This window comes from Lutzomyia longipalpis, chromosome 4 (genome assembly GCF_024334085.1).
Source record: "Lutzomyia longipalpis isolate SR_M1_2022 chromosome 4, ASM2433408v1".
NCBI lineage: Eukaryota > Metazoa > Arthropoda > Insecta > Diptera > Psychodidae > Lutzomyia > Lutzomyia longipalpis.
The window spans coordinates 18,703,450-18,824,039 of record NC_074710.1 but is presented as its reverse complement, the minus strand read 5'-3'; the positions used below and the strand labels follow the sequence as shown (position 1 = coordinate 18,824,039).

Sequence of the window (120,590 nt, the reverse complement as noted above, 5' to 3'; positions counted from 1 at the left end):
TAATTAATGGCTTTTCCCTCAGGAGGACAGTCCAATATATTTTGGCGTTTTTAGCGGAATTTTTCTCACTTATGTCAAATAAAATCCTATTTACAATTTTTTCTTAAGCTTGATAAACTTTCCCAAAGTTTCAGGTGCAAAATTAAAAGTTTCTCTCATGGAAAGTTATTTCAAAACATTTTTATATTAACGCATAAAAGAGAAACTTGAAGACATTTAAGAAAAAAAACTTCGAGAAGAAAAGCAATAGAATTATTCAATAAATATCGGAAAGATGTTAATAGGGGAAACTAGAGGGAAGTTTGTCAAGAAAAAAAAAAGCTTTGTGAGGTTGTACTTTAGTGAGAAATTCATTTGGGAGTGAATTAAGTGAAAAGTCTTTGCTACTGCTATAATTCAATTTTAGAGGGAAAACTTATTTGTAGCAGACCAATTTTGACTATTTTGGAAATTTTGCAAAAGGATTTCATAAATTTCGTCCTAGTTTTTGTATTTTTCAACAGTTGAAATTATTCAGAATTATATTTTATTCTAGGAAATATTAAAAATTTTCCGCAAATTATTCATAATTCAGCTCCAGGGCATGAATTCTCTAAGAGTGAAAAACTCCCGTGATAAACTCCTGAAGGCTTTAGCGCTTTAAAAGAAACGTGAAAACCGGGAAAATCTTACGAGAGTTTATCACGGATGTATTATTTTTCTTAGAGAATCATGCTCACGTGAAGTTTTTCTCACTTTTTCCCTGCAAAAAGCCTTCGGGAGTTTATCACGAGAGTTTTTCACTCTTAGAGAATACAGCTCCAGAAATATAAAACTTAAGCTTTCAATGAATTACACAAAAAATTGTTCCAGACTTAATATAAGATAGTTTTTTTAATTTCTTAATTTTTCTTGAACATTTTTTTAACTCTCTAAAATTGTTTTTTGTATAATTTCTCTTTCTAATTTAACTGCCAATAGCTCTCTTAAATAATTCTCTTTCCATTCTGGCCAAGAAAAATTAATTTTCAAGAAGAAATTGTAAAGTTTTGCGCTCTTTTAAAAGCTTTCCTTGGATATATTTCTGTAACAAACACATCTTTAGGAAAAGCTTTTATAAACATTTTCTTTTGTAGGCAGACAAAAGAGGGTTAGCAAGAACTGCGGGGAAACTCGTAGTTGCCGTTCATGCCGGAAGGGGTTCGTTGGTGCGTAAGGGCGCCACACGTGCACCATTGTCAGAAGCCTCAGTAATGTGAGTGGTGCCCACTAGATGGCGCTAGTGTTGCGCAAGGCGAGCTAGTGTGGCGGCCGCCAGGTGGCGCTAGTGTTGCCAAGAGTGCCAAGAGCTGCTGCTGTCAATCGGGCGGAAAGCTCGTGAGTCAGTCAGAGATTGATAGTCGAAGAGGCAGCACGGAGGGCACGTGGCTGGCTAGCGGGAAGATGAGGCTGGCAATGGGCTCTCCGGCTGTTCGGCGCGTAGGGGGCCCTTCAGGCACCCTACATTTCAGAAGTGGAGAACGTGAAACGCGAATAAAAGTGAGAAAAAAAAAAAGAAAAAAGTGCGAAAAAAAATCCGCGTGTGAAAATGGCGTCAGCGAGATTGGCGGCGGTGAAGAAAAATCCGTGGCGAAAAGAGCTACAAACGGCCAAAGAAGATGCCCCCAGAGAAGGAAGAATCGCAGGAAACTACGAAAATGGATTCAGCTAAGTAGTTTAGTGCTTATTTAATAAAGAAAAATGCATCTTGACGAGTTTTATTCCTAGAAAAATGCGGGAATTTGTGCGTCATAGAAAGTGGGAGAAAAAAAGAAAAAAGCTTTGAAATTAGAGTTTCGTCTCCATGAAAGAATTGAAAGTTTGGCATGAATTTTATGAAATTTTAGAAAATTTAGTGGGAAATCAAAGAAAGTGCCAAATTCACAGAAAATATTATGAAAATTGAAGTGAAGAGTACAAAAAAATAAAGTTATCGGATTTTGGTTACCGTACGATTAGGAAAATTCCGAGAACTTTGTTGGTTGGCGCTAAGAATTGCGCAATGAAGAATTTAAAAATAAAAAATGGAGATGAAGAGTTAAATTTCCGGAAAATTAGAAGAATATGACGCGTTGTGAACAATAGGTTATTTCATTTGCGATTCATTTAAATTAAGGTTTGATTTACATTGAATTTTATAAGAAAGAAATGAAAATTGAAAAAGTGTAAAAATTGGGTGAATTATGTAGAAAAAATTTAATTTATTTGCGAAAAATATTGAAATTTCATGACTAAACAGTGCAATGCCTCACGCAAAATTTTGTGAAATTTTGGCAATTGGTGGATTCCGTAACTAAGGAATTAGTGATGATAATTGAAAGTCTAGTTTGAATTTGCACAAAATCTAGTGAATTGAGTAATTACGCGTGAGAGAAAAAATCTTGAAATCTTGATTGTCGCAACGAAATGTCAAAAAAATCCAAGAAATTGTTGAAAACATGGTGGTGTCGTGAAATTGAAATGTCATTGATCAAAACAACAGTGATAAAAGCTGAGAAAGTGTTTTGTGAGTGAAAAAAGCGTAATTGAAGATTGTAAACAAATGGATAAAATTACCTGGGAAATTGTGAGTATGAAAAAATTAAAGGAAAATGTCAACATTTTTCAGGTTAAATTTTTAGGAAGAAAATTGGAAAAAAATTTTAAAAAAAATGTTGAATGGTTTTAAGCGAAAGACTCACAAAGTATTGATGTTGATGGCTATTCCAACACTATGAAGGAGGCATGGTAAAGTATCCTTGGGATGATGAGGAAAATACGGTTTAAGAGCCTCGAAAGGAATGCATCAAATCGCAGGGAATGAATGCAGCTAACATTGCTGCCTAGATGCCAGTATTTGGTGAAAAGAGAGAGAGAGAGAGAGAGAGAGGGAATTTCTTCCGTGCAGAGAATTGGGGATTCGTCACATTGAAACTTCGTGACCCAAGCAAGATAAGATAGAGCAAATGAGGCTGTAATGAGGACTAAGGAAGCGGCATGAACTGAACAACCCGGAAAAGTTTGACATTTGAGGATGAAATGAAAAGAAATTGAAAATTTTCCCATTGAAATTTCCATGAAACAATAAACAGCAAAGGTTGGACGATCCCGTGGATGCGAAGTCTTTTATTAGTGAGCAGGCTGAAGCGCGGAAATAAAGATAAAACCTAAAGGTAAAGTGTTAAAAAAAAGACATCTCAAATAGCATGGTTAAGGTGTAGAAGTCACAGAAGATAAGCTAGAAGGAGAATGCGGGAGGCCAGGTGATAAGTCACATATTAAGGAAGAATCTAAGAGGATAAACCGGAAAGCGATTCTTAAACAAGAAGGATGAGAAGAATAGCAAGCCAAGAAAATTTTGAGGACAAGATGAAATATTTGTAAGTTCCGGAGGTGCAATTAGTAGCCATGTTTGGTTGTTCCAGCATTAGAATCGCTATGGTGACAGCGAATATACGTTGAGAAGCGACATCAATTTATAGGAAACAGCTTAGGAAAAGGAAGAAGAAAGCTAATAGCGAAGAGGTTACACAGCAGGATCGAAGTCGATGGAAAGTAATTGAAGAAATTGAGAGGATAATAATTTGAAAATATTTGCCGAGCAGATAGATTAAGTTAAAAGGAAGACAAAAAAAAAAGAGATGAAAATTTTCCAAAGGCAAATGAAAGGCAATAAGAAGAAGAATGAGAGGAGTTGCAATTCTTAGGAGAAGAAAAGGAAGCAAGAATGTATTTGTAAAAGAATGCTGATTGCTGAAGTTGTGACTCAGAGATGCATTTATATTTTGCAGGCAAGAGCGAGAAGTTAAGGCACTATCCAAGGAAATAGGAATAGCACCAGATGGGAGTCAGCGGATGCTGATTTTAAGAGTTTGAGTGTCTAAGGGTCTGTTGCAGAAGTGTCTGGAGTGGATGGATGAAGAAGAGAGTTTAAATAAAAAAAGAGGTTTAAATAAAAGTTCCTTTTACAGAAAAATGAGATTTTTTTTCCGATAGGAAGGAAGTGAATAAAGGTAGAAGTGTGAAATGATAATTTTGAATACATTAAATGAGATCTTTCAAGAACATAGAAATTCTCCAAAGCGTTGAATATTTCATTATAAATGAGCGTAAATGCAAAATTTGTGGTACGAGAAAAAGGTACCTAGTTGACATGTACTGGTTAGAAAATCTAAATTATCGGTATTCATCATAAGATGTCTGAAGGAACGCTGAAGTCTTTAGCAAAGTGAATATGTCTTTTCCATTGGTAATATGAGATGAGCCGTGGTAGACGAAGGCTGTGTATCGAATGATGGAGAAGGTATTCAGTTAGCTGAGAAAGGCTGATTGCATCGTCCGACAATTCAAGGAGATGAGATTTTGTGATGATAGAGTAGACCGATATGGAGTAGAATTTATTTAAAAAACCACAAATAAATTAAATAAGATTTTTTTTCCACCCATCTAAAGATATAAACATGGTTTGATAAGAGTAAGAGATCGAGGGAATTTTATTCTAGGTTAAGGGTGGATGATAAGTTACAAATAGCTTGAAATCATAAAAGCGAAACGTATAAAACGAACGGAATTAAGCAGATTTTGTCAATAAGAGAGCAATGAAGAATAAGAAATTAAAAGTAATTAATAGAAATTTGAAGGACACGACGTAAGGTTGTATGGAAAAGTAGGCTGGGAATTGCAATACCTAAAGGGTTGAGATTGCATGAAGGGTAGTTTTGTTCGAGAAGAATAAGACGCCAAGCTCAGATAGTTCCATAAAATAGGCGCGTTATTGTTAAATTACACGAAAATCGAAAAAAAACTAGAAGGATTCCCACACTGAAGGCCTGGAAATTGAATGATGGCTATGGAGGATTGTTAGGTTAGTTAAAGCGCCATAGCAGGATGAAAAAAAATCTTTAAAAAAAAATCTTCGCCTGGTGCTGGAGTGATAAAACTTCGCCTGTATTGGCTGGAGTGACAAAAAAAAAATCTTCGCCTGGTGCTGGAGTGATAAAACTTCGCCTGTATTGGCTGGAGTGATAAATCTTCGCATAATTTGGCTGGAGTGACAAAAAAAAAAATCTTCGCCTGGTGCTGGAGTGATAAAACTTCGCCTGTATTGGCTGGAGTGATAAATCTTCGCATAATTTGGCTGGAGTGACAAAAAAAATCTTCGCCTGGTGCTGGAGTGATAAAACTTCGCCTGTATTGGCTGGAGTGATAAATCTTCGCATAATTTGGCTGGAGTGACAAAAAAATCTTCGCCTGGTGCTGGAGTGATAAAACTTCGCCTGTATTGGCTGGAGTGGTAAATCTTCGCCTGAGGCTGGAGTGGTAAATCTTCGCCTGAGGCTGGAGTGGTAAATCTTCGCCTGTGGCTGGAGTGGTAAATCTTCACCTAGTGCTGGAGTGGTAAATCTTCGCCTGAGGCTGGAGTGGTAAATCTTCGCCTGTGGCTGGAGTGGTAAATCTTCACCTAGTGCTGGAGTGGTAAATCTTCGCTTGTGGCTGGAGTGGTAAATCTTCGCCTGTAGCTAGAGTGGTAAATTGGCTGGAGTGAGGAAATTTAGCTTATATTACTGCTGGAGTGGTAAAACTTCTTTTGAAATGGTTGAAGTGGTAAATCTCCGCAAAATTTGGGTTTAATAGAGTTTACATCAATAGAGTTGACTACATGAGGAAGATAACCAAAAGTACCTAGAGATAGATAGCATCCATTGAAGTTAGGTGGTGTCGGTACAGAGTTCTAAGTCGGTATAAATGAATTAACATCATACGTGAATAGAGGATGAGGTAATGATCTAGAGAGAATCATAGGAAGACCATGAGGAGTGAATTTTGATGTAGTCTCAATGTTCAGAGAGTAAAGTTTACACGTAGTGAACAAAAGGTGCAGGATTGGGCCAGCAGAAGTGGAGTAGAGCACGCTTCTGAGTATTAAGAGAGTAAGATGTAATAAGCAGCTTAAGAATAATAAGGTTATCGTTTTTAATTAGTAAATAAATCAACGCAGTGTTGGTCAATTAGCAAAATTGGCCTGGATGACTGAAGTGGAAAATTTGTGCGTAAATTTGAGGCTGGAGTGATAAATCTTTGCCCAAGTGGCAGGAGTGCTAAATCTTCGCCTAGTTTTGCTGATACGTGCAAGTTGAACCTAGAATGGCCAGAATAAAGAAGTTCAGATGAGTGAGAAATTGAAGATACCAAATAGAAAATTTAATAAAGGACAAAAGATGTAAGATAATGAGAATAATATATGCAAGAAAACAAAAGTAAGGGGTTGACTCGTCAATGGGGACATTGACACTGTCAGGAAAGGCCGAATGTAGGCAGACAAAAGAGGGTTAGCAAGAACTGCGGGGAAACTCGTAGTTGCCGTTCATGCCGGAAGGGGTTCGTTGGTGCGTAAGGGCGCCACACGTGCACCATTGTCAGAAGCCTCAGTAATGTGAGTGGTGCCCACTAGATGGCGCTAGTGTTGCGCAAGGCGAGCTAGTGTGGCGGCCGCCAGGTGGCGCTAGTGTTGCCAAGAGTGCCAAGAGCTGCTGCTGTCAATCGGGCGGAAAGCTCGTGAGTCAGTCAGAGATTGATAGTCGAAGAGGCAGCACGGAGGGCACGTGGCTGGCTAGCGGGAAGATGAGGCTGGCAATGGGCTCTCCGGCTGTTCGGCGCGTAGGGGGCCCTTCAGGCACCCTACACTTTATCCATTCATGAACGTTTCTGGCAAAGCTTTAAAGCACAAAGATGATCCTCAATCATCTCTTAATTCTTACACAAACTACCTTTATTGATGATGCAAAATTAATTCTCAGTGGATAATCATGGAAAATAACAATGAAAAAAAAAAGATAATTTAAAGGAATCTCCCAGTGTTCATGGAAGATTCTCATAAACTTGTCATAATATAGCTTTTGTATTAAAAACCCGCTGGCGATGTAATTAAATTTATTTATTGCACCAAAAACGCCTGCCCGGAAATACTCGAACCACACCGAGGAAAATTCAATTTCGAAGAATAATAAACCATCTCTGTGGTTTTCCATTCACCCACCACCCCTCACACACACACATATTAATTTCACTTCTTGTACAAAATTCAAACTACAAATTGTGTGGCATTTCCTTGGCTGGCAAGGTAGGTCGCGGGATGGGTGAGTTGAGGTGCAGGCAGATGGGTGGGTGGAAGACAAAAGGGATGAATAAACTGCGTGATCCTTTTGTGCCAAAGAAATGGGAGGATTATTTATGATGATCACACAGTGGATGACATCTATGAAGTTCGCAAAGGAGAAGAATTACGGCCACACAGGGTGGATTAATTGTGAAATTTTCTCACAAGAAAATAAATTTTAGCTCTTTTCACTCAAAAGCACACCAAAGAAAAAAAAAACTCCTAAGGAAATTCCATGCGCGAGAACAATTAATTTTCATTACTATCCATGAAAATTTCCATTTATAAACTTTTCCCAAAAGATGGTTAAATTAATAAATTAAAAATTTTTCAATTAAAATTCAATTTTGTTGATTTTAGTAGATAATTCCCCGGAGCTTTCAGTGCTGAAATAACTCGAAAATATATCAATTTTCAGCTTAAAAGTTTTCTTTTTCAGTGAAGAACTATGTAAGTAGGGAAGACTGGAGCTTCATTGGTTACTAAATGGATATTGGTAAAAAGTTGTACAAAATTTTCAATGTTGGTTTTTCTATTACATACAGTGTCGAGAAAAATAATAGGACCACCAATATAGGTTTTAAATGTACCCTTGACTTCAATCGCCAATATCTCAGGCTGTGGGAGACAGATTTTGAAAAGTGGCATAGATTCGGAAAGCTACATTCATCCCCTTTCCAACGATGGTAGATTTTCGAAAATCGGCCCATCCGTTCAATTTTGGTAGATGATTGAACAAAAAGTGGCATTTTTAGTATGGGTCTACTTGAGCGACTGTCAAAAATCAGCCCCTCAACGGATTTTGATCACCCCGGCAGTTTTGGACAGGGGAAGAATGTAGCTTTCAGAGTTTTTTGAAATTTTGAAAATCGGACACCCAGAAAAAAAGTTAGACGGGTTTTTGTGAGTGGTCCTATTTCAATAATTTAAGGGTGAAATTACACAAAATTTCATAACAAGTTTTTGTAAATTTTTATTTTTTTTAAGTGTTTATTTGAATTTAATTGAGTAAAGTTAAAAGGCTTATAGCTTGCGAAAATAAATTTTTCCTAAAAAAAAAATAAAAATTTGTTATGAAACTTTGTGTAAATTAGGAAGCATTTTAACCCTTAAATTATTGAAATAGGACCACTCACAAAAACCCGTCTAACTTTTTTTCTGGGTGTCCGATTTTCAAAATTTCAAAAAACTCTGAAAGCTACATTCTTCCCCTGTCCAAAACTGCCGGGGTGATCAAAATCCGTTGAGGGGCTGATTTTTGACAGTCGCTCAAGTAGACCTATACTAAAAATGCCACTTTTTGTTCAATCATCTACCAAAATTGAACGGATGGGCCGATTTTCGAAAATCTACCATCGTTGGAAAGGGGATGAATGTAGCTTTCCGAATCTATGCCACTTTTCAAAATCTGTCTCCCACAGCCTGAGATATTGGCGATTGAAGTCAAGGGTACATTTAAAACCTATATTGGTGGTCCTATTATTTTTCTCGACACTGTATTTCTAAGGATGTTTATTATATTCCAAAAAATATTCGATGATAACACGTTAAAAGTTAGAAAAGAAACGTCAAATGTTTGAATAAATGTCAACAAACAGACGTTAACGTTAACGTTAAACGTTAGAATAAGAACATGAAACGAGTTAGACAAAAATCGGTGAACGTCAAAAAAGAAACGTCAAACGTCGAAAAAAAATCCTTTATACGTAAGATGAGAAACGTCAAATGAGAAAAAACGTCAGACCGTCTAAAAATCATGTCAAGTGTTAGAAGAAAAATGTCAAGCGTTAGAAAAAGTACATCAGATGTGTTAGATGAGGAAAATCTTCAGTTAGAAGGCCAAGTTAAGCGTCAGAGAATAAACGTAAAACGTTTGAAAAAAAAAAAACAAAACAAATAAATAAACTTCAAACATAACTGTTTCTCACGAAAGAATATTAAAATTTTAATAACAGACTTTAAAAAAAAATACATCAACGTTAAATTTCAAAAGTATTTCAATTGAACAGACCATATTTGATTTCTCAAAAGTTATATTGTGTTGTCCCATTTATTTTAATTGTTTTTTAAACGATTTTTTGATCCAAATAAATATTGGATGAGCCAATATGTAAAATAAGATTCATACGTCATCCTTTTAGATCCGTATTTAGCATCTTAAAAATAATTTTAAAAAATAACTTTTTTTCAAAGCCTGTGCCAAATGAAATTCTGCAAAATAATTAGAAAAATTCAGAGGCTTAAAGGGATTTTAAATTCTCTTAAATTTCGCTTCTACATTGTCTTTAAATGAATTTAAAAGAAAATTCTTGTTTTAAAAATATTTTTTAAGTCAATATAAATTATTTTTCTTTCAGAAACAATTTATTCTATACCACTACTGTTTGTTTTTTTGAAGTCAACGGGACAGTTTTTTTTTATTTCTATGGAGTAGTATAAATTTCACTTATATCAATGTTTATTGGATCATCGTTGGATGACTGTTGAAAAATCAATTCAAACAAATATGGAAATGATTCGAGGGAAAGCTCTTTTTTTTTCAATCCAAATAGCAAACACTCCACACACACACTGCACCCCCTTCTCCTCCTTTGAAAGAGAATCCTCGCACTCTGGGTGGTGCCTCCCAACATATGTTATTGTTGAGGAGAATTTTTATGTTTATTCTGGGTTGGAGAAAAAAGAGAGAAAAAAACATGTGCTGGCTCTTTTTGTTGCCTTTTTGAAATGAAATAAATGCGGACCAATTTTGAGTGAAGGGAAATCACATGGAAAACCGACAGGGAAGAATATTAATTTCCGCTACTTTTTTCCACCCCCTTTGCCTGTTGTATTGTACCTTTTGCCACTTCACGTAAATTTTTTTTTCGGCTCAAATCCACCCAAGCAGTCTTCATTTCCGGACACACCATAATGGATTTTTAATTTTCACATTTGTATCGTCATATTTGCACGCCAACATGACCTTTTTTTGTTCTCTTACTTCCGTTTCTAGTTCGTTTTTATATTGTTTTTGTATTGTCAAGAAAAAAGCTTGAAAGGCTCTTGAAAAAAAAATACATAAAAGGATAAAATGAGTCAAAGTTAGTTACATAGTTTGTATAAAGTAGTGAAGTATTTTTTATTCTTCGGATATTATTTTATCAATTTTAGTTTTGTTTATTTCTTTGTTATTTTCTTTAGATGATTGAAACATTTGCGCTGATGTTTCATTAGATTTTAATGTTGTTTCATTGATGATTTCAATGATGTTTCACTTGTGTTTTAACAAAAATATTTGAAACTTTGTGTGTACTCGGGAAATCACATTATTCTATACAAAAAGAATAATTTTTAGCATTAACCTTTTCGCGTGCTTTGGGCAGTACATAGACCCACTTGTGAAACATTTTCTTTTCCCTAAATTTTAATGAACTTGATTGTTTTTTTTTAATTGGAAATGCATCATTCTCACGCAAAAGAAGCCAAAAAAGACTTTCTGATCGTGGAATGTTTTCTGAACAATGTTTTCTGGGTCCCATCTATTGATAAAAAATTAAGAGTTTGATCAGAAAATTCTGATTTTGATAAGGAGAGTTTTATCATTTTGGCCAGGAGAATGATCTTTTAAGTCTTTTTTTATTTTAATTTTTAACTAAACACCTGAATATTTGTTTTTTCATTTTTAAATTCGCGCCAAAAACAAAAATGTTTAACTGAATTTAAGGAATATTTCATTGAATGAAACATCTTATGTTTCAGGGTCAAATTAACTCTTTCGTGTCCACGTGGAACATTGAAACATTGAAATATGAGCTCTTTAGATGCTTTCAGATGACTTTTCTCAATCATAACGCCTCTTTGGCCTCTTTTGCGTGAATGTGATGCATTTGTATACTTGAAAAAAATAATTTAATTCTAATAAGTCACAAAGTTGTGTCTATACCCCATATTGGAACACCTTACCCTAATCAAATTGGTTCAATGTGAAAAGATTTAGTTTTTTTCTCTTTCTTTTTTTTTTTGATTAGTATACCTGTGACTTTTCCACGAATTCTCTCACTTGGTGGGATGAAAGAATGAAAGGAGGATGAGAAAAAAAAATCAAAATACGTCTCTTTCACAGCAAAGAGGTGCCCACGGAGGGAATAAAAACGTATCCCATTTCGTTTTTTTATGAGACAGAGATGAATCCAAAACCCCCTGCCCCCGTCGTATTGACGGTGTTGGTTGGGGTTTGGTGTGTGTGTCTCTTTGGTGTGCTTTATGGCAAAATGAACGGCTTAGACGTGCCACTGTGAGCATTCCACGGGATTTTCTCACCCCTTGTGGGGCACGTGCAATGATGTCATCTCGTTTCGCTGTACGCGCGGAATTTACCACAAAATGAACCTCCCGCCCCCTCGACGATTTTCCCGCCACACCAGAGAGATTGATGGGTGAGTTTTGCGAGGTGAATTTCCACAAGCTTTTAGGGGTGCGGGGGGGAGCGAACGAAGAGGGGCGTACGATGACATTCTAGCAAAACACGCATTTTGTATGTTGTTGCTCCTTATTTATGATTATACATTTTATTGCTGCTCATCAGAATGAGGGGAAAGAAACGAGGGGGAAGACTTCTGTAAATTAACTTTCGAATAGGGTTAGGAATTCAGGTTTAGGGGAGCTTTTGATGCTACATATATCACACTAAGAGCTTTTTTTTCTCTTTCTGAATGCATAAGAAATAAATTAAATTAAAAAGCGTTATTCACTATACATACAGTAAGTCCCCCGCATGTAACCAAAATTGGGTTTTAAATTATTGTAGGGGATCATTAAAGGTTCAAAATAAGCGTGGTCATTTCCCGGAAAAGCGCTGGGAAACCTACGAATTTTCCGATTTTCTGTTTAACCTTGTTGATTTATTTCTCAATTTATAGCAATCGTAGGATATTGCGATTGGTGTCAAATTAAAGCTATATTAATGCTTAATATTATATATTAAAACCATTTTCCAAAATGCACTAGAAGGTGAAAATTCGGAAAGATTTTCCGAACACGCATTTTTCATTCGCCTCCCATTTCCACAATATTGCATGGGACCACCTGGAACATCCCTTATTTTGTAGTTTTTTTAATCCCCTTTCATTTGGTATAGCACTTGGTGGGGAAATCCACTGGGAAAACTCGCTACAGAATGATTTTCCAAAATTAAGCACATTTTCGCGTTGGAAGAAAAGAGATAAACGATTTCTCCTCTTTGATGTTTCCAGAATGTTCTAAGAATACCCCTTGAAAAAAATTGTCCATCTCTTTTTTTCCAACGTGAAAATGTGCTTAACTTTGGAAAATCATTCTGTAGCGAGTTTTCCCAGTGGATTTCCCCACCAAGTGCTATACCAAATGAAAGGGGATTAAAAAAACTACAAAATAAGGGATGATCCAGGTGGTCCCATGCAATATTGTGGAAATGGGAGGCGAATGAAAAATGCGTGTTCGGAAAATCTTACCGAATTTTCACCTTCTAGTGCATTTTGGAAAATGGTTTTAATATATAATATTAAGCATTAATATAGCTTTAATTTGACACCAATCGCAATATCCTACGATTGCTATAAATTGAGAAATAAATCAACAAGGTTAAACAGAAAATCGGAAAATTCGTAGGTTTCCCAGCGCTTTTCCGGGAAATGACCACGCTTATTTTGAACCTTTAATGATCCCCTACAATAATTTAAAACCCAATTTTGGTTACATGCGGGGGACTTACTGTATGTATAGTGAATAACGTTCTTTCAAATGTCTGTAAGTCAGGCTGTGGTCAACCGATTTTCAAAAATCTGTCAGATTTAGAAAGGTATATTTCTCACCTTTCAAAAACTGGAAGAATTTTGAAAATCGGTTACGCCGTTTTTCTATGGCAGCCATTTTGGTAAGCCGAAGTGAAAATAAATTGTTTTCAAAATTTCAGAAATATTCATTTCGACCTCTTTTATCTCGGCCACCAGTAGACCGATTTTGAAAAATAGACTAGTGTTGGAAAGGTAATTTAATTCCCTTTCTAAATATAGGAAATTTTTGAAAATCGGTTAAGCGGTTAAGTCCTGGCAGCCATTCTAGTTAACCCATATCGTGTATACTAAAGTATGAACAGAAAGCTCTAAAAATAAAGTTAATCTTCCATTCGACCTTTTTTTACATAAAGCGGAGATTTCCTTTGGCAAAATATAAATGGAAAATCAGTTCCGGAAATGGGGGATTTTTTCTTTGTGTGAAAGCTGTGAAAGGTTGTCCCTGAAAAGCTTCAGTAATATATATTGCACCATTTCTTCCCTTCAATCAATGAACTTTTCCTCTCTCTCTTCGATGCCATTCAACATTCAAACTAAAAATGATTTTTATATCAGAGATTATATTGGAAAAAAAATGGGGCAAAAGGAAAATGGACAAAGTTCCTCTATTTGGATGGTCAAAATGCATCACAAGAAATCCAGACGAAAGTTTCTCAAAAAATTCTCTTGTGCAAGCACACAGAAAGCTCAATGCAGCATCTCTGTGAGATATTAATTTATCGATAAATTGCAAAAGAGAGATCTATGCAAAAAAAGAAAAACTAAAAATTCATTCAAAAGAAGGGAAAAAAAAGTAGTTCAGATCGCTTTTCCTCTCTGCCAATTCGTTATGCAGGAATTGAGTGTATTTGAGGAAAAATTCTGTCAAGGGGAAAATCTTCATTGCTAAAGAAATCGCGACATTCATCTCCCATTTTCTTTCATCGTATGTGCGCCTTTTTCTTCCTTTGACAACACCTCATTGATTTTTTTTTCTTTTCTGTGCCAAACCGAAAGGAATTCAGCATGAAAAGTTCATCTCTTTTCACCAGAAGCTTTCCATCCCCCCCCCCCAAAAGTTGGAGGTTGAAAAATCACATACAGAGCTTTTCACTTTTCACTATATGAGAAAATGCCATCAAAATCGAATTGAATTTAGTGCTGGAAACTGTACATAGCAGCATCAATGAATTTTCCAATGTGTTGAGGTAAAGTTGGGAAAATTCTTCGATAAAAAGAAATTTTTAAAAAATGAGATTTTCACCTTTTTCTCTTTAAAGTTTTCACTTCTTATGCAAAAAAAATATTCTTTTCTCTCGAGTTCTCTCATGTTTTCTCTCTATTTTCTTCACCTTCAAAACTCATTGAAATCTCATGAGAAAAATCCTCTATATAGGAAATTTTTCCACAGGATTTTTCCTCTTTCTTTTTTCAGTTGAAATGTTGCATTATATTTTCCTCCGACCGCATGCAGTGTGAAAAGCAGCGCAGTGAGAATGAAAATTCTAATGTGCATAAACAAGGATTTTCCATTTATTGCGCTCATAATTCAAAATTACACATTTCAACCATTTCGTGGCGCAAGTCTCTGGTTTTCCCCGTTTTTTTTCCTCAGCTGGATTTTCAACAAAATAATTCATGAAGGAGTGTAATACCCATTTTTTCTCCTCTTCAAAATAACAACGCGAACGGATATTTTTGTTGGGTTTATTAAAAGATTTTTCCATGAATTTATTATCCTACATGTACCAACCTCATTATTATCCACAGAATAATGATTATTGTGCTTGTAAAAAGCTTTTAGATTTTACTTCTTTTTGTTTGTTATTTATTTAAAATTTGTATAAAATTTCCTTTTTATTTGTTTGTTTTTCCTTTGTTTATAAATAAAACAAGATTGAGGAAAAACTCTAGAATATATTTTCCATGTTACCAAACGAAACTTCAAACGTTTGAATGAAAATGAAAACGTCAAATGTCCTACATGTCAAACCTCTAGAAGATTTTGGCAAATAGAAAATAAACGTCTAACGTTTGAAAACAAAAAAACGTCAGGCGTCACAATGTCAAACACTTAAATAATCTTCTAGCGCTAGTAAAAACATCTAAATAAAATTATCAAAAATTCTTAAAAAATAAACGTTAGGGGAGACCGGGGTAAAAAGAGTCATTTTCGAATTTTCAAATGCCATTTTCTCCGAAGTTATAAATCGGAAAAATTGGAAAAAATTATGGTGGAAAGCCCTATACACCTACAATTTTTGACAGTAATTTGGAGGTTATCCGATCAGTACTTTAGGAGTTAAAAATGAAAATAGATTTTTGGCCCATTTCCCAAACTTTTGCGTATTGAGGAAAACGCGTTTTCCGAACATTTCCTTCAGCAATTTTCCAATCTGATAATTTTTCTCACTATCTAGGTTACTTCAGAAAACGTTGCCATGGTGTATTTTTCACTAACTTATAATGATTTTTCTGAACAATTATTTGAATCAAAACATACCCCTTGGGGTAGATCGGGTCAACCCATGTAAATCATATGGGAGTTCGAAATTTTTGACATATTTTCTATCCATTTGTTGCAAAATGACGTGATTGAGAAAATCGCAAAATTCTCTGTTTTAGTGCGTATAAAAGTGAAATTCCTTGCCGCGGATCAAAAGGTGAGAAGTTTAGCTATCAACTACTATCAATCTCTCAGTTGGAAAATCATTGGAAATGTCGGAAAATTCGACCGACTTTATTTAGCCAACTGGTGACTATATTTACCCGCCGCGTTTAAAAAAAGTCAGAAGCGGAAGGGTTCAGGAAAAGCTCGAAAACTCATATTTCCCGTGGTGATAGAGAAAAGTGGTCTGAGACAAAGTTGTAGGCCAGGAAATTTCCTATGAGAATGACCAATCGAGGAAATTTTCTTGTCCTTGGGGAATCCTGCAGATAAGGATTTATGCAAATTGACTATTTTTACCCCGGTCTCCCCTAACCATATGAAAATTATCCTCAAACGTTTCAAATAAAAACCGTTACACGTTTGAAAAAGAAACTTCAGACATTACAATAAACGTCAAACGTTAGAATTCCACAAATAAACCTTCTAAACATCTTAATTTGAATGTAAAATCTTACAATATGATTTAAATATTTTCAGCCTTAATAAATTTTGAATTTAATAAGTCTTTAGATTTTCTTAAGTCTTCAGATTTAAATTAAGAAATATATAAAGAAAAGACAAAATAATGCAGGCAAAGGACACTATGCACCGCATATACCCAATAAACATAGTCAATTGAAAAAATCCCTAAAATTGTACAAATTCTAATGTTAGAATTAGTTCTGAAATTAAAGAAAATAAAGCTTCAAAGTTATACTACATTTTGCATAATTAATATCATCAATTTTCAGTGGACATAACCTATAAATATAATACGTAAACATACCCAGTGAGCACAAAGCGGTTGCCATGCAGTTATTGGATATTCCTGTGGCTTTATTTAACATTTAAATATTGGGGTAGATTCTGATAAAAATCTTGTCTTTTCTTACAATTCGTCAGTTATAAGATTTTTGGTATTCTTGGAAAATTCTTCTAAGATTTTGACATTTCGATTCATTCTTTAATCGTGTTTTAGATGGAAAATTACTTTTCTATGGTTCTTTAAAAATCCTTCTGAATGTTTTCTAGAACAACAAATTCTTTGGTTTTCTTTTCTAGAACGACAAATAGAACGATTTAAAAACACCCATCTGTCAAAATCTTATAGCAACTTTTCAGTTGTTAGAAAAGAAAATAAAAGATTTTATCAAAATCTACTCCATTGTTAAAATTGATCATTTAAAAGAGTTTTGGGAGTGAGTGGTAGAAACGACTTGAGGGGGGATGCAAATTAGTCCGAAATATTGAATATTGTCTTAATAATTTTAAATGTATTTTGAGAATGAAAATCTAACTTTTTTCCCGGTTAAGTGAAAAATAAATTGTAAAAAAATATGCTAAACATTCATTAGAATAAAATGAATTTTTCTCCTTCTTATTATATTGAAAAGGACATTTTCAATTTTTTCTTATTATAGGGTAAGAGTTCATTAAATTGATGAGAACAATTAAATACGGAACATTAGAGCTGTACATGAGTGGATTAGACTGTAGTACATAGCTTGAGCTAAGATATTTCTCAATGCAATGAAATGAATTTGCAGGTAGTTGCACAAAGGACACGGTAATTGCTTATTTATTTCACATTCCAGTGAATACCTATTTCCTCCTTCTTTGATCACGCCTGCATATTTAGCACATTGTCTTTGCTACGGCCAAGTCTAAAGCTTAATAGCTCCTTTGTATCCTACACTAAATGCAATTGATCGTAAGTATCAATTAGAGAAGCTAAATGGGAAATTGTTCTCAATCTTCCTTAAATTTAACTCTTTTTTATTAAATTTAAATTGAAATTAAATTATTACCATTCTCTTCTCTATAATTAAGAATATTTCTACAGATAAATGAATTTAAATTAAATGAAAGTTTGGAGCACAAATTGGATTTTATTTCCTCAAAAGGAGTTTATTCATTTTTTAGCTTCTTTTCAGATGAGACATGTCACAGTACCCAATGGAAATTCTTATCTCAATTATATGAGAATTATATCGTGTAACCTCTCAAGATGCAAAAAGCTCACTGAGCGAGAGATGGTTTTATGTATGTAATGAAAGCACATCCACCACACTAAACGTTGAGTTAAAGGATCCTCAACTCAAAACGGGGAGAAATTGGATTGAAAGTTGGAAGGATAAACGATGTGAATTCTCGCATATTATCTGCTTCTTAAATGATTTAAGTGCTTGCCTAATATGACTCCCAATACGATGCTGGGTAAAAAGCATTTTCTGCAAAATTCCCACCACTCCCCCTCGCCCCCCTGTGGAATCCACTTTTAGAGCCCAACTTTATGTGAAGCAATAAAAAGTCGACAATATGGTTCTATTTCGTTTGAAAATTTCACTATTTCCTCCGCCCATTCTTCCCCCGTTGGAATTTTCATCTCTCTCTCTCTCGCTTCGCCCCTTCTGGCCATTATGTGTGGATTTTCTTGTCCAAAGTGGCAATTTTCTCAAAGTACCCCCTCACCCTGCCAGCCACCCACCCCTTTCTCCCCTATACACGTAATTGTTTTACAGCCACTTTCAGTGGGGAATTCCCACAAGATGCACCGGGACGGTGGCAAACCAACGAAATTTTATGTGAATATGCTTCTAGGCTAAATGAAAATACGGAATTTGGATGCCTCTACCCACACACACACACAAGGGATACACTGGACCCCTTAGAGACGGAATATATATGTAGGAAAATGGAACAAATTCTAATGGAAATATAATAGAGAGAAAAAGAAGAAAAGGAGTTTATTTATTCTGGCTGCCTGGAAGTATAAAATATATAATTTTTAAACTTTTACAATAAAATTAGTTTTTGAATCGAAATCCGTGAAAATCTTAAAAAAATGATTTTTTTCAAGGGGTGCTTATCTGGTGAATATTTGGAATATTTTAGCGAATCGTCTGAATTTTGACGAATAATCAAACTGTTGACAAATAATCTAAATCATGACAAAAACTTCGAATCTTCTTGAAGAAGAAAACAGAATTTTGACGAATAATTCGAAGTTTTTCCTTTTTATTAAAAAAATTTAGTGTAAATTAAAAATTTTAAATTAATTTTCTAAATCCAGCGTTTTTGCTAAGATTGTTTGCGTAGGAGCTTTTAGATTTCTATAAGCCTTTATAAAAAGTTTTAATAAAAATAATGAAGATTATATAACGAGTAACTATATATGTATATATGTACATATGTTCGTTTATTTCTCCTTTTGCTTTGGTGTATGAATTTTTCATGATTCAACCAACTTAACTCTTCGCATTTGAGTTCTTTCACACCAACAAACATGTGATAAATCCATGGCAATAAATTTCAATATTCTCATACACTTTTTTGCCATCATTGGAATGACTCCTTGACACCCCTTGCAGAGTGCTAAAAAGAAGGACTTTCATCCCAAAAGAAAAAAGGAAGGAGAAAGAAAAAAAAAAGAAAATTCTGGGACGTGAGATAAGGAAAAAAATGAGCCTTAACTTTCACTTTTCTCTAATCGAAAAACATAAATATCGAAGTAGATGACTGCTTTTCATGTCATCTCTGAGAGTGGGTGGTAAATTTTCATCTTTTTCCGGACTAAGTTGGGGTGCGGGGGGATGTGCTTGGGAGAAGAAGAAGAAAAGGCGGGATTCTCATTTAAAACTTGAAATTACTTTTTAAGATAATATCCAAGATACAAATTTTTAAAAAATATATTTTTTTGATATTTTTTTTATCTTTAAATTGTTTTTATGAGTTGATAGATTTAGATTTCTCTATAATAATAAAAAAATTAACTCCCTTTTGTCTGATATGAAGATTTTATTAGATTTTCTGTGTAATTTCATTATACTTTCTCTACCAGGAAATTGATTTAATTTGCAGCAAAATGAAGATTTCTTGTTCTGCAATTTCTGGTCAACATTGTACTAATCTTACACGTACATATAGGTATGTCTTTTGTGCAATACAGGAGTGACCATTAAGAAATGAATAGAAGTTCCCTCTTGAAGTCATACGAAATTCATTGAATTTCTCACAAGTTCATATAAGGCCACCACTTCTACCCCAAACTATAAACTTATCACAGCCACCCCTCCCGCCGCAACACCTCCTATGAAAATTTACCAACCAACCCCCATTCATGGAAAACTTTCCTAACACCACATTCAACTTCTGTCAGTGTCATTTTGGGGGAGGCGGGTGGGCGGTTTAACTTTCGTGGACAAGGTTGTTGGCAAATTACGTGCAATTTTGCTTTATTTTGAAGTACCCAAAAAGTCTACAAAAGCCACCCCCACCCCCTCTCTTCTACATGAATATTGTGAAGCGAAAAGAAGCTTTATTGGTGTAGGGGAAAAGTTTTATATCCATCAACGTTGATTTTCGTCAACTTTTGCCACCAATAAATGCGCTTAAATTGTCCACAGGCGAGCTTGGGACTGAAAAGCTTTTATTCAATTTCGGAAGCTTAAATAACTTTCATCCAACTATTTCAAAATTTCAAAATGCTGACCTTTCGCATGTAGAGTATATAGAAATTAATTTGCAATTTCTATTCGAAATGAATTGACATGCAAAATAGAAAGGGGAAAAAGCTCAACTTTTCATGATGTAGCTGCTTTTTAATCTCCTTTCCGAAGAAAATCCATTTTAGAGTAAATAATCAAGTGGAAATTATGGAAAAGTTTTATATAGATTCATTGGTATCAAATATAATTCAAAGGAGTTTATTCATTTTTTGAAGCTCTAATGTAGCTTATTTGGAAGAGGATTGAACGATGACAATGAAGATGAAAAATAATAAATATTCACAAATACAATGTTTTTAGAATATTACTCACTTTCTTTCAAAGAACATTTTCAAATTTAAAGCGCGTTGAAAGGGTTTGTGTAATGCTTTCAACATACTAAAAGGAGTTCATTCACAGGCCATGTAAAAACTTCCTCTATCGTAGAACAATTTTGACACATTTCATCTTGTAGAGAATTCCCTTTTCCCAAGAAATAGGCCCACACGTTTCTTTTGGGACTTGAATAATAATTCGCAGTGTGGGGCAATATTATTCATAATAAATTATTGTTGTGGGAGAGATTAAGACAAGGTGCTCAGTTTTAATTAATCATATTAATTTTATTGCAACAAATTTTATTAAATAAAGTCCTAAAGTTATAACTTCAACTCCACTGAGAGTATGGATGCCGCAACAGTCGCACACTGGCTGCCGTATTTAATTGTGGCAAACGGTCTCTCTCGCTCTCACCCCCCTACAAAGAAACATTCCCCCCTCATGGAGGAAACTTTCTCTTCGATGAAAGTTCTAAATTGTTAAACTTTAGCTCTTCCTGCTGTGAGTCTTAAGCTCTCCGTGTGTGTGTGAACACGGCGTTGTACTTTCCATAAAGCTCTTCTATGTACAATTTCCCTACCTATGAATTTTTTTTCTCAAGTGCAATAAAAGATTTTCCCTCAAATGGGTCAAGTGCAGCAATTTGCAGAAAAAGAAAAAAAATTAAACCTCTTTCAAAAAAAAAAGAGCGAATTAAAATTCTAAATGAATAGAATTCTAATTGACTTTGGAGGACAATTTTTTTTCGAAGGAAAATGATTGGATTATAATGAAATTTTCCTGTCTTTCGCATTCCGATAATGTGAAGGAAAACTTTACGGTAGTTGGATTTTGATGGCAAGAGAGCGCAAAAAAGAACGGAGATTGGCAATAATCTTGCAGAAGAGAATTTTCTTCATCCACGAAAATTGTTGGTGCAAAAAAAAAAGCGAAAGAAAAACCCCTCCGACTAAAGCTCTGGGGGGAGGAGAGTTTGGCGTTGGGAAATGGAATAAAAATCTCATTAAATTGACGAAGTTGAAGCTCTCTTTTGCGTCCTCATTAAAAGTTGCACCGCACCCCCGCACACCCCCCTTTGAAATTGAGTTATACGTGCGAAGGAAGAAAATTGGGAAAACTTTCCTCCTTGACTGTTTCGAAAGATATATAATTGTACTTATGTACATACACTTTGCATACATATAAATTTTCATATCGCACTAATATTTAATTGCCCTTCTCACCCACATTTCTATTTATCGTGAACTTCATCAACCCTCGAAAGTGACTGACTTCTTACTTCTTGGACCTCCTCCTCCTCACAGACACAGAGAGAGAGAGACATTTTCCGGTTAACTGTTCATTTGCGGCATTGCCACCTTCCTTTCCTTAACTTTCCCACTTCTCTGGGGGGTCAAAAGGCCAATGAAATTTCCACCCTTGTGCTCCCTTAGCGGGAAGGGGTGGAAAAGGCATATCTGAGAAGGTACAACTTTTCACGCATTAAGCCGAAAAGTTTCTTTTGGACAAGAAGCAACCATACTCTCCTCTTTGCCTCAATTTCAATGCTTAATAGAAGCCCCCCATACCGCGTGGTGTGGATAACCCTCTCTGTTGCGGAGACTGGGTGAAAGTTAGTCGGGGATCATGCACAAGTGAAAATCATCTCTTGAACAAGAGAATTTTCTCGGGTTTCCCCCTACGCGTTTGAGGAAGAACAACTTTGGGGGTCTTTTCGCATGCAAAATTGTAGGTGATAAGAAGAGATAAAAGGTCTTCACGCCGAAGAGTTTACGAATTTAGCTGATTAGCACAACGACTTTTATCTTGAAGGGAACTGAATAATATTTAAAATGGGGCTTTAAAGGTTTTATTTAAGAAAAAAAAAAGACTAATTTGATATTTTTAACGTTAAAACTTAAGGATAATTGCAAGGAGAAATTTATTTTATTAATAAACCTGAATAGCAAAAACAAAGGGGCGAACAACTAATATTCACAGTTCATTTACTTGCCAAGTTAAGAACCATGTTAAAGCTACATAAAATTTGAAGAAAAATATCTGCAAAAGTACGGGATGGAATCATGTAAGAAGTTTTGCATTAAAAATGTGAGATCTGTAGGGGAACGTGGCCAAGTTCGGCCCTCTTAAGGCCTTTTTTAATCCGCAAATATTATTTTATTTCATAAGTTTTCCGAACAATCCCCTACTAATAAATTATCTAAGAAAATTACATAAAGTCTGTAAGAAATTCTCTTCGAATCTGTAATTTTTACTGCAGTAAATTGAATTCTTTTTGTGTCTCATTGACATTTTTAACGATTTTTCTGTACAATTCTAGCGGTTCACGTTTCTTTCCTAACGCTTTTTTCTCTTTTTTATTGTAGAAATTTTATTTTAAAAAACTTCACTTTTTTTAACGTCTGATATAAAAATTAAAAAAATTAACCAGTTTGGCATTTCTTACGTTAAACGTTTCTTTTTTGAAAGTGATGTTTCTTTTTCTTACGTTTGAATGTTTCTTTTATATTTTTTCATGTAAGGGATGGTCACGTTATTTTGGAAACTCTACAGGAACAAAATGGCCAAAATGTGAGAATTTCAAATATTTTTTTTGAGAACAAAAATTTCATTTCTAAATCGAAAATACTTAATTCTTATCAGTATTTGGCCATTTAACAAGAGTGAAAGCAAATTTCGAATTTTTGGTTTCAAAATTGGCTTGAAAATCGCTCTTGAAATTCCCCGAGTTTCCAAAATAACGAGACCATCCCTAAATTTATATCATGGGAATAATTTATTTTCCTCTTAAAAGAAAAACCTTAACTGTGAGAACTTTTAGAGTGTTCAGATACCCAAATACCTTTTTCCAGCACTTTTCTAGCAAATTCCTGCTCCTTTAGGAGCCTTTAGGGGTTAACAAACTAACCTTAACGCCCCCTGAAAGGTTCAGAAAATTCTTTTTAAAAAAAAATCCTTAAAAAATCTCCGTTCGGAAAACTAATAAGTATCTCCATCCACATTTATTTTCGAAAGTTAGAACATCCCTGATTCCCTCAACTATTCATACGATGTTATTTTTTACGACATCCTCAAATAGTTCACATTGTATGACTTTGTATGAGGAAATAAATGAAAAATGTATGAGGAATAGCGATGAATTTTCTCATATAAAATTCTTTAGCTTTAAGGAAGCATTTTGAAAATCTCATTTAGGATGCATCGAAAAGCTTCTTTTTTTTTGTTCGTTCATTCCTTCCATCGCTTCATGTGTGTGTGTGCATATCGATGGACTCCAATATGTTGCGGTGTGGGGGGGTGGTGGGTGGCGAAAAATGTGGGTGGTGTGAAGATGAAAATGTGCGTTGAAATGAGGCAAAAATTGTGTGGGATATTAAAAACGTGATCGAAGTGAAAAGACCAGAGAAATGAGGAAAAACTCTATGCGAGGGACACCACCATATGCTGCTACACCCCCACCTAAGCATTTGGTGGTGGAAGATGTCTCCCAGGAGAGGAAGGCTTTTGCAGTTTCCATCTTATCGGGGTTTTTTTTCTTCTTGTTGTGGGTGTGGCAAAAAAAGCGTCAGAGGTTTTTCTTATCCTACGGAGCTAATTATTGTTTTTCCAGGGGGTGGTGTGGGGTTGTGAGAAGGTGGGGGAACAAAATGGCAAAGCAAAGAGGGTGAAAACTCTTTTCCCAGTGGATCCATTTTCCCCACACGGTGGATGTTTGGGCGGGAAATGCGATGCTGGGGCTTTTTGGGGGAAACATTGGCTCTCTCCTTGAAACTCCGGGGTTTAATTAAAATAGGAAGCATAGCTCAACAACTGTGGTGTGTTATATATGTATGAGGGAGTTGCTATGTACATTATATGTATGTAGAAAATATTCTGTGCAACATTTCCTTGCTTTTGCAAAAGGGCTGCATTTGATGAGAATTTAATTAATCGCTTTTATGGAGGTTTTCGTGGGTCTTCTACGAAGAACTCTCAATTTTAATTCATTCCACTAACATTCCCCCCTCCCTAGCTTGAAAATCCCCCACAGAATTCCTCCCAGAACTATCGCTTCTTGCATCAAATGATCGTTGCTGTAATATTTGGTTTTTCTCCCTCAATCCTCCTCTTGGGAAAACCCCAAAGCACTCGGTATGTGGGTGAAGTAAAATGCATGGGAAAAGGGTGACAGAAGTTGACGTGACACAAATGAGGTGCACACGCAATCACCTACCTTGCTTGGTGGATGACTCTATTACATTTCACCCCATATAGCGTTGAACTCTCTCTTTGCACGAGATGCCAAATGGAGCCACATACATGTTCCGTCAGCTCTTCTATTAAAGGAATCAATCATTTGATGGGAGGAGGAAGAATATATAGGTAAAGTAATTCCTTAAGATGGGTGAGAAATTCCATCTAAACACGTTATCTTCTACTTTGCTTTCTCACATCTATTTCGGCAATTAAGCATAAATATTTAATTATCGATTCACACGAGCATACAGCAAAGTTTCATCCAATTTAATTCACTTTCATGCTTCCATCATGAAAGAATGCAAAAATCTTTTAAGAATAAAATTCTTAAAATTCCAAGAATTTCTTCCGAAATTTTAACGATATTTCAAGGATTTCTTGGTCGCTCAATGCGACCCAATAATTAAGAATAAATAAAATATTAAACAAATATGCTGCGTTGGAAGCTCTAATTGTTTCATCTGAGCTTGCGGTGGACTTAGGATAAGGATGGAGCAACAGTGTGGCTGAGCTCGAAATCTATAGCATTTTGCGTCATGCTGAGCCCATCAATCTTTGTGAACAACTTCAACACATAATACCAATACAAACATCCCAGACGTTTCATCTATCCCCCCTTCAGGCAGGTCTTGTTCTTAAGTGAATGAGAAATACTACAGATGAGTGAAAAGGAGATTATTCATTTTGCGTGCTCTCATCAAAAATACGCAACCAAATATTTTTTTAAAAAAAACTTCTCGGAAACATTTTAAAATAGCAAAAAAACAACGTTTACCAGTTGACTGAAAGGATTTGTTAAAAAGTCAAGCCTCTAACTTAACACTTGGAGGATCGAATTTTCTAACCTCAAAGTTTAAACTTCATTTTCTCTTAAAAGAAAATATATTTCTAAGTTTTCTTTCGACGATATTGAAGTAATGAAACTTTCCTACACATAGATGTAGAAATTATCACGATATGTTTAAGAGATTTTATTCTATAACGATTTAAAAAAAAGTCTAATTGGCCACTTTGGCCAGCAAAATCCTCCAAGGGTTAAAGTAAAAAAAAACATTAAAATGAATAAAATCCTTTTGAATTTTATATTTTCTCCGTTTTCTTCTTACTCTCTAAAATTGATAGATTAATATCTCTGTCCGTTCGCAAAAAAAACCTTATATTAAACGCTATAATTACACTTTAATACGGAGCAAGCACGTTTGCATCCGTACACCTTGCCTACCAAATCCGATCTGTCATTTTTGCCGCCAAATTATTCCTCTTTCCCCACATTCTCTATTTTCACCACTCGAATTCACCACTTTGAGTACCGCGCCAAATTCAAATATTATTTTATTTCATAAGTTTTCTGAGCAACATTTTGTATCTACCATACGTAGTAACTGTTAAATAAAAATTCTGACCAATACTCACCCGATGTAGTTTTCCATCCTAAAACACACCGATGGTAGGAAGTGGCGGAAGTGATACTTACTGTGCTGTGTTACCATCCCTGTCTGGTTGGATGGTGGGCAAACCGGGGGAAATCTCGTGGTAGTCAATCCCCCGGAAAAGTCCTCATGAGAATTGGCGTATTGCTGTGAAGGGAAAATTTACTCAACGTTTTTGGTTCGTCCGTGTGTGTGTGTATGGGAGTTTGGAATATTTACACGCCGTCGAACAATGAAAAGTTTGCGGTTAGTGTTTTCCATGTTGGATGAATAGTGCCGTGAAATTGCTGAGACTGCAAATGTTCTCACCATGTGAAACAATGAGATAAGAAAGTTTTCACAAGGAAAATTGAGAATTTCTCCACACACACGTAATAATTTTCCAACTTTTCCCACATTTATTAAAACTTAATAATATATTGACAGATTCCTCCATTTCTTCTTCTCATTCTATTGGGCTTTAGTTTTTTTTTCTTAAGTTTTTCTTGGACTACAAAGACATCTCTTCATTCATTTTTCACCTAACTAATGAATATGTTCTTGTTTTTCTTCGCTCCATTGTAAGAGTTTATTGTTCAATGGAGTTGGCCCTAAAGTTGTAAAGGAATTTTTTCTTAAATTATTCTAGAGCATCTTTGATGAGAAATTTTTTACATTTTCCAGGAATAACCACACTTTACTTGAACCTTCAACAACACTCTACAATAATTTAAAATCAAAAATTCCTTTCACCTCAGAAACTAACTCCATGTATTTTGAATAAGACTCTTTCAGAGGAAAAATATTAGTATATATAGCTAAAATTAGTCTATATGTTTTGTTTTCCTTTTAATCATTCATTTTAGTAAAATTGCATTATATAAGGGTTTTTTCTTGTTTCCTTTTCTACCTATAAATAAAATCTAATCTCTATAATAATATATATTTTATTATGCTGAGATTTGATTATTGAATCTATAAAGATGCTAAACTTTGATTTATTTATGTTTCTATTTATGTATGTATTATATCTTCCAAAATCTCACGTTAATAGATATGAAGATTTATTGATGATATATATTATGTTCTATTATATATTACCAATTTGATGGGTTTGCTGAAAAGGGGGGAAAGGGGGAGACAATAATCTCTTGATGCAATTTATCATTTAACTTCGGTCCATTTCTTTGTTACATGCACTTCTCTAGTATATATGCTTTTCATATGTATATGTACAGCAAATCCCTCCGCATTGAAGAATATTGTTCTCATAGAAAATCCCGCCATTAATGATAAAGTTTTATCAGCTAGAGTTTTTTTTTTCATTTTCCTTTTGGATATGCTAATATTGATTCAGTTTTTATTCACAAATTCATTTAGTTTATATTAGGTAAGTTTTCTTTTTTTAAAAGGTTTTGAAGGTTTTTTTTCTTTTTCATTGACACTGTGATGTTTCGCAGTACATAAAAAGTTCTTGCTTGAGGTCTTCAGCTTTTAACGTTATTTATCAAGATGTTTAATCGACGTAATACTGTGAAGTATCACTGTATATGGGACTACTCAATACTTTTTAATTAATCCAAGAATTAATATTGATTATTTAAAAGAAAATTGGAGAAATAGTCTCCCATAGATCAATTTTAGAACTTTTCTGGGACATTCAAAACACTACAAATTAGTCAAAAGAAAAAATTGATTAATAAATCGATTAATATCGAAATTTTGCCATTTAGAGCGTCCCAAAAAAATCCCCAATTTCCACTAAAATAATTTTAAAAAAACAGAGAATGAATTTGAAATTAACTTTGGTAAAGATTTTGGTTAATGTTTCAATATAAAGTTTTTCTTAATAAAAACTCAAAAGAATTATTAAGAATTGTTTAAGAAGCTATAAAAATTCAATTTGAAAAAAATTTTTTTTTTCAAAATCTTCCAAATAAAACAATAAAAAAACGAACTTCTATTGGATTAGTAATATTAATCCCTATCTAAGTATTAAGAAAAATATTCACTAAATAAAACAAATATTGTCGAAAAATAATAAATTAAATGAATATTATCAAAATTAATAAAATTTTCCCAATGCAAGGGGTAACCAACTAATGCTTAGAATGCACCGAAAGTGGCAAAGGGATGGCTCCTCTTATTATAATATATTCTCATAATCCTAAACTTAAATAATTTCAAAAACTCATTAAAAGATAAAGATAAAAAACAACTTTATTTTGTATTTAAAAAAAAAACTAGCAAAACTAATCGAATATTTGCCAAATAAAACAAAATATTCTCTAAAGTATACGATTTTTGTCAAAATTTAACGAATATACTTGTAAACTATTCGATTTTTTCTCTTAAGGTATTGAAACTCTAATTAATTTTTTTTTTCGAAAAAATAAACAAATATTCTCTAAATTAAAGGAATACACACCAATTTAAACGAATCGTTCTCTATATTTCTATTCTTTTCCTTTTAAATTTTATAGTTGAAATCCTTCCGCATCCATACAGCCGTTATTTGCAAGAAGTATTAAAAATTCCTTAAAGTAAACGAATACTCGCAAAATGAATAATTAAAAAATTCAAACTAATATTCTCTAAATTGTAGGAATATTCTTATAAACCTATTTTTTTTTCAAAATTTAACGAATATGCTCAATATTAAAAGAATACCAATTTCAAAATTTTGACGAATACTGGTAAAGAAACGAAGGTTCTCAAAATTAAAATGATTTTCTAAAAATTCCACGAATATTCTCTTAATTTAAAAAAAATTCTTCAGATAAAACAACAATTGCTGAAAATCTTGTTTTGAAAAGTTTAATAAATATTCTTAAAATCAAACAAGTATTCGTAATATTCAACGAATACTTACAACATTAAACGAATATATTCGTAAATCTTTTTTTTTGTCTAAATTAAACGAATACTCGTAAAAAAGAAACGAATATTTAGATAAATATTCTACAAATAATTTAAGACCCGCAAATTTAAATAAATAAACGTCCTCATCATTATAGGTTTAGTTTGCAAGATTTTAAAGAGAATTATTAAAATTAAAAAGAATATTCTCTAATTAATATTCTAAGAATAAAATGAATATTCGCAAAAATTTAACATTTATTCGCAAAATTTAATTTAGTTTAATTTTTCAGCAATGTTTTTTTAATTTAATTTCTTTCGCATAAAAAAAATAAAAATTCTTAAATTAATATATTTTAAAAATTAGGTTTTCTTTTCAGCCTAAATCATTACTATTGAGTAGCCCCTTGATTTTTTCTCATTGTCTCTCCCTTCAAAACCGGGCTCATAACACATCTCTATGTAGCAGTCTGATTAACTATATGAGAAACAAAGAGAATATTTACCATCTATCGCTTAAAATTTACGTAAAACTATAATTAATTTTTATTTATTATCACAATTCGCTCTACTTCCATTACTTTTCCATACACAGCGATTTTTTTTAATGTAAAAAATTCTCAACAAAAATATTTTAATTAATTATTAATTATTTTAAAAATGTTCTATTGGATTAATAGAAGATTTTTCTTTTGATATTAACAAAAATATTTTGTGCGTTCAACAAATTGTTCAAATATGAGGAAAACTTTTATTCTTTGAGGGGGGTTAAAGGTCAGGCGGAGGCGGGGGTGGAACTTATCATCATTTCAATATACAAAAATGGACAAATGAATTTCCTCCTTCATTGAAGAAAGCACTCAATTTGTTTCTTCTTCACCCTTAAACATCGAGCTAAACATTATGTAGCTTTTCTCTTTCTTTTTTTTTATGCTGTGTACAAAAATATTGGAGACTTTTATGCGTCTCCTCTCTATTCAATTTTCTCTTGAGAATCTCAATTCGGGGAAAATTGCAAAAGTTGCACATTTTTCTGTGCTCTCTCTCTCTCTTTCTCTTCATATATAGTTTGCTATATGCGAACAATCTGTAAAGTTAAAGGAGAGATTGGAAGATTTTCTCGTGCATGACAAAAGGTTCTTTTCATATATAGAAAAAAAAGTTTGTTTTGCACGAAAAAAAAATCAACAAATTGCACGTGAAATGTCGAGTTAAAAATTTTTATATGTGGAACTTTCCCATCGTGTCGTGAAAATAGTTTTGGAGTTTGCTTCGCTGCTGAAAGTACACTCAATGAAAATTCCACCGGTGTGTAGTTGAAGTTACGACAGTGAGTGCACTTTTGCCGAGAGACAGTTATGGAGAACGAAAACCACGGGTTTTGGGCAGCATTCCATGTCCAATTCCTTTTTTTTGTGCACAGGAGAAGAAAAAGTTTTTTTTTTTGCTTCTTTTTCTCACAAAAAAAATGTTCTCAAGTGGGCAGATAAATTGAATTTTTTTCCACTCAGTGGAAAAACGAGGGAAGGGAAAACGGAAGAAAAATCATTACTTACAATTTCCCCGTCGTCTGCACCAAAGTCCAAAAAGAGGCAACGAATCCCATCATCGGCTGAAGCTTTGAGTCGATCGAAGGGATGACACCATATTGCTTTACTCGATGGCCCAATACCACCCTCAAGTAGGGAGAATCCACGATCCAGATGCACAATCAATTGGCACGGACGACCCTTTTTGGCCCACAGCAATGGTCAAGGGATTTAGCAGCAGCAAGTAGAAGTGGAAATTCATTAAAGCAAAACCACCCACTATTGTCTCCCCCAAAGTTCGTATAAATTGGGTGGCTGATTGTGCAATTCATGATTTATAGACCCTCTCGTGTGCAAAGGGGTTGATGGCTAGCCAAAAAGGGAGGAGAGGACTAAATACGAACACCGTGCTTAAAAAGACCCCCTCTCAACTTTTTTCTCTATGAAAAACTTCTCAAATAATTAATCAATTCAGGACAGTTCTTTTTAAGTTTTTTTAAGTTTTCAAAAACGTTGAAAATGTATTAAAAATACAATTTGACAATTTTTTGCAAAAGTTTGACATTTCTCTTCTAACATTTAATGCAAGTTTTTAACTGTTTAACGTTTATTTTCTAATATTTAATGATTCAATCATTTGATATTCGTTTTAAGTATAAATTTATTTTTTAACGTTTGACACTTTTTTCTGAAGTTTGATATATTTGTTTTTAATAAACACTTACGTTCGTTTTAGCAACTTAAGCTTTGTTTTCTAATTCACGCATTTGTAAAATTCTGATGTTTCTTTTAAAATCTCTACGTTCGTTTTAATGCCAAATATTTCATTTCTACCGTTTGACACATTTTTTTAACGTCTGATATTTCTTTTAAAACATTGAGTCCTTTTTGGAGCCTAATGTTTCTGACTTTTTTTTTAAGTTAGACGTTTCTTGTTGTTGCGGGAGAAAAAAAAACAACTTATACGTTTTCTGCCACGAACAATTTTTAATAAACAAAATTTTTAAGCGAAAAAAAAAACAATTTTTTATTAAATTTAAAGTTTTCCCTTTCACTTTCATATAAATATATTAATATATAAAAAAAAAACAAAAAATATTAGGTACAATTTAATGGAAAAAATGTAAGGAGTGAATCAAAGGGAGTTGTTGCCGTGGCGATGAAGCAAAAGAGAGAACGGTGGTGAATCCCATGCAATTATTATTCGGAGTCTCGGCTCTCTGATTTCTCTATTAACAGAGGATCGAGAGCTGCCCAAATTGCTCTGTATGTTGGGTTCTTCTGAATTCATTTAAAATTTAAAAGCCAGTGCAACATTGTCACATTTGTTTCACATTTTACCCTCATTTGACATTTTCTCTTCTGTTTGCAATTTTTCCTTAATTTTTCCTTTTTTTTTAGAGCAATGTTTGTAATTTTTTCTTAAGAAAATTTTAATTTTTTCAATAACTTTTCTTTTATTATTTATTAATTCTATTTCAAATAATTCTGAACAGCATAGTTTTATCACAGAATTATGAATTTTCCTATCCAAAATCTTCCATTAGAAAATTACCTTTCTTTTACTGCTTTAAAATTAAGACTTTTAGACCACAAAACAGTTTATTTCCCTAGAGAATAAAAGGAAAATTTGGGGGGAAATTGCAGGTAATTAAGGTAACGTACAGTAGGTTTAATGTCTCCAGAAGAGAGAAGAGAAATGTTTAAAAGCGAGAAATTAAAGGTGATCATCTCAATTTCTCAGCAATTAGCTTGAGTTTAATTGTGGTGGTTGGATGAGACCAATAAGTATCCCGTGGTGTTCTGTGAGGGCTTTAACTACTAAAATATCCCATGAATGCCCCCACAAGGACACAAAACAATGGATGGGCAATCTATCAAGCTCTATATATAGCTAGATATATAGGTAGGTATATATAGATATGGAGTAAAGTGCGTGGTTTTACCTGATAGAGGCACCGAAATGAGAATTCCCGCTGGTAGTTCACGGCATTGTGACTACCCTGGACCAGAGCTCGTGCCCATGCCGCCATATCCCGGTGCGTCTCTGCACGCAGCCAATGACTGATGACACCCCTCGCTGTCCCACATCGTACGCAAAATACCGTACTCTGATGTGCCTGTGTGTGTGTGCGTTTGTTATAATTAAATCATTCAAATCGATTCGCCCCTCACGCAAATACACAATCATTGAATCCGGGAGCGAATGTAATTTACTTACCGCACTATTTGAATTAACCGATGATGAATTTCCGGCACCGGCAAGCCGTGTGGACGCAAGGGCACAGCATTCCAGTGGTCGACTCCATGCTTCAATGGACCACGGTGCACTCTCGTATATCCTGGAATTTATTTTATGTTTTAAAAGTTAAAACAAACACTATAAATTCAATATGTAATTTGTATGAAGGAAAAAGGAAATTACGAGGATACTTTATTAGGTTCTATCTTTGCTATCTACACATAGTATTACAAAGAAGGGCGAAAGTGCCCAAATCGTTTCGGCCCTTCCTCATTTGAGGGGAAGGTAGATGGCGCATGAGGTCTTTTTAAGGAAATTTGGGGGTAAGCGAAATGCAAGGAGGACCTTCCTCCCATTCACAAGATCATTTGCTTTCGAGCGCTCATGGTGATCACTTGAAGGGTCGCATGAACTGAGCGTTTTTTCTATATGGACTTTTTTCTATATGGACTTTTTAGCTGTGATTCTTTCGAAGAAAAGAATAGCACAGCTTCTGTGTCCACTCTAAAACTCAAGGTCGTCGGATCGGGCTCAAACTTGGTATGAGCACGAATTAGGGTCCCCACATTTCAAAAAACGTATGCGCCGAAAAACTTTTCCGGCCGTCCGGCCGTCCGTCCGTCCGGCCGTAGTTAGTCCATACAGAAAAAAAGTCCATATAGAAAAAACGCTCAGCTCATGCGACCCTTCAAGTGATCACCATGAGCGCTCGAAAGCAAATGATCTTGTGAATGGGAGGAAGGTCCTCCTTGCATTTCGCTTACCCCCGAATTTGCACCAGTCCGCGCGCCATCTACGTTCCCCTCAAAAGAGGAAGGTACGGAACTCTTGGATTTTTTCATCCCTTCAGAGATTGTATTACTATATAAAATTATTATACAATGGTTCTATCGAAAAGGAGTTTATTCATTTTTTTCTTGCTGGTACAACAATTTTCGGAAATATCATAGCCAAACCACGCCCATGTTGAATCTCAAGCTGCATTGACATTAAGCCAATGCCTTTAGAGATAAATATTTGAAGAAAAAAATGTTTGGTATAAGCAATGCAGCATATGCTTCGTGAATAAAAGGAACACGGGAAAATCATCTTTCAGATGGATCCCGTAATAAATACAAAATAAATTAATAAAGTAACTGAATATTGTAGATGTCCTACTTGAATAAACAAACAAAAACACGGAGCCGAAAGCTCCGGAAAATGTAGATTTTTTTCTGGAAAAGGATCCATTTCACCGACGAAAAACCTGGATGGCCATTAAATGAGCATTACGTTAGGAAAAAGTCAACATAAATAATTATTAAGTATTAATGCTTGCAATAAAATTTAATGAGCATAATGGCAAAAAAAAGAAACAAACCAGCAATGATGGGAAGCATATGCTTTTTCGTTAAAATCAAAGAAATGTTGTACGTGATAAATTTGGATTAGTAATTACTATTTCTTCAACAATATTTCAGAGACGAAGAAAAATCTGCTACAAACCGTGAAGCATATGCTTCATTTAAAAAAAAACATATAAGGTTTAGCAAAGAAAAATTTTAAATATGTAAGGAGATTAAGCTTAATTATGTTGTGAATTTATGATAGTTTTATTATTATTGAAAAGTCAGTGTAAAAATGTTCATTGAAGAAGTGAAGCATATGCATCATGAGCGAGCAAAGCACAATAATATGTCATATAGGCACATTATACTGTATCCTTCAGATTATCTCTCGCTCTTGAAGCGAAAGGTACTGATAGATTAAAGCATTAGAGCAGTGACGCATATGCTTTATGCATTGAAATATAGAATAAGATACACACTTGGGTTTGGTTTACGTGTTGTAAGACAAACAGTGTTTCTTGCCGGTATACAAAATAATATTATAAGTGCCCTAAAATGAATAGAATCCTTTGAAAAAAAAATTCAATTTAATCAAGAAATTCAAAAGAATCAACAACATTTTTTCCTATTAAAGCTACCCTAAGAGAGAAACGTAAGAACTCTAAAATGAATAAACTCCTTTCAATTCACGAAGAATGGAATTTCATCAATATCTCAGTTCTCAGAAAATCGAAATTTTTTTACCAGCAGAGATTTATCTTAACTGTAAAAATAAAGTTTCCCAAAAAGCTCTTTTTCCCCAAAAGCTTTTCTATATTGGATAATAATTCATGATATTGTGGAAAAAGTGTCAGTGAAGGATAACACTCAATTGACCACAAACATGCGCGACATTCAATGAGATTTAGTGCTCACACTGAATCTTATGTGGATATTGTATGGAGACAACATTCGTAATCCCCATGTGAATGGTTAAATTCCATGAGGAAAATCCCAAAGAAAGAAAACTCCCAGTTATAGTCTTTCAGTTTGTCTTTCTTTTCTTTTCTGTGTGCGGGGATTTATCCAATTTACACGGAACTGGACGGAAAAATAGATAACTACAGAGAAGAAGATTTCTTCCTTCGTGGAACTATTCATCATTCATCCATTTAAGATGAATCTTGTCGTGTTTTCTCTACTACACCATGACGCTATTTAATTTATTTTCGAATTTTCTTTTCCTTATTTTTTTCAACTTTTCTTTAGTTTTCGTGCTTTTCTCAATGCAATTTATATATCAAAAATTAACGTGGAAAATAATAATAAATAAAAATAATTCTGTATTATACAGCAAAATATTAAAACCTTTTTTTTGAGGAGGGGTAAATCCATATAAAGTTAATAACAGGGTAACCTCATAAAAATATCTCAATTAAAAAAATCAAAATTATATATTACACCATGAAATTCGTCGATGTGGAAATAATTTCCACCAAAAAAGCACAGTGTATATGTAATTAAATTCAATTTATGGTTTTGCGGATTTGCATTAATTTTCATTCAATAACTGCTTTTAACGACACCATAAAAAGCTTGTATAAAAGTCTTAACTTCAGTGATTGTTCTGTTCAGGCTACAAATTAAAATTTCCCAGCATAGCAGCATAAATTGTACACACATAAAATGCTGGGGGTTGCAAAATTTTAACATCTTAATTTCATAAAACTCATTCTACTTTGAAAGGGAGATGAGTAAAATATTTTATTGAATAATTGGTTTATTCAAAATATTTTAGCACATTCAAGCCAAGTATAATATTCGAGTATTTTAATTACTGAATGTAAATAATTGTATCAGACAGAAAATTATATATTTTTTTTTCTATCAGATTTTATAACGAAAGAAAAAATACACGATGTGTAATAAATTGTTGGTTCAGGTAGAAAAATCTTACCCAGTTGACCTGAAATGCTTATTTTATCGGTATTTCTTCTGATCATTTCTGAAATTTTTTACTTAAATAAAATCTTCAAATTCTGTATAACCAAAACACAATTTCCACTGAAGAAAAGCTGATGCAAGGGATTTGAAGTTTTGTGCGTCAACACATAACCTCACAAAAAAGTAGTAATTTATCAAACACTCTGCTTTTTCCTGGCAAGAATCTCTAATTTTACAAATTATTAGAAATTTCAAAGAGATTTTCAATTAATTATTATTCTTGTTTAGAAGGTTTTCAGCTGAGCAATAATGATGCAAAGGATTTGAAGTTTTGTGCATATTATAGAGAATTTTATCAAAACGTGTGTCAGCCGGGTTAATATCAATTTATTACGGCGTAATTAATTCAAAACTAACAATTAATGTAGGTATTTTATTTCAAGTGATGCTTTAAATAACATTCTAGTTTTTTATTTTATTTTTTTTGTCGATGTTTTTCATTAAAGGATAGTTTAAAAGAAATACAAATCCAGGCCCTGTACACGGTCTACTTTGTTTTGAAGTTGAAGAGCATAAATGACTCACTCTTTGTATGGGAATTTTTCGCCTTTGGTAATAAAATTTTAATTTTTTGACATTTAGAATTCTGATTGCACGCTGAGAATCTATCATTTTGTAGGTTATTAGTTGTAGAATTTATTGGTACAAACGGATTTGAGATTGATACTGTCATTAAAAAAGCGCAGTCCAACTTCATTTCGTACCAATGAATTCCATACAAAAATTGAGTCGCGTACATGGCCTGTACAAATCAAAGCTCATGCGAGAGTATGAAAATGAATACTCTCCTTTTGAAAAAAGGTTTGTTTCCAGGGAATCATGTCATGAAGAAATGTTTTTTTTTCAAGAGGATAAAAAATACTCTAAATTGAATGAAAAATATTTTATATATTTTTAAAAAAAATAAGCAATGATGTAGAAGAATTATTCTGTGTAGAATTAAACGACGATGGGTGTATGCTTAGCTGAGGAACTACAAAAGTTACTAAGGCAACAAAGACTAACCATTTTCCATGTTAAACAGCATAATATAGAGGTGGAGAGACCTTTTTTTTCCTCTATATTCCTCCCGTTTTAGAGGAAGAAAGGTAAAAAAGACACAATAAAGGAACTCAGAAAGTCAAGAGAATGGTGGGCAATTTGAAGCATGAAATTAAATTCAATGGGCATTAAGTGAAGAGCAAAAATTTTCTCAAATGGCAATTGCATGGGAAATTCCCGCATAGAGAAGACACACCACCCACCAACCCACTCAGGGCTGTGGTGCCGGTGAAAATGGTTGAAATGTGAAACTTCAGGGTATGGAGACAAGTGTTGGATAATGGTCGTTCATTAGGTGGTCAATGACGATGGCATGTGCAGCCGAGGAACAAAGAATCGATGCACCATTTTATTTATGAACTCTCCCCCAACTGCCTGACTGCGAATTTTAGCAGACAACGAAAGCTCTCTTCCACTATATGGGGAATGGGATTAAGCTCTTTTCTACCCAATGGACACCGCACATTCACTTTGCACGGAGGATTCTTTTCCTCTTTTAACAATCTCATGGGCTTTTTTTTCGCTTCTCTACAACGCAACATGTTACAAATTTTTTTCTCTGTGTTCATCCACCTCTCATGGGGATTTCTGCTTCTCTCTGTGTTCGTTATTTCTCGCCTCCTTCCCTATTTTAGTCCCATGTGGTGCACGTATATATAGTTAGGGGGGAAACTTTCTCTGTAACATCCTCATTGAGATTATTTGTCAGAACATATTCTAAATGAAGAGTCATGTCCACCATGTGACAACTTATTTAATTCACTATTTTGCTTTAGTTGCTTTAATGGATTAAAAAGATATATAAAATTCTTGTTTAAAGGAGTTTATTAATTTTTTTAATGTAAACACAACGTCATTGTAAAAGACACAAAAAGACATAAAAATATTTTAGAGAATTAGTGTGGAAATGCTTATTTTCGCCCATAAAGCATATGCTTCACGGTTTGTAGCAGATTTTTCTTCGTCTGTGAGGTTTGGTTAAACAAAATAGTAATAACCAAAATAAATCCAAATTTGTCACGCAGGTACATGTATTTGATTTAAAAAAAATCAAAAAAGCATATGCTTCACATCACAGTTGGTTTTCATTATTAATTTCGGCATTATGTTTGTGACATATTACTTACCCGAAATACTTACATAAAAATTATTTAATTAAACCGTATATCTACAGCATTCAATCGATGATATTTACGAAGCATATGCTTCATTGATTGTAGTAGAAATTTCTTTTGTCTTTGAGGTTTGTTGAAGAAATATATGGTAATTACCTCATTATTAATTCAAATTTTTCACGTATGTACATTTATTGCATTTTAACGAAGAAGCATATGCTTCCCATCACTTCTGGTTTATTTCTTTTTTTTTCGCCATTATGCTCATGAGATTTTTTTGCAGCTGTTGCAGACCAAACACTTACTAATTAATTATTTATTCGAACTAGACACCTTTAATATTCATTCGATGATCTTCACGAAGCATATGATGCATTGCTTCAATCAACAATTTTACTTTGACTTTTTAGTAATAAATAAATAAATTTAAATTTAAATAGTAATAAATTTGATAGTGGGAAATGCTTCTTCCAGAAAATTCATAAAGGAAGAGCCAACACCGTTAAGGATATTCTCTGTCTGTAAGCCAGGATTTTGCAGAGAAAGTCCAGACTTTTGGTCATTTAGTGAACTCTTAAAAATTTTCTCAAACTGTAAAATGACTTCATCCCTTTCAAATGTATACATAATCAACTTTTCCAATGCAACGACGAGGGAGAAAGGATGGAAAATTGCATGAAGCAAAAATGCATCATTTTATGGGAACACTTCAAACTGTATTAAGACACTCTCTTGGAGATAATTGTAATTACTCTTCATGTAATGTTGTCCCCGTATGTATACAAAAGTTGCCATAGGGCATAAAAGAAGGTGAATTCGTTGGCACAGAGGACAAACTATGTGCAAGCATCTTAATGACTCTTGATATTGTCGAGCTGATACACACAAGACGATGAAAATGCATTTAAAAAGGGAATTTTAAAGTAGAAACGTGTATGAATGGATGGAAAAATATTTTGAAGAAATTTTCTTGAGGAGTAGATGAGGGAAAATAATATCACAAAAATGCATAAACTCCTTTATTTATTTGAAGCTTTTTCTCATGGTTCTTATGCTCTAAAATTATTCAAATAGAAAGTAAGGCAAGCAACAAGCTCTCTTTCTCATTGGACCATGTAGAAGAGTCATGTAAGGTCATCTCTAAAGAATTTATCACTTGACTTGTTCCATTTCCAACTAAGCTTGATTACCACCCCCTCCTATCATCCCACACCCGTCCTCTTAATAAACCACATATTAGTGCTTTTCCCCGTTTGGAAGGAAAATGGAGATGGTTGGAAAAAAAACGTGCATTCCACTAATTTCAGCTTACCTAAGCTCCCGGTCTGTGACTGCAACAAATACAGGTTGCCATCTGTCTGTGTCATCAGAGCTCTCTGAACTCGACCGTCCATTCTGCAATGGGAGAAAATTACTTTTTTTCTCTTCTTTTCTCTGCATCGTCCAGCTTCAATGAAATGTTTTTTTTTCCATGCACAAACATTGCAAACATAAGGTTCAAATTAAATATTTATACAAAAGCATCTTTGACTTTTTTCTTTAGATAAAAAGAATGTTTTTGCTTTGAGAAGGAAAGTGAAATGTATTTGCAAAATGAGCTTTCTTTAGGGGATGAATTTAATTGATTTTCACAGAAGCTTGAGGAATAGTAAATATTTCTTTTATTTTATTTTTTGCATTATTATTCAAATTAATCAAAGAGAATAATTCCAATAATTAGAATAAACTCAATTTCAGAAAGGAGTTTATTCATTGAAATATGCGGGCAAATACACATTCGATGAAGCAATCGAAAATGTACTGTAAAATGGGGCGATTAAGATTGTTTTTTATAGCATAAATGACGTTAAAATGTGTCTCAAAAACAAACTTTGTGTCTGTTTTTATTACATTGAAATGCGTTAAAAATAAACTTTAAAACTATAATTAATGAAACATCATGGCGAATGTTTCATGTAGGTACTTATTTAAAATAAATAAAAAGGGTAACATTGCCAAAACCACTGAAACATTGATCTTTGTATCAATGCGATGATATTTATTTCATTGATGCACTTAAAAGTCCTTTCTGTCACAATAAAATCATGTTTTATGACCTTTTCCACGTCAATTCTGTGCATTTAATCCTTTAACGTTTTTTGGGTCATACGCTGACCCAAACGGGAAACATTTTATTTTTTGAATTATTTATGAATGTAATTGTTTTTCCATGTTACAAATGCATCAAATTTACGCATAAGGGGCCAAAGAAGACGTTCTGAAAGAGAAAAGTCCTCTAAAAAAATTCATAGAATAAAAATCGCGATAAAAGAGCGCATGTTTCAATGTTTTTATGTTTCACGTTGGACGTTAAAGGGTTAATTAGCACGCTTTAGAACTCACTAAAATATCAGAAATTAAGACAAATAAAACGTTATAAGTTATAATTGGGAAACTTTTCATTTCAAACGTTTGATATTTATTCTAACGATTGACGTTTCCTTGGGCGTCACTTTTTAAATATTTAACAATAAGATTTCTTTTCTAACGTTTGATATTTATTTTCCAATGTTTATTTTTTTTTTAAATTTCTGACGTTTTCTTACAAACATTTTTGATAATTCTTTTGTGCGTCTGATTTTCATTCCAACATTTGCCGTTTATTTTTGAACAGTTTCAACCGCTATTATTAGTTTAACGACTTTTCCAGTCAATTAATTGAGTCAATTGCAAATGGATTCTACTCACTTGTTCACAACCAATTCTTCTGCTGAGCCATCCGATGTACTTTAGTTCCCCAATGATACTAGCTAATGACCGATTTGCCTCCACGAGAGCACACTGAGTACTCCTCGCCATTGTTGAATGCAGAGCATTGAACCATGCTAGTGCTTCTTGTGAATCCGATGCACGCAAAACACAAGAATGAATCCCATCGGGTGAATGTAATTCTATGCAGCGATTTTCTGCAAATAAAAAAAAGGAAGAAAATGGAATTTATTAAAAATTAAGCTAACGAGGAGTTGTTTTCTTTCCTCAGCTCGTTTATTTGTTTTTCTTTGTGTTATACGGATATTTTGTATATTATATAGCTATGAAGAGTACCTATAATTTTTGCAGAAAAAAAAATGTAACCCTCCGCATGTATTGATTTTAACCAGCTGTCGATGTTGAGATTGCTTTAAATGAAAGCTCGCACACACATGAATGGTTATCTGGGACAAAGTTCTCCCAAAGGGAAACAGGTGCAAAATCGGATGAGAATAAAGCGACCCAGAACGCTTCTCTTCCCCCAATGCGTTCTCCTTGGTAAATGTCCCTCAACATCAATGGAATGTTTGTGGTTTGTGCAAAAGCAAAAGAAAACAACATCGCATGGACGTCACCCCCGCAAAAAAACAGCATCCCTCTGAATTCGTCCAAAGTGAAAAGTTTCTCGATTTTTTTTTCTGTTATTTCTTATTATTCTCTGTCTCACCCAGACGACTTTCACAGGGAGGAATGGTGCAGGAGGGAGGGTCGATGTGCAAAAAGTAACAATAGTTCAGTTGCGATAAACTCCCCTGAAAAGAATCATCCCTCCCTCCACCCCCTCCCCAAAAATCCAGTGTGGGAGGATTTTTGCGAAAAACCAATTGTGGTGAGTTTTCTTTATGTCACTTTGTGGAATTTATTCTGTAAAGCTCACACAAATTGAACATAGAAAATCCATTGCATCTCCACAAAGTTTGACGTGGCGTAAAAAAAATATATATTAAGTTCTTTAAATTTTTTTTTTTGTTTGCATCGATTTGCATCCATTTGAGGTTAAAAATCGTAGAAAAATGCTAAGAATTTTAGGGTTACCTCCTCTAGGGGTTTTACCCGGAGACTTCGGGTTTCGGGGTATGATCTCTGGGCTGCGAGTTTAGGATGAATTTCTCCGGGTTACACGGTTTTAATTTTTTTTGTTTCAATGTTTCAAGTACAAGAAAACTTTAAAAAAATCGGAAATTGAAAAAGACTCTGATTTTTTTAGCTAAAGGAAAATCGTCTTAAGTCAGATCTGAGTTTTGCTAAATCAGAATAAACTTCTTTAAACTAAACTACAGTTTTCTTCAAACTATGTTTACGTTTTATAAAGTCAGTCTTAAGATTTTTAAGCCAGACCTTTGTTGTAGAATAGAATTAAGATTTTTTAAAGTCAGGCCTTTAAGGTTTCAAGGTTAGATCAGTCTAAACTTAAGCTAAACGTATAAAAGTCTGACCTAAAGGAACTAAGGTTCGGCTTAAAAAAAAATTAGGCCTGGCCTAATAAACGGCTCAGCTTTGTTTCTTGAGTCAGGCTTGACAGGCTTGAGGTCTAATACAATGTTCCTTACTTTAGAAATATTCAAGATGAAGCTTTAAGGGTTTTTATATCTAAAACAGGTTAGGTCTAGAATGCACATAGCCCTACCTCAGCATAACTTAGGAAACTTAAACTAAGTTTAGAAAAAATAAGTCTAGTTTAAAAGAACTTAATATTCCTTAAAAAACTGAGATTTAGCTTAATAGAAAGACCATGATTAAAACTTAAGCTCATTTTATAAAACTGAAGCCTGGTTTACGTTACGTTAAATGGGGTCCGAAGACTTTCATCTCCTGTGCACTGCGGCCCATATGGGCCTATTGTGCATGAAGCCTGGTTTAAGTTTAAAAAAAGCCTGAATTTAAAAAACTCAAGTCGATCCCTTATGCTGAAAAAAAATCGCGAAAAAAGCGACCTAACTTTTTAACATAAAATAAATTTAAAAAATTCTTTTAAAAAAAATTGAAATAAAAAAATGTCATTGCCTATCAAGAGATCGACGTATTTTTTTTTTTTTTAGAATAACGGACATTTAAAAATTTAGGGGAGGGGGTAGGTAAAATCTCCGGGTCAGAATGTAATATGATGTGGTAACCCTAACTAATATGATTTTTTCAAATTAAATCATACATCGTGTGTAACATTCTTCTTGGCGGAACCAATGAAAATACTTTATTCAAAGTAGAATTGCACTGAAGCCCCTCCTTCTATTGAATTTTATACCATTTTCCCCTACAAATATAAATGAATACGAAGAAGAATCTGTTTTAAGGAAAAGCTCTCTGATTGGCTAATGAATTTGGACAGAGCTCTCTGATTGGTTACCCCCTTTATCATTTACGTCACAGCCTGTGATGTGCAAGGTTCCTTCAAACGGATTATCTAGATATTTATTATCACCCCCTATTCATTCATTTAAATGTTAATATATTTCTTTCAGCAAATTAAATATTTTCTCGTCTTTGACGCAAATTTATTTCTTTTTTGTCGAAAGTCGCGTCAAAGTGAATAAAATTGGAATTCCAAAAGGTTCAAACATTCAACTTTGCTCCATCCCACACCCCTTCACCCCCATCATCCATTGCAATTCCCCTGTGTGATCCAGAGAAAGCTAGAATTTCTATTTTTTATATGTTTTCCTTTCTTGAACGTTATTTTGTACGTGCTACACTTTTACCCGGGATTGAAGGTTGTCTGGAGGGGGCGGAAGGTTGTCTCGATTGCGACAGCAAAAATAGGTCCATGGGGTGGCGGAGGGTGAAAGACAAAAAAGAGCCTCCAAAAGCACAGAGAGTTCATCGTGAGAGAAGAAAAAAAAACATGGCGGAAGGATGAGGGTGAAACGTGTTCTCAAATATCGAATTCCATGTCGTTCGTGATAATGGAAGTTAGATGGATGGCTGATGGTTTGGCATTGACTCCTCAAAAATCACCCTTAAAAACACAAATGTGAATTTATCTTGGGTGAAAAAATAAACGTGAATTGTTATCAATCAAATTTCATTAAAGTAAATTCAGTGAAAATCAATTAATTGATTTTTTTTCTTAATTGTCATTCAGATAGTTTGAAATGATGAAAAATATGTTATAGAATACAAACAAATAAATTCACATTTCATTGTTTCAATTTGTGATCTTTTCGCAGATTTAATAAGTGATTGTGTTGTTTAATTGATAAATCTTTCGCGTGTTCTAAAGTCAATATTTAAATTTCATTCAAAATGTATAAAATCAATATTTTAAAATCTTTTTTTTAAAGTATGATCTAATAGTTTTAATTCACTCAATCAATCACAATAAGTTTTTCACAGATCAAATGAGAGAAACCGAGAAAACCACTCAAATTCATTCGATCTGTTTAAAACTTTCTCACAAATTCATTTACTTGAAAAATTTCACATATTGCAAAAGACTTTGAAAGTAATCAAAAATATTAATAATAAAAAATAATAAAAATCGATTTTAGCAGATTTGACAAATTATTAATTTTTTTTTGTGTGATTCGGACCTTTCAAAATTATTGAACTAAATAAATTACTTATTATAATTTATTTTAATTGTTTCTTTAAGTGACGTCATATGACAGGCAAGTACAAAATTCAAAAGCCACTGCGCTCCCAAAATAAGGCTTTTTTCTTACCAAAATTTGGTTTTGAGCCGGAAAAGGCAATCATTTTCAGGCAGAGGGGGGTCACGGAGACAACTACTGTTGTAGGGCGAAAATTATCCGTGGCTTTTCCTGCCGATTTTTTGACTTGAAAATTCCAACTGCTTCCGAGCTCACTGGGAAAAACAAGATGACGTCGGTGAAAGAATTGACAGGCCGCAACTCAGTGGCCAGTAATAGTAAAAGGACAAGGAGTAGCCCAGGACCAGAGCCTAGGTCAAAACAGACAACAATTATGAGTAATTGGCTAAGGAAAGCCAATCCTGTGGACACCAGTAACCGATATGAAGTACTTGCCAATGTTGCCAATGACGAAAATGACAAGGAGGTTATACCTGATCCAATGGACCAGGATAACACCGATGAGATGCCAAGGGACAAGGCTCGAAATGAACCAAAGCCACCACCGATTTATGTTCACGGAGCGGAGGAAATTAAGCCCCTACGCGAGTTGCTCGACAAACATGCCCCAAATGGTTATACCCTGAAAAGCAACCGAGGAAGTGAGGTTAGAATCCAAGTCAACAATGCAACACAATACAGAGTTATTCTCAAAGAACTCACCGACAGGAAAACTGAGCTTCATTCATACCAATTTAAGAATGATAGGTCTTTCCGGGTCGTGCTGAGAAATCTTCACCACTCTACAGAACTGGAGGAGATAAAGAATGAATTGAGTATTCTTGGACACAATGTGAAGCACATTTCCAATGCGAGGGATAGAGTTACCAAAGCTCCGATGTCAATGTTCTATGTTGATCTGCAGCAGAGTCCAAACAATCGAGAGATTTACAACATAAAGCTCTTCATGCACACTGTTGTGGTTTTTGAGCCTCCCCGGCCAAGGCGTGAGATACCACAATGCACGCACTGTCAGCGCTTTGGACACACTAAGGGGTTTTGTCACAGACCGCCAAGATGTGTCAAATGCGACGGGGGGCATTTGACTGCACGCGGAAATTGAGGGATGACCAAGTTAACACTTAGAGGATTTATGTGGACACCGTGTCCATTTCGAGTTTTTAAATCGTCATAGATTAAAATGTATTGAACCTATCGTGATAAGTACCACGTCTATGTGTAGGGAATTTCAATTACTTTAAGTTAGGCTAAAGAAAATCCGGAAAATATTTTGCTTTTTAAAAGATAATTATGTTCAAAGTCGAAAATATACGCGGAGGATGGAAATGGTCACCGTGACCAACGGTTTTTTTTCGAAAAAAATCGACGCGCCCGAAGATTATTAACCATACTCCTGTGTTAAAAGATAGGAATATGGTTCATAATCTTCGGGCACGTCGAAATACTCTTTTGCACAATTGTCAAAGTGTTTACTTTTTTTTTTTTTTACATAAAAACTCCGGAAAATTCAATACTTAAAATAAGCAAATACAAGGATTAATCTAAAAAAAAACCCTTCAGGTAGCCTCCATAAATTGTTTTCTTTTGAGATTGATAAGTGGTTTCAGCGCACCCATAAAAACCAATATTTTAGATTGTCTATCGATTTCAATCTTCCATTATTTTTTTATTCAAAATTTGCGCGAAGCGCAATAAATCCCCCCATTAATTGAATAAAATATGCACGCATAGTTATTTTGCAAATGCAATCTTCCATATTTTCCTTGAAATGTTTGAAAAAAAAACCGTTGGTCATGCTGTCCAATTTCATCCTCCGCGTAAGTGGAAATTGCCCGGTCCTCCGAGTGTTAAATGTGCAAATTGTGGGGAAAACCACCCTGCAAACTATAGAGGGTGCTCCGTGCATAAGCAACTCCAGCAAAAACTGTTCCCAAAGTTGAGAGAGAGAGAGTTTAATAGAGCAAGAAGTGACCGTTACACAAATTCAAATCAAACATTTGCAGACGTTACGAGAGGCCAAAACACTGAGAGAAATGATTTGCCCAACCCGCCCATCCAGAATGAAAATGTGATTTCCACTGATATGAATGATCTCAAAACAATGATGAAAACACTTATGGAGCAAATGTCTACTATGATGAACCTTCTTACAACGTTGGTTGCTGCACAGTCAAAGAACAGTAATGCATCAACATGATGGACTCCCTCAATGTTGTTGTATGGAATGCCAATGGCTTGTGTCAACATACACAAGAACTGAAACATTTTTTAAATTTATATGACGTCAGGGCCCTGGTGTAAAGCTTTGTTCAGTACAATTTTATGCTTTTACACCGGCGCCCCCGGCTCATGGAGGCGGAAATATTTTGAACTAAACTATGTTCTTTGAAACGCTGAAACTATTGAAACATATACCCACCAAAAAAACACAATATGACATTTCCGCGGAAAGTCGTTGGAAAATTCCATCAAATTAAATATTTTATTTTTATGAAATAAAATTATAAATAAATTGAACATAAATTAATTTATAAGTAATAATATCCCATCTCAAGTGCCAGAATTTCCATTTTTAGACATTACGGGAGAATTAGGGGGGAAAATTCAAAGAATTCTGGTAAATTTTTTGGTCACTTCTGTTTTCTAATAATGAAGTGATTCTTATATGTTCTGGCGGTTCTGACTACAAGAATTTTTATCTCTTGATTTCATCCCAAAGAATCAGAACTTCCATATTTTCGACAATCAGATGTTCTTAATGAAAAAATTGTTTTATTAACACTTGGAGGACCCAAAATTTGGCGCAACGTGGAGGATCAAATTGGCAATAACTACCAGTTGATAAAATATGCTCAATAATTAATTATTAATCAGTTTATTGAACGAGGATCGAAAGATTCACTAATTCTCAATCTCTTTGAAGCATTCCTGCATATAATTACTAAATATTTAATTGAGAAAATCGTCACTGAAAAAAAATTGCGTCGAATCGATGCAAAATTGCCAATTCAAACGACTTTTTTGGCTACAATTTTACATAATTTATTATTGCGCCTAAATCATCACAAACTTTGATTCTTTAAGTAACTTTTTAGTCACTTCCGGCAATAAAATTAGTTCACATTAATTATTTTCACCGGGGAAAGGTGAACAAGAGTACTTTATTTGTGAAATATGGAGAAACATAACCTCAAAACAATGGCAAAAATGTATGGGATTTTGACTGGTAGTTATTACCAATTTGATCCTCCACGTTGGATTCTGACTTTGACCTCAATTATCTTCCAAAGAAAAGACTTTTCTCGAGATTTTCTTTCTGCTATCTTAAAGTAATTAAAATTCCCTACACATAGATGCTAAATTCATCGAGATCAGTCCAATAGATTTCATTCTGTGACGATTTTAAGGTTCCAATTGGTAGCAAGTACCAGTAAAGTCCTCTGAGTGTTAAGTTAGATTTGAGGTCACTTTACAGTACCACTTTCTTTTCCATTCACCCAATAATTCTTCAGACGAATAAAATCATTCCAAAATCAAGAATCAATCCTTTTTTTCTCAACAAAGATACTAAAGGGTTCTTTTCTTCTTCAAAATTTCTTTTAAAAAATCTTTATTAGAACAAAATCATTCTAAAATCAAGAATAAATTCTATTTTTTTTCGCGACAAATATGCTAATTATTCTTAAAGCGTTCTTTTTTTCTTCAAAATATCTTTTAAAAAAACCTTGAAAAGAATAAAATTATTCTAAAATCAAGAATTAATTCTTTTTTTTTCGCGACAAATATACTAATTATTCTTAAAGCGTTCTTTTCTTCTTCAAAATATCTTTTTAAAAAATCTTTATTAAAATAAAATTATTCTAAAATCAAGAATAAATTCCATTTTTTTCGCAACAAATTTACTAATTATTCTTAAAGCGTTCTTTTCTTCTTCAAAATATCTTTAAAAAGTTTTTAAAAGAATAAAATCAAGAATTAATTCTATTTTTTTTTTCTTGACAAATATATTAATAAAAAATTGTGGCGGCCATATTGACTAAACGGCTTAACAACATATCAAAATTTCAGACCTCTAGCTATAATAGGGGCTAAGATATAGCGCAAACAAAATTTGGGGTTATTCAAAATGGCGGATGGAGGTGTGGGGGGGGGTTGATTTGACCTCATAATCGGATGTCTTTCAGTCGATATTTTAACTTTTCCGTTAACCGCAAGTCACTATCTATCAACGTTCTCTCGCAATTTAGCTTTGTACTACAGACGCCCGGGAAAATATGTTTGGCGCATACGTTTTTTGGAATATGCGGACACTAATTCGTGCTCGTTCCAAGTTTGAGCACGATCTGACGACTTTTGATTTTGCTCGGTACACAAAAGCTGTGTCTGAAAGAAACACAGCTTAATCATTCCTAATTCAAGAATTTATGATTTTATTCTATATAGATTTTTTTTTAGATATGTTGAAGAAAAAAAGAACGCTTTAAGAATAATTAGTATATTTGTCGCGAAAAAAAAAAAAGAATTAATTCTTGATTTTAGAATAATTTTATTCTTTTCAAGGTTTTTTTAAAAGATATTTTGAAGAAAAAAAGAACGCTTTAAGAATAATTAGCATATTTGTCGCGAAAAAAATAGAATTTATTCTTGATTTTAGAATGATTTTGTTCTAATAAAGATTTTTTAAAAGAAATTTTGAAGAAGAAAAGAACCCTTTAGTATCTTTGTTGAGAAAAAAAGGATTGATTCTTGATTTTGGAATGATTTTATTCGTCTGAAGAATTATTGGGTGAATGGAAAAGAAAGTGGTACTGTAAAGTGACCTCAAATCTAACTTAATAAAACAATTTTTTCATTAAGAACATCTGATTGTCGAAAATATGGAAGTTCTGATTCTTTGGGATGAAATCAAGAGATAAAAATTCTTGTAGTCAGAACCGCCAGAACATATAAGAATCACTTCATTATTAGAAAACAGAAGTGACCAAAAAATTTACCAGAATTCTTTGAATTTTCCCCCTAATTCTCCCGTAATGTCTAAAAATGGAAATTCTGGCACTTGAGATGGGATATTATTACTTATAAATTAATTTATGTTCAATTTATTTATAATTTTATTTCATAAAAATAAAATATTTAATTTGATGGAATTTTCCAACGACTTTCCGCGGAAATGTCATATTGTGTTTTTTTGGTGGGTATATGTTTCAATAGTTTCAGCGTTTCAAAGAACATAGTTTAGTTCAAAATATTTCCGCCTCCATGAGCCGAGGTCGCCGGCGTCTGAAGATGGAATTTGCGATATCTCGGGGCCCTGTATGACGTGGACATCATCCTGATATCAGAAACTCACTTCACGTGCAAATCGTCTTTCAAAATTCCAAACTACATGCTCTATAATACGAACCACCCTGATGGGAAAGGACACGGCGGGACTGCGGTTCTGGTCAAATCAAAAATTCAGCACTATCAAAATGAGAGCTTTTGTAAAGATTTCCTCCAAGCCACAACTGTGACGCTCAGGACTTTCTGTGGTCATGTTGCCTTCTCCTCGGTCTACTGCCCTCCAAAACATAACATTAAAAGGGATCAATTTGAGGAATATTTCAGCACGCTGGATGGAACCTTCATATCTGGGGGAGATTTTAACTCGAAACACACTCTTTGGGGGTCACGCCTCATCACCGCTAAAGGAAAGGAGCTGCTGCATGTTATGCAGAAGCACAATTTTGGTCATCTCTCCACATATGAGCCAACTTACTGGCCAACGGATCGGAAAAAGACTCCGGATCTTATAGACTTCTGCGTCACAAGGGGTATTGACAAAAGGATGTGCAAAGTAATGTCCTCGGCTGAGCTTTCTTCTGACCATTCTCCGGTGATGGTCTCTCTTCTGACAAGGGTTGCGGCAGATCCGGCAAGAGTGGTGCTTCACACAAAGAGAACAAATTGGGCGGCCTTTAGGGAGACACTGGATGGGTTGGTTGATCTTCGTGTTCCGCTGAAGTCGGAGAGCGATGTTGAGATCGCGGTGGAGGATTTTACGAGAAGCCTGCAGAGCGCAGCATGGATTGCCACTCCAAAGGTGGGGGAAAGTGATGGCAACAGGGCGGAGTGTCCGAGGAAGATTCGAGATAAGCTGAAGGAAAAAAGGAGGTTGCGTCGGAGGTGGCAACAAACTCGGCATCATGATGACAAGAGGAGATTGAATAGGGCGACTGAGGAACTCAAAGTTTTGCAGCGAGACCACACGAATGCCTCTGTTGGACATTATTTGTCCAAACTTACTCCAACCCAGGCTACTGACTACAACCTGTGGAAGCTAACAAGGAATTTAAAGAGGCCACAAAAAACCAATCCACCAATTTTGAATAAACATCAACAATGGGCCAGGAGTGACGAAGAAAAGGCAACCGCTTTTGCTGAGCATCTTGAGGAGGTTTTCGCCCCATGGAATTCCACTGCGACTGATTTGGTCGAGGAGTCGGTTTTGGGCTTCTTGGAGTCACCTTTCCAGATGGATCTCCCAATCAGGAGTTTTAAAGCCAAAGAGGTGAAACACGTGATCCGTAAGCAGCTCAATCCAAAGAAGGCCCCGGGCTTTGATTTGATAACTGGAAGACTGCTCCAGGAGTTGTCCCCGAAAGGTCTCGCAATGACAACCCAGATCTTCAACGCATGTTTGCGATTGGGTTATATGCCGGCACAGTGGAAGGTGGCTCAAATCACAATGCTCCCAAAACCAGGAAAAAAGCCTGAGTTGGTCGAGTCTCATAGACCCATCAGTCTCTTGCCGGTTTTGTCCAAAGTGTTCGAGAAACTTTTTCTCGGCCGCCTGAGGCCAATCCTGGAGGAAAATATGCTGATTCCAGAGCATCAGTTCGGTTTTAGAAACAATCATGCCACTGTGGAGCAGGTACACCGATTGGTGAACACAATAAATCTTGGATTAGAAAACAGAAAGTACTGCACGGCTGCGTTCATCGACATAAGTCAGGCGTTCGACAAGGTGTGGCACCTGGGACTTTTGTTTAAATTGAAGTGTGCCCTCCCCTACCCTTTTTTCACAGTACTAAAATCATACTTGGAAAATCGGCACTATTATGTAAAACATGGGAATCACAGCACAGACTTACATGAAATTAGATCCGGAGTGCCCCAGGGCAGTGTTTTAGGGCCAATGCTCTATTTGGTTTTCACCCAAGATCTCCCGGTCAGGGCGGACACAGTTACCCACACTTTTGCAGACGATACTGCAATAATTGCCACTCATGAGGACCCAGGGGCTGCTGCGAGTGTCCTGCAGAGACATGTGGATGATATTGGGGACTGGCTGGGGCGGTGGAGAGTGAGAGCCAACGAAACCAAATCAGTGCATGTAACTTTTACGACAAGGAAAGGAACCTGCCCACCAATCACCTTAAACAACAAACAAATACCTCAAGCTGATGAGGTTAGGTATCTTGGCCTCCATCTGGACAAGAGGTTGACGTGGCACAAACACATATGGACAAAAAGAAAGCAGCTGGGCTTGAGGATGAGAGACATGTATTGGTACATGGGGCGGAAATCAAAATTGTCAACTTACAATAAAGTGTTGCTCTACAAAACTGTGATAGTGCCAATATGGAGTTATGGCTGCCAGCTCTGGGGATCGGCGTGCTCCTCTAGTGTTGATATCCTCGAGAGGTTCCAAAGCAAAACGCTGAGACAAATTGTGAATGCCCCCTACTACGTTCCAAATGAACTTTTGAGACGTGATTTAGAGGTGCCCTCAGTGAAAGAAGCAATTAGAACATATAGTGAAAAGTACAAAGAAAGACTAAACTTGCACCCAAATCAGTCAGTGAGGAGAGATATTTTGCAGAGAGACAAAAGTGAAAGAAGACTTAAGAAGAAGTGGCCATGTGATCTTTATAGTGAACAATAGATGACTCAAAGTGTTGTGGGCTCAGTGGATCCCACATGGCGCGCCCCTCTTAAATTCCAAATTATCATTATAATTTGTGGTTTGAGAGGAAAAGACACAAAAAGTTCAAATGTGTTTAACACAGAAGTGCAAACAGTGGAGATAAAAAAAAAAAAAAAAAAAAAATTGTTTCTTTGAAGCTATGAACTGTTTTTAGCTTTTGATTACTTTTTAATAATTCATGGATTTATCTATTCCATTCTCGACCGATTGACATTAATCTTCTAACTTTAATTATAACTTCATTCTTTTAACTGATGAAATTGAGTTAACTATCTGTTTTTGTTGATAGAATAATTTCCACTTTTTTATAGAAAAAAAATCGTTCTTTTTTATTTAAACAAATTATCTTTGAGTATTTTAGTTAATTTTCTTATATTCGCTTTCCTGATTTACTTTCAATTTTTTGACTGATTTTCTTTGTTCATTTACCTAATTTTCTTTCACTTCCTTCACTAATTAATTTCAGTGATTTTGAATGTTTCATTCGGCGATATTTTTCAATCACGGTATTGTCTTTCTATTTCACAGAAATATTGTGCAAATTTTTATCTTTTCACACAAAAAATCAATATTATTTTCACTTTGACTGATTCATTCAGTTAAAGTGGCTTATCAATGACTTTTTCACTAATCTTTGCATTTTCGCTGAAGTATTTTTAAAAGTGTACTTGTTTGTTCGAGAGTATCATCCAAAAACAATACTTAACAACCCGTTGGTAACCCAATTTTCATTTTTAATCCTCAAATGTCTTAAAGAACAATTTCCAATCTTTATACATATTAGAACAAGCCCTTTATTTATTCTTCTATGATTTTAGTTTAATTTTATCCAAAAGGATTTTTTTCTATTTTTTCTTTCAAAATTAATTTAAAAAAAAATTATGTCTCATGTGGAAAAGGTGAAAAAGACACCGTGTGAAAGTCAAAGAGAAGAAATATTTCCAAAACAGGGGGTAGACAAAACCCTTTTTTACCCGAACACAGCAAATAATGGCGGACGGTTTGCACCCGTCACCGTAAATCTGTCGATGTCGAGTCGATATCGAACGACAAAATCGAGCATATCAACAGACGATTTGCCGACGCATAGATCGATTCGTCTGCCGACATTTAACATTGAATGCCCTATCCCCGTGAGACTTTTTTTTGGTGCAAAATCGGTCAATAAATCGGTTCGAAATCGACCCCAGTCGGCTCGAAAATCGACCCTACTATTGTGACGTCATAACCGATGCCGTCTGCAGACCATCGGTCTATTTTTAATTAAAAAATCGAGTTTTCTTTATATTTTTCTATTTTATTTAATAATATGAAATAAAATACAAAATATTACATAATTTTACAAGAAAAATTACAAAAATAACATTTTTTCGCCTGATGATGAATTTCATTAAGAATTATTAGAAAAAAACCTATTTATATTTTTTAACATTTTTTAAATCTTTTTTCTTCTTTTAAAATATTTTTCAATTTATATTATATTTTTTGTCTTTGATATGTTTTTTTTATAAATCATCATAATCATTTATAAATAAAAAATTATCATTTTTTACACATCATCATCACTTTTTACTCAAAAAAATGATGATTTTTCACAATTTTTCTGGATAAAATTATTATTATGGAAAATAGGATATTTTGCAAAAAGGGTATGATTAGGGTATGGAAAAGGGCACATTTAATCAATTTTGATAAGGTAAATTAATTTTGGGCTTATCTGCATGTGAATCCCATGATGCATGCTGTAACACGAAGATCTTCGACGACGGAAGCTTGAAGAACGTCGTTTTTTTAATACTGAAGAATTGCGAGTGCCTCTGGTGTCTCCGATGGTATTCCCCTAAGGGGCAGCTAGACTCCCACGCAGAGTTGTGGATGTTTCCGTAGATGGTATCCCTCTGAGGGGCAGCTAGCTTCCCACGTGGATTTATAAAAGTCACAGTCGCGTGTACGTTGATATGGACACCCCTTGTAGATACTTCCGGCATAGAAAGACAAGCAAAAATTTAATCATTAGATAAATTAAAAACAAAATAATTTCTAAAGTATACATACCATTTTTCAAGCCTTCGTTTTATGACCTTTCGACCCATCCATCTGCAAAAAAATCGACAAAATTTACTATTTAATTTAATTTTAATTTTACATAAAGGAAACGTATAAACTCCTTTCTCATAAATAGCTTGGAATGGGTAAAGGCAGCCGTGAAATAATAATGCAGACTTACCGGAGAAATTGGATGACTTCTGCTCCCGTTGCAGTCATCTCTTAGCCAGATTCAGTCTTGGCGGTGACTTCCTTGACTGACGTGATACTCCCGTAGCCCTTAATGAGATGCACTTCTTCTTGAAGAGCTGCGCAATGTCCATGGGTATTATTGAGGAGAGGTTTCGATGGGATATATCACACATTGAGGCAGGTGACACCACATGTGTCGTTCTTCTCAATGCAAAGGGTCTGGATAAAAAGAAATTTATCAGTTCTTACTGAATCAAGGAAACAAACCAAACTTAACGTGTTTCGTACCTTCATCCCCAACTGGGCAGCTTTAATAGCAGCCAGCCTCCGGAGCCGGAACCAATGATCACCAGACCAACCTCCTCACCACATGGGTGTCCCTCCTGCCCAGAACACTCAGTGCTGGTCGTTGATTCCGCAACACGAGGTTTCCACCATAAATCTAAAACCATCACACACGGCAAGGATCAAGATCCTGCCAAGAAAAATTCAATAAAATTTACCTAAAAATGAGGGTTGTATGAAATTGTTAGAGACTCTGAAAAACAGTGACCCCAAAGAAGGCAAATATTAAATTGCAGATTTGGAAGATTTATTGGCCGGATTTTCAGAATCCCCCATGTTCTGACCATAATCTAGCATCTAAACTAAAGTTTATTTTACATTTATCACTAATTCTGTATCTAAATTAATTATTTTATGAAAAAATAGAAAAACTTACCTGATATTTTCACTTTTGCACCAAAAAATTGACATACCGACGTTATCGGCAGACGTCGAAGCCGAAATCGACCTATTTAAAAGACACCGACATAATCGGCTGACATCGAGACCGATTTCGGTCTACGAAATCGGATGTTAATGCCGACGGAATCGACGAGCCGATCCCATACGGTGACGGGGGGTGTCTCAGCGAGTGAGCAGTGAATTCCTATGAAAATAGAGTTTTTGTCTACCCCCTGTTCCAAAAGGATGAATAAAATGAATGTCTGAGTGAAAAGGCAATTTAGCGAGGCTGGGAAGGGGGAGTATTATGACGGAATAAAATGTTTCGCTTTTTAATGTTTAACACTGAAGTTATGCATGAAAATGTTGTTATAATGTTTTCATTTATGGAGTCATCACGCAAAACGTAATTAACCATTTTGCAGTTGTGACTTCACCCCGCAATGCCTGGCAAACACACACACACAATACAAAATTAATTTAATGCAATAATATAACCCAACATATTTTCATCACTTTAAATGCCACTTTAACAAATATGATTGTTGCTCTCCTATAAGTAAATACTATAATTAGACGTAAATGTTGCCAACACGGGTGGAAAATTTACATTAAATTAATTTACCAAAGGAAGAAAGTGCGCCAACTGAAAATTTCCCATCAACCTCTTCCTTTCCCCCTTCCCTTACTCCCACTCCACCCCCTCTACCTCCTTCTGGAAGGAAAATTCTTCACGAGCCATTTAGCAACCGCCATACCACATTTCCCGCAATTTTCATGTCTGACGGGTGAATTTATTGTTAACAAGAAGAGTCAATTTGTGATTAATAAACCATAAATGATTCCTTCAAGTCACTTATCAACCCCCTCTCCCTCCCAACCTTGGTTATTCTTTTGTATCAGGTACTACAACAATATATATAATACATTTTAGCAACAGCAACAACAATGTTACAAAATACTTCAATTAACACGCTAAGAAGGGGTATGATACAGGGAAATTGAGTTTTTTACGCGAAGTGTAAAAAAATCAGAGAAGTAGTAAATTAACCCGGTTGGACCATTGACTGTCTTTTTATTATTTCTTGATTATATTTCTAATTGAATAATGTTTTGTAATTTGTCTTTTCAAGAAAATATTGGTGTAATAAAATCTACAAAAAGTCTGTATTAAGTAAATCAGCATAGAGACTTTTTATTTTGTCTTTGGCAGTCGGATAATTACAAAGAACTAGATTGAAATTAGCTAGAATTTTTGCAATTTATGTATCTTCAGGTGTATCTTAAGAAAACACCAAGGATTAGTTAAAAAGAAAAATCCATTTGTAAAGGAAAAGTGAGTTTTTTACATGGGGTGTAAAAGAAATCAGAGAAGTAGTAAATTAACCCGGCTGGACCATTGTCTGTCTGTTTTGTTTTCTGCTCATTTTTTCTGTTAAAAAATGTTTCATGATTTGTTTTTTCAATGAAAAATAATTTTTACTCTCAAGAAAATATTGGTGTAATAAAATCTACAAATAGTTTGTATCAAATAAATCAGCACAGAGACAATTTATTTAGTCTTTGCCAGTCAGGTAATTGCCAAGAACAAGCTTAAAATTATCTAGAAAATCTTTTTTTTTTTACTTTTAAAGGCAAAAAGAAAAATCCACTTATAATCACAAAAGCTTCCTCGCAAAAAGTCAAAAAGGAAAAAAAATGGGGCAAAGCAAAGCTTCAGGAAAATTGTGAATGATTTCCATGGCTTTCACGCCATTTATTTCCCTGACACGGCCTCTGATTTCCCCAAAATACAAACGTATGTGTAGTGTAGATGTTATGAAGGAAGAAGAAGTGGATGAATGGTTGAATCACCTCTTGGGAAAACTGCACATTTCCGAATTTTTCCTCTCACACACTTTTCTCTACCTCATCACACCCCTCCGCCCCCTTCTCATTGCCCCTTGACGTAGGACGCCAAGAATTTATGGAGTAGAAAATCAAATCATATTTCTTCGTTATATGTGTGTAAAAGGGAAAACTTTACAGACAATGAGAAAGAAAAAAGATGTGGCTTGAAAAAAAATGTTCATGGATAGATATATAGATATTTTGTATTTATTTTAGGGTGGTGGGAAAGCTGAAAGCTTTTGTAAATATCAGATAAAGGAAATTTGCGTGAAAATATGAGAAAAAGATGTATATTGAGTTGATTTATTCTCTGAACTTTTCACGACAAAATCTGGCTGATGTTGTGCTGATTTCGCCCTAAAAATCAGTTTAATAACTCAAATGATAATTTAAAAATTCGTATGCATTCTTTGAATTGAAAATTAATTTGATAAAACATTTATTTCGACGCATAAAATCACTAAAATTGTGACTAAATACTTGAGATATTTTTAAAATTCAAATATGTCTGATATTGTACTGATTTCGACCCAAAAAATCAATTTAATGGGACAAATTAAAATTTCCTTTTTAAAGTTTTAATGCACTGAAAAAAAACTGATTTAACTTTAATTTCGACTTTGTATCGGAATAATTTTCTGCAGGGAAATACATATATCCAATGTCATGCTGATTTCGACCCAAAAAGAACGCAAAATTCAATTACTTTCAACCAATAAACATGTAAGAATATCCCTGATAATGGCACAAAGGAATAGAAAATATGGATTGTGTGAATTAAATCCTCGAAATAGAATGTAAAATATCCTTTTCTATCCAGTGTGGCTTACATACGCCGTCGCAAGGTTCAAAAAGTGAAACAAAACAAAATGTATAAAAAGCTCTCTTACCCCAAAAAGCCTTCGGGATATATAGAAGGGAAGTGGTTTGAGAAAATATATACGCACACAGTGTGGGAAGAAAAATATAAAATATTCAACAAAACATTTGCCACACACACAAAGTGTTACTTTTGTGCTTAACTTTCTGATAAACTTTTCCTTATACTCTCACAGGCAAAAAATATAACAAAGAAACGATATATTATAAATTTTTAAATTTTGGGTATTAATTTGCCATATTGATGTGACAATGAAAAATTAAACAGAAGGAGAAAAAGTTGAGCTTTAGAGAAGTTTAAGAATTTCAAAACTTTTTTATATGTAAACTGAAAACGATATTTTCTGTTTAAATTTCATTTATTGAAAGGAGTCTGTTCAATTTTGTCTCTGTTCGTGGGATTATTTTGATACAGAACATCTTTAAAAAAAAACTTAAAAGACTTTTAATGTTTAAATTTTGTTGCTTATAAAAGAATTTTTTTGAATAAATTACTAAATGTCTGTGTAGATTAATCTATTAATGTACAGGGTGGCCAGAAAATTAGGGCATGATTTTAACCGCGAATAACTTTTGATTGGATTGAGATATCTCAAAACTTCTGCCGCCAAAATATGCGTAAACTCAAAAAATTCTATTTGATTTTTATTTCAAGTCGATATCCTAACAATTGGAGCCGCTAGAGCAAAAAAACGTGAAAAAAAAGCGTTTTGTCGATGAAAAATATACTTCTTTTCATGTCAAATTCATGTCATGTCAAATAATATCTGCTTTAACTCAAAAATATTCTTAAAACTAGTCAACCCGAGCCCCCAATCACGCGTGAGCAAACTCAACTTTAAGCTATAAAAGGGGGGCGTATATTAGTAGGGGGTAATGGATAATACGGGACCTCGAAAAATTTTTAAAATAAAAAAAATCCCGTTATCTGACCCTTCAGCAGGTAGAAAATGGGAAAAAATCAAATTTTTTTGTGGGGGCGCTATAAAGGGGGGTTGGGGCGGAATCCCATATAGCGCTTGCAAATTGACCCCCTCTACTCCCCTACCAAATTTCATCAAGATCGGCCCAGCCGTTTTGGAGGAGTTCATGTGCCACAGACAAACAAACATTTCAGCTTTATATATTAAGACGAGGTAAATTGTCGCTTCGCTCCAATTTACCTCGCCCCGCTTCGCGGGGATTTGTTGCGCTTCGCGCAAATTTTATATAGAGAAAATAATTGAGATGAAAAAAGTCCAATAGAAAATGTATTCGTTGGTAAAAACCGCATGGTATCAGTAGTCTCTGTACCAAATTTCATCACGATCGGACCAACGGTGTAGAAATGCATAAATGAACAGGAACGAAATTTTAGAGAGACCTTTCTTTATTATATAGAAGAAGATGGGCCACACAAAAACCTCCAACAGATATTTCAAAGGGAAAAAGTGAATTTCACACAACATTTATGGCGCCGAATTCAAAAAGTAGTCAAAAAAGCGTGATTTTTATATGGGGGCTATATGAAGGGGGGCTCTGGGGGGAAAATGAATGTCGTTGGTAAAAACCGCCTGGTATCAGGAGTCTCTGTACCAAATTTCATCACGATCGGACCAACGGTGTAGAAATGCATAAATGAACAGGAACGAAATTTTAGAGAGACCTTTCTTTATTATATAGATGATTGAATATTTGGTCGCATAAAGTCAGGAAAGGCTTCTTAATTTTAAATTTAGTCAAATATTCAATTTCACCTGTACCTGGCCACCCTGTATAAGCCACGCCTCAATTGAAACTTATACTTCCCTATAAATGAATAAAACGACAATTTAAGTTTTTCAATAAAGATTCTTTCATTGTTTTTAGGATAAAAGATGATTACTCGGTTTAATGGGTTTTATCTGAAACACATGAAGCATATGTTTTATACGTTATAAAGAGAAAATAAAGTACAATGGGGGCGTGGCTTAGGTATTTTCTTACGTATGATCTTTTCACCACTTTTCCATTTTTTCCAAGAACGAATGATTTTTCTTTTTACATATTCTTCTTGGCATTTTTGACTTTAATTGTTTTTTTAATAATAGCTTGAAAGCCCCTAAAATGAATAAACTCCTCCAAATTGACATAACTTTTGCAATTTATTCAAGGAAAATCATTAAAATTCATTCAAAAATAAATAAAAACTAAAAAAAATCTCTTAAAATTCAATCTTTAGTGATTCCTTAAACCCCTTGAAAAGAGAGCTTTAATAAAATAAATCCCCAAACAGTGTGTGATGTATTGAAAATCATGTTCAGCAGAGAATGTGGATTGAAATTGACAATTATGGATTCCAAAACGTTTCCAGCGAATGGTGGTATTTTAATGGATTAATACATGACTAAAGTATCCATGGATGACGCTCCGAAAGGAAGATAGGAATGCCCTCAAATTCCGGGGGCTATTAAGGGTTTAGTGGTTTTAGTGTAATTAATCAAAAGTGGATTAAAATTGGAAAACCACACCTACAAATAATTGATTCTCACTTGTCACGACCAGCTGGTATGGCTATGCGGTAAATTTGTACATATATCAGCGAACATACATATATTATGTATTATATGTAGCTATAGGTGTACATAAAAGAGTAAAATATAGCGCAATTTTAGGTATTATTTTAGGTGTAAAAGCTCTGTGAACGTACTCGCTCGATTTCAAATTTTATATTGAAACAGATTTAGAAACTGTCGCGTGGGTGGAAAGACAAAAGAGACAGAGAGTTAGCCCATATAATATATGGAGAGATAATGGTGTAACACACAATATAGGTTTGAAAATCTATATAGTTTTCCATTGTACGTCGTGTGAAAGGGCCCAAAGACTTACCCAAAATAGATTGAAAGTTTACGAAAGTTTCAGATAAAACGAAGATATTCTACGAAAACTTGCAATCAAGCTTTACAATTTTTTCCAATTCATAATTTTGCTGTGAAAATCCATTTTCCAAAAAAAAAGGGTTTTCTTTAGAATGAAAAAAAAACCATCCCTGTCAAAACCTTCGATGCTCCACTGATTTGGGGGAGAACTCCACTATCAAACACAAAAAAGCTCTCTATATAGCATCGCCACTATTTACAGCTGCTGTGATGGAAAAAAGCTCTCCTCTTTGCGTGGCATTCAACCAAGCAGGGAGAAAAACTATGAATTATAGTGGTTTCATTTTTATGGTGCTCCAAACAACTCGACAGTTATGAATTGGAACGAACGACAGCAATTTGTAGTCTTTTTTTTCATTCACAACCCTCCACCCCCCTCCCCCACACACCCCATCTATTCCTTGACATGAAGTGAAGCATTTTTGCACTACCAAGAGCCGCGTTGTACTAAATCATTCCTCTTTTTTTTTCGGAGAAATTCCCATTTTTGCTGGATTTTTTTGTTAATCCTTTGACTCATTTCAACGATTTTTGATTTCTGGATTCGTTTGAATTTTTTTTGCAGTTTGTTGGGAGGAAATAACGAAAAAGTTAGCACAGGTGGAATGAAAATATATCTCTCTCATGTCACAATTTTCATGATGAACAAAGGTAAATCATTTCTTAAATTAAGGACGAAAAGAGTTAAGAGTGTTAAGGGAAAGTCTTTAAATCTTATAGACCTTGATGGAAAATTATTAAATTAATAAAATTGAGGTTAAAATGAGGTTATGTTCAATACGAAAAAGCTTTTAATCTGTTAAATTACACGAGAATTTTAAATGAGTGGCTTTAGGATTTAAAAAAAAATGTTAAACTAAAATGATGCAGAATACAATTAAAAATGAAAGAGTTCAACTAACATTGAAGAATCTAATAAAATGTTAAATTTTAAGCCAAAATTAGGTTATATAGAAGCTCTTTGAAACATGAATTTGTTATTTCATAGTTCAAAAAAATCTTTAAATTCAATCTAAAATATGAAAAAAATCTCAAAAAACGATAATTCAATGAGAGATTTTGAAAAATAAACGAAATTTTAGGTTAAAATTAGGTTATGTTGAATGGCAATAAACATGGCGGCTGAATAAAATTCAAGAATGGCGTCAAGTTCATTAAAAAACTAATTTTTCATGACATTTCCCACTTTCAAAAAGTTTTTAAGTCTAATTTTTGAATAGAAATGAAAATTAAATCACTTCCCGGGAAATTTTAAAGCTTTTCTTTGACTAACCTTATCCCAGTCTCCCATAAATCTAATAAATTCTCTTTCCATCCACACTGCTACGTCGTTATCGAATGACGAATGTATGTATATATTAATTTAGCATTTGACTTTACAAACATCGTTAAGTGCTTTAGAGAAAATTGAATAAATTTTCGAATCATTTCTCCTCAGTTATTCTCAATTTTCTTTCTACTGCAGACGCTTTTCTTTTGTTTGTAATTAATTTTCTAAATGGAACGGAAAAATAGTAAAGTGAAAGAAGACAAAAATGTTCGCGTGAAAGCTCTTGAGCAATTTCGTAAAATACTAATGAAAAATCCCAAAATTAAAAATGTGCAAACTGACGATGAATTCCTTCTGAGATTTTTGAGAACGAAGAATTTCTCCGTGCCCGATGCAATGCACCTCCTTGAGAACTACTTGAGTACTCACAAGAGATTCCCGCGTCTTTTTATGGACCTCAGTGCTGATTTGGGGGACTTTACTGGCCTTGCTGATGCCACGTTCCTGTACGTTCTTCCGCAGACGGACAAAAAGGGACGCCTTGTGCTCTTTTGTGTTATAAAGAATTTCAACATAAAACAATGGACTCTGGAGGATTTCTTGAGATACGCCAATCTCGCCTTTGAGTACCTATCACTGGATGAGAGATCACAGACAAATGGGGTGGTTCAAGTTGTGGATTTTAGAGAGGAATCCGTGGGATTTTTTACCCAATGCACCCCCTCGAGAATTGTTGAGTTCTCGAAATGCTGGCAAAATACCTTCCCACTCTGCATCCAAGAAATCTACTTTATTGGTCTCCCGAGTTATGCTGAGAGTTGTTTGCAGATTTTTAAAATATTTCTCGGAGAAAAACTTAAAGGTGTCGTTAAGGTATGTTCTTTAGGAGGCCAGAATTATTCGGAAAATTAATCTCTGTAAGATTAAAGACTAAAAAGATTAAGAAAAATCAACTAAAGATTTCTATAAATTCATTTAAATCAACTTATTGGTGTAAAAATAGATTTTTAACTGAAATATTAAAAATTTTGGCTGCAAGAGGTAAAGAAACTTGTGAAGAAAAGATCAAATTATCATATTTAGAAGCGTTAAGAACGCAATTTTCAACCAATTTAATTTTTATACATCAATTAATTGATTTCTACTGAATTTTTAAAACGTTGTAGAAGATATTGAATGAGGATTCACAATGAATTCTGCCTTAATTATTTTTTCAAACCAGGCTAAAGTTTTTTAAGTCAAACTTTTTTTTTTCAACTGGGCCTAAGTTTTTTCGGGGTGAACCTTTTAAGGTTCTAAGAAGGCTGAAATGCGGTTAAATATAGTTAGAAGCTCAGTCTAACCTAACCTTAAAAAAAACTTAAGCTTTAACCTATAAAACAAACCTAGCTTTTAACCTAGGTTTAAAATTTATGTCTGGTTTAAAAACTTTATTAGAAATGGTTTTGAAATAAGGCTTAATTAAAAGAAAATCTTAAACCTAACTTAAAAATTTTAAGCCGTCATGAAACCCTTTCTAGCTTAAAAAATTTTAGGCCTGGTTTAAAAACTTTAAGCCTGGTTTTGAAATAAGGCTTAATTAAAAGAAAAACTTAAATCTAGCTTAAAAATTTTCACAGCCGTCATGGAACTCTTTTTAGCTTAAAAATATTTTGGCCTGGTTTTAAAAACTTTATTAGAAATGGTTTTGAAATAAGGCTTAATTAAAAGAAAATCTTAAACCTAGCTTAAGAATTTTCACAGCCGCCATGAAACCCTTTTTAGTTTAAAAAATTTGTAGGCCTGGTTTTAAAAACTTTAGGCCTGGTTTTGAAATAAGGCTTAGTTTAAGAAAAAAACCTAATCCTAACTTAAAAACATTTAGGCCCAGTTTAGGCCTAACTTAAAGAATTTAAATCTAGCTAATAAAACTGACGCCTTATTAAGACTGATTAAACCTGACTTAGGAAACTTAAACTGGACTTAGCAGAGAATTTCACTCATTAAGCCCTTTTCTATACGATTCTAGGCCAACAATAGTATACATCAGTTCTGCTTTAACTTTAAACTTAAACATTCTTTTAGGTCTCAAAGAATTGGAAGGAAGTCTCAAAGGAAGTTGGGCTCTCTATTTTCCCAAAAGAATTTGGTGGAAAAACTCCAGCCGCACAGATAAATAAGCAATACAAAAAATCCCTTCTTGAGGCGAAAAAGGAAATTCTCTCCGTGAATCAAATGGATATTTCACTGAAGAAAACTGTCAGCTTCGGAAAAACCTACGATATTGATCTTGATAAAGAAATTGTTGTGAATTTTCTTAAAATTCTCTCTGATTAGATATTAATGGAAATCGAATGAAAATATAGCAAAAGGTTGGAGTAATAAAATATATTTATTGACACGAAATGCCCAAATATTCGCCAGATAAATACCCCTTGCTGCTGAAACATTTATTATTTCAGAGAAAATTCAAAGTTTTTCATCATGATTGTTCTCCCAGTGATAACAGGAAAATTGAATGGAAATGAATCAGGAAAATATTCCAAGATATTGTCTAAATTACAAACACTAAACGAAAAAATGTTATATTCAAGAAAACTTCACCGTTGATTTCCCAAAAAAAAAAACGAAAGGAAATTTCATCATCACAGAGCAACATGAATTACGACCAACTTCCAAAGAAAATACTTCCGTGATGCAACATCGATGGGATTTAACCGACACCCCCCGCAGAAAACACATCTCGAAATTCCTTCCACGAATCCCCCTAAATTTCTCCCAAGCTTGGGAAAATCTTGAAACTTTATCTTCGCCGGGAAAGAGAGGAAGTGGAAAAAAGGTAAAAACCCGTAAAATATAATTCACATGAAGAGAAAGAGAGATGCGTCACGTTTTTTCAATGAGAAAAATCAACGAGGAAAAATTAATTTATTGATAAAAATAAAAATTTCAATTTTTATCTAAAGGTTGTTGTGAATCATTAGAGAGAAAATCGAGAAAGAGAAGTGAATGCATTTTGTAGTGAGATATGGAGCTAATTGAAGCTTTTTCTCTTTCAAACCGAAAGTTTGACCTCGCACTGACCTCTTAAATGTTCTGATTTTGAATAAAATTCATTAAATACCAGGGGCGTAACTAAAAAATATTCAAGGATTTATTTTGAATTTTTCAGTTGAAAAAACGTTAGAAATTAGTTAAAAATTTAATTGACATTTTTTTGCAAACGTATGACATTTCCTTTTTGACGTTTTAGGTTAATTTTCTAACGTTTCGCGTTTCTTTTGTAAGGCTTAACATTCGTTTTAATGCCTGACGCTTCATTTCTAACGTTTGACAATTTTTTATTTGACGTTCCTTTGTTTTAACACGTTCATGTTTCGCTTGACATTCTTCAACGTTTGATGTTAATTTTTTTGACATTTCTTATCGAACTTTGACGTTTTTTTGTCATTGAACGTTTCTTTACAAATATTTAATGTTCGTTTTAACGTCTGATGCTTATTTTCTAACGTTAGACATTTTTTTCACGTTTCTTTATTTAACCATTAATATTCGTGATTCGCTTGACATTCATTAAATTTTGATGTTAATTTTTTTGACATTTCGTTTCAAACTTTGACTTTCGTTTTAACGTTTTTCTCTTCTTTCCTTAAACTTTCAAATCTTTTAATGTTTAAAGTTTCTTTTCTAACGTTTAAAAATCTCCTTTCTATAATTTTTCTTAAATAAATTTTAAACATAAAAATATATTTTTTTAGATGAACAAAATATAATGAAACTTTTTGAATTTTTAAGGGATGTTTAGACACTCAAACATCCGCCCTAGCTACGACCCTATTTTCCTTAATACGACCCCTTTTAAAGGTTATCATGAGAGTATAAAAATGAATAAATTCCTTCGAATATTTTAACCTACTCGCTTTTCTTCTTCTAAAAATATCGGAAAAAATATCATTGAGGACAAGGATGATCAATATTGATAAAAAAAAATTTAATATGTTTGATTCAAAAAATATTTACCTCGTTAATAAAAATTAAAACAATGTATCAAAAATAAGCGATAAAACCTCTCATGATTGTTTATATTTATTTAGGCGGGTTAGACATCGTGTAGACATTTAATATCTGATTGATTTTCAATGGAGTATCGTACCAGCCCCCAATTCCCTCCAAAAAAATTATTACCTTCAGTGTATATCAAAAACATATCAAATCATGAATGTTTATCTTATGTTCTGGCTTGTTTTTTTGCCCGGTGTGTCTGTATCCCTCATATGAAATCCAATATTGGCGCGTAATTGTATACAGAGAGAGAGAGAAGGGTGAAAAATAACTTTGGGGTAGATTGTGATCAACACTTAATTGCTTGGTGTCTCTTCTTGCCATTGGAGAAATGTGTTTGCGCATCTACCTCCCTTTATGCCGAAAATGTATCTTCCATCCATTCAACCCCCGTGGCCATTTTCACGCAGCCACAGATTCACACAAATCCACCCGAAAAACTCACTGAACCAGAAGCCATTGAGGTCTGGAGCAATTTCAACGATAGAACCCATCCATACACACACCACCACCATGTAGGAATAAACTCCGTCGTGGATTTATGGATTACGGGAGAAAATGTAATTTAATGGCTACGCGGCGAGACTAAAGACATTTTTATACTCTAAAACCCTTGTGGCATGGTACACGCTTAAAAGCTAAATCAATGATGAGTAATGAACATTATTGTTTTACGGTGTATAGGTACGCTATTTGTACGAAAATTGTAACAAAGTAATTTAACCCTTTCACGCATAAAGAGTTAAAATGATTATCTTGCCAAGAAAATAAGGAAAATGTCAATATTTTGTAAGATTCTAGCAATTCTAGCAGAAAACATAAAGAATATGAATTCTAGAACATTTTAGAGTCAGAAAAATCAAGAATTTCAGAAAAATTTTAAACTGTTCAGTTGAGGATATTAAAAATTTCAAGTCAAAGCGATTTTCAAGCCCTGTTTTGGCTTTTAACATCCAGAATATTAATTCCAAGATATTCTCTAGGCAGAAAAATAAGGAATTTAAGAACCCTTTAAATTCTAAACCAGAATAAACTTCTTTAAGCTAGACCTCAGTTTTTTTTTCAAACTAGGTTTAAGTTTTTAAAGTCAGGTCTAAGATTTTTAAGCAAGGATTTTGTTATATACTAGACCTAAGTTTTTTTAAGGTCAGGTTTATAAGTTTTCAAGGTTAGATCAGGCTGAACTGAGTCTGAGTGCATCTTAAAAGTCTGACCTAAAGGAACTAAGGTTTAGCTTAAGAAAAATAGGCCTAGCTTAACTTTGTTTATTAAGTCAGGCTTAAGTTTTTAAGTAAAACTTGCCTTTTTTCAGGATTTATACAATTTCCCTTAGAATTGCTTAAGATGATGAAGCTTTTAAGGTTTTAATATTTAAAACTGATTAGATCTAGAGTGAACTTAACCCTACCTCAGCACGACTAAGGAAACTTAAGCTCAGTTTAAAAAAAATTAGGTTTAGTCGGTGTAGTTTAAAAGAACTTACTATATAACTTAAGCTAAATCTCAGTTTTTAGCTGTGATTTTTTAATAGAAAGACCTCGATTAAAAAACTCTAGCTCAGCATTTACAACTGAAGCCTGGTTTACGTAAATAAAGCCTGGCTTAAAAAAAACTCAAGCCGATCCCTAAGATTAAAAAAGTTCGCTAACAGAGAGACCTATTTTTTAATTAAAAAAAAAATGAAAATAAAAATTTTTCAAATTAAAAAAAAATCATTGCCTATAGAGAGATCGACGTAATTATGAATATTAAACACATTAAAAAAAAGGTAAAGATAAAATCTCCGGGTTAGAATGTAAAGTGAGGTGGTAACCCTAAAACTAATCCCAATGTATTAAATGGGAATTTTCTTTATTGAATTCTTTTTTTTCTTATCCTCTCTATACCAGTGTCTCGTTTATTTCCATGAATGAAGAATTCATGGAAATAAACATTTATTTTATTCTTTTATGACCTTTCTCAAAGCTTTTTCTATCATTTATCTTATTTAATTAATATCGTCAAACGACAAACAAAGGAGAATAGATTCCCTTATTGACTAAAAAGAATTCTTTTCTGTTTTGAAAGTAAGAAAAATGTGAAACTACTTAATTAAAATTTAATTTCTACATTCAATTCCTTTTTTGGATTTTCCAACATTTTTCCACCCACAAATGCGGTAAGAACTTTTTCAACTAAACCATTTTATCTGTGCAAAGTGGTACGAGATATGTTGGAATCTTTTTTTTAGTTGTATTTTGGTACGACATTTGCAGAATCCCCACGCAAACGATATGCCAAAAAGAAGGACATACAAAGGGGTATTACGGTATAGTGGGTATTTTATAAGCAATTTTATGGTTAAAACTTATCCTAATGGTCCTAATGCCTCAAAAGAGTGGGTGCAATACATACATACATAAAAGCGCATTTTGTGGATTGAGTTTTCCACTTTTCCGTTAAAATTACATACATAGGTATATAGGTACATAGTTAAATGGGATTGTACCAGAAGCTTTTAAATACCCAAAGAGTGAGAGATAGAGGGAACAATTATATGAGAATTGTGGGAAAAGGATGGAGGATAAATGTCGAGGATATACCGCATGTTATGTATATTGAAAGAAAAGTCCTCCAAGTCCATTTTGTTTGAAGAGCCCCCCAAAGAAGAGAAGAGCTCAACAATTGAAGATTGTTCCATTATGATAGAAAATCAGCGCGTTCTTTTTCATCCGAATCATCCGTATGACTTATTCGTGATTAAGACGATGTCCATCGAGATGATGATGGCGATTAAGACTAACTTTTGTCTGTCTGACTCCCCACATCCCTCGCCACCCGTTTGGATTCCTCTCTGTGGGACTATATAGCGCAACTTAAGGAGAGGAAGAATCGAGATATTAAATTTTCCTAATGGCTTTTCTCCTCGATCCTTGGGGGAATTTTCAAGCTCAACCTGCTCTCCACTCTACCTTTATATTTTCAAATTACTTTCACGTACTTCCCCTTCCACACACTACCGTATTATCACGTACGAATTTTCAGTGAATATTTCCCACATTGCTCCTCTATTGGCAATTATTCAGCAATGTGTTTTGTACGTAGTTGAAATTCACGCAAAACTATCAATTTGGCGTTATGAATGATTTTTTTTTATTCAAAGAGCCAAATTGCAATTTTAGAGTTCCAGAGAAAAAAATTCTGTTTGAAACTTTTAACCCTTTGACGACTATTTTAATGTTTTTTTTTGTATTAATTTTCTTGCTCTTAATGATTTCCTTCAAAAGAGTTATTGTTTTTTTAACCCATAAGAAACCAGGAGGGGGTCATTGGATGACCACAGAACAATTCCAATCAAATGAAGAAATTTATATTAATAAGTGTTTTTGTAGGAGTATTTTTCTCCATCCAAAGGCGTCAATAAAGTGGTTGCGGGTTTAAACGAAACTAAATCTTTTCCTAAGGCTTTCGGCGTAAACCACGCCTTCCTCAGTGGTAAGTTTGTCACTAATTTGAACCCTTGTCAACAATTTCCTTTTGCTTCTCTGGCATTTTATATCGGCAGGGAAAGTCTTTACAAGATTTTTCTCAATTTTTCCATTTTTTCCTTCTGTGAGAAGGCGTGGTTAACGCCGAAAGCTTTGGGAAAAGATTTAGTTTCTTTTAAACCCGCATCCACTTTATTGACGCCCCTGGAAGGAGAAAAATACTCATACAAAAACACTTGCGAAGCTCCGTCAAGAATTCAAAAATTAAATTTATATTGACAGTAACTGAATATTTTCCAATAAAAGGTGACGTCATTGTTCGCTTTTTTGGACAAATCTGTGTGGGTTTTTTTCCAGCAGATTCCAGGGAAAAATGGAAAGCCTTTTGAAGATTTCTTATGCTTTTCTTTAAATGATTTTATGGCTAAATTCTAGATTGAATAAACATCTTTCGACCTCTTTGGCACACTGAATAATTATGCCCTTACATAACACAGCCTTCACAGCCCCCAAAGGGTTAAAAGTTCTTGTAAAAAATTCTCTTTCCAACATCTAAAATGCCTCTAAATCTGTTTCATTTCATTTCGAACCATCAATCTTATAATTTTCCACATAAAAACTTCATTGTAGAATCCTCAACATTTACTTGAATGTCCCTCATTGTGTTTTAGACAAACTTTCCTCCATTGAATTATCATTAATTTCCTCGATGTTTTAATTGGACTTTGTGAAATTGGGAAGGAAAAAATTGTCCATGAACTGCCCCCAAGGGAGAGGCGGGTTTCCCCATTAAACGACCGTGATTATCGAAGCAATAATAAAATTACAATTAAGATGGGACCGCGTCGTAAAAAAAAGTACGGCGTCTCGAAAGAGGAAAAAAAGGGATATTAAATTCGCTAAATCTTCAAGGGTTTTTCCCTTTTTTCACCCACCCACCAACCTCACCCATCACGTGATGGCGCTTCTACACGGAAGACGTTGAAAATTGTGGGTGGAAAAGCTTTTCTTGCGCGTTGGGTGAATGTGCATTAATAAAAGAGAGGAGAATGAAAGGAGCTTTCTCACCCCCCGCAAAGCTTTTCCGCGCGTATCTTTGCGTCTCTTTGCCTTTCAAATTGAGGTCATTTGAATATTTTATTAATTTTTCAGCTGGACTTAACTTTGTGAAAGCATAAAAGAGATGGAGGTAAACAAAATGTAGACATTTATTATTACAATGTGCGTTAAAGACTAAATTGTTGTATGAGCAATTAATACCTTTTAACCATAGTTTCTCCTCACAGGGGAAATGTGAGAACTATTGCTGTAGAACATTCAACATTGATGAGTGGGATACTCTTTGAACACCCACACCTCTCAAAGAAAGGATCAAAACACAAAGAAACTTCTCAAACCTACAAATTTGAATGTCTTTAACAAACATTCATCATTTACTTGAGTTTTTCATCAAAAGAAAATGTTTTTCACGACTCTTTTTACATTGTGAAAATTCAGGAAAATTTTTACAAAAAAATCCCCGCGATAGATAAAATTTTGCGGAAAATATTCCACTTTAAAAGTTAATGCGGAAAAATATGTTCCGCTATGGGGTTGAAAGATTTTTCATCTATGTATATATGTACATAAGAGGCGTACGTTCCAAATGACTGATAAGCTTCTTTTCTTTTCTTTTGACAAATTTATTTTATTCTAATTCCCAGATCCGGATTATCTTTTTGTTCTTTTCACGGGATTTACTTCTATTCATTTGACTGTCATTTTCTTCTGATATTTTTACTGATTAACTTTTGTTCTTTTAACTGAATGATTTATATTATTTTAAACAGTTTTTACGTAGTCAGAAAATTAATCAATTTTCAAGTTTTTAATGTTCTTACTCAGAGGTTTACGAATTCTTCAGGAAATTCCCAATTGTTCTAGCCAGAAGTTATTTCTAACCTCAAAATTTTGATGTTCCTAAATAGAAATATTTTTTTTATCTAATATATAATTTTATGCAAAACCATTCGTATAAAAATGTAAAGAATCTGAAGCTACAAAGTATGTAAAAGAACCAAAGTATGTGCAAAAAATAAAATCGAATTTATGTAAAACGTAAAAGAATTCTAAGCATAGGGCTTGAAACTATCAAAAAATCTTTTTACTCATTTTCTTACAACTTTTCTTCTTTTAAGTCGTTTTGTCGTTCCATACCAGAAGAGAAAGATTAGAAAATAATTAAGAAAATCTTTAAAGAGTTCTGGAAAGGCAATTTTGTTTACAAAATGATGAATTATAAGCAAAGAAAAGAATTGGTTTTTTTATCAGAATCGACCCCAAGATTATTATTGGATTAAAATGAAATTTCAATCAAAAATGGTTAGAAAAATTCTCTGCTTTAAGCTTGGCTATCTTACACTTCACTGTCTTCCTTTTACGCTTTCTGCGTGAGGGTCCCCTATTTATTTTATTCAATATTGCATTTCTAATGCAGAAAAGCTTGCTTACAGAATTCTTAACCTATTTCCACCCCCCTAAGCTTTCTCATTGACATTAAGAAACATAAAAAAAGAGCATTTAAGTATATTTTTTGTGCTCATCTTTTGATTCTTCAAATTGAACATTCTTTTTCCAGATTTTTTCTTCTTCTTAAATTGTTTTAATTTGCATTGAATATCACCGGAACTTAATACCTATACAACATACCTATTTGAATAAATGACAAGGAGGGTGCATGGCGGTGAAAAAAAATTAAAATTAGAACTGAGAGATTCATTATTATGCATGAAAAACACGAAAATCGCCTCAAATGTGCGAGCTAGGCAGGGGAAGCGGAAAAATAAACAGGAGAAACGGCGATAGGAAAGTTTAAAGCGGGAAAAATTCGAATTTTCTCATAAATAGTGAAAGCACAACCACCACAGTAAATGGACAGCATACCCGGAAGTTCTGTCGGCGAATTGTACATACATACATGCGCTGCGGTGGAATGGCTACGAGGTGTGTATCAGTATGGGGTGAAGGAGAAAAAAAAGCGTCTAGTTAAATTGGGTACTACCCCCAAAATAAAAAAAAGCTCCACCACCATTCAGCAAGTGGGGATAACTTGGCGATACGAGGCGCAGGAAATTTGTGCCATAAAAGCACACAACACACACACAAAAGTATTTAGAATAACCCAAAACATAAAATTTCTGCTTTTTTTACGATCAAACCATTCATGGTGCAGTGAGTTAGTTAATCAGCAAATTTTATTTATCCCCCCGCCCATCGTGGAGCTCATTTCGCGACACCCCATTCAAGCGTTTTGCGTCCCATTTGTGTGGTGGAGTCGTAAAAAAAAGTTTTCGCATAGTAAATATTTAATTAAGCGCGCTCCCCTATCTGTTGATACTTTCCAAAGAGTCCCAAAGAATGTTCTTCTAGTGTTTTTTTAGTAAATCTTGTTTGTTTTTTTTTTTGCTAAATTTATGAATCTGAGATTTTTTTCCCTTTGAATTAATAATTAATGTTGTTTTTTTTTCGGTACATAGCATGGAATTTAACACGTTTAAATCTAATAAAATACTTGGATATTTTTTTACGCGACGTGTAATAAATATTTTATTACTCTCAAAGTTTTTACCCAGCTGGTCTACATACTCCGTGATTTTTAATTTATAAGACTTTTAATGTCATTTTTGCCGCCAAATCATTAATTTTTCCCCACATTATCTATTTTCACCACTCGAATTCACCACTTCGAGTGTGCGCCAAATTCAAAATTTTATTTTATTTCATAAATTTTCCGAACAAAAGGGTTAAATCAATCAAATTTAGAAGCTTCAAATGAACTAACCTGGATCTGGATGTTTGAGATTCCTCGCCAGATGTGTTAGTTGAAGAGGAATGTAGCGCGTATCGGCACGTGGTGGACTCCTTGGAGCTGGTGGTGAAGAAATAGCACCCGGACCGAGTGGACAAAGGAAAGCCCTTTGAAGTTCCCAACCAACTTCGGAAATAATACTCGCTTTCCGGAAGTATGGCGTAACTTCCCGAAGGAATTTTACTAAAAGAAAAAAAAAAAGAAAATCTATTCTATTAAATGGAACGACAAATGGTGATAAATTTCCAATACAATTTATATTAATGAGTTGGAAGTTGTGATAATCACAAAAGGGAAATCAAGAGGGAAAAGCACTCAATAGGTGACGACGATTGAATCAATTCGCAATTATATACTGTGTAGACTATTATATATAGATATTATGTACAAAGACTTTATTCATTCAAAAGAGAAATGTGTGTGTGAAAGGCAACGAAATCCTTGGGATATTAATCATAATAGTTAGCTTCCCCTTTTCCCATAGAAAAGCGGCTTATTTTCCCACATATATAGCTTCTCTATTATATTGACGCCCTCGTACCTACATATGTATATAGTATAGTCGTGACCCATCCGTTTAGATGGAAAATAAACTATTATAGGTATGGGTTTGTGCGCATTTAATTGAGAGAATCCGGATGATTGCATTTTATCCTCGCGCGTTGAAATGGAAAACTAATTATCGCCTTCAATAAATTCCACTCTGGCACTGTGAATTTGCCGTGCTGTAGGAGACTTGAGAAAGTTCTTTTACCACGCCCACACTATATAATACTGATCCTATAAGACTACATTTTGAGCACAAAATATTCTTTCAGGGTTAAGCTTTTTTGGCTTCAGCTTTGGGCCAATTGAATATCATTTACAACCTTAAATTTATCATTTTAATTTGATTTCAATGTATTCTTAGAAAAAAATATAATTGAGAGAGATTTAATCGATCAGTTTACGCAATAATAAGTCAAACTAATTGTCTCAAAATGGTGCAATCTAGGGTCAATCTAGTCAGTTTGATATACTATTCACTCAAACTTAAGACATAACAACCCAGTAAACAAATTTTGCTAACCATTGAATGAACTCAATATACAGTCAATATAAGTCCGCATAGATGATCAATAATTGAGCAATCAAAATTGACCTGGGATTGACCAATAATTGGCCAATGATTGATCAATCGATTGAAAGGTTCAATTTTTTATCAATTAATGATCATTGATCAATCTTAATTGAACTTTTATTGGCTCAATCATTTGTTTTTGGGATATGAACAAGATGAAGTGAGACAAAGTCTTTTCAGCTTGCTTTTCAGTCAAACTTCAAGCTTTTAATTAGCTACATTGCGTCAATTATGATTGAGCGATATTTGACTCAATCAATTGTTAAAAAAAACGTTTTTTTTTCCAAATGATTTCCTACATAACACAAAGTTAAACCATTAAAAAAATCATTCCAAACAATAAAACGTAGAATCCTTAATTTAAAATTTAAGAATATAATCTTTGATACTTCAATACAATTTTCCTTTTCGTGAAAAATCGAATTTACTACCCAGGTAGATTTCCCATGAAACTCTCCACACATAAAATAAATTGAAATAAAAAGAAATAACAGCGGGGTAAAAGTTTAAAATGAACGAGTTGGATAATTCCCAGGAAAGTACATAAATTCCACTTAAACTTTGTCAATAATTCGCGGGTTCTTGTGCAGTTTGAAAAATTCCTTCGATGCAATGCCGGTGGTAAGAGCGGGTAATTTTCTCATGGGACTTATTGCAAAAGTTAGAGATGTTGTCCGATGGAAAAGGTGTTGGCATAGAGAAGCAAAAAAAGAACCCCGAAGAGGAAAAGTTTTATCTCGCCAGTTGCTCCGGGCAGCTAACAATAAATCAATCTTCTTCACGATTAATCACTCTGTATTGTACCATATCCTGGTTCATCCCTTTTTTCATCTATTCTTCGTCTTTTGTCCTTTTCCTTAACACAACCAACACAACGTCACATCTATCGTGTATCTGACTATGTCAAGAAACTTATAAACTTAATGACATCGCGCGCATACAGCTAAAAGGAAGGAAACTATATAATAGTGAGCTTTCAAAGAATCACCGTACAAAGAAATGTGTGAAAAAGGCTTCATTTCTTCGTTGAAAAATACTGAAGATTCCTTGAGTAATTAATCAACTTGTAAGATACATTTTAGTCCTCTATATAGCTCCTAATCGGTGAGCTTTCGCCAAACAACCAAACGCAGATTCCAAAAGCTCTCTCACACCCCCTCATTTTGGCACAAATGTTATGTCTATTTGAGAAATATATACATACATACATATATTTGCTAAATACCCCAAAAACGGAAAGTCCTGAAGGGTTCCGAATGAAGAGGGAGGTGGAAGAGGGGATCAAGCAGGGGATGGGGGATGGAAATCCATTAATTATAAAATATTCCCCAAAGCTGACGGTGAGGAAGATTACAAGATAGCTAACACAGGGAAAGCAGATGAGTAGTTGTTTCTGGGTTCTTTTTATAACCATGATTTTCCGCAATACAAATCCAAACAGACACAATAATTAATCGGTTATTAAATATTTTATCATTTTGATTTACAACCCAAATTCAACATGCGGGCATTCTCCCGTTCCTCCTTCCACACCCCAGAAAAGGTATTTAATCATCCGAAAGAAGAATATTCTTTGCGACAGAATTGTTTCATAAGAACGGATGGCATGATGAGATGGAGCATGATATCTTTTAATTTTAAATATTAACGTATTTGTGATGAAAGAGGATATTGGGAGGACTCTCGTAGACAATTGAATGTAACATAATGCGTAAAAACAGAGAAAACGACGTAAGAGTAATTTCGAGAAATTTCTATTTGGTTATTTTCTTGATAATTTTATTACAAGAAATAAGAAATGAAAACTTGGCTTCAAAGGATGTTACGCATAATTTACTAAACAAGTGTAAAAAAAATTAACACTTGAGGACAAAACAGGCACTCGCTGCCAATTTGATTTTTTTAAATCGTCACAGAATAAAATGTATCTAACTTATCATTAATTTATGCATAGAAGTTCTATTTCTTCAAGTTCGCCAAAAGAAAATTTAGAAAAACGTTTTCTTTTTGAAAGAAAATGATTGTGAAAGTTTGAGGTTAGAATTATTGGAGGAAAATTGTTCGGAATTCGGTCAGCGGGGGATGATTAAAAATGCAATTGTTTGCATTCAGCGACGTTTCGGAAATGTTTATTTCCTTCTTCAGGCTTCTGCAGTTATCACAACAATTCCGAACAATTTTCCTACAATTTGCACGGTCGTAAATCTTGTTTAGAATTATTGGTTCACCAAGTGTTAAAGAAGTTTTATATTCAGTACATTTTTACGACGTTTCAATATAATTTAAATAAAAATTTAAACCTTGAAATTCAATCATTTTACGCTGGTAAAAATTCTCTTCTGAAATATTAAGTTCTTACTCTTACACTTTACGTTTACTCTGCAAAAAGATTTCAAACCGTGTAATCTTTCTCTTTACATCATTTATATTTCTACAATTTTCACTGCCATTACGCTTAATTCTTACTGAAATTTGTATTTTACGCGCTTTACGCTGGCTACTACATCATTACGCTATTTGTGATAATTCCATCATAATAAAAATTGCTCTTTTCCCGCAACTTTGCTGATTTATTTTTCTAGTAAAATATCTCTATTTACTTTGCATACCCTATTTCAATAAATATTATTTTACGCTGCTAATTTTCTTTACGCCGCTTACGCTGACTCCGTTTTATTAATATTTTAGCACATATTCCGTTTTCGCCTATGCTGTATGTTTTGTATAAATGTTTCTCTACTTACATCAATAACTCAATTCCTACATTATTTTTGTTATTACAAAGTTTACGCTTACTCCTTCTCGCTAATATTTATATACTTTACGCTATTTACTTAAAATTTGATTTCCCTTGACACCAGTTGCGCAACTTATTACACTTTTTGTTTATAGTCATACAATAATTTATTCTACTTTACACAGTTTACATTTATTTCATCCCAATACCTCTTAGCTTAACTCTTACATTTTATGTGAAGGTCCCTATTTATTCCAAGAAGAACTCCCTTTCCTTAAAATAAAACTTAAGCTTTAAAGCTTTTTAAAAATGTAGAAAAAAATGTATTGTTCGTAGATTGTTTTGTTGAGTGGAATAAAGAGTTAGAGAGCATAGAAAATACATGCTGGACGATGAAAGGTGAAATTCTTAAGAATTCTCATGGCAAAAAATGGCATTGTTTCATCAAGAGGAATTCGCATATTGTTCTCCCAGAAGGGGCGCGCGTATGCAAAAAATATGCACAGAATGCTTCTTTTTCTTTTTTTACTTCAACTCTATGAATCCAATGAAAATGATCTCTTTTCACTGCAATGCAGAATTGAAGATTTTCTCCTTGAATTGTTTTGTATATGCTAAGGACTTTTTGAATTCTATTCTTTTACACGACGCGTCCAAAAGGATAATAGAACATTTTTTTCTGTTCTTCTTGCATCTCTCACCATCATGAATAACTTCAATGAAAAGAATACCTACTTCACACGGAAGCTTCATTTTGTGTATGTGTGTGTGTCTGTCGATGGGGGAAAAAGAAGAATTGCACGCGGAAAAGCCGAGGAGGAGTGTTAATTTCCATTTTCCTGGGTGATATATACTACACACCAACCCCTCAAGCCTCCCCCGTTTTTTTTTCTTTGCATTTTAAACGTGGCAAATCCAGTGTAGTGGAAATATGAAGAATGGGCAAAAATTTCTCTTCTTGAGGATACAGAGAGAAGCATGAAAATTGCTATGTATGTACATATATTAAAGGCAATCTTCATTTATTTAATAGGAGAGAAATTCGAGTAAATTGTTTATGAATCATTTCATTACACTTTACATTTGAAGAGATATCTCTGCCGTCGTTATCATCCCCACCGTATACGTCATTAAATTACAGATGAAATGGAAAGCATTATGGGGGGGGGTGTAGGTAGTAAATCAAAATTCGCCTAGATATTTATGTAATACGGATATCAATATATCGTCTTTGCTAAATTTCTTGGAATAATGCCAAACATTCATCTTCCCGCCTTTCTAACATAGCGCATCCATTCCTTTTGTGAATTTTGGAGCTTTTCTTGGAGCTTTGAAAGCTTTACTGGGAATCTTAAGAATTAAAAATATATATTTTAAAAATTCTATGATATAATTAAAGGATAAAACTGTGCGAGATTTAAGACAAGACCTTACTAAAATTCTCCTTGGAACATTACACATCAAGGGCGTAGCCAAAAATCTATTTTAGGGGTTGTTTCAGAACGCAAAAAAATTAACAAGACTTATTTAGATGACTTAAAAACAAGGGAGATTTATCTGTACGAAATTATTCGGATCTTCGGAAATATTCGGATTATTCGTTAATATTTGAATGATTTGCCAAGGAAATTCAAATATAAGTAAAAGCCTATAAATACTAAATTCAAGCATAAAAACACTTAAATCAAATCAAAAAATACAAAAATCAAGCCGAAGAGTTCTAAATTCAAGCCAAAAAGTAGTAAATTCAACAAAAAAAAAAAGAATAAATTAAAAACGATTAATATTTGGTTTCAACAAAACTTTATAAAAATCATTAAAGCCTGAAAAAAAGGACTAAATTTTAACCGAAAAACAGTAAATTAATGCTAAAAGGTAGAAAATTCAGCTTAAAAAAGCCTAAATTCAAGCCAAAAATTCCTAAACACGTCTTTGAATTTTTTTCGGTTTTAAATTAATCGGTTTTCAACAATTCATGTGAAGTCAAATATTTAGATCTTCGGAAATATTCGGATGATTGGCTTAAAAAACCAAAATATTCCCCAGATAAACACCCCTTGCTTAGAAATTAAGTTTTAACGGCTGCTACGTTAAAATTAGCAATAGTTTCTTCAAATTCTAACGATTATTAAAAGTTTTTTGAAGATTTCTTGAAATTGATTGACGTTCCTTATTATACTTAAATACTTTTTTAACGTTTGACGTTAATCTAACACTTTTCAATTTTTTTACGCTCAACGTTTTTAATTAATATATTAATTTAACGTTTTACATTAATTTTCTTCCCTTTGAGGTTTGTATTACAAAGTTTGGGACACCTCATTTAGCATTTTTCATTTCTTCGTCTTAACGTTTGACGCTACCTTTCAAGAGTTTTACTTTCTTCTTTACTGTTTTAAATTTATTTTCAAACTTTTAATGTTTTTACTTAACGTCTTACGTTTTATTCTTACATTTGATGTTACCTTCCTTACGTAAGAATTTTGTAAAGAATGTTTCACGCTTATTTCAAAGCTTTAATGTTTCTACTCTAAAGTTTTTCTCGTTTATTCTTACATTTAACGTTCTTTATATGAAAATAATTTCTTTTCACCACTGAAATGTAAAAATCTGAGCTCCCTAAACTTGTTTTTATATTATAAATCACATAATTGCATGAATAAATCTCAAGAAATTCATTAAAAAAAAAAATACCAAAAAAGAATCTTTTTCTCTGACTTCTCAGTAATATATTCAAAGAAATTAAATAACGTGCAGTGTGTGTGTGGGTGGGTGGGTGTGAGAAGATGGAGATGAATGTTGTAAATGTGGTGTGACATGCGATAAAACATTTTGTAAAATTAACAAGAAAAATTCATATAGCTACATTTTGGGGGAATATTTATGATGACCACTTTGTCCTCCATCCGGCTATTATTTTCCTAGCAAATTGGTATGTTGCCTCCGCAACATTTTCCCCGGAAATATATATTGCATTTGAGCTTCCTACTTTTTCACCCCAAAAAAAAAGCTCATTCCACCACCCAGAAAACGGATACAAATTTCCAAGTATTTGACTACACATTTTTTGGGGGTGTATTTTGGCGCAATTTATTGCAATTTGTGACACGTTTCACTTTATTTATTTTTTACTTTTTAGCATTTGCAAGAAAATCTTTATTTTCTCCACTGATTCTGTTCTTTATGCGCAGATGATTTTCTTTTGTTTGTTTTGTACCTTTTTCGAGACAATAGTAAGTGCCCCAGAAATGAATAATGTCCTTTCTAGAGTGGGAGAATTAATTATTATTATATGTTTTCAATTTAAATTCAATTTGTCACCATTTATTTGTCAAGATGAACCAAAATTATTGCACCAAATTGACAAATTATTGCAAATAAATTTTCAATAATGCCCCAATATAGGATAGTTTATCGATGGTTTACAAATTATATATTAAAGTAATAATTAATGACATTGCACTATGTTTTATTTTATGTATTTATGAAGCTTTTTTACATACCTACATCAAAAATTTATGTATTTTCATTATTATTTTTAGTAAATATTTTACAATGTTTTTTGCAATAAATTTTTGAAGATTTTTTGAATTTTTTTATTTATTGTTTTTAACTTAAAATATGTACGTATTCTTTGTTTCCATAATGAATTTTTCTTCTCCTAAACAAAAGCTCTTAACTTTGTTTTATGTATAGTAACCCAGTAAACAATAGGATGAGCCAAATATCACTCAATTAAAATTGTCTCAATGTGTTTGATCAAAGTCTGCTTCTTCGCTTCTTAAATGTAATTTTCTATGAAAATAATTTCCCCCACAATCCCCTGCAAGAGATCCAAATTAAAAAAAAAAACAAATATTAAAAAAAACTAACAAACAAAGAGAAAATCGAGTGAGAGAAGGCGGAAAAACATGCCAAACAAGGGCATGTAAAAATGCCTTAAAATTCCATTTAGCCATAAACTTACATATTCTATCCGTGTCTACGTGAATTGGATAGATATTTCGGGGTGTATTCGTCCTTTGGTGATAAAATTTGATTTTTATTGCCATGAAAAAAAAACCCCAAATCAAACTCTTGTATATATTTTGCTTCTGTGTTTTCCTTTTTTTCCACCACCCCCACCCAATGGGCGCGTGGGCCCAAAGAACACCTCCACAGAAAAAACCTTCTTTTGGTAAAACTCTCTTCAGAGGAGATTGAATTTCAATTTTGAATTTTTTCGTGATCTGCACTCTAATGCTTTTCTTTTTTTTTTATTTGCAAACTCACGAGTTTTTTTTTGTATTTGCTGGGGTTCAGTAAATATACAAAAAAAAGTTCAGCAGTAAAGGTTGAAAAAAAAGCAGAGGAAAATACAAATTTTATGCTGTGATTTATGTCCGGAAAGAATATATCAAATATATAGATTTTCGTTTTTATACCCGGAAAGCCGGTTGTAGGTGTCTAACACAAACATCCTGAAGGTGTTGAGATAGTACCACGAGAGGGTTGGCTGAGGGGAGGGGAGGGGTGTGGGAGGGGGAAGTGTAACAAATGAAATAGCAAAGTTCAACCATGATATATAGATGGGAAGTTGTACGTACATATAGGTATCATTTCATGGGGTTAAACACAATCACCATTCGATTACTTTTTCTTCTCCCTGTTGATACACCCACCCCCGCTCGCTCAATGTTCGTAGAGAATTTATAAAGGGTGGTGGGGGTTGGTTGAGAAGTCACACAACTTCATATCCTCCAGGTCATTTTCCACACACACACTCACCCCCCAAACTAACCCCAAAAACACTGACCACCCCTCATCAAATCCCCACCAATAGCCCCCCGGACTCATTGCCAGGGGTTGTTATTTGAGGGGTTTTTGAGAGCAAAAAGGCATCTGGTTATTGCGTATAATAACATAAAGTGGCTACACTAAGCAATAAAATTTTATTTAACAGCACAGCTTTTCAACCAAAAAACCCCTTCAGGTGGGCAATCTCCCCCCACCCCTTGCCCCTTCCATTCAGGGTCATTGTTGGCAATGGTCAGGGGAATTTTCGGAGGACAAGTTTTGCTGATGTTAATACTACATCGCAGAGAAAAGGGTTTTTCCACACCTCCAATCAACAAATACCCTTTTGCACAGTATTTTAATTTATCTCACACAAAAACCCATTTTCACACAATGTTGCCGAAGGGGAGGGGGAGCCGAAAGGACCCGGAGGGGATGGCGCAAAGGAAATATGATGCAATTAAAATTTTATGATTTTGCTTGAGGACCTCAACAGTTTTCCCAACAACATTTTTTTTGCTTCTCAAACAACATTTAGAAAAGGTAAAAACATGAAAATTTAGTTTGAGCAAAACCATAAATGTTTTTTGAGTTTATGTTACAAAAACTTTTGTAGATGTAACTTGGTAAAATGGGGGGTTATTAAATAATAATATTTTGCTTAATTATGTATCCATAAATGTTGGACATTATGTGTGCTTGTGTATTATTTTTAAATAAAAAAATATGTAGTTTTGGGTGTATTTGAGGTAATCATTATAGTGAATAAGAGGGAAATTCGTCGGAAGAGCGATCGGGAAAGGGCAAGAAAAATGCAAGTTTTAAGAAAATAGCGACGTTTTGAATAAAAAATTTACACAGTTTGAATAATAAGGTTTGTCAAATATTTTCTTTAAAGAAAAACATGTGAAAATTCTTTAACTCACTCTTCGAGTATAATATTTATTGTAAAAGAGGAGGGGGATAAAATACATAAACTACCACGATAGTTAATTATGTAACTCCTGGGAATTATTAGGGCTGAGAATTTTCACCTTGAATTATCCCCTTGATTTGTCCAAATGACCTCAAGGACCTCAAGTGATTTTTCGTTAAGAAAAAAATGTTTAGTTAACAAATAATTGAGCTAATGAATGTTCTATCATAATAAGGTCAACCATATTGATCAATAATTGATCAATAATTGATAAATATCTGATCAATATTGACCCTATCAAAATTAGGTCAACTATAGCTCAAACAAATTTTGATCATGAATTGATCAACCATTGGACAATTATTGTCAATCAATAAGATTCATTGTCAATTGAGAAACAATCGTCTCTGTCTGATTGATCAACTATTGATCAATTATTATCAGTCAAATTGATTGAAATTTACAATCTGATTGGTCAATTATCGATCAATTGTTGCCCATCAATAGTTTAATAACTATGCATACCAAAATTGACTCAAGATTGACACAATATTGAGTCAACTCAATCTCAATCAATTCTTAATTAACTACTGATCAACTATTGAACAATTATTGCAAATCAAACAAATTCATTACTAATTGAGAAACAATTGTCTCAATCTGATTGGTCAACTATCGATCAATTATTGTCCATTAACCTGTTTGATCAATAATTGATCATCAATGCGAACCAACATTGACTCAATAGTGAGCTCAATAATTGATCAATTTTTGACCATAATCTATGAAAAGAAAGAAATAAATTACTAACTCAAAATTTTTTAAAGAATTTTATTCTTTTCTAGAAAAAAATTAATAAAACAATTAAAAACACATTAAATCCACCAACAAAAAAAAAGAAAATTGTCTATTCTTTCGTGCTCTTCTGCATGGAATGTGTATGAAGCAAAAAGAAAACGTGCTGATGATGTAATACATTCACTTGCAAGTGAGGAAAATGGCTGGATTACATTTGTAATATTCAACTGTGCCAAATTTCCCTGAAGATACTTGAAATGCTTGATGGGGTAGGAATACGGAAATTGCAAGTGGGGGGGGGGCTGCCATGCGAGGGTGCAAGAGAGTTTGAGGGGAAAAAAATCGACAGTCACGAAGAGATGGCGTGTATGCAAATTTATCTGACTATGCATTCACAAACTCACCCTCCTCTCTCGCCCTCCTCCGTTCAACCCCTTTGGGGTGTAATATATGTAGGATGAACAGGATGAACGGAATATATTCTTATATGTATATGTAACCACCTCTTGTCTCTCACACATTCTTGGTCCTATATCAGTTCACTTGAGTTGACATAGTTGAAGTATCATTTTGGACGTCGTACAGAGAGTGTTGAAAATGTGTGTAAGAATTCTCCTTTCCACATCCAATACGAGATGCGGGAAATTTGTGGGTTTAACTCCAAAAAGCTCTGTCAGCAAATCAACGAAGGGGTGGAGGAGAGGCGACTTCAAGTGGTGGAGCATGCAACATGAAATAGATTTTCCACATTATACCCCAATAAATAGCATGTTGAACTTGCCATCAAACAGTAGAGATTTTGTTTACAGAATGCACATCTAAAGTACTGTATTTTACACACACTAATCCCACCCCCCCCCCCCTCCCTTCACACATATTCGCAATAATTCAACAGAGAGACACAAAAGCTCACACCCACAATCCCTCAAAATGCTAAATCTCTCCAGCTAGACAACAAATTGTGGCATTGTAACATGGAATAGGCATGATTTGAGAGGTCAAAGGCCATCAAATTGTTTCCCCATGAATAAATTATTATTTTATTCAAAATTGTAGTTAATAATTTAATGCAAAAATCAAACAATTTAAATGTTCTTAAGGGGTTAAGTATCGTAAACAGAGTTGGACATAGTTCATTAAGAATTAATTGTAAATAATTTGTAGAAAAAATATTTGAAGAAGAAATGATCGGAACAAACCTAAAGTTTGATTTTTCTTCGTTAAAATAATTTAAGTAATTAATTAAAAATCTTTAAATTAAAATAATAAGTCGTTTTACATTAACGGAAAAATTAATTTGTAAAAAGTTTGTCAAGTTTTTTTTTAAATGTTTTAAATTTCCTCATAAACAAAATTACTGATTGGTCAGAAACTTTGGTGGGAAATCATTTTTTAGATGAAAAAAAAATATGTAGAAGTTTCCTTTTAGTAGAGAAAACGATGAAATATCCTAGATTTCCTTCCTATTGATGTTCTTAAAAGCCAACTAAAGGATTTTAAAATTAATATTTTTCTTTATGCGCCTAATTATAAAAGCTTTCTTTAACATAATTTTGAGTTAAAGCTCAAATTACCATGATAGGTAATTAAGCGTTTATTTGAGATGAAAACTTACAAATTTCTCATGGGGAAAACTCACCTTTTAAAGGTGAAGTGTTAATTAATATAAAGAATTTTTTCATAAGGATATAATCAGAAATAATGGTTTGAAGAAGAGAAATGAGTTCAATTTCAACAAATTTTCTCTTTAATGGAACCGAAAACAATTTTTTTTTAGAAAAACAGATATAAACTTTCCTATAAAAGTATAAGAATTTACAAACCTTTAACAAATTAATTTTAACTGTAATATTTAAAACATTTGAATAATATTAACAAAATCAACTTTCGCAAAGGTGTGCATAAAAATTTACTTTTCAATCTTGTCTCTGATCTAGATTTTTTTGTCTGAATGAATAAAATAATCTTTTACATAATTTTACAAAATAGTTGCATTTTTTTTTTTCAATTAAAACAATTAAATATTTTGCTACTAATATTTTTTTCTTTACAGTAAAATTAAAATGTAAAGAAAGACATTGTTTACATGTAAAAAAAAATGTAAAAATGTAAACATACCGCCCAACCCCGGTCGTGAAAAACTCCCCTCATAGCGCCCCTTAACCCTTTAAGGTCCGCAATTAATCTAGCGAGCTGATTGAACTAAAAATAATTTTTAGGGGTTCCTTTGAACTCAAATAAGATATTTTTGGCAAAAAATCCCTACTCAAAAATTTTCGGTTTTTCGTCCTTCCTGATCCTGTGAGTCTTTTGAGGAGGTCCTTTTGTGGTCATAAAATGATCAGGGATTGTGAAGACATAGTCCTATACTAATTTGAACTCAATATTTCTAAAATAACTATACAAAATAAAACATTTTCAAAATCGAGCCTTTGGGTCAGCGTATGACCCAATGGACCTTAAAGGGTTAAAGCTCCATCAATTTCGATACATTTTCCGACTAAATTATGAGTTTTAGATACCGAACAAACGCAAATTATCGTATTGGATGATCTCTCTTCTACAATTGTTGACCATTTGGCCGTCTAGACAGATTAGAGGGGATGTGACACACTCACCGAAAAAAAAAACGGCCAAACAACATGACGCAAACTCTGCAAATATTGACTAAAATCACCATCAAATCCCATGGAGAGTGATATTTTATTGATGAGGGATGATTTTTTTTCTCTTTGTGTAAAGTATCATCCCCACAATGAGCTTTTCATTGAATTGGGATGAATTGGTGATAAAAAAAAGCTTTTTGGAGGAATATTTTGGACCCCCGTTGAGCTTACAAAAAATGCAAAAAAAAATAAAAATAAATTGAGGAAAAAAGCCACGAAAGGAGTGAAAAATACTTTCAGAGAGTTGCTAATGCAACTTTCATTTGGAAAAGATACTTTTTCACATATAGGTAGGTGAAAGCTCTCCCCGAACATAAGCTTTCCATGTGGGTGGGAATTTAAGAGACGACACAGTGAGTTGGAGGATCGTTTCTAGTGACTTTTTGGCAATTTTCCAGCAATTTCTGCAATTTAAAGTGTCTGCACCTGACAAAGCTCCATAAATGTGAGCTTTTCCCGCTTTGGTAAAAAAAAAACTTTCGTAAGATGAATATCAAGGGAGATTCGCCTCTCACAAAAAAATCATTTTAAAGTTTTTCTTTTCCTCAAAAATAATAATTTTATATATATTTCAATCTGTGTCAGATTTTTTCTTCATTTACTGATATGAGAGGAAAACAAAACGGAAAGAGCTTTTTTGATGAGAAAGGAAAAAAGTTTGTGGAATGATTGTTGAATGAAAGTACCCAGAAATGGAATTGAAGGAAGCACAAAGAAAGCGCAAAAAATCATATATGCGAATGACAAAGTTTGTTTAGTATTACAAACACGCCTGGAAGGGAAGAAAATTCACATAAAAGCTTTACAAAGTATCTTTTCAATTAATTATTTTCACAGTTAAATCATTTTTTGCATGGAAATATGTCTGATATTGAGCTGATTTTCTCGTCGAAATCAGCTCAATAAAAATACGAAAAGAATCTTTCTAAATTTTTAAATTTCTCTTTCTCAATTTTTAAGATATTCACCCAAAAATCGATTCAAACAGAAATATTAGGGTAACGTGGCCCAATTCGGACCTCTCAAGGCCTTTTTTCAATCTCCTATTACTTAAAGCTGATAAAACTTTAAATGTTAAAAGTTTTTGGGAGTTAGAAGAGCATTATTTGAGCTTTAAAATGGTACCAAATTAATGAATATTGCTTTTCATTTTATACCACTTTTTATCATTCTGCGCGGACCTTTGGAGGTCTAAATTGGGCCACCGTTCCCCTATATATTTAGCAATTTTTACCTCACGAAAAATGACAATTCTAATGCATTAAATTGCCGTTTATATCACGTACAGCGTGTTCATGCAATTTTTCTTCAAGTTTTCTTTCTTCCATCACAAATGGGAATTTTATTCTCAATCTCCCCATGGGAAAATTCTTACACAACATCCCCACACACAAAAAAATTAGAAGAAAATCCAACATTCCGTGCATGATGCGAAACTTCCTTCTACGTTATGTGTAATATCCCAAAAGCTCACACTTTGAGCATTCGCCACACAAAATACATTTAGATATAATATTTCTTTCATTGAGAAAGAGAAAACTTCCTGATAGGATATTAATACTGTGTGAGGTAATGACAGGGAATCTCATTTCTTAATTGATTTCTCTCACACACACATCACAATCTAAGCTTTTATCGAGATATTTTCTCTTTCATCACTCAGCTGAATGTACATACACGGATTAATCTAATGTACCCATCTAACTCTCTAAATACTTTTGAATTCCAATGAAAAGTTTATTGATTTTTCTCTATCGTATATTTTTGCATTGAAATATGTCTGATATTGTACTGATTTCAACGAGAAATATCAAAAAAATGTAAATTTTTAAATTGAAGGAACGTTTTTTGGCAATTTCTTTAATGAAATTATATTCTTTTCTAAAGAGAATGGTTAGAATAAAGTCAGATTTCAATAAATAAAAGAAAAATGTTTGATGTAGTACTGATTTAGACGAAAAAAAATCAGTTAAATGTCAGCTTTGAAAGGTGTATTATTACTGAAATTATTAAGCAAGACTAATTGATTTTTGAAATCAATTTTAAGTATTTATTTAAGGTTCAATTAAATGCGATTTAGGCGATTATAGCGGAAGAGATAAATGAAAGAAATTTAGAAGATATTATACTGATTACGACGAGGAAAATCAGTTAATGTTTGTTAAGAAAATTCGGAAGCAGTCTTTGGATTTTCAGGTAGTACTTTTATTTACAGCTTGAACTACGTTTTTGCCACGTTTTAGGCCTTCTTCAGGTTCTGTTGAATAACAATTTGGATAAAAGAAATTAAGAAACCGGTGAAGAAAAAGTTTACAACAAATATCCAAATTGTTATTCAACAGAACCTGAAGAAGGCCTAAAAGTTCATGCAGTAAATAAAAGCACTTGAAAACCCAAAGACTGCCTCCGAATTTTCTTAACATACATCCAGTAATTAATCCAATCAAAATCAGTCAAATACGAAGCTAAAATAAAAAAGAAAGTTATTTCTATGAAAAATGAAAGATCTTACAAAGCTAAAATTGGAATTAACCTGTACACCTCTAAGACAGTTTTTTAAGGTTTATAAAAGTTTTATTTTTATGCTTTAGGATAAATCCTTCCGATTGCGTCAGCCAAGGGACGGTAGGTCAACCCAAACACATCCTTTCAATTTTAGGGGCCAGAGCTTTCGACGCTACTGTGCGTCTTCCTCAGTGGTCAAGAAGACGCACAGTAGCATCGAAAGCTCTGGCCCCTAAAATTGAAAGGATGTGTTTGGGTTGACCTACCGTCCCTTGGCTGACGCAATCGGAAGGATTTATCCTAAAGCATCAAAAACATTAAATTTCCGTCAGTATCAACCCGAGTTTATAAAAGTTCTTTGATTTCTAAAGATAAGTTTACATGAATCAAATTTGCATAAATTAAAGAAAGTTCTGATATTGCACTGATTACGACGAGATAAATCAGTTAAATACGAAATTAAAAACAAGAAAATAATTTCCCTTAATTCTATGAAAAAGAAAAAAGTTCTTAAGCTCAAACTTGAGGGATCTTGAAGCTTTGAGAGAGCTTTTCAAAATATAAAAATTAATTTTACAATTTAGAAACATTTTGTTAAAAATTCTGATCTTTAAGAATCCTTATTCACCTGAACGTTAAATTAAACTCCTTTATTTCCTGAATTAGAAAAAGGTTCTTTCATTGATTAATAAATTATAAAATCTACACCACTGCCCCCACAAAAAGAATAAATTTCATTCAAAATTACTCAACTAATAAAATGACATAAGCTTTATTTAAAAAAAAACCAAATAAAAAGGGGAATAATTGATGATAGATGGAAGGGTTTGAATTCATGAAGGGAAATCAAATTAAATTAATTCCCTTTGAATAATAAGCCCAGATTACCATCGCTTTTTTTTCATGTCGTTTACATTTCATTAAATGATTTTTGTGCACAACACACAATAAATATGCCAGTTATTCAGTGATATAATGTAAATATATCATAAAAGCTTTTCAACAAATTAACAATAAAAAATCACAGCATACAAATGTTAAAAACTCACCCCACACAAGTTTAACCCTTTTACGACAACAAAGAGTCATTTTTGAATAATTTAGAATTAAAATAATATTCTGATTTTATTTCTTGTTCTTTGTAAACATAGAAAAGCATATTTCTTTCAGTATTTTCTTATGCTCAGTGTGACATTCCGAGGATTAGAATTTATATATTCATCAGGTATGCAAATTTTGTGGAAAAAAATTTTATTCAAAAGCACATTAATTTAGGAAGTTAGACAATTAATTTGAGACTGCTTCACACAAAACATTAATATTTAATTGTAGATTTTGCAAAAAAAAATTAGAGGGGGCTCTCGGGATACATCTACACGTGAGGACGTTTTTACTAAAGAAAGTGTATAAATTTCTAACGTGGCGCATAACGATTTTCATCTGTTCTGTGCCTCAATCAGTAATCTAAGTCTAACTAACTAATCCTAAAACCCTTCGAATCCTAAAAGTTATTTAAAAAAAATAATATTTTTCTTTTTATATCAAAGATTTTCTCATAAAAAGTATTTGTCAACCTAATGTGAAAACTTCACCCTCATACAAGGGGTGTTTATCTGTTGAATATTTTGGTTTTTTGGCGAATAATCCGAATATTTCCAAAGATCCTGAATATTTTCATTCACATAAAAATCTTATTAAAAATCCTAAGAAGCCAAAAAACAACTTTAGCATTTTTTCCGTTTTGAATTTAATGCTTTTTTTTAGTTTAAATTAACCACTATTAGGTTTGAATTTATTCCATTTTGGGTTCGAATTTAATCCCTTTTGGGTTTACATTAAATATTCTTTAAGCTTTTGCTACTAAATCTATGGCTTTTTGAGACTAAAAGCTAAATAATATTTTTCGGCTTGAATTTAATCATTTATCGACTTGCAATTACTCATTTTTAGGCTTAAATTAAATACTTTTCAGCTTGAATTTATATCTTTCTTGGGATGTAAATTAAATATTTTTTAGGCTTCTCAAACTGAAACATTTTAAGACAAAAAAAAACATAAAAACCAATATTTTGATATATTTAGTGAATTATTCGAATATGGTCTAATAAACCGAATATTTCCGAAAATCCGAATAATTTCATTCAGATAAACACCCCTTTTACCCTCACACGAAATTGATTTTTTTACGCAACTTCACTTCAGTTGTATGTACATAGCAATGCTCCCATATATAGTATGTGGGTAGCAATGAAAATGGAATGTCGTAAATATTCCGAGATAATTGCATTGGGCGGAATCTCTGTCTGTGAGGGGGAGATTCTTTTGCAATGGGGAAAAGTCGTGAAAGTGGACGGTTTTGTACGTCACACATTTTCTCCCACTTGACTTTGTCCAAGAAAGAATCATTCAAAAGACCGAATTAACTTCTTCTTTCCTTTATCTGTGTGGGAGGTTGGTAATAAAAAATTCACGGAGATAGAAAAAGTTTTTAAGGGGTAGAAAATTAGATTTTTTTTCTAATTTTGTAAATAAATTTTGAGAATTTGAAAGGAAAATGAAGGAAAATTCCTTTTTTTTGTGTTAAAAATAATCAATGAAGGGGTGATCGATTGACACACAGAAGGCACAGAAGGTGCCTTGCAGTGAACCATACCATGTGTGTTTGCAAAAGAAATATCTGATCGTGTCTCCTTGTGAACGATGTGAACTGAATAAATATGAGAGTTGGTGGAATGGCCAAAAACAGAGGCCAAACCCACCCCTCCCTCATCCCTTTTGCGGGATCCAACGAAAGAGTATATACGCGGTGAATGAGATGGGGAGGAATTGAATGGAAGAGCGACTCACATAAAAATATTGCCAATGAAATGGAAAGCTTTCCCGGGAAGTGAGTTTGGGGTATTAAACTTAACGATAAAAAAACCTAAAGGGGAAGACATAAATAAATATAAATGGTCCACCAAGAAGAGTTGTTGTGCGACGACATTCAAAGGCGAAAGGCGGGAAGAAAAGAAGGAAAAAGACAACGCAAAGGCAGAGGAAGAATGATAAAATGCTGAACAATATTCAACTTATTGACGTGAAACAAATACAATTTATTCATACATAATAATACATAAAATATAATTTATAATTTTACATAGCCTTGACATTTTTTTAGATGGAAAAATTTTCATCCTCCCACCTGATAAGGAAAAAATATATCTATGCTGAAAAAATGTGTGTGGGTGGCGTGAAGTAAAATCATATATAAATCTCATCTAGCAAACATATTTCTAACCAACATAAATTGAAGTTATAAATCATCACACATCTGCCTTTTGGGAGATAATTCCGAGAAAAAGGGAAAATTTTTCTTTTCGTAAGTAAAAAATACAGAAAACATTTTTTTCTTTGCCAAATATTTCAAATATTCAGAATAATTTGTTTAAGAAGTTCTAAAGCAGCTTTAAAGGGGAAAATTCAGAGCTTCCATTAAGCTTTTTTCAAGCATTAATTCAAAATTCAATAAATGAATATTCAATTCATCTAAAATTAAATACTAAAAGGAGTCTATTCACTTTAATTCACGTCAAATCAAAAGTTGATAAAAAGGAAAATTTTATACCTCTAAAACACGTGTTACATATCACATTGCCTTTTTCAAAAATATGTGGAAAATTGTTTTACATTTGCATGATGACGCTGGAGGTGGATTTAACATTCCTATAGTACACCGCATTACAATGAAAGCATGAAAAAGTTGAATATGTAAAAGCTTTTTAACTTTTTCCTATACAAGGTAGTACCTTATTGTGGAATAGGCGAGTGCGAGATAACAATAAAAAGCTCGCCTTTATGTGACATTAAGCTCAACAGTTTGAAACATAGAGAGAAATGTGAGACAAAATAGAATGTCGACGATATGTAAAAACAATTAACTGCACGTGATAAAAAGTTTTGCATATAAGGTTGATTCAGTGAATTTTGTAAAATAGTAATGTATTCAGTATTTTACTCGGAAAACTTTCTTAGAAGAATTTCTCTGAATGTTTAATAAAATTCAGTAGGGGAATTCACATGGAAAACGCAACAGGATGCGTAAGAAAAAGAATAAAGTAAATGTTAGCTGAGAAATATTTAGCGATGTATTTCTGTTCATATGATAAAAGTCAGAGAAATAACTAATATGACGTAAAATACATAACCTAAAAGTTTTTTTCGATCAGTGACTTAATTTGCTTTAACGTAAACAACATAACCTCTAAATGCGTTTTTGTTTAACTCTAAACATGATAACAAACGATATGAAAATAACCGCTCCGAATGTATATTTATCCTTTAAAATTACTATAAATAGTCGAAGTAAAGAACATAACCTTAAATCGTACTTTTACTCATAAAAAATCGTTCCATAAAAACTACTATTTAATAAAAAAAAAACATTTTAAACTAAGAAAACTTTAAAACGTAAGGAAAAGTTTTTTTTTTATTATCTTAAGGATTTTTAGACTGATGATTGATGACCTACCTATAAAAACGATATTTGCTCATAATTTTCTTTAATATGAAGAACATAACCTCACATTTTTTTTCTATAAAATTGAGTAATTCTTCAACTCATTGGTGATTACTACTAAATAAGAACAAGCATTAGTTATAAAGGGGAAAATATGGGTTAAACGCATAGAAGATAACCTCAAATTGCTCACTGTTCTCCATATCACCTCAAACGCCGAAAATGAGACTTTTCTGCTCAAACTTTGGTATGAAAAAGTGAAATGGAAAAATTGTTTTTTCTCCTGTCAGCGTCGGAAATGAAACCTCAGTTCATAATTAAACGCGCAATTCTGCCAGAGCTTTCGGCACAAGACAGTGCTTTCCTCAGTGGCTGTGAGGAAAAGAACATGTGGCTACAGAAAACTATTTGGTATGAAAATAAAAAATACCCACCAAATGAATTTTTAACCTTAAATCTATTTAACAACGTTAAGAACATAACTTCAAAATGGATTTTTAACTCCAAATTACGTATAACAAGAAACATAACCTCAAATTAAGTTCTTTACTTACAAACTAAAACTAATATTGAGAATATAATCACAAATATGACTTTTTATGAAAAACAATTCAAAAACAAAATGAAATCTTTCTTTTACGCTTTCAATGTAAGCATACGCTTTCTCTTACTTTTCCACGTGAATACTTCTAATATAAAGAAATTCTCTCTCCATTTATTTGCATTGATTTCAATGTAAAGGTCAACATATGGAGAGCAAAATTCAATACAAAATTGATAAAGCATGTCCATCTATATAGTGAACGATGATGGAGCTTTTATGCAGAGAAAAGCAATATGTAAAGAAACATGTCAAACGTATTTTGCAAATTGCACAAAATGCAACATTTTTCATTGAACTTGCTCAATCAAATTTGATGTTCAATAAATAAGTAAAGTGTCACAATATAGTGCAATATGGATTTTCATTCCTATATAACATTCCCATTTTCTTCTCCCATAGCAATGCACATAATTTTCCCTTGAGAATGCTTTTATTTCCTCTCTGTGAAGAGAGTATTCTATTCTATATTGTGCACAAGACGAAGAGATGGGTACTACATTGATGTATCGGATGGGGTTTTGCTGGAAATTGTTAACGGGGGAGGAATGATGAAGGCGTGGGGGAGGGAAATCAATAAGGAAAACTGTGTATTGTGAGAAAATGCACATATTTCTGCGCGACGCTTCTCAATAAAAATGTGAGAAACTTTTCAATTTGTAATTCTGGCACTGAATCGTTCATTTTACTGACATCTCCTTGCTGCAATCACGATGGTATTCAATGAGTCTATATAAATATGCACTGTACTGTGCACATAACTCTTTCCCAGAATTTGCAAAATAGATAATTTTGTACATAAAATCCTTCAGCAGATCCCATCAAAATTAATTAAAATTTAATGTTCATTCACGTAAGACTAATTTGTTAAGAAAAAAAAAACTTTTTGCGGTATAAAATATCTTTTCCATGTGCGGAAATTCCAATGAAAACTTCCCACATTTTTGGCAGATATAAATTAGCCCCTCGGAAAATTTGCAATAAATTTCTCTCTTTAATTAATTCCCAAGAAAGTCCTAAGTAAATATTTGAAAGAATTTACATATGAAATCTCCAAAGTTCTATGCTGCGCGGGGGAGGGGGAGTTTGAGAAATGTGTTCCAAATGTTATCTTTTCCGCCTTATTTCGCCACCACGGATTTTCCGGTATACTATATATACGACGAAATTACACCACCTCCGCTAAATATGATTACGTGAATATTTAATAAATTTCACAAAGTATCATAATTAAGGGTATAGTATAGAACTCTCTTCTTCTGTACAATTTTATATTAAATTATAAAACAAATTTTGTCGATATTCCCATGAAAATTGCAAGAAAGCAAAAGGAGTTTAATTCATTCGGAGAAAAATTAGTACTCAATTTATTTTTTAGGGGATCAAAAAATAATAAAGAAATTACCAAAAGAATCTTCCTATTTTTTTGCACTGGGATCAGCTGGGAAGAATCAGTAAAGATTTGCTTAAAAATGGAACCAATGACGTCACAATTGTGATTTTTCTCTTTTTTAACACCTATAATTTACTCTGATGATTCATTGGGGATTTTTAACAAGATATTTTTATGCTTCATGAATTAAAATAACCTAAAATCGTAATTGTGACGTCATTCTTTACATTTTTAAGCAAATTTTCTACCGCTTTCTCTAATGGAAAGTCTCCTAGGGATGATTATGAGCTATATATTTTGTTTTTCTAACTCATAATCATCCCTCGGAGACTTTCCCTTTTCCACAGGAGAAAGCGGTAGAAAATTTACTTTAAAATGTAAAAAATTACGTCACAATTGCGATTTTAGGTTATTTTAATTCATGAAGCATAAAAATATCTTGTTAAAAATCCCCAATGAATCATCAGAGTAAATTAAAGGTGTGAAACGAGAGAAAAATCACAATTGTGACGTCATTGATTATAATTACGAAAATTAGCAAAAGAACTGCATACTGGCAAATTATCCGAATTATAAATATAGAATAGGAATTTTTTTTTTCAGATAATGACCCCTTGAAAGTTTCTTTTTGGCTTTTTTTTTAAATAATTTTTGATTATTTTTGGTTCTCTGTGAAATTACACATACCTCAGTTATTTCCTCAAATAACAGATTTTTCACAATAAAACGAATAATTTCCTTCACATTGACTGCATTATACGGTTCAATATTTCATCAAATTTTGATCAATTTTTAGTCAATTCTGCAGGTTTTGTTAGGAAAAGTAATTAAAAAGCCTCACAATTTATTCAATTGACCTAGTTTTCTATAGGAATAGTGATCCGTATGACTTTACGGTTTGTCCGTGTTTTGCATTAGATACAAACTAAGGATAGTTGAGGGGCGGCGGAAAATGGGTGGAAATCAGACTTGGCACTATAAGCTTTCATCTACACAATTTGATTGAGCTTTTCCCTCGTCACTTTTACCCCATTTGTCGTTTACACGTTGTCTTAATAATCTACCCATTCTATCGTGTGGTGAAAACTTCTCTTATACAGCCGGAGCCACCCCCCCCCCCTTCATTCCTTCCGGTGAAACACAAAATCACCCAATGAGGGTGAATTGTGGGCGGAAAGCGAGATGACTTTAACGGGATTATAATCTCATTCCATCCACCATCCCGCAAAAGAAGACAATTCCCTCCAACATACATAATATGCATACATATTACATTTATATATGTATGTACATACGTATATACATAGCATTTCTCTATGGATTCATGAGTGAATTGTTTAAGTCATTTTAGTTGTTTTAAGGTTCCCTTTAATGGAATTAAATTTATATTGCGCACAGTCTAAAGAAACCTCACAACTGAAAATCACGACATTTCCCTCTCCCCTTTGAAAAGTTTTAATTGATATTTTCTCCATTCTCTCTCGACTCCGTGACTATCATCTGCAGATATTGTACAATTGCTCTTGTTTGGTCTTTCAATGGAGAAACTAATACTTTTATATATATATTTTTTTACATTTCATTCAATTAAAATTGATTTTCTTTTGTAATTAGTTATTTTTTCGCAAGAATTTTTCTCTTTCAAAATCCAATTAAAATATTCTGGAGCTTATGCATCAATTGACTTATATTAGCGAAGCATATGCGCTTTGTATAATTAATGATCATTAAACCTTTATAAACTACCGACATTTAAACAGATAAAGTATATTCCTAGAAGGCCAAATATGCATAAACATCATAGTTTAAGCGAATGAATAAAATGCATGAAGCATAAGCTTGAATCAAACTCCGTGTTAAACTATTCAAAGTCAATTTCCTATATTCAATTAAAATTGTTTATTTGTAGTTTTTTGTAAGTTAGATTTCATTGCAAAATTATTAAACAAAAATGCATGAAGCATAAGCTCAAAGCGTGTATTCCGTGTTAAACTATTTTAATTCAATTTAATTTAAAAAAAAAATATTCTTTATATTTTTCTGCAAAAAAAGTGCAAAGGAAAACTATGAATCAAGCATGCATGAAGCATAAGTTCAAATCAAACTCCGTGTTAAACTATTCAAAGTCAATTTAATTTATTATTTATTTTAGTAGATTCAAATAGCTTATTTATAGTTTTTCTAATATGAGTTTAAGACTAAATTATTAAATAAAAATGCATGAAGCAAAAACGCAAATCAAACTCCGTGTTAAACTATCCTAACTCACTAATATTTAATTTATTAACAATTTTTTTTTCATTTATTTCAAATACATTTTCAGAACTTTCTGAAACTTTCCTAATGCCAGCCAACGATTATTCTATAACCCAATACCCTCTATTTCAAAGCAAACCCCCTTTAAAAAAATGAAATATTTCTGAATTATAATACTCATTATTTCCCTTTCATTAATCTACAATAAAAAATTGAAGTAGTTCAAAAATTCTCCTTCTACATTGTAAAAAAAATCCATCTGGATAAGGAAGATGTTTTTTTTCATCTTAAAACATCCTCTCCTGTGGTAAAGATGAAAACACATTGAGTTTTACGAGGAAATCACGATAAAAAAGAACACATTCACGTAATGAGGAAGTTTTAGGAGTGTATCATTTTTTTTCTCCCTCTTCTCCTTCCTCTTCACTCCCACTTTGTCGAAAAGAAAAAATTCACACAGGAACAAAAAATCTCTGACATTGACATCCTTAGAAGAGACAAAAATTTTAACCACCCTCCAAACTAACTGACTAACTGCCATCCTCTTCATCTCCAACAGAACGTGTAAGAAAAATTCCATCCATGACAGAATCCCCAAAAGCAAAGTGTCTTCTTTTTTTTTTCTTCTTCTTCCGTAAACCTCCCACTCCCACCCCCCCAGCAAGTTGACAGAGAGATAAGAAGAAAATCGCACAAGTGGAGTAGTCATATAAAATGAGGAGGATTTAGGGGCAGAGAGATGGGGGAAAAACAACAGGAATGGAGAGAAACAAAAGAAAGGTAAATTGGGTGATTTCGTGTGAAAATGATGGTGATAAATCTTAAGGTAGTTGCTAAAGACGGAAGAAGCGTGGATCGTTCTTTCTTCTTTCTTTCATTTTCCAGCTGAGAGGAAGGAAACGCCTATTTTTATGTATTATATTGTCATTCAAAAGTACATATAAAAATACTTATTTTAACTAATGTATTGTATTTTCCAACTCTAATGCCGTTTAAAAGTCAATAAAAAGTGTTTAAAAATTATTTAACGGCGAAAGAATTATTCAAAAATATTAATTGTGATTTTAGCTAAGACACGAACCAACCGCTAGAAGGATTATAGTAAGTCTAAACAATAAAGAGAAGATTAGTAAATTAAATGTCATTTAAAATAATGGAGAAATAAGACATAGTTCTTCAAGAAAATATTTTCTTGTAATCTTCAGTTGAATTTTTTTGTATATTATTCCTTTATAGTTTGAAAGTCTTTTATAGCATTCCAGACACATACCATAATAATGAATTTTACGCATTAAAAACAATATTTTTAGTTTGTATAGTCTTCCAGTTATATTTAAATTATAAAACTGTTTTATTTTTGCAGAATTAACATTATGGCAAAAAGGACATTTTTATAGCAGTCAAGACTCAGACCCAAAAAATAAGGTAAACTTAAGAAAAGCTTTTACAAATTTCGCTTAAACAAAAATTTTCATTAAAATTGAAGCTTTAGGCATTTTATTGATGGATTTTCTGTTTTTTTTCAAGGCAAATTGATTGCAGATTATTTTTATAGCGACCTGTAATGTATTTCGACTATTATGATTAAATGTACTATTTTTTAAAAACTTTTCAAGGCTGTCAATTTTTAGAACTCACTTTCATAGACTACCAAAAAATCAATCCCATAATTCGTATTTTAATTTAATTTTTAGGACAAAATTCCATTTTATAGTAGTCGAGACTTGAACCTAAAAAAATAACTAACGTAACTTAAAAAAATTCTTACAACTCCAGAAAGAGATATTTATATCAGACTAGAAGCTTTAGGCATTTTATTTATGTATTTCTTCTTTTTGTTCTAAACAAAGTGATTAGAGCTTTTTATAGCATCTCATAATGTGTCTTGACTATTTCTATTAACGTCTAATTTCTTTTAATATGTTAAGACTGTCAAGTCTTAGAATTAGACTTTGTTTTCATGGAGTACCAAAACTCAACCCCATAATTCATATTTTTAATTTAATTCTCATAACGAAACGAATTTATTCAATTTTATAGCATCGAAGTCACCCAATTAACGTTAATCATTTCTAATGAAATACATTTGAGGTTTTCCCAAATCTCCAAGGAAGTATATAGCCCCAAAAGACCTAGTTCTTGCACAAACATATACCTTCCAAATAAAATAAAATTAATGAGGTTTGAAATACAAACCCCAACAAACATCAATATTAGAGCAAAATTTAATTTGGCAAAAGCAAAATGACGATGAAAGTGCATTCGTCTGTGGAATAAATTTCTGTATGAATACAAACTAAACTATAAAACCCATACCATCCAATTTAACCCACCACCTCCGCCCACAGCAAATAAATAAAAACATCCTTTTCATCATTTTGTAATAATTATTCTTGCATCGAAATGTGGGTAACATTGCCAAGAATGCGGAATTTGTGGGTAGAATGAATTTCACCACCAAAAGAAAGGGTGGAAAGCACACAAACTCATTCCAAAATGAAAATTTTATCAATAATACTGGAGCGGGTATGAATGAGGGTTGAGGCTTGAAGTGTGGGTGGGGGGGGGGGTGATGATGGGAGGCGGGGTTGCTGTAGTAGCTCCAAAACCAGCAACTTAATTAAGTTTCTCCTCATATTTGCATACCCATTCTCGATGCCAAAACCACACACAATGTGAATATTGAATTTAATTTCACACTCACATTTATTTATTGGGACACCCCATCGTGTATGGTGCCAGAATTATCATAAAATGATAGTGGCAAACTTGGCCACAGAGAAGAGAATTTATCTATGCTCATTATGCTACGTGTATGTATGATTGTTTTATTTTTTTTTTACCTTAAATACAGCTCAAATTAATAATTATTTTAATAATTATATTTTTCTGAAAGCTTTGAGGAGCTTTCAAAGCTTCATTTTATAGTTTTGATTTAAACATCTAATATTTTGACGTTTGATGTTCTTCTGTCATTTGACGTTCTCATTTCTGACACTTGACGTTCATTTTTATAGCGTTTGACGTTTCTTTTTTTTCTGTCGTTTGACGTTTTCATCACTACCCTTTCACGCTTTATTCTAAAGCTTGACATTTCTTTTGCTAACTTCTGATATTTATTCTAACGTTTGACAAGTTTTGATATAAAAATTCTCAACTGATTTAATCCCTTATTTAATTTATTAAATCATTTGAGAATTTTTGTATCAAAACTTGTGAAACGTTACAATAAATATCAGTATAAAACGTCAAAGGGTAGTGATGGAATAAACGTCAAAAAGAAACGTAAAAAGCTATAAAAATGAACGTCAAGTGTCAGAAATGAGATCGTCAAATCACAGAAGAACACCAAACGTCAAAAAAGGGAATACCAATTTTTTGACGTTTGGTGTTCTTCTGTCATTATTAATAATACGTCAAACTTTAGTTAAGAGAATGTTAAAAAGTTAGAAAAGAGTAGATCAAACGTTAGAAAACCTAATGTTATTTGTCAGAAAAAGCAATATCAAACGCCAGAAAAGAGAATGTTAAATGTCGGAATAAACGTCAAAAGTTATAAAACTAAGAAAAACGGACGTTAATCATTGGAATAAATATAGAAAGAAAACTAAGAAAACGCTAAGAAAACTAACCACACAGCTAGAAAAGATAATTTAAGTCTTCAGAAAAATAAACAACAAACGTCAGAATAAATGTAGAATTGAAATAATAAAGTGTCAAATGTCAAAAACAATTACATTAATCGACATTAGAAAAGGGAATGTTAAACGTCAAAAAAGGGAACATCAAACGTTAGGGAAAATAACGTCAAACATGTTGAAAAGGAAATGTTAAACTTCGTCAAATAAACGTCAAAATTAACCTAAAAATTCAACCAAAAAATATCTTCTTTACTAATAATTAAAGCTCTCACAGAAAGTCTTCCTCCACACCCTCCTTAACCTTTAAAACATTTCCATTCTATTGGAAAATAAATTTCTTTTTTAAAGTTTTCACGTAATTTTCCGTAATATATTTTCACACGAATTTATATACATACAACAAACCATCCCCCTCCCTTCCTCCCTAATATGCTCACAGAATACATAATGAATTACCCACGAGGGATTCAAAAAGAGAGATGGGGAGAATTTGGTACACAAGCAGAGGAGAAAAAAATTAGGAACGAGAGACAAACACACAAAAGCTCAACTCACCTTCAAGATCGACGACTCTTCCTGCCCTCTTGAGCGCCCTGACAGCTTCATCGTGTGTGGCATCTCGCAATTCTTCCCCATTCACAGATAAAATGGCATCACCCACGTACAGTCCTTTGGCATTATCGGCCGCCATGCCACGGAAAATCTTTGATATAAGAATTGGCATACGATTTTCCCGGCCGCCCTTTATTGAAATACCCAAACCATTGTTGTCTGATTTTATCACACGTACCTACATTGGAAATGATAAAATGTTATATGTTAGGTAGGTACCTAGATATACCTATTATATGTATGTAGGTATGTACTATATAATCATATATTCAGTACAGTGTGTACCCAATACAACGACTTCTTATGGGTGGTTTTTCCACGAAAATTTAAGAATTTCCTATTTTTCCTAAAGTGATTCTCAAGTCAGAAGAAAACGAAAAAGGTTCGAAATTTACTTTGAGATATTGTGGCTTTTTTCTCAGAGTTTGAAGAGATATTCTTTCATTTGAAAATTGAGGTTAAATTCGTCAGAAATTTATTTCAAATTGATATAAAAAGGTTAACAAAAACATTAACGATTTTCTTTAGATTTTTCTCAGAAGGAAAAGTATATTTTAACACTCATATTTCAATCCAAAAAACATTGTGAATCAATGAAATATTACTCAATTAAATTGAGCTCAATTTGTTTGATAGGAAATTGCCCAAATAACAGACTAGGCGGTTGTCGTTCAAACTGTTTGATCAATGTTTGAACGAGGATTAATCAAACTATAAGCGTATTTATCAGTCAAAATGTTGGAGCAAAGGTTGCTACGTATTCTTTGTTTAAACAAATACCAACCCAAATTGACCAAATTTTGATTATTGTTTGTCCTCAATCAAAAATTAATTTAATATTGAGCAAACTAATTGAGAGATGAAATCCCTCAAAAATCTCTCAATTATTTAGTATTTTTCACAGATATACTTATTTCTACGTTGATCTGTGTTAATTTTGATTTCTTTTTTAAACCAAAATATTAGACAAATTTTGCTCAAATATTGGTCAAATGTTGAATGAACTTTCGAAGTTTGACTTATTTTGTTTCAAATGATTTTATAGAATTGACCAAATATTAAGCAAATTATTCCTTGTCAAATACTTGCCCAAACATTGCATCTTAACGGAGTTGTAGTAATTTAAAATTTTTTATTGCGCTCAAAATGGTTTAACAATTGATCCAAATTTCCTCAAATATCGCTCAATATTGCAAATTTATTTTTATTGAGAAAATAAATAAAATAAATTAAATGAGATTACAAAATTGTGGAAGAAAAGGGATCCAGACGTTGTACACGACACCCACTGTATACGTACAAAGGCTTGAAATAGCCCGGAAATAGTCGATGGAATGTAATAGAATTGTGTGATAAACTCACGTGTCGCTTTTGATTCGCCACATGATCAGGTACATCGCAAACTTCCGCAACACCATTCTCCAGTGGATTGTTATTGTTCAGTAAATGTTCACCACTGTTGAGATCATCCGAATTAAGGGAAGGTCCAGCAGATGATGGTAGTGAACCACCCGATTCATTATTTCCACTATGATTGCTCCTACACAGGGTGATTAAATTGACAAATTTTCAAAAAGAGGAAATTGCATAAAGTTATAAAATCATTTAAGAAATTTTAGAAATAAATGGTTAAATATTTTCTAAAAGCACGAAAAGATTTGCTTTTCGCGAAAAAATAGTTTAAAAACTAAAGCTTACAACAAGGGGGCTTACTCCATGTAATGTGCATATGACTAAACTTTCTAACATAATGAAAAACCTCTAGATTTCTTCATGAAACAACACGAGATTTAACTAAAAAACTCAATTTAAAATCAAGGGGTGTTTATCTGACGAATATTTTTTTTGGTTACTATTGCATATCATTCGAATATTCGGAGGGTTCATTAATTTTTTATTTAAAGCCTTTTGAGATTAAAGCAAGGATTAAAGACTATGTCTATTTTTTTAAGGTTCAAAAGCAAATAATTCTTTTAGGTTTGAATTTAGCTCGTTTCGTGTTGAATTTATTATTTTTCAACTTGAATTTACAACATTCTGTCCTTTCTACGTTCAATTATATATTTTTTAAAGCTTTTGTTTCTCAATCTCTACTTTTTTAAGGCTGAAAAAAGTTTTTTTATGCTAAAATTAATCTTTTTCAGGCTTGAAATTAGCTCGTTTCGTGTTAAATTTACTATTCGGCTTAAATTTAATTCCTTTATGGCTTAAATTAAATATTTTTCAAGCTAAGTAATTTCAAGGCTAAGGCAATATTTTGATTCCTTTTTGAAGTCATCCAAATAATTTCCTTCAGATAAACACCCCCTTGTTCAAAATCTTTCTCCTCATGCCCTTTAAATTTAAATAAATTTATTCTATACCCAAAAATAAATGTTTTTAATAGAAAATAAATTAGTTTTTCGACAAAATACAGCATTGAATAAATTAATTTGTAATTGTACATAATTATTTATGAAATAACTTGCATAATGTGTACGTATTCGAAGATAGATGGTGCGCGTAATTTTAATATAGCAACACCCACAATCGATATCAATTTGCAATTAAATTAGTATCTCATCATTTATGGGTAATCAATTTATGCGATGAAATATCAGTTGGATTTAATGTTGCAGACTACAGCATGAATTTTGTTTTATGTGTACACATCAAAGAGCAAAATGTGGGAAGAAGCCAGGAAGCGTGGGAGGGAAGGAAAATCAATCTGAATGAGGAGAAAACTCACCCAAGGGTTCCATTGAGAGTAGTTGAGTGGTCAATTGGATCGCAGGATTCATCGAGACTCACGGAGAGATAATCGGCTTCCAATGTTACCATAACACGATACCAGGCCCCACGTACGCGTGTTTCGAGGACACCACAGCGTGAACCCGTCGATGTTGCGGGATTATTTCTCATTCCCGATTCAACCATTTTCCACAAGTCACTGGATCACACACACATACACACACTTTTTCAATTGGAAATTGAGGAATTTTCCGACTTTTCCTGCACACTAAAACAGCCCTTGTCACGTCTCTTACACTTCAACAATCACCATGTGTGCAATTATCACCCACAACTCAGCACAACCCATACATCCCGTCACATTTATCCTAGCTGGGTGCGCCTCTGTGAGTGCAGCGACAGGTGAAAAATCCTCCTGGGGAATCGATTGTACCACTCCCCCTTCCTTCTTCCTCTTTCCACCTGCAAATCAATAAAATATTGTGACACATTTAGCCACCGCACTGTCGATGGAAAATTAATCATTCAAATTTTTGCAACACTCCCCAACCTCCGCTCGTGGCCGAATAATTTTTTTTCCACCCCCCAGAGCGGTAGCAGCACCCTGCTATGGAGGCCAGTGAGGGAGGATGCAACCCATCTAATATAATAAATTATTTAATACCAAATTTGCTCGTGATTTATTGCACCTCGCAAATGTTTCACCTCCAAAGAACTCTGGTGGAATAATAAATGTGTGTACAAAATAACGTTATTATGACAAATTTGCCAAATACGATTAAAATGAAATTTTGATTTATGTTGGACGGAGCATTTTTTTTTTCATTTCATTCCATTGGAACACCCTGTAAATTCAAAATTGTGACTCTGGGGTTGACCGCAGTCATTGAAAATTTTATTTGTTGCATGAATAGAGGAGTCTTTTAGCTATTTCATTGAATTAAAATACTTTAATGTGTCAAATGGAGGCATTTGAGGAACACAAGAAACCAGGAAGAATTTATTTTTATTTGTAAATTAAGGGATGGTCACGTTATTTTGGAAACTCGGGGACTTTCAAGAGCGATTTTCAAGCCAATTTTGAAACCAAGAATTCGAAATTTGCTTGCACTCTTGTTAAATGGCCAAATATTGATAAGAATTCAGTATTTTCAATTTAGAAAATAAATTTTTGTGCTCAAAAAAATCATTTGAAATTCTCACATTTTGGCCATTTTGTTCCTGTAGAGTTTCCAAAATAACGTGACCATCCCTTAGTTCAGCGGAACATTAGAAACTAGAAAAACATTCCTGAGATCGTAGAAGAAACTTGAAACAAGTCACGAAAAATTTGAAAAATTGAACGAAACACAAGAAACCAGGAAAAAATTGCGGAACGTGAAAAAATTGGATTGACTCCGCAGTACAAAAAAAGTCCGCAGAATTTATAAATTAATTCAGCGGAACATAAGAAACCAGAAAAACTCCCGCAAAATGTGAAAAATTCAAAGGAACACAAGAACCCAAAGAAAAGTTGCGAAACTTTAAAAAAAAAGGGATTGACATTCCAAAATACAAGAATCTGTTAAAAAAAAAAACTGCAGAAGCTGCAAATTAGTTGAGCGGAACATGAGAAACCAGAAGAATATTCATGGAAACTTAGAAAAAAAAAAACAGAAACTAGATCACAAAACACGAGAAATCTGATAAACAGTCCCACAAAAGGTGAAAAATAAATCTTTACTAGTTCAAAGAAACACGAGAAACCAAGAAAAACTTACGAAACGGTAAAAATATGATTGGTTTCGTAAAACATAAGAATGTAAAAAAAATCCACGGAACTTGTTAATTTGATTAGCGGAACATGAGCACTTTTCTAAACTATATAAACGGTTATTGAATTCAAATACTTAAGATGATTTTATCAATTTACTTGTTCTTCGTTCGTCTTAAAGGGGTCTGACTGTCTATATGGTGGAATACAAATTAAATGAATTTAATAGAATTTCCCCCTTTTGCTTTACAAAAAAAAAGGTGAATCATGAGAACAGAAAAAGAACAATTAAAGCTAACATTTCAACATAGAACGGAAGTTGCAAAAATAAAATTAAAGTGTTGACATTGAAATACATTGTAAATGGTCATGCAGAAGTATTTTCCCTTCTTTTATGTTTATTTTCTTTACTTCGACTTCTTTACATTCTCTCTTATGTATGTAGGTAACTTTATGATTCTTTTGCCTTTATACTTGCTCCTAATATATACTTATTTTCTATATATACACATGCATTATAAAATTCTCTTGCAAAGTTGCCTGTATTGTGGGTTTTTTCCTACATCATACAAGTCACGCTGTGTAATTAGCATAACGTGCACGACACTTTGTATATTTTCAATTCAGAAAATGCAAAAAAGGGTTTACATGGGGGCAAAAAACAAAACAAATAGAGAAGTTGACCCCTGAAACAAAAGTGTGAAAGTCTTTTTTATGTCGTCTAGAGGTTGTATTTATTACATAAAAAACATGCAGTGGAAAAGCTCAGGATCTAAAGCTTTTCCGAACTATTTCTATATTCTTTTTTAATTAACAATTTTATTTAAATATTTTTCAATTTATATTTTCAAAATTAAATTTCTCATCTGCAATTTACTCTTTCAAAAAGCTTTAAATCATTTTCTAAAGCTCTTCTGATTTGATTTGGAGCATTTTCTAAAAAAAAAACTAAAATCTGAAAAACTTTTAACGTGAATTAACTTTTCACTCGTTGCGAAATAGATGGAAAATTCTTTTTTTCCTTGTAAGTTAAATTGGTGAAAAAAAAGAGAAAACACTAAAAGGAAATTTCTTATTCCCCATGTGATGTTAGAGGAAAGAAAATTGACTTAAAATAATTGCTATGTGGTAGAAGGAAAAGCTTCCCCATAAGAAAATTGGTGGTGGTTTTTGAAGGAAATTCTTCTATCGATTTTCCTTCACAATTCTTCTACCAATATGGCTTGTTTTTCCTTTCCCTCCCCCTTTCTCAATCTTCTTTCGCAGACCGTAACAAAACTAACATACGGTGGTGGATGAGGGATGAATTCTCAACATCGTTAGTATTTGGGGTGTTATGAACACACGTTCTTCCGCTAATAAGTTTTGAAACTTTTTAAACATACCAATACTTTCGAGTTTTCTTGCAGGAAAATTGGGAAATCACATGAGAACAGAATTGAAAATAGAAGGAAAAAAACCATTAGAAGTGAAGAAAAACAAGGCAGTAGAAGTTTCTTTAAATTTAGAAACAATTCTTGCTTTAAAATTCCTAAAATTCATTTACCTAATATTCTTTGACACTTCAATCACAATATATTTTTTGTGAAATTTAATTTTAAAAAAAATGTAAAAACACTGTTTAGAGAGATTTTTATGGTAGGGGTAACTGGGGTAAAATGGTGAATCGGGAAAAAAATTAAATTCAATATCTCATGAAATACTTTGTCCTAATCATTCTCATTCAGTTAACAGGTGCTTCTTACACCTATTAATAATCCCAGAAAGCTTTAGTCATGTAGAACGAATACTTTGGATTTTATTGAGGAAAATAATTTTCCGATGTCTAAAGTTACTTTTAACACCTTACCATATTTCAATTCTTACCATCTTATTCTGTGTAATAAATTATGAAAATGCATTTTTTCAATAAAGCAATTATTGCTGAACACAAACCTATTCTGATTTTTCCCAAAAATTTTCCGAGTTTTCTATTATAAAGTTTTCACTAAAATGTAGCACTTGGGGCAAGACGGTGAATATTTTTTGGGGTAAAATGGTGAAAAATTTGCCTCCTTCCACTCATATAGTGTTTTCTCTCTATACAATCTATTTTACTATTGACGCGTAATGGAATAATCGTCCAAAATTTTCGCTCTACAAAATCAATGTTTTTATTCCATTCAATTCTTCACAGATAATATGTATTAGGTAGATTAGATAATATAAACAATTAATTAACTCGAAATAATGTTTTTTTCGTAATTTTTCTTAAAAAATTTCTCCTTGTTAAATAAATTATTATATTGATTTTGCTACCAAAGTACCAACGAGTATGAAATTCCTTGTCCGCTGGGTTTTTGTTGCACACAGATTTGACGGGAAGTTGTAGAAAACAAACAAATGGAAGTGCTTTTCGACAAAATTTGTGTTTTATCAATTTTATAGGACTAAAAAGTGAATAATCATTACGATACGGAGTGAAATCTCTCAATCAAAATAGGTATGTTTATCCCAGAGTAAATCAATAACCTCTAAGACATGGATTTTCAAAGAAAAACACATTTGAAATTCATTCACCATTTTACCCCAAGATTTTTGGAACATGCAAATGTGGAAGGGTTTGGAAAATGGCCTGAAAAAGCATTTTCCCGTTGAGATAGAGAGAAATCGTCTGAGACAAAGTTGTAGCCCGGAAAATTTGCTATAAGATAGTTGTCATGGGAAATCTCAAATATTTCCATGGAACTCAGGAAAAATTATCTCCCAAAAATTCACCGAATTACCCCAGGTTCCCCTACCTACACAAAGAACAATTTAGAAAACAATAAGAAAATATGCTGAAGTCTTTGTAGAAAAGAATTTGTTGAGAATTTTTTGTATTTTTTTCCAATGAAGAAAATTTTGTAGAATCCAAAACATTTTATTCTGTAAGTAGAACCTGAGGTTGCAATCATGTTGGCAAAACGTCGCTGGAAAGCATAATTATGCTGTTTTTTCTCTTTTTCTTCTGACTGCTCATTGATTGGGGAAATAAGATAATAATCAAGGGGTGTTTATCTGGCGAATACTTTGGTTTTTTTTTAAACGAATAATCCGAATATTTCCCTTTACATGAATATTTCTTATTAAAAACCGATAAATTCAAAACCGAAAAGTATTCTAAAACGTATTTAGGACTTTTTTGGTTTAAGCTTAGTCTGTCTTTTGGGGTTCAGTTTACTACTTTTTTAGCATTAATTTACTACTTTTCGGTTTGAATTTAGACCTTTTTTAGGTTTTAATGATTCTTTTTAATGTTGCAGATTCGGTCAATTTACAATGTTGTGGGAGACAAACGCGGGATCTGACTTTTAGAAAATACTCTTTCATTACTTCTGCGACGTTTCGGAGCTTTATTTCTCCTTCCTCAGGCCTGCAATTACATTATGGACAATTCTTTATATAATTTTCTATTTTTTTAACACTTTGAAATATTTTTTAAAAAATAATATTTTTATTAATTAATTAATTAATTAATTGTTTTTCAATTTCTGCTGTTTTGGGACTGAAAACCAAATATTTATCGGCTTTTTTTTCTAGGTTAAATTTACTACTTTTTGGCTTGAATTTAGAACTCTTCGGCTTGAATTTACTACTGTTCAGTTTGATTTAAGTGTTTCCGAAGATCCGAATAATTTAGTTCAGATAAACCCCCCTTGAAAATAATTGAATGCTGTTCTCAGCGAATGATCTAATTCTGCTCTATGCACTATGACGTGTCGGTCGGAGGCTAATTGTTCTTCTTCATCAGGTCCACAAAGGATGATGAAATATAAGATTTTTTTTTTCTCTTTTAATTCATTCAATTCAACATTCTTTGAAATAATAAAATATTCTAAAAAGAGTAAGGTTATCATTTTCCACATAAATTCATTGGATTAAAAAATAATAAAATTAATAAATCCCAGACTACAATGGAAGAGGACAGAATGTGTATTTTATGCTTTTCTACAGGATAATAATTTGAATTAATTTGCGGGGAAAATTGTGATGAATTGGAGGATGTGAATGTTGTGAGGCTTTCATTTATTCTCGAGCAATTATTTGCAGAAATAGGTAGCTAAATGCAATTATAATTGCAACAGAAGAGCCATTGCTTTTTGCATTGCTCTCTCACCTCTTTTGGGTGCTTTGCTACAACACACAATTTCACCTCATATGCGCGAATTAATTTCTGTCGTGGATTCTCATGGAACTTTACATATTGCTTTGGCGTCCCTCCGCACATAAAATACAATGCTACATTGCGTGGTAGATGGGTGGTTAATGGCATGCAAATATTTGTAGGTCGTTCCTCGTGTAGTCAAATATATAGGTAGGTATGTAAGATTATGTACAATGTATGTAATGTAGGTATAACCTCTTCAAGAATCCACACTATAGCAGTGAGTTGATTGAATATTTCCCAACATAAAATGGTTGGAGGTGTTTTTCCAACTAAATACTCCATTGCCTCTATGTACAATATGATTTGTATCTACACAACCTACACCCCCCAGTCGTGTGTGTGTGTGTGTGTTGTTTTTGTACCTGAATGGGGGAGGAGTGAGATTATTATTTCTCTTTTGCGTTATTTTATTGAGAAATAATTTTTCTTCTTCCACTTTGACTGTTTTTCTTTTTTTTTTTTTGGATATTCGCGCACACTTCACACGCTCAGTGGGAGTTTGGGCACAGAAAAAATAAGAGAAGAAACTGAATTACATAACATTCAAAAAAGAAATTCTTCTATTAGATTATCTTTGAAAGAAAAAAAATTTTCCCTTTAAAAATTCATAAACTTTAAAATTTCAATTAAACCGGGAAATTAGACAAAGTTCGTGTATTTTTATGACCTATCTTCCTATGAGAAATCACTTTTCCCCACGTAAATCTTTCGCTAAATTCTTTAAGAGCTTTAGAACCTAAACATATATATTTAAATACCTTTCCCTGATAATGCCGCAAAGATAAGCTCTTTACTGATAGTATTTTGAATTTTACATTTGAAAGAATTTCAATGTAAGCTGCGAAGAAGAAAAAATTAATTTCTTTCTGTGGGTGAGGGATTTTCATTATTTTCTCCTTCTTTTCTGGTATAAAAGAAAATCTATTCAGGAAAAAAAGCGAAAGAAGAAGAACTTGGTGACAAGGCTGGGGAAAATGCGTCTTGTGGGACAGCTTTAAGGCTCTCTAAAGGTGAAATATATACTTTTATCTTTCCCCGTGAAAACATGAATATCGCCTTGATTTTGTTTTTAATAAAAGGACTTTATTCATTTTGAGGGAAATGTGAAATCTTTTTGGGGAGATTCTAAGTAAGTCAAAATTGTTGCCAAAAATTGTTCAATCATGATTAAATCAATATTAGTTTTCCGGGTGTTTCGTCGGTTAAATGAGGGTTTTCACCCAGAAAAAAACTCACGTTTTCCAGAGCTTTCGGCTTCGTTAGGAGCCTTCTTAAGTGGCTACAGAGAGAAGGAATTTATTTAAAAACATTTTAAATTATTAAATCAATCAGATTGATTAAATATTGATCAATAATTGAGTCAGTCAATCGACTGACGGTGAATTGATTAAAATATGGTCAAATCTGATTGTTCAATAATTGATCCTCTATGCTGATCTATTTAGACTCAATATTGACACCATCAATATTGACTCAATTTAAGCTCAAACAATTTTTGATCAAATGATGTATTGATCAACTATTGTTATTTAATTTTTTAACCAATCAGTTGATCAATTATTTATCAATTAATTTTTGAACGAACTTTTATATTTAAATCATAAGGATTTTTAATTTTCTGTGTTTGACTACAACACTTAAAGATCAATTTGAATTTATATTAATTTTTTTTAACACAAAATGATCCTCACGAGAAAAATGCATTTCAAGCACTTCACGAACTTTTCAACGATGATGAAACAATTTAATCATAAATTCGATTTTTTTTTATTTCAATCCCAAGTGAGCACACGTCAGTCATTTCAGCAGACACTCGAGTGTCGTTTTTTTATGTACAATTCCCTCTGACTCCCCCATCCAAACTGATTTGAGAGTGGAGGGGGAGGGTGGGTGAGAATTGGGCTACCACCCCCCACTTGAAACACCCACCCATTTTCGCATACATCCATCATTAAATTTTTACGGCTTGCGAGGTAATAGCAGGAGAATTCATCATCTATGTGACATGACATCGTAGCGATAATAATATACTGATATGTTGTAATATATTTCCCCCCTTTTTTTCTCACCATCCTCTCCCCATCGACATGTGCTCTCGTTTTTTTTTTTACTCATTCATTCAATATCCTTTCCATGACGTGGCAAATGACGAGCTTTATGAGCTTTTGGGTCAATCACACTTATTTTTCATGATTGTCAACACAAATCTTGCACATTCAACGTGAATTGCACTGTGAGATCCCTTTTTTCCGTGGATTTTCTTCATCTTTGATTTACTTCTTCATGTCTCATGGCTTTCTCGTGGCCTCTCTTTGGCTTCTTCATCTGTCAATCTTGTTCTATTCTTAAGCATTTTGTAAGTATTGAGTAAAATTTAATTTTTGCAACAATATAAAAGAAAAATTTGAAAAGAAAATTTTTATTTTTAATCAAAAGAAGACAAAAAATTAATAGAAAATAAGAATTAATTAATAAAAAAATAGCATAAATAAAATTTATTTACAACTGTTGCATTCATATTAACTGATTTTCACATTTTATTCGTGCAATTCTAACATTTGACGTTTATTTTCTAATGCTTGACATTTCTTTGTAAACTTTCTTTTTTTCTAGTATTTGACGTTTTGTTTTCAAAAGTTTGACGTTTCTATTCTAACGTTTGACGTTTTTTCCAAACATTCAAGTTTTCTTATATTTGACGTTTTGTCTCTAAAAGTTTGACGCTTCTTTTCTAATGCTTGACGTTTCTTTCTAACCGTTCAAGTTTTCTTCTAATATTTGACGTGTCTTTCATTTTAAGTGTTGATTTCAACTGTCTGACACTTCTTTTCTAACGTTCTGACGTTTATTTTAAAAACCTCTAATGAATTTTTTGAGTTTCAAATGGTAACTAATTTTTAAGGTATTTGGAGAGCTAAAGGAAAGATAAAGACAAACAAGGGTTAATCTTCCTCTAATTTTTTTTATTAAATTCTTTATTATTTTTATAAAAAAAAAGGTGCTATTAATGGCTGATGATTCCCTTATAATTTTTTACACAATTTAATTTAATTAATTTTAATTTAATTAATCTCTGAAAATACTTCAAAATACAAAATAAATCAACCCCTATTGACCAGATTTTTTTTAAATTCAGATTCCTTCACACTCTTCATTAAATCCTAAAGGACATGGCCACGAATACATGGCGATGTGAACCCAGACGGATTTTGACCAAACTTGCATCAAAGAGTCTCTATGGGTATAGAAAGATCGTGGTAGAATTTCAGACCCGTGGGTCAAACGGTTCGGCTACAATCGTTCAGTGAAAATTGCATTTTTCCATTAAAATGTACCAAAATATAATAATTAAAGAAAAACGAAGAGCTACCACCGATTTTGAGCAATTGTATATATATTCTAGCATTCATTTCTTCTTGTAAGTAGCCACGAGATCGTTTTCGTTTTATCGATAGGAAACTGTTGCTATTTTTCCAATAATGTTAAACTCTTTAAAAATCGGTTAAGCCGTTTAGTTAATTCGGCGTTTGAATTTTCCACCAATAATCGGCCCTAACTTCGGTTCCCCTTAACCGATTTTAATAAAATCAGACTGAAATAAAAGCTCCCAAAAAGCTCTACAACTTCTTAGAACGTTCTAAGTCTAAAATATGCTTTTTAGGGGCGCTAAAGGTAAAACAACTGAACAGAAACTCATCCTAGCCCCCCTGAGGAGACCTCTTAAATCATCTCCAACTAAAACTTTGAGAAGATTTGCAGCATGCAAAAAGTTTCTCAATTAGTACGAAGGTTGACGCGATTAATTAAATTCCATTCTAGGAGCCAAGAGAGTACAAATTGATGATTTAATTACAGAAATTCCATCGCATCGTTGCGTACAAAATCAATCAGATTGTAAATGATTTTGATATATTCTTTGAACCTCTCGTGTGGTACGTAGGTGAAGGTTGAAGCCCACGGCGGTATTTCACATCAGAAAATTTAATGGAAAAAACTCGAGTATGAAGAGGTGAATCGATTTTCAAAGGAATACTCCACATTTTCTGCGTGGAAACTTAAAAAATAACAAAACTCTTGAGAATTGTTGAGCGTGGGTGTAAACATTAAGTTTAATACAAACTTTAGATTTTTTTCCTGGAACTTTTACAATTTTATCTTCTTGATTATACAGGGGGGTGCTATTGATGTGAAAGATTTTTTAAGGAAAATTATTTTAAAAAAAATTAATTGCAGTCGTTCTTTTGAGGTGAAAATGTTAAAGTTCAAAATCATTAAAGTCTTATATATATAAGTAGGTATAGGTAATATCTTAGCCCAAACTGCGTCCCCACCTTTTTTGTGATTTATCCGAATGGGAGTTTTTGTTGCAGACAGAAAAGTTTCTCTTTATTGCACCGTCTTCTCACTTAATCCAAATACAACATTTTTGTCTAATAATGTTGACTGGAGAACATTTTTTACACAACACAGAGGGAAATTTCTTTGATTCTTTTCCTCACACAACATTCACTCAATATTTTAACTTTATTTTCGAGCTCACTCAATGGAATTTTCACGTCATTGCGACACTTTGGAACGCGCGACGGTTCTCGCACTGTGGGAGCCCTGGTCCGTCGATATGCACTTGTCACTTGCAACTGGGTACCCGAATAGTCTATCGTTACCTTCGGTACCCTAGAGTCTCCCCACGACGAACTAATCCGTGAGATGCTCCACAGTCACACGTTCATTTTCACCCAAAGTGGGATCGAAGTTCTGCGCTTTCAAACTCACCCAACATACCCATTTCTGCCTCACTCACACCTTATGGCAGCATTACATTGGTGGGAGAGAGTTAAATACATTGTTTACATTATTTCCCATAGACCGGTGTAATTTTTACACTTTATCACCCAACAAAAAATCCTCCAAAAATCTCCACTTCACCCTAACCATTCATCAGGTACCAACGCACAATTTTCACCCCAAACACTTTCCCTATTAAATTTTCCACAAAAATACGACAAAATTGCAATTTTTAGGATTTCCTGGAGTTCCTTCGGAGAGAAGGAAAATGTATAAGAAAGGAAAAACGGAGAGACAGTCAATGAACGATACGTTTTATGAATTTTCCATAGAACTGCGTCGACGCAGTAGTAATTCTTACAATCATGGTACACACCTAAAATACATTCCACACCAACCACCCCCATAAAGTGACGGCGCCTGTCCAAATTTTCCCCGCTTCTATGCCATTATTGCAACCATTTTCCACAACATTTTCATTTTCCTTTTTAAAAGGGAAATTTGAACTGTTTGACAGTTTACTAAAAGAAAGTCTAGAAAAAAAAATAATTTAATTTATTTTTTGGCTGTAGATAGAGGAATTCATTTGAAGTTCCCGCCAAAAAGTCTTTTCGCGCCATTTAACAGGGTGGAGCACCTGAAAACACTAAAACTTCGCTTTATGTGTTTGGATGTTATTCGTTTGATAAGGCGGGAATTTAAAATATTTTGTGTTTAACCTTTGGAGGATTTTGCTGGCCAAAGTGGCCAATTCGACATTTTTTTTTAAATCGTTTTATATCGTGATAATTTCAACATTTGTGTGTAGGGAAGTTCCACTACTTTAAGATCGTCGAAAGAAAACCTGAAAAAATATTTTATTTTCAGAGAAAATGAAGGTTAAACTTTTGAGGTTAGAAACCTCGATCCTCCAAGTGTTAAAATGGGGAGTAAATCACGAGAATTGAGCTTCAGAAATTTTTCACATTCAATGAGCACGACATTTTGGAGATATTTGTCTCCTTCTTCAGGTACAAATTAATTTGGGGGGATTTCAAAAAAAGAAACGTGGTCAAATATTTATTCTAGGGCATGTTTTTAGAAGAATTTATCCTATAAATTAATTTAAAAAGTGATTTTGGTGTAAAATTTAATGGATTGAGATTAATAGAGCTGTATTAACGGCTAATGATTTCGTTTATGTAATTCTACTGTTTGACATTCCAATTCTAACGCCTGTAATGTATTTTTTCAGCTATTGACGTTTACTTTCTAACGTTTGACATGTCTTTTTGATGTTATTGGTGAAATATTTCTTTCTGAGTTTATTTTTTTAAACGTTAAAATGTTTTTTTTTGACATCTCCGCAGTATCTTCTAACGTTCAACGTACACACTTCTCCTATAATATTATTGACGTTTGTTTAAAATTCGTTTGATAAAACGTTTTAAAACATTTTTTGACTTTTCATTCGACTTTTTTTCTAATAAAAAAAGCAATTTTTCCCCATACTTTTTATTTAAAAATCAATCATAATTTTGTAGGAAAAATAAAATTAAAATTCAGATCAATTGCCCCATCCTGTACTTATTATGTTCCAATGCTCACCACTACGTGGCGCAACGATTTATTATTATGCCGGAATTATGCTTTTTTACATTGTACCTGTCAACATGGAAGAAACAAATAAAATTCATCTTAACTTAATCCAAAATCGTGGATTTATTTTTAATGCAGATGGTAAGAAAATTAAAATAATAATAATATATTCTTTTTTTTTTAATTTTAACATTTTTTATAGATTATATGAAAATTAGAACAAAACATCGAATTGTTGGGAATTTAATTGGATGCCCTGTAAATAATCCCAGAAATACATCAATTGGTGGACTTCCTGGGATCTTCTCACCAATTGAAGTGAGATTCCTAATTGAAAGGGGGTTTGTCAATTTACAAAAAGCCCCTGGAAAGCCATCAGAAGGAACGGTCAACCAGTACAGAGAATTCAGTGAGAAGCAACTTCAGGAGCAGAGAGAAATTCTCAGGAGGAAGAAAATTTCAGAACTTGAAGAGAATCTCGAGAAGATTGTAGCTGGGAAGCGTCGAAAGGCACTCAAATCGGGCTCCGGTGCTGTAAACACACCTTTAGATCCACAGAGTATACTTCAGGAGGAAATCGGAAGAATACCAAAGCTACAGAGAGAAAATCTCCTAATACAAATCCCCACGGAATATCCATTTGCACGGGAAAATTCATTTCAAAGAGATTCCCCAAGACTGAGTGAACGAGATGAGCTGAAGTATCGGATTTTCTGCAATCTCTGGGACAGAGGAAATTTCATCACATCCGGTTCAACATTCGGAGGAGATTTTCTCATCTACCCAAGTGATCCTCTACTCGTGCATGCCTCACATGTAGTCCATGTCCTCGAAAGAAGTGATATCGATGCAAAAAACTTCATAGCCTGCAATCGTCTTTGCATTGGAGTTAAGAAGTCCTGTATTCTTGCCTTTGAGGGTGCATCCGGAGAGATTGTGTACCTAACATCACATTGGCAAGGACATTTTAAGCCGGATTGATGAGATTGAATAAAAAAAATAGAATATTCTTTTGAACAAAATGGAATATTTTTCTGACCAAAAATGCAATTTTTCTGACCAAAATAGAACATTTCTTCTAATCATTATGGAATATTTTTCTGACCAAAATGGAATATTATTCTAACCAAAAATACGATATTTTTCTCATCAAAATGTAATATTTTCCTGACAAAGAATAGAACATTTCTTCTGACCAAAATTGAATATTTTTCAGACGTTTAAATAGAATGTTTTCCTGATCAAAAATTAAATATTTTTTTGATCAAAATAGATTTTTCCCCTTGTGAGGAATTCCTCTCCTGAGTCTCTCTGAAGATTAATTCAATATATCTTAATATCTTAATATATAAAGCTGAAATGTTTGTCTGTGGCACATGAACTCCTCCTAAACGGCTGGGCCGATCTTGATGAAATTTGGTATGGAAGTAGAGGGGGTCAATACAAGTTGCAAGCGCTATATGGGATTCCGCCCCAACCCCCCTTTATAGCGCCCCCATTGAAAAATTCTTTTTTTCCATTTTCTACCTGCTGAAGGATCATATAACGGGAATTTTTTATTTTAAAAATTTTTTCGGGGTACCGTATTATTCATACCCCATACTAAAATACGCCCCCCTTTTATAGCTTAAAATGGAGTTTGCTCACACGTGATTGGAGGCTCGGGTTGACTAGTTGTTAAATAAAGCTGATACATTTTAGGCAAATATGTAGGAATTATTGGTTTTCTCCTTCCAAAGTTTTCTCATTTTTTTTTAATTCTCGAAAGATTAATTTTCCGACTCACAAGTGTCTTCATCAATGCACGGAAACTTTGGTGGTTTGTCATGTTGTGGCTTCATGAAGAACTTTCCTCCTGAGTCTCTCTGAGGATCAAGATTCGACTCACAAGTCTCCATTTTTCCTTCTTGCTTTGAGGTTATAAAATAAAAAATTAGGGTGTCCAAAATTGACTACTCACTATATTTCATTAAATTCTGTAAGAATTATGAACCTTAAAGGGTTAAATGCGTTCCGAATATCTTCGTTCCGCATTATCCTAAAGTCGTTAATTCAAATACTCATTAAAGAAAGAGTTTAATAGGTGTGAATACACTTTTACTGATTAATTATACAATTATCCGATCAATTAACTAGTCACGGTCAAATAAAATTATTTGACCGATTAAAAGACTAATTTTCCGTTCAGTAGGTTAGGTTATGTACCCACTCACATACGCTACTTACTTAAAATTCTAAATTTAACGTAGTTTCACATTAGAAAAAAAGTTTAATTAATTTCGACGCTTCCGAAGATTATGAACCATACTCCTGTGTTAAAAGATAGGAATATGGTTCATAATCTTCGGGCACATAGATTTAAATTCAGTAAGTGAAATATACTCCGTTAAAGTTTAGTAAATCTCAAGATGGCGAAAAGTGATTTTCTTACACTTCAATAATAAGGCTACAAATGTAACCAACATCGGAGAACAAAGTTTAAGAAAAACCTTAAGAAAAATGAAAAGAATAAAAATATATCAATTGACCCCCCCTTAAATTTCTTAACTGCTGGAATTTAATGAATCCCTAACTTTGAAAATCAATTAAATTAAAGAAAATTTGGGAAATAAAATGTTTCAGGATTGGGTCTACGTAACCCAAAGAACGCAATTGGGTTAAGTCAGGTTGAAGTTTTTCTTTAAGCTAAACTTCAGTTTTCCAATAAAGACCTATGTTTTAAGATTAGACTAATTGAGCTTGACCGAGCCTAATTTTTCTAAGGGATGGTCACGTTATTTTGGAAACTCTATCGAGCTAAAATACCATTTTGCTGTGTACTCAGTGACGTCACCGTACCACGTGGCACATCACTTTGTTCACATTTTTGACAACTAGCGCCACGATTGCTGATAGTCGGAATTAAGATTTAACACCGAAAAAAACAGTTTTTGATCGATTTTGTTCGCCCGAGTTTCCAAAATAACGTGACCATCCCTTAAAATAGACTAAAGTTTATTTTATAATCAGAACAGAATGTATTTTTGGAGGATTTTTGCGAATTTCGATTCATTAAGACGGTTAGGTGGAAATTTTGATAGTGTTCTGCTATCAAAAATCTGATTAAAAAAATCATTTAAAAATACTTTCTTTCAGCCCTAGATTAAATTTAACCTAACTTTTAAACCTTAAAGGCCTGACCTCAAAAAAAACTTACTCTAGTCTAAAAATCTAAAACGGAACAGACTAAACCGGATTTAGAAGTAAACTTCAGTTTTCTTTTAACTAAACTTCAGTTTTCCAAGGAAGGCTTTAAGGTTTTAATGCTA

General features: G+C 33.2%; 3 protein-coding genes and 1 long non-coding RNA gene across 6 annotated transcripts; 2 read left to right on the top strand and 2 right to left on the bottom strand.

Moving 5' to 3' along the window:
* Positions 1–26,462: 26,462 nt before the first annotated feature.
* LOC129795400 (beta-1-syntrophin) lies at positions 26,463–116,042 on the bottom strand. 2 transcript variants are annotated; one of them, XM_055836640.1, is made up of 11 exons: positions 115,251–116,042; positions 104,976–105,439; positions 103,610–103,787; positions 102,191–102,425; positions 73,702–73,911; positions 40,891–41,108; positions 39,476–39,558; positions 32,676–32,796; positions 32,401–32,574; positions 30,482–30,655; positions 26,463–30,331 (listed from the first exon to the last, which is right to left on the bottom strand). In XM_055836640.1, the coding sequence occupies exons 2-11, from the start codon at positions 105,161–105,163 to the stop codon at positions 30,248–30,250; spliced, it is 1,665 nt and encodes a 554-aa protein (XP_055692615.1). In that variant the 5' UTR covers positions 105,164–105,439; positions 115,251–116,042; the 3' UTR covers positions 26,463–30,247. The 2 variants fall into 2 exon arrangements, with proteins under 2 accessions (XP_055692615.1, XP_055692614.1); XM_055836639.1 differs by having other exon boundaries at positions 26,463–30,655.
* On the bottom strand, positions 53,492–55,540 carry LOC129795420 (uncharacterized). Of its 2 annotated transcripts, XR_008751128.1 has the most exons (5): positions 55,430–55,540; positions 54,997–55,183; positions 54,698–54,927; positions 54,526–54,567; positions 53,492–54,438 (listed from the first exon to the last, which is right to left on the bottom strand). It is a non-coding gene; the product is annotated as an uncharacterized LOC129795420 (long non-coding RNA). The 2 variants fall into 2 exon arrangements; XR_008751127.1 differs by lacking the exon at positions 55,430–55,540 and having other exon boundaries at positions 54,526–54,927; positions 54,997–55,207.
* On the top strand, positions 62,504–64,794 carry LOC129795415 (clavesin-2-like). Its single transcript, XM_055836655.1, has 2 exons — positions 62,504–63,246; positions 64,438–64,794. Exons 1-2 carry the CDS (start codon positions 62,602–62,604, stop codon positions 64,687–64,689), a joined length of 897 nt encoding a protein of 298 aa, XP_055692630.1. The 5' UTR covers positions 62,504–62,601; the 3' UTR covers positions 64,690–64,794.
* Positions 116,043–117,342: 1,300 nt separating the features above from the next.
* LOC129795412 (tRNA-splicing endonuclease subunit Sen34) lies at positions 117,343–118,304 on the top strand. The gene is made up of 2 exons (XM_055836653.1): positions 117,343–117,423; positions 117,485–118,304. The coding sequence occupies exons 1-2, from the start codon at positions 117,357–117,359 to the stop codon at positions 118,261–118,263; spliced, it is 846 nt and encodes a 281-aa protein (XP_055692628.1). The 5' UTR covers positions 117,343–117,356; the 3' UTR covers positions 118,264–118,304.
* The last annotated feature ends 2,286 nt before the right edge of the window (positions 118,305–120,590 follow it).

Excerpts from the sequence above, each read along its gene's own strand:
- LOC129795415 (XM_055836655.1), top strand. The coding sequence starts at position 62,602 with ATGGAACGGAAAAATAGTAAAGTGAAAGAAGACAAAAATGTTCGCGTG. Across the intron at positions 63,247-64,437 it reads AACTTAAAGGTGTCGTTAAG|GTCTCAAAGAATTGGAAGGA; the intron begins GTATGTTCTTTA and ends ACATTCTTTTAG.
- LOC129795400 (XM_055836639.1), bottom strand. The coding sequence starts at position 105,163 with ATGGTTGAATCGGGAATGAGAAATAATCCCGCAACATCGACGGGTTCA. Across the intron at positions 102,426-103,609 it reads TGGCGAATCAAAAGCGACAC|GTACGTGTGATAAAATCAGA; the intron begins GTGAGTTTATCA and ends TTTCCAATGTAG. Across the intron at positions 73,912-102,190 it reads AAGAGTCGTCGATCTTGAAG|TAAAATTCCTTCGGGAAGTT; the intron begins GTGAGTTGAGCT and ends TTTTTCTTTTAG.
- LOC129795412 (XM_055836653.1), top strand. The coding sequence starts at position 117,357 with ATGGAAGAAACAAATAAAATTCATCTTAACTTAATCCAAAATCGTGGA. Across the intron at positions 117,424-117,484 it reads ATTTATTTTTAATGCAGATG|ATTATATGAAAATTAGAACA; the intron begins GTAAGAAAATTA and ends CATTTTTTATAG.